Here is a 141114-nt window from a genome sequence, read left to right as displayed (position 1 = left end):
ATAGAGAGATAATCATAGGGCACCTTCATGTTATGCTGATCTCAAGGCAGATACAAATACAACATGTGCGTGTTTGTGTTTTATCAGTTTGACTTCAGGCCAAAACCTCTTAACTGCACGGAAAGCAGAAATAAAAGGCAGTTAGGAGCATCACATGTGGTAGAGAGTCGTGTTGGGCTGTGCAGGCTGGATACAAGCGATGTAAAGATGCAAAACATGCAAACACAATGTTTGTCATTGTGCTGAAATATCCACCAACAGCAGCTGTGTCCTTTTCAAGTGGTCTGGAAGAAAGAAACAATCTTGGCAGATATTGTGATGTCTCTTTGTTTAAGCAGCGTGTGTGTGCGTGTGTGGGCTTGCAAAGGTAACATATGTGATGATCAGCGGAGGATGGTCGCCCACGGTGTTCACGATGGCACAGATGATCAGAGGGAGCATCTCACTGCTCAGCACACATGGCTTCAGGGCTTTTAATAATGCAGCACTGTGAATGTTAAAACCCCAAATCAGCGTCTCCTCAGATTGTATAGTTTCTCAGCATGAAGTCACAGAAATTTGAAATGGCTCACTGATGATTTATTATGCTTGATATTGTGTGATTTGATTGATATATTATCTCATTTACCCTCAGATGCTCCAGAAGGTCATATGCTTGACTTTTTTTTTAGGTTTTTTTAGTGTGATTTTGTTTATTTCTGCATGAATGTGTGTGTACGGTGTGTGGCTTTTGGATGATCCGTGAAGTATCAGTCCTTGTGTGTTACTCGTAGTCATCATTCACTTCAACATGGCAGCCAGCTCTGATCTTTTATTGATGCAGTTTTAAGGAGTGTGAATTATTGAGCGACATTCTCGAAGCTCTGTATGCTTTGGCATCCCTTCGTATTCAAATAGAGGACCAGGGGGACACAGAGGAGCTCCCCAGATAGAAGCTCTGGCTATTTTCTCTGCAAACTCTTTACATTGCTTTCGCACCAACCTCTTAAAGAAAGCTGTTTTATTTATAAAGCAAGGGGGAAGACTTTGCAGAGACAAAGAAAAAGGAGACAAGGGCTTTAAGAAAACTGTCTGTGAAGATCCAGAAAACAAAAGAAGGGAAAAAGAAAAAATCGGAAGAGGAAAGAAGAGAAAAGCCGCGCATGTAGCAGTGTAATACTGACAGAGCCTGCATGAGACTCATAGTTATCATGCTAGACGGACTGTGCTGTGTAAATTCGGCGACTCAGATATGTAAAGCTATTATCACTGAAATATTCATCTGAATATAGAAATGCATGTTCATCCAGTGCGAGATGAGAAGATGTTATGTGATGGTGCAAATAACTGGAGACGAGAGAGCATGCAGGTCCCTATTCTCATAAGTGCTCATGTTAACAGAGTATTAGATTTTCTCTGTCTTTTTCCTGGAAATAACAACATAAAAACTTCTTAATATTTGTTAATCTGTATAATACATAAAAACATCATCCCCTCTGAGCTGCAGTGTTAAAATATGCTGTACACAAATATATGTAGTTTCAAAGAACCTGATAGTGTCTCCGAAAGCCTTGCAGCCTCGAAAAAAACAAAAAAATCTTGGTAAACAACACTTTTTAATGTCAAATGAGCATCATTTTGAGTATTGAAGTATTGATTACTGAGGTATTGATCTGTTCATCAGTACTCCCCTGCTGGCTGGATGTCTGAGTGTAACTCCTGCTGCTGGTCCAGCTGCTATATAAAGCTATGAAAGCAGAGCTAGCTTGCCAGTGCCAGAACAACTGTCGTGTCATAAAAGCGTTTATCAATACATAACTTGTACAAAATGTGCTTGAATTGGGTTCTTTGTGAGACATCTAATATGTCTGTAAAAAACTGTCTGCTCTCTGTAACTTCCATCCTGTACCAGACGGCGGATGATGGGTTGTACACCTAGTTTTTTTTGGGCTTGAGAGACCTATGAGCCTGTGAGGCAGGAAACCAAGATGCAATACAGAGACATTTTCTTTATTAAGTACTTAAGGGGCATTTCCAGACAGCATGCAGCAGAGAGCTGAGTCAACATGAGTTGAGAGGCAGAGGGAGGATGTGTAACATCAAAGGCCCCAACCAAACTCAGATCAGTATCATAAACCCCTCGGTCATTAGGGCACCACAAAATGTTTTTTCTTTGAATATCTGCATGTGTGGTCGCTATTTATATTTGCAAAATGAAACGTACCAAAAAAAAGAGTCTACAGACAGTCAGCTAAGACTGAAGATATACCTGCTTTTAAGAACGCTTTCAGGTACGCATGATGGCTGCCTCGCGTATCCTGCGTCCATTTGAATGTTCAGGATGACAGGGCCAGAGGTCAGTAAGCAAATCAGCAGGGACAACACCGGGACAACTAACTAATGTGTGTGGTTTCCTCCGGTAAAAGGGGTAGTATAGGCAAGTGAACAACCATTCATCTGGAATATGTTCACATTCTTAGTGTGTTAGCATGGTTACATTTGCTAATTAGCACTAAATACAAAGTATAGCTGATGCTTATGGGGATTGTCATTAGTTTTGCAGGTATTTGGCAAACCAAAGAGTCAGACAGAAACTTTGATCTGAAAATGGAGTTAAATGAAAAGTGAAGAGATCCTAGAAGTTATTACAATTCATCCTGATGGAGGCATGAATTACTGTACCAAGATTTCTTGAGGAAAAGACTTGGAAAAGTCAGTGGCTCGCCAAAGTTGTGACGATTCATTTTCTGTACCAAATGTTATTTTAATCCATTATATAATTGTTGCCAAGTCTTAACACACTTCTGATGAACTGTTGGAAGCTATTGGCCATCTGGTGAGCAAATTCTCTGCTAAAACATGGAAGAAGTTACAGGAGGGGTGCCTGCTTTCTTCTCCCTACCTGCAGATGTCTTGCGTCTTTTCTCTCTCACAGGAAGCTTTCTTTTCTGTCTCCCTCAGGCGAACGAGAAGGCAGTGGATGGCGGTCTGCTGCCTGATGCCAACGGGAAAGACCCAAACCCTGGCGGACAGACGGAGGGCTCCAAGTGGCAGAAACCACGGCTTACCCGTAAATCTCTGATGAAGTGCTGTCTCGTCAAGTGGATTATCGCCAGTACCACACAACAAGGGCCAGGTACAGGCACATAGAGAGACACACCAGCAGGCTAACACCCCTAAACAACAATACAGCATAGTGAATATCTGCATGATTGTGTGTGACAGCAGGGGAAGCAGAGCAAAGCAGCAGGGAGTTACAGTAGGGGGGCAGGCCTTCAATCTCCAGCACTACAGAATACATGAATTTTAAAGCATCTGCCCCATCTACAGTCTATATATTCTTGCCCGTCTTTCCCTCTTTCCAGCGTTTACAGCACAGACCTCTCTCTTCACCAAACGCCACTTCATTCCATCATGTAATCAGTCAATGAATGGACCGCTGCTGCTTTCGCTTTCACCTCTGATTCTCCTTCATAGAATTAAGTTTGATCCACTACACATCTCCCTCCCCATTTAGTGCTCGCTCTCCCTCTCTCCTCTCTCTCTCTGTCACACACACACACACACACACACACACACACACACACACACACACACACACACACACATAGAGCTGCTCTTTTTTGAGAAATTATGAGGAATGATTTAATCTTAAACTCTAGTTTCAATTTACGAAAGAATAAATCAACAAGAACATGAAAAAATCCACAGCTTTGAAAGCTCTTTCATCATATTTATGTGTCACAAAAGGAGAAGATCTTTAAGATGAAGAGTGCCGTGTCTTCCACTGACTGCCCCCACGCGCCCCCATTTCCTTTTGGTTTGCCTAAATTATTGACATTGTCCTCCTGTGCTTGCAGACAGCACAGACCGTCAGCTGTGTGCATGCGCTTCACAAGCAGGACGTACCATTCTACAATCTGTCAAAGCATCGCAACATAATTCATTTCAACTAACGTGCAAACGATCTCTTTGTGTCTCTGATGTGTTCGATCATCTTCCCCACTGATCAGTCTGGGTAACATACGCAGAGATGAACAGACAAAATCTCTCTGCGGTTTCCAGGAATCAACTGCTGACTTCTCTCTCTGCCAGCAGACAGATGGCCATGTGACTCAGACATCACAAGGATGAAAACAGTAACATAAATAGGAACAAATGCTCGGATGTATTTTGTATGTAAAACACGTACATTATCAAATTAAATGCACCGCATCCCTAATTTAGAAACAATTTGGAAATAAATCACTATTTTGTCAGCACTGCATTCTACGAGCTCAGATACATCATCACTCTCACTTACTGCTGGTTGTGCATTAAAATGGACATATTTGTCAGGGTTTAAGCATATTTCCTCAACTTGATCACCATCTAGTGGTGTGTAGACATTATAGCACCTGAATGTCTCCTGCACCACCATCTCTATTAGTGTTGTGGTACTCGAGTTCGATCTTGGTCTCAAGACCACTTTTTAAAGGTCTCGGTCTCGTCTCAGAGTCAACCGCATTACTGCTCGGTCTTTTCTCAATCTCAACGAGGACTCTGGGATTTCAAGACCTGTCCGCAACTGCAGGGATATCACTGTTTCTAATTGTATTGTGTTTGTTGGAGGGTAAAACATTGATTTCAGCTCCGTGTTTGTATTTGTAGTAAGTAAGTACGTAAAATTCCCCCCTGCAGTGCTGTTTTATTACTATCAAGGCATTTCTCATGGTACACTTATACACGTGCCCATACACAGTATATATATATATATATATATATATATATATATATATATATGGTAATAAAAGAGGTGAATGCAGAGGAATTCTCATTGTCTTCTGTGGGTTTTTATCCGAATGTGGACCAGATCAACTTTAGGAGTGCCATGGTTTGCATGTTCCTCATTTTATTGTGTGTCATGCATTGTGGGACTCACATTTGTCTTGGTCTTTGTCTTGGTCATGACTTGATCTGGTTTAGGTCTCGTCTCTACACAATAGAAGGTGATCTTGAACTCACTCCCCTACAGGTGTATCTCATGCAGAACAGCCTAAAAAAATTTTGAAACAAATTTTCACAAAACTTTTAAAAATCATGCCAGAAGTGGTGGAATTGCTGCTTTGTTTAGACATTATGAAGGTGCGAATAACACAATTGCAATTTTATTTTGTGTAAAATGTGGAAACAAATGTTTTTAAATGTCTCTGGCTGTAATTACGATGTACCGGCTTAACTACAGGTACCACTTACTATAAAATGTCACTCTGCCTGTGAGTTCTTCCACCTCATACTGTAAATAAAATCCAAGTTTGTTACCAGTAGACTCACTCAGTTTACTCAAAACTAAACACTGGAAAACCCACTGGTGCTCTGTTACAATACAGTCATGACCGGCTCCCACACCACACTAACCCAGAAGTGACAAATCTGATCTTGTAAATTAAAGTCTTCAGGACTAAAGGGGCTGTATGAATGTCCTTTTGTAACCGGTAACACTTTATGTTAAGGGTCTTCTAATAAGTGTTAGTTAACAGGTAATAAGGCCCTGATAAGTCCCTATATAATGCCTATTTATTATGTAATTATAAACAATCATGAGTTTAACACTCTTTAGCATCTATAAACTGTTAACAAGTTTCTTATAGGTGCTTATAAATGTCCTATAATCTGAAAATAAATGTGTTTATCTTGCTACTATTAACACTTCTATATTCCTATTAATGTTAATACGAATCTTATAAGGACTTGTAAGGGCCTTACAAGTCCAGTTTCCTACAATACATCACTTAGAGTTATCATGACCTGGATGACTGAGAACCTTCATCAACATATCAGTTGTTAAAAGGAGATCTGTGGATAGCCTGTGATGATGGAAACAATGCTATAAAATGGCTATCCATTTAAAAATTCAAAAAGACTTCTTCAGAAAGGAAACTTCATGCCAACAAAATAAAATGCCTAAAACCAATGAAAGAGCTTTAAGGATACACTTAGAAGAGGGGCTGAGAGAGAGCAAAGATAAGGGTGTTTAATTGTGTGATGAAGAGAACTTGTGTGATGGTTTTCTGATTGATGGTCCGAGGCTCTGAGCTATAATGTTGCTCTCACTGCAGTCATTAAAACCTGACGGTGAGACTGATGGCTGCACTGTCTGCATCTCTGCATGCTTAAGCCACCTCACTCCTGTCTGTATTTAATAGAAGAACAGGGATAGCTCAGCACTTAGAGTGCATTAAACAGTGTAATGCTGCATTATTTTTATGGTGGAAGAGTTTCCATATAAGCTCATACATCTTGCATGTTGCTGTAGTAGAGCGTGTCTGTCTGGTGGGGCAGGATTAGGTCACAGATCAAAAACGCAGCAAAAATCCACATTCACATGCAAAGGATAACTATAGTGACACTATTTTATTAGACGATTCATCGCCTCTGATCTCACATTTTACACTCTGCAGACTCATGACTCGAGCATGTTACGTCCAAAAACAAACAAAAATGTAATACTTCAGCCTCAGTTTCCATTTTATTTCATATTCTGACACATTTTGGGAAACAAACCTTCTTTAAAGCTGTACAAGACTGGCATTCTTCTAGTTTTTATATATATATGTAAGTAATGAAGGAACTATCTTAATATATTATAATCACAAGAATACAAACAAATATATGACATCAAATCTCCCTCTGAAACCACAACATCTTATTGAACAAATTCTGTGTACAAATATCAAACCACACTGCTCATCAACATTCAAAATTCAAGAATTATTTTATTTATCATTGTACAAGAAGGTGATAGTTGTAGTGCCTTGATACTAATTACAAAAAAGTCAATTATGTAAATTATTAAACATTTTAAAACATCAAAATTACACTATTTACTAATTCAGGTGTGTCCCTGTCTGGTGGTACGACAATGGATACTTCTGTATCTTTTGCCAGACAGCAGCAGAGTGAACAGACTGTGGCTTGGGTGGGTGTTGTCTTTTAGTATCCTTTGGGCGCTGTGCAGACATCTCACTTCTCTGATATTACTGATGCTCTGTAGATGGGTACCAGTGATGTTCTGGGCGGTTTTAATCTGAAGAGCCTTCTTGTCCTGTGCCGTGCACGAAACATGCCAGTTTGTGATGTTTCCAGCCAGAATGCTTTCTACTGCTCCTCTTTAAAAGTTGACCAGAATCTGGCTCTGGTTTCCTTCCACATAAAGTCAATTTTCGGAGTGACACTATTCCAGTTCAATAGAAGCTGTTTAACTCAGACATGAAGCACATTTACATAAACTCTCCAGGGTGACCAAAATGCACTTCTGGCCTTCCTATTTCCCTACCTGTTCTAAGACCAACATTTTACCCCTTAACAATTGATTTTCTCTCCACCCTCCTTACACTGAGTCCATTATGTTGTGCAGAGTCATCACTTGTGAGCTCAGATTCTTCTTTACTCTCATCACAGCACAATCAAACAAACAAAGACTCACGTCATTGCAACAACAAGACTTGTGTAACCTTCTGGATCACCAATACTCTGGAAGCACATGGAGAATTTAATTGATTTCTGAGGTGTGAAGGATGCCTTTGCAGCACAGACAATTCACTTCAACTTCACTATTCTTAACTACAATGTTTTTCAGCTTTGAGTGAATCCTTGTTATGGACCTAGTAGACACAAGCAGCGCCACACAGGGCAGGGCAGGCTCCTTTATTCTAAGTGCTGTTCATATCCCAGCCATCAGCGAATGTGGATCAATGCTTGGTTTTACAGCTATACATCCTTGTAATGACTGAGCAAATAAAGACAGCGTGGACTGTCAATCAGGGACTATTAGTAAAGAAATTCCTTCAGCAAAAACACCCCTCCCTCAGCCTCACCACACGCAGCACAGGACAGAGTGAGAGGAGATGGAGTGAGTGGGGGGTGGAGCCCCAGAGTTGATGGAGTTGTGGGACACATCCTAAAATGAACCGACCCAGGACGTAAAACGCCGGCGAGACGTAACAGATATGGACGTTTGCAAGTGGATATTTTTGGGGGATTAACGCTCTATGAATCAGATATTTCTTTGCGACGAGCAAATGATGGACTTGCTCACTTAAAGGAGGATGTACAGCAGTCCACCTATTAGCTTTTTTTTCGCACTGGTCAGTGGTTTAAGTTGGGGGTTGCTTTTAAGCGAATGTAATAGCTGATGCATGCACAAAAACACTGATAAAAAAGGATGTGGCCGGAGATGATTGGCAGCAGATAATGTTTTTGGATACGAGCTGATCAGGTTCAGAATCAGTTTTACAAACATATTCGTTAAGTTTTTTAAAAGGGCTTTTGCACAGGCGATATCTAATGCAAGGCAACAATGGAAATGGACGGCATGGAAGTAATTGCCATTCTTGTTGTCATTGGACTGTTTATTGTCGTGCTCAAACAATTTGGGATTTGGGAGCCCTTGTCACTGGAAGGTAAGAGAGCGAGTTTGAAGAAGTGAAATTGGGATGTTTGTATGTTAAAATCTTGCTCTGTGCAGCATTAGAACAATGGTCTTGTCAAACTTGCTCCAATTTTATTGTATTTATTCTGACTGTGATAGTACTGTAAACATGATGAGGAACAGCAGTCCCAAAAGCCAGCTGTAAAATATTATCAGTCTTCTTCGAATGATTTAGAATAACCCTCAGGTACATAGAAAGAGTTTGTGGTCACTGTAATCGTTCCTCCTGTTCATACCGGCAGTGAACAGAAACTCTTTCAGTGTACATACTGACATATTAACATGTTTAAAGGTGGTAGAGCGTATGCCGCGGGGTTTGAGTCTGACCTGTGGCCATTTGCTGCGTGTCAACCCCCCTCTCTTTCATCCCCTCTCCTGCCACTCTTCAGTTGTACAGTCAAATAAAGCCATGAAAAAGCCAAATAATAATATATAAATATGTAAAATTATATATAAAATATAAATGAAATATATGAAATATAAATAATAATATAAATGATATTGAATACAAAAACGTGAATCTGGATCTTGTGCCCCATGTACAGACGCTGTGTCCTCAAGGTTTGATTCCCCACTCTCTCTTTTCCTGTTTCCTGTCCCCCTTCACTTTTCCTATCAAATAAACTGATGAAAAGGCCCAAAAAACAAAAAGGGAATCCATCCTTTAATAGTGTGCCCACTACAGTATGTTGGTAAATGTTGCTAACCTGCAGAAAACAAGTCAAATATTTTAACGGTTCTTCAACTTTTCCTCCCCTCTCATTTCTCCATCACCTCGCCTCCACCTCTTTTCAACTTCCCACTTTGTGTTTTGTTCTTGTAAAGACGGTGAGTAACTCAGGTGGTGTTCCTCTGCGCATTATTATTGAGTTTAATTTCACCTCAGCCATGTCAAAAAACTCCTTCCCCTTAAATTTTTTTCTTGAGCTGAACTTGCCAGTTTTGTCCCTTTTGGCTGATTTAATAATAACCCTTTTTCACAGTGGACATGTCGACTTGTCAAACACAGGTGTTACTAATAAGATTCATTATAGCTACCGGAGGTGTGATGTTGTGCATGCTGGCTCACTGGTACATTTAAATGGAAATTTCATTCATTTTAATTAGTGACAGCTGTGATTTTATGGCAAGTTAACGGCTGTGTCTATAACAACTCCCTAATTGCTATCTTTATTTACTCACCCCCGTTCTATTTAAGTGTCAGTGCACTAAAAGTGGTGTCAAAAATGTCCTGAATGGAGCAAGAAGAGGTAGTTTGGATGTAAAACTGAGCTCCTCTTATCATTTCTACAACTTCTTTTGCAAAGAATGAACCTATTGTGTATTCATTACATAGGGGATGGGGGAAGAGGGAGTTGTTTTGGACACAGCCGAGTGTCCACAAGGTCTTTTTTCCTTAACAAACTGCTCTAACTTACCTGCTAGTTATCCTGTACTGTATATCTGCTTATTTCCTCTAATCAAGCTAATTTCTTCCCAAAGCTATTTCTCCAAGCTACAAGTTGCTTATGCTCATATTTATTTACCTCTCTGTCAAAATAATGCCCTCCATCTTTCCCTGTGTCACCATTTGATTCAATACTGTACTCTTAACCCATTTTATCTCCCGCCCATTTCCTTCCTCTTCTCACCTTTCCTTCTTAAACCTCTCCATTTCTGTTTTTGTGTGTGTGTGTGTGTGTGTGTGTGTGTGTGTGTGTGTGTGTGTGTGTGTGTGTGTGTGTGTGTAAAGATGGTGAGCATTTTGAGTTATGTGCAGTCGTTTTGATTTTCCGTCTCCCGTCTATTTTGATTTTCTAGTATTTTCACGTCCGGCCCTCCCTTCCCTTCCTTTTTTCTTTCTTTCTTGTCTTACCACTCTTTCCTCCCTCCTTTCTTCCTCCCCTTCTTTCCCACCCCTGTTTTTTTTCTGTTTTTCCCGCTGACAGACAGCTGTGACGGCGACCTTGAACTCTCCATGGTGCGTCACCAACCCGAGGGCCTCGACCAGCTCCAAGCCCAGACACAGTTCACCAGGAAGGAGCTTCAGTCGCTTTACAGAGGCTTCAAAAATGTATGAAAACCCTAACCCTAACCCTGCACAGTCAGGAGTGGTTGAACATCTGAAGAAATTGCCAAGGGGTTTTGATTTGAAAAGATGAGCTTGCATTTTTTGCACATATCCTTCGACATGACTGCACAACAACTTGTTGCAGTTTTGATAATATTAATGGTGGTTTAAGGGTACATTTGAGACTGAAAGCAACTTTCAAATTTATGTTGTTACCCCTTGGGGGGTCTCAACATAAAGGTTAGAAATTGTTGGCCCAAAATTTAAATTTATGTTGTAATATTAAAGGGGCTCTGTGGAGCTTCTGTCATGTGTTGGAAGCAGGTCGTTACTTTATGTTAGAGACAGAGCTTAAAGTCACATCCTTCACAAAAAATCCATATTCCAGCAGCATTAAACAACTTAAACAATTAGTCCACAGGCTTGTATAGGAACCTAAGAGATGAGGAAGGTCTCATTTTTCCTGTCACATTACAACTGGCTCACATATGGCCAAGCCACTTTATGAGTGACCTTAGTCAATACCAAGGGGTCTAGACAAAATAATGAAGAACACAAAATTGGGCATTAATGTCCACATAGTTTTAGTCACTTACTGTATGTTAGCCATATGGTTGGTTATTTTCCACATCTTTAAAGCTGGAAAAATAGTTCTATTGCATGAGTACTAGCCTATCACACCCCAGTGGTACCAGCCAATCACAGCACAGTAGAGCAGGACTGAACAGAACCCTCTTAAGGAAAAGAAATCACGCTAATATGCAACCATGCACGCAGCTAGTTTTTCTGTGGAGCCAGGGGATAGTCCTATAGCTGCCATTTGACTTTTGTTATCCGGATGCAGATAGAAACTTGTTTTCTACCAAAACATGCACAAGTATGCATATGCACGAGCATGGGAGTGACGTGGTAAATATTTTTGCCATCTGCAGAGGTGCATGCATATCGACAGATAGTGACTGTAATGTGCCTTTAATGGTAGCAAAGAGTCATTAAAGAGAAGGAGAAGAAGACCAGGAGCAAGCTGATGTAAACAAAGCCGGCTTTAAAAGGCTTGCAAATGGTTTATGAGGTTTCTGAGGCCTTAATCACACCCATAATGAGTTGTGGTGACAAGTGTTCAGTGTAAGCAAAACTGTAATGAACTCTTTATGTGGTGTCTTTAAATATCAAACAGACCTTCACCACTAATGTCATGACATCGACCTACGCTTTCCTGCTATCACAAGTCAGAATGTCTGTGATGAAAAAGGTGTATTTAGCAGCTTGTTTTAGTTCTAAGTGATTTTTTGATGTAATGAAAACTTATGTTTACAATGAGCTGGCAACACCTAAAGCCTGGAAGATGAAATTCTTACATGGGACTCATCTGTTTGGCCTGTGATATTAGAAATGTTCCCACTGCTCTCTGCCCACTGGTGGCAGACTGCTCTGCTAAGTGACATTTGTTGAAAAACATGCCATTTTAATTGATTTTAGTCTTCAAAATCAAATTTTCCCTGCCCTGCTTTTTCTCTCTGTTCTTGTTGTGCTGTTACTGAACTGTGTCATTGTCTTTGCATCACTTGTATTTTTACCTCAACCTAGCTTGTACACATGTGCCATCAGGGCTTCCATTACTGTAGTAATCTGAGGCCGCTGCATTATGAGGATTAGTAAGAAAATGAATAAAATAAATAAAAAGCACAGAAGGCTTCACTTACTGTAAGAGCCTATTGTACTGACGCTTTAGATATCCTCTAGTGGCCACATTCCTGCACTGCATGCAGGGACTGTACCAACACAGCATGACACTGTCAATGACTGATGAATGTCAATAACACTAACTCTAGAGATCTGTTATTAACCAGGAAATGTGACGAGTTACAGCTTAAAAGAGGGGGTCCTTTTTCTAAAAACAGCATCACTCTAAAGTGAACCCTCCCTGAATAAATAAAGGTTATCTCCCAAACAGCAAAAGATGACATCTTTAAGAATTAGATGTATAACAATAATAATAATAATAATAATAATAATAATAACAATAATAATAATAATATAATCAATAACTTAAAAGATGTTCATGTTTTTTCTTCCAACAGGAGTGTCCCAGTGGGCTCGTGGATGAAGAAACCTTTAAGAGCATTTACGCACAGTTCTTCCCACAAGGAGGTACAGGAACTCATGCAATTATATGCTCATGCTCATGTTATTATACAAGAATATACAAGGCTGCCTTCACTGACTCAGTAAATCTCGCTGACGTTTGGAACAGCAAGCTTAATTTGACAAGTTGATTTCAAAATGTCTGAAGAATGAGAATTCAGGCAGTTTATCCTCATCAAAACCTTTATTTTATTTCGTCTGTGTGGAGTGAAAGAAACCATGAAAAAACGTGTTAAAGTTGTAAGACAAGTAGGCATAACCTTGACCCTTAGTATAAATAGATATTGTCATCAAACAAAGCCAAATCCTGGTAATGCCCCTGGATTTTCACTGTGTTTTCCCAGATGCAACCATGTACGCACATTTCTTGTTCAATGCATTCGACATGGACAGAAGTGGCTCCATCCGGTTTGAAGTGAGTTCACTGGGGACTGCATGTTTGTTGTTATGTAACATGGGTGGCTGGGGTTTAGTTTTAACCAGAATGATTTTTGTTTTTAAAGGAAGCTAATTATTAAATTTCCTCCTGCTGTTCCAGGACTTTGTGATTGGATTGTCGGTGCTGCTCAGAGGCTCCGTTCCAGAGAAACTGCGATGGGCGTTCAACCTGTATGACATCAACAAAGATGGCTACATCACTAAAGAGGTACATAACGCAACCAAATCGCATGAAAAAATGTAAGCTCAGTTTATTTCTGCAAAACCACAGACAATTTAAAGCGTTATGCTTCATTATGCTTATGCTCTGGTTAGGTTTAGGCTCAAAAACTACTAGGGTTAAGAAAACATCATGGTTATCAAGATTTTTGTTTTGGTCTTCACAAACAGTTGGAAATCTCTGGAGGTCTCCCTAAAAACACCCGTTTCTGTCACCACAAATACGGCTGTAGATGGCCTAACTTCCTATGAAAAACAAGGTTTTGGTTGCAACAAACACAGCTGTAAAATGAGGTAATAAACATGTAATTTGGTCATGATATGACACGTTTTGTACAAATGTCAATATGGCACAGACGTATGACACGTACAAAACTTATCTACATTAACATATCTGTGGTTTGCAGAACCATTAACTGCTAACATTATATCCTGGACACTGAGCTGTTCAACAAACAAATTCTCATTTTTGAGAAAACCTACCAAAGTCTGCTACAGTGCTGTATGTGTTTCTGGTTTCCTGCAGGAGATGATGGCAATAATGACCTCCATTTATGACATGATGGGCAGGTATACCTTTCCCAGTGTGCGAGATGACTCCCCCTACGAGCATGTGGAGAGGTTCTTCCAGGTATGCTATCTCTGCAACCGCTAAAGCAGAAAGACTTATCCTTGGCATCTGAATATATATTATTGCATCTTTTACATTTCTGACATTTTCTAGAAAATGGATCGGAACAGGGATGGAATGGTGACAATCGATGAATTCATAGAAACCTGCCAAAAGGTAAAGCCATCATCAAACTCAAGTTTTACCACATGGCGAGGGTCAGAGTTCATGCAGCCTTGTGTTTTCTTTTCTCAACAGGATGAAAATATAATGGCTTCCATGCAGCTCTTTGAGAACGTCATCTAGTTTCTGTAGACAGACGCTGCAGTAATGCTGCATAGTGCTTCCAGCTGCAAGCTTCTGGGCCTGAAACAACTTCAGTCATCCCTGGAAAAGGAAAAAACTGGGTCATGCAACACATTTGGCACATTTTAATACAAACTGGCGAACACTTTTATTTTCCCTGTCGAGCTGTTCTATGCAGAAAAAATGCACCAAATCACTTGAAGAAGAAACGTTTCTTTGCATGACAGTTTTCATTTTGCACATAACGGAAATGTGAAGAAAAATCTTTGTCAGATGAGCATGAGTGCTTGCCCAGCATTTAACAGCATGTGATGCAAAGCACATTGAACACAGGCAAGAGGGTTTATCATTGACCACTTTGAAACAAATGACAATACTTTGTTACTGTATCATAATGTAAAGAGAATAATTATGTTTCTAAGTTATCAGATTTTTGTGTAACGTGATACCCAGTCATGTATGTAGTCATGTTGTTCCAAAACCTGCTGGAATAAACATTTACCTTCACATAATTATAATGAATGGCTTCTTTTTTATATAATGTCTTCACCAAAAGTAGTAAGCCTGAAGTAAAATATATTATTTTAATAATTATAAAGACTTTATCAATATGAAGGACACACTTTTGCTATAAGTGGATGTATTCATCATACAGAATGAGAATAGAGTTAATGACAGCAGCCAGTAGCCTTTTCCACCCTTTTTTATATGAAATACCAAGACTGTGATGCTGTGAGTCCAGAGGATATAGAACAAGAGGGATGTTGTTCAGAAGAGACTGGTCAAAATTGTAAACATGGGAACATTTCTCCAGGCAAAATCAAAGAACTATGAAGTTCTTTCCACATGCAGCTTTTATCTTGTTTGTATCTTGTACCAGTTGTCACGCGATCATAACATGACGCAGGGATCTGTGATAGTAATTGGATGTCTACTTACCAAATTTTAACATGTAGCAAAGGATTACATCAAATGTGTTACATTACATTTTGGGTTATGTAACTGCAAAACTGCAAAAGAGCAATGAAACATAGTTCTATGCAAAAACCAGAGGCAATCCAGGCACCTCCAAAATGTCTTAAACGAGGAAGGCAATATTGAAAAGCCTTTATTAAAGAGGCTACATCATTAAGAAAAGACAAATCATTACAAAAAAGCCAACATCCGCCACACGTCTGTTTTTATAAAGCTGCTCTGTAAGTTGCGTGTCATGTCTGTGCAGTCACATGACCCCGACAGTAACGTAACGAGTGCATCCAGTCGATGAATCCAAAAAGCTTCCCTTTGGTTAAGTTTCTGTATTCTGTCCCCTCTCCTGACCAAAAGTTTGAGTTCTGTGCAACTTACATGCATCCAGCTACATGGAAAATTCAGTCATTGTAAAAGTGATACTGAACAAGGGGAGCTTCTGTACCCATGACACAAAGCATGAAACTTCATAGTTCTTTGATTTGGCCCGAAGAAATTCTCCTCAATCATTTGTATTTTTGTATTTTGACCAGCCTTACCAGTCTTTTCTGAACAATCATCTTTCTTGTTCTACGTCCTCTGGACTCTTGATCTTTATATTTCATACAGAAGGGGTCAAATTCATAGAGCCAGCTCAATACAGTTAACTCAATTTTTGCTCTGCGTGATGAATACATCCATTTATAAGCAAAATTGTGTTCTTCATGATGAGACGGTCTCATCACAATAAATTAAAACATTATTGGGATGCAAAGGTTCAACGCCTTAGCTCAAGTGCTATCCTGCTATGTTATTAAAAAAGCTATATTAAAAAAGATTAAAAAATTAAAAAAGATTAAAAAATTAATTAATGATTAAAAAAGCTATATATAAGAATTTTGGTTGAAAACCAAACGTTTTGAATGTTTTCAACCAAAAATCTTACATACTGTAACTTTAATCCTCAACAAGTTTTTTTTAAAAAGTCCCAGTTTAAAGTTCAGTAGACAAACCAGTAATCTCCCTAAACACTGCTGAACATTAGAATCATATTGGCACCAACATGTAAGCTTTTAATGAACAAAAGTAAGGACAAACATACAGATGGGAGCTGCCCTAGCATTTGCAGTTAGTGAATAATGAGAGAAAACAGTATGTGAAATGCCACCATCAGCTAAACTCATTCAACCTGTACTGTATTATTGATCTTGAACCAATAGCAGAGCAGGGTTTGTTTTGGGGAGGAGCTGTGCTCGCTATGTGGATGTTGATGTAGAAATGATGCAGGTACCAAAATGCTGCTCTGCTGTACTCAAAGGGCTTGAGAAAGGACAGCTGCTCCAGGATCACGACCTCTCAGTGTGACCAATCAGAAAGGTAAAGAAAACATCTAACTAATATTCATTACATTTTTATGTTGTTCATTGCAAAATAGATGGTATCAACTAGGGATGCATGATAATATTGGTCTCATAATGACTGATAAAAGCTTTAAAATTAAAAATGTTGCTGATAAGATCAAGATTTTGCTGATTTCTGTGAATTTGTACATTTTGAAAAGGAATTTATGTCTGCATCCACCAATAAAAGTAGGATTTATAACATTTTCATTCCACTTCATGTTCACATATTGTGTGCACATATCGGCATCAGCCAAACTGAGTTTAAAAACATCAGCATTTCAGATATCAGCAAAAATCCAATATTGTGCATCCCTAGTATCAACATGTTTGACCTGTTTAAGTTTTGTTAATCATCTCCTAACCCTAACAAACTATGGAAATATATGGGGGAACATATGCTGCTTATCAGAGCCAGGGCAAACAAATGCATTCTGAAAGGCAGAAATATGCATCAGACACATAATGCCCAGCTAATCCCAGTGTTGACAGAGCATGTGGATCATTCTGGATGTCTGTTGTGTTAGTGCTGGTGAGCATGTGACATCAGATGTTCAGTGAGCAAAATCAAAAGCTTTAATTCCTGTTTGAACAACAGCCAACAGACTTTACAGACTCTTTGTCTCTAAAATGTACCATACCAAAATAAATAGACAGCGTAAAATCATTCTAATATCATCAGCGTTATTTATTCAACTCAGTCTTCACCTGTTGCTCTTATTTAAACATGTAGGTGTGTTTTTGCAGGGTACAGATCTGCAGTAATGAATGGCCAGCAGAAGCTTCTCTCACTGTGGGTTTGGCTGTTGCTCATGGCAGCTCTGTGCCCAGCTGCATACAGTAAGCGTGGAGGCATATTTAAGGGTCGAGGAAAAAGTGATGGCGACAAAGAGCCTCCCTCCAAGAACCGAGGCCTCTCCAAACAGGGCCTGAAGTGGGCTGGAGCAGCAGCAGCCGGAATGCTGGGAGGCACGGGCACCGGGTATGGCCTGGGGTTCCTCGGTAAGAAAAGGCACGGATCTGGGGGTCACCACAGCCATAAGACATCCTCCCATGAGCAAGATCAACGGCATTACTACAATGAACGTCAAGAGTATCGCAACCAGTCTCGGTGGAGAGCTTTTGTTAATGCGGCTGCCCCTGCTCCAATGACTAACATCTTTCTCACACTGGGACATGTGGTGTCTTTCCTCATAGCAGTCTGGATAAGAGACATTTGATATCTGATCACTGGGGAAAAGATCATCAAATGAAATGAAATAAAAGCTCCTTTGAACAAATCATCCTCCGTGTCCTTTATTGTTTAATATTTCTCTTTAAAATTGAAATATTACCAACTACATATAACAACACTGAGGTCATGTCCTTGGTCATTTTTTCTGGGACTTCAGGGTAATTTATCAACCTCAGAGGAGAATAGATTCTACAATAAAAACTTATACATAGTGGTTATTGTACGGGCCGATACCTGTATTTTTACTGATCTGTATACTCAACAACTTTAGGGCCAACAAAAACCATTTAATGAAGAACTTGAGCTGAGAGCACCAACGATTAATAGAATTAAAATGACTTTCCAGATCACAAAATTGTTGTACCAAAATTTCCTCCAATAGAATTTGTCCGAAACTGCTGTATATACTGTATTCAAATGGCAAAATAACAGAAGCTTGCCATCAACCTTTGGCTGAGAGTTTAACTGTATATTGAATAGGAAACAGAAATAGTTAATCTTTGTTTCACTCTCTTTATTCTGTACTTTGATGTTATTATTTAATCAGTTAAATTCATTAAGGGTATGTCATAGACAGTGTTTGTGATATTATATCATTCAGACAGAGAAACCGTTATTGGATCACTCGTTTTATTTAACACATAAACATCCATGACAAACCATATTAGTCATATTACTGGATGAGTAACTCAAAGTGTTTACAACTGCAGGCCAAACCAGAAGATTTACACAGTCTACATTCCCAATATGAGTTCAATGACACAGTTACAGAATATCTACTCCTGAAGGGACATAAGTGCACTTTAAAGATATTCTACAGCCTAGATCGTATGAAAATGTGAAACTGTATGAAAATGGAAAATGTTTATTTAAAAATCAATTGAAAACATTTTGCCAGAATCAACAAAAAGGAACAGGAAAGGCCTTTGGAGGAGTGTGAAAAAAGAGGGATTTGAAGGGCGACTGGCCGGATCAGAACAAAGTTACAAAGAAGTTATAACACACTAAGTATTGTCTAATGTGTACTGACAACAGACTTCACTGAACACAAGTACACTGAAAAAATGAAATGAACAGTGATACTTTTACTTTAAATTGAACATTTACTTTAGTGAAAATCCCTCACTGACAGCCTACAATTGTAATCAAGCGTTTTTCAAAACACGGTTACAAAGTGCAAAGTTTAAGAAGGAATTAAAACATTCAGATAAAAGAAAACAAGCAGGAATAGTAAAAGAATAACGTACACAAAGGAATGATGTACAGATAAACTTCGCTATACACAACCCCACAAACCTAGTGGGAGTTAAAAGTCCACTTAACTGACTTTGAAGGAAAAGGAGAGCAGAATTTTCATTCCTGCAGAGACACACAGCATGACAGCCAGGGGAGGCAAGAGTTCAGAAAAAGCAAACAGAGATATTTACAGACCCGCCAATACCTCATCTTAGAGAGAGGAAGACGCAGAGATGTACTGACCAGCTCAGGCCTGGAAAATCTGACCAAGATTTGGGAACAAATCTAACCTTGACAGCAGTTCTCAGTTACCAGTTAATTTCCACCAGTGTCTGCTTCAACTTCCAGTGTTAATCTGGTCCTTCTGATAATAGATGTGACATTAAGAGTCTGTGTGTGATGATGAGTAAGGTAGAGGCACAGGATTAAAGCAGAATTAGTGCTGGGAGTTTTGGATTAAAGTGTTGAATTGTTGTGGATTGTATTGGTTCAAAAGCCTAGCTATCACCATGCTAATACAACACAGGCTAAAAGCATCAGGAGCTATTGTCAACAAATGCTTTTATTGTTCTCTACAGCTGCAGGCAAGGAAGCAACACCACTAATGACGCCATTTGCTGCACATCAAAGGACATACATTCACCTACAGCCTCTTACTGTAAAGGGCTATTACATGCAATCCACAATTCTACAGCCAACAAATAATGTGTGTTAGTATCATGTACCTGAGAAGGAGTGGGGCTATTCTGTACCAGACTGTCTTATAACTGTTATTAATTGTGGGATATTCAATCGTTTTACCACAGGCCCTTCAACATGTCCCTATGTGGTTAATTGATTTTCACCAATTTGTAGATCATGAGGGATGTTTAAGAGTTTTAGTACTATAATGTGCATTATCTTGTGAGCATCAAATGGTCTCATCAGGGCCATTACACAACAACGCAGAGCCAAATATCACCACAGATCCATCAGCATTTTGAGAAAACCAGTGTGGCCTGAAGACTTTTACATCTCCTTTCTTACTGATAATACGTCAAAGCACATTTGGAGTTGGGGATTGTTACTGAAACACAATGACAATCGGTCTTCAGTCTAACTTGATTCAACTCAGTATACTTATGTTGACGTGTATTCAGATTTAATAGTGGAACTTTGGCTTAAAGCATAAGTTTACCCAAAACTGATAATTCAGTCATTATCTACTCATCACTATGCTGATGGAAAGTCGGGCGGAGATCAATCAATTTGAGATCTTGGGGCTCTTGGAGACTTTGATTACGCTGGACGAGCCATACTAAGCCTATATCCTTATCCTTTAAATGCTCATATATTCGATTAAAGTAAATTTCCCTTTGATTAAGCATATTTAACCAATGACAGTCTGTTGGATCCTCCAGTCAATGAAAAGGATGAATGAATGATGTGATGATGTTAATTGGATGATTTTGTACATATATAAAACTCTTAATGTCACATTCCTATTTTACCTAAAGTAGAAGACCTATTGTCATAATAAATTGTCACAAAAAACTGAACGTAAGTAACCTGAATCTCTTTTCTATGCATTCAGTGCTCAACAATGTGGGATTAGAAAAGTGCAAAATGAATTCTTGATAAAATTAAAACAAAAAGTATGTGCAGTTTGCACAACACAAAACTGATCTGTCAAAATATTACATGACTGCTGCCTCTTAAAAATGACTGTTTTAGTTACTATACACACACTATATCATTTTGTTACCATTTGCAAGTTTTCTCTGGAAATAATAAATGGCTGACTAAATACGACCCACAGAGCTTGCAAGTATACAGCTATGGTTTGTACTGTGGAGATAATGGAGGTAAACTACATTAGCTGAATGTGGCGTGCAGATATAATGGGGGAAGTAGAAATCCCTTTAGGGTGTTCTCACTGCAAAAGAAGCATGCTGGACAGTAGCATAATGAGGGAGGTGAAAAGCTGAATCACCCCATCGCTCAGCGGGCTGCAGCGATTTCCAGGCTGGTATTGTTGCTTATTACCAGAGTGTGGCTCGGGTTTTCGTTCTTCCAGAAAGCTCTCAGAATACTCCATGTACAGCTCAACACAGCGTCGGGCCTTCAATTGCTCAATTAGGGACGGATATCCAATCTCCTCAATGCTGACGGTGTCATCATCTTCATCACCTCCACCCTGATTGTTAGGAGTTGTAGAGCTGCTGCCCTGATCTTTAAGAAGGTCAGTCCTATTCATACAGCGAGACATGAACTTGTCATAAGTCTCTGCCCGTGGTGGAGGCTTGTAGACATAATCACGGCCAAAGTCTTTCTCATCTGTGGACTGGGTGCCGTAACGGCGGTACATGTAGTTGTTGTAGTACTGCTCTTCTTCAGGGTTGCGAAAGTTGAAATGTGGTCGAGGGAAGCGGCCTAGACCGTATCCAACGGCCATTCCAGCCACAGCGCCGACGCCAGCTGCCACAATGGCTTTTTTGGCAAAACCTGAAGACTTGGGCTGATATCCCATACTCTGCACAGAACGAGAGAAAGGAGAGCCTCCCATCCCACCACCATAACCACCATGTCCGTAGCCTCCTCCACCAAAGCCAGGACTGAGGATCTTATTATTTGGGTTCCAGTTGGGGTAGCCACCAGGGTAACCACCACCACCATAGGGTTGACCCCCTTGGTACCCACCACCGTGACCCCAACCCTGTCCTGTGTTCCCACCTCTGACTGGGTAACCACCTGCTGCTGGGTACTGGTACGGGGACCTTTGGTTAGGATAGCCACCTGCAGCTGGGAAGCCCCCAGCACCTGGATACTGATTGGGATAACCTCCTCCAGCTGGGTACTGGTTGGGATATCCTCCTTGGTTGGTACCAGCTCTGCCTGGATATTGGTTGGGGTAGCCTCCAGCAGCTGGATTCTGATTTGGGTAGTTCCCTCTTGCTGGGTTTTGGTTAGGATATCCTCCTGCTGGATTCTGATTTGGGTACCCTCCAGGATTGGCTCTACCAGGATACTGGTTAGGGTTACTACCAGCTCCTGGATAACTTCCTGGGTTTTGTCTGGGGTATCCTCCCGGATTAGAGTTACCAGCTCCTGGATAACTTCCTGGGTTTTGTCTGGGATATCCTCCTGGATTAGAGTTACCAGCTCCAGGATAACTTCCACCAGAGGGATATGGATTGGGGTTTCGATTGGTACTGGATGGTTTTGATTGTGTCCCACCCCTGTTGTTGGAGGAGGATGATGATGTGCTTTTCCTGCCGCTGCTGCTGCCACCTCTTTTAGCCCATGTCGATTCAGTGTTCAGGAGAAACACAAGAAGGAGGCTCACAAGTGCTACCTCGCACAACCTCCCCATCATGGCCCTGAAATGAAGTGTTTCATGGTCAACATCATAAAAACAATGAAGAATTACAAATACAAACATTGCAAAAACAAACACTCCCTGCTCTTTTTTTCCCTGCGTGTTCCATGGGATGACATTGAAAGAAGCATAGTGTTACCATTTATATTTAATAATGAGCGACAATGGAGGGTTTTTTTTTATAGCTCCCCAATTGCATCCGTCTGTGAGCCATATAGCAGCAAATATCTTTCCTTTAAAGCGGAGCATTTTAATTATGTCAAGATAATCAAGCGGATATTCAAGCGCACTCCCATCATCATCATCTCATCAAGTGGTTAATCTAAAATTAATTGAATGAGTAAAATCCATTTTTACCACTATGAATTGACGGTGGCAGACGTTGTTTTTATTTTTAAACAGCGACAAACGACCATTGCATCATTATCATTATGCCCAGTCGCTTAGCTAAGCCGAACCACTAACGCTAAATTGTATTATAAAGGGCGTCTTTGCTTTCTCGTCGAGCCCAATCACAAAGACCATTACATCTTCAATAAGCATAAATGAATTTTTTCTCACCGTGAAATGGGGCTTTAAGCGGTCTGCTTCGACGGTTATTCGGTGATAAATGCGTTGTTGTCCTCTATCCCTCTCTGCTCGGTTATGGGCTCACTCTGGCTCTGCTCAGGGTGGTTTCGCCCGGTTGGGGGGGGGACGGTCGTTTTGATGCTCAGCGAGCACAGTGAGGCGGGGACACCTCCGTGAAATGATCTCGAAGAAGCTAGAAAACACCGATAAAAATAAAAATGTTACATTCACAGAAGTGTTGTGCTTTGAGAAGACTGTAACGTACGAGTGCCACTCATTTAAGGACCGAAACAGAGCTTGCTTAACCTAGCTTGAGCTACATTTTCACACAAAAAATCATCACACTCATGTCTCATCACACAACACGACAGGTACCTTTAATTGGTACAAAGAGACGGATATAATTTGAGCTGTGAGTTTTAGTAGCTCTGGAGACCTTGTTGAATTATCAAATAACTTTATCATTAACATGAATGTATCATAATGTAAGTAGGTGAAATGGTGCTGGTTCCGCCCAACGACCAACCATTACATCCAGTGACTCAGAACAAGTGCACCCCCGAAGCCTGCGTAGTTCCAAGGCAGCGCGAGCCCTCTGTCGGCGGCTCTGTGAACTGCACGTGTAAAGGGGCTGCGGGCTGCTCCCTCATTGGATGACACCGGTGAGCCATGACGTCAAGATTGTAAACGTTCGTCGAATACCCGTATGTACTCGCAGCATTCAGTCCGGTACACAGTGGAAACATGTCGGGGAGGAGAGAGCCCAGCGGAGGAACTGCGTCCGTGAAATGCACACCTGAGACATAAACTGGACGGACGGTGGCGTTTTTATGCGAGTTAGCAACCGCTGCTGGGGCCACGTTACTCTCACGAAGCAGGCCGGTCGGGACCGAATGGACGGATAAAGACAGACAGCCGGGGTTTGATCCGAAGAAGTAGCCTAACAGACAGGCGGCCGGGACGGGTGGAGAGAGAGAGAGAGGGGGGCAGCCAGCGTGTGTGTGTGTGCTCTAAACAAGACGGAGTTGGTCCTTGCTGGGGGATGTTATCCGTACTGTCTTATGGCAGACTGGTAGCCAGGGCTGTCCTGGGCGGACTCTCTCAGACTGACGGTCGGGACTACAGCCTGATAAGCGCCAGTTATGGCTTCGGTAAAGACTTTCGCAAGGGGATCCTTAAGAAAGGGATGTGCTACGGAGATGACGCCTGCTTTATTGCGCGGCACAGGACCGCCGACGTTTTAGGTAAGCTCTCAGGCACAGAAATCAGTGTTAATGTCTTGCAGGTGGACGGTGGACAGCCTCTGTGCTCAGGTGACCTTCAGTTAGCTAGCCTGCACGTGCAGCGACCCCTCGGATGACAACACAACAGCCCCCCTCCTCCTCCCCCTCCCCCTCCTCCAGCAGCAGATAGATGCATAACTTTTCTCCCCTCACAATAGATATTTCTGTCTTTAGTCTACTCAAAGCCGGGTAAATGTTTACAAGAGATCAGTGCAAAGAGTGCAACTGCAGTGTTATTATTCTGTGCATGACCTGCGATTATGTGCCGCTAGCGGGTAGTTTTGAGGTGAAACACCGAATGACCTTTCACCTAGATGAGCTCCAACCGAAGAATACACGTCGGTAACATAATAAATATTACATATTAAAACAAGGAGATGTAGATAGGCTTCATTAAAGGTGGCCGTGCCTGAAAAAGCTCCTGTTATAACGCCTCATACTTCATATTACAATGTCTTGCAAAGGTCAGAATGGTTGAGCATGGAGGCAGCCATGTTGCTAATAGCGTCAAGCTAGCCTGCTAGCTTAGCTGAGTGCAATTGCTTTGTCCTCACCGCCCAGCTGACAGGAGTGTTAACACAGGCAAATAGGGTATTTTACTGACCAAATGGCTTGGTCGACTCCTACAAGGCTTGTTTTTTTGTTTTTTATTCAAATCTCAAACAATGGTCTGTAATAAATGAAATGTATGGTGGAAATATGATGTCTGTTCTGTAATTTTGGTTTCATTTGTGGGAACTTCCACAGGAGGCACAAGGGGAAAATAAAACTGAGGATAAAGCATGATAACAGTGCTTGTTGTCGGTATGAATGTTTTATATACCATACCACATTTTATTCTTTCTGTTTTGAAATGGGGCATAACCGAAATGAACAGTAAGTTACAGGAGCAATTTGCTCACTAACAGAGGGATGCACATGGGCTTGAAACAATAGAGTGAAATACTATTAGTGTGCTTTGAAGATAAATATTATATTATTTGTTTTAAGTCAAAGTATTTGTGTTTCGGATGTTGGATGATCCATAACTGCATTTCAGTCAGAGGACTGTTTAATCTTGCAGCCTTTCCAAATGGCTCTTTTTATTATCCACTGAGCAGATATCCATTAAAAGTCATTGTGGTCAAAGCTGATGTATCCACTACCTAGATTGATCCAGTTTATTTCTCTCTAGCATTTGACTCATCTAAAAAGGTGTTGTTCACCACAACAGCTGTGATGCATGTGGTTTGGAACCAGCTGGGCTGATGTAACTGAAAACCAAACCAATAGTTGGAGAGCAAATGTTCCGATGGATGGCAGAAACATGATGATTTAATATTTAATCATGCAGGTTGTTTCCTCCTAACAAAAAACTTCCCCTTGTGGTGAGCATTTCTCAGGCACCTGAAGTGAAACCATGAATGTCATATTGTTTTGGTTTACCATTTCTTGGTAAATACATTTTGGTAAAGTTTATTCTTCTCACATAGTTATTTTGTGGTCTTCTTTACAATTCACACAGTGGTTAAAATCACAGTACTGTTAACTGTTTATACTGGAATATGGAATGAGGTGCTGAAGTACAAACGTAAAAGTATTAAAGATAATATGTATAATTTCTGCATTGAAATATCTAAAAACAACTACACCTTTGTTAAACATTTTGTTGAATTGTGCACTTAAGTTATCCCAAATGTTTCCAACTATGTTCAAACCCAGAAATTCGCAATTTTACTCAAGGTAATGGTGCCTTGCTTGGTCTTCTGCTGCTATATCTTCCAGGACAGTCAGAGAATGAATTTGAGTAAACACAACGTGAATAAAGCTTTAATGCATTACCTCATGATCAAAGGGTCTGGAGTTTGGTGCCTCACATCAATGTCTGTGTGTGTGTGGCCTCGTACAATTAAGTTATTTTTAATTGTTGATAAATCTTCCAGTTATTTTCAAGATTAATTTGCAAATCGTTGGTCTTTATTGTTGTTTTCGTTCTCTTAATCAACGTACAGTTTGAGCTCTTCAGTGCCTCGATACGTGTCATCACCTCGTACGACAAACAATGTGAGCATTTATTTGCAGGTGGGCGAACACCAAACATCATTTTAACAAAAATGTTATTTCCCCTTTCTCCATCAGGTGTTGCAGATGGTGTAGGTGGTTGGCGTGACTATGGCGTCGACCCATCCCAGTTCTCCGCCACCTTAATGAGAACCTGTGAGCGACTGGTGAAGGAGGGACGCTTCACTCCCAGTAATCCAGTTGGGATCCTGACCACTGGCTATTATGAGCTTCTACAGAACAAAGTTCCCTTGCTAGGTGAGTACACATGGGGACAACATCGCACAGATATCATATATTGTGGTACACACACAGTCAGAGGTAGAGTGAGTCATGCTTCCCATGTGAACAACCATTCTCTAAATAAATAACATAGCTGCAGGATGAGTCAGACTATGGGTAGTGGCCTTGCTTAGCAAGGTTTATAACATTATTACAACTTACTTTCATTTAATTTGCATGTCAGATGTTTTTTTTTAACCTGGCAAAAGGTGCATGAAATATGCAAATAAGATGCAGAATTTCAACTTCACCCAGTATTTTATTTTGTGTGGGGGTTGTTGACTGAGTGATGTAATCACTGTGTGAGGTAACTAACTAACATAATCAGACTGTATCTCGTTATGCCGACACATAATAGTTTAAACTCAGTGACCTTGTGGGGCTAAACGTGCAGGCTGAGCATTTTGCCTCATACCAGAGCTCCAAAAGGTCAAGAATCCATCTGTAACTGACACTGCAGGAGGGCTGAACAGTTTTTAAAAGCGTGCTCACATCAAAACATGTGACCAAGGTCACATTTCTTCTGAGAATCAGTATCCCTGACATACAACCAGCGCAGACGCTCAATGTTAGCCACCTCCCCCTGTCACGCTGTTTGTCAAATGGCCTACTTTTATTTTGGGAAGCTGTGACCAGGTCTGAGTTTGACCTTCGCTGCTCAAGGTTGCTTAGACTGCTGGCACACAAAGCTGTAGTCACTAGGACAAGCAGTCCATGACCCCTGGGTTTGTTTTCCTTCTTTTTTTGGTGTGAGACCACTTGCAAATTGTATCATAAATCCCACCAACCCAATATGGAAGCATGAAATTCATTCAGCATTGTACCTGTCTTGAAAGGGAAGCCTCTTTTGTTCTTACCTGTCCAAACTGGAAGATCTCTTCTCAAATTTCACCTCTCTGTCTATATGTCCATAACATTTTTGTTGTTTGCACTCTTCTGTTTTTATAGGGAGCAGCACAGCCTGTATTGTGGTTCTGGATCGACGGAGTCACCGACTACACACGTGTAACCTTGGTGACTCGGGCTTCCTGGTGGTTCGGGGGGGAGAGGTGGTTCATCGCTCAGACGAACAACAGCACTATTTTAACACGCCCTTCCAGCTGTCCATCGCTCCTCCGGGAGCTGAAGGGGTGGTGCTCAGTGACAGGTCGGTAGTTCTTTGACACAAGTGAATAAGAGAGAGGTCAAAGTGAAATTGTCCTTTGTTGCTCTGCATTTTATGGTGCAAAACAAATTCTTAAAAAAGGGATATGTCCACTTTGATTTTTGCTTCCATACAAGTGTTCAGACAAGTGAGTCAAACTGGATCTCTTAAAGCATCTTGTATCATCTCATGTGGGCAGCAAACCCAGTTGCAGTAAGAACTTTTAAACAGTGTTTGCAGGATAAACAAGACCTACTTTGACTTCACAAATACACAATTATTTCTTATATCGCCCGCATGGAAAATCCTCTTGTATCCTGTTTATAGTTTGTTGTTTTTCGTTTACAGTTCAACCATTTTAAAGGTGAACACACCATCATCTTTATTATCATTACAATCTAAAAAACATGCACATGCTTATTAAGAAAAAAATGTTTGGAAATTTCCAGAATCATTTAGATTACAAAATATTTCACACAATACAGCCATATGCATAGGCTTGTCAGAGAAGTGTCACAATTTGATTCTGACAATGGCAGCCTCATTAACAAGGGATAAACCTTTTGTAATCCATTTGGAGCAGCCCTGAGGTGTTTTTTTTTCCCAACTGGTTTAATCCGCTTCTTCAGGTGAGGAAAATTTTAAGATTTAGCTATTCAGCAGTAAGCATTCCTTTTTAAGGTACATTTGTGGCTCTGTGGTGTGTCACCTTGAAATAAAAATCCTCAAGATGAAGCACGAAAGGCTTCCAGAAAATAACCTGAGTCTTGGCTGTGATGCCAGCAAGCAACAGGACCTCTCTGTGTCTGGCAAGGACACACAGGGCAGGCTGACAGTCAGCTTTCAGATTAAACACCCACGCCGCGTCCAGCCTCACCTTCGAGATTTGGCAGAGTGTCTTCTGACCTGCTTAATTCCATATTGGAAACTGTTTAAAGCGGGTAAGGCGCCGCATGCTCCTGTTTCACTTGTGACTGATCTTGCCGCGCCGCTCCTGTGTCCTCTAGTCCTGAAGCAGCGGACAGCTCCTCCTTCGACGTGCAGCTCGGTGACATCATCCTGACGGCAAGCGACGGCCTCTTTGACAACATGCCAGACTACATGATTCTTCAGGAGCTTAAAAAACTCAAGGTGACAGCTTAGTTATGCTTTCACAAATGCTGTATCTAGTTATTTTAATGAAAATATGTGCAGAATAACTGTTTCTCACCCTCTTAATGATTTTTATTTTTACTCATTTCAGACTACCAACTATGATAGCATTCTGCAGACTGCACAGAGCATTGCAAAGCAAGCTCACGACCTTGCCTACGACCCCAACTACATGTCTCCTTTTGCACAGTTTGCCTGTGACAATGGCCTGAATGTACGAGGTAAATATACAGTGCTTCAGATGCTGTCTTTTCCCATTTAAAAACACCAATTTGTCTGTCGCTGACAGCCGGAAACATCCTGTTCACAGAAAATAATAAAACCATGGACTCTTGAAAAGCCTTGAGCAAGTTGAGGGCCATCTTTGGCTGTGTTCACACCTTTAGCTTGCCCCCCTCCCCCCGTCCCAGCCAAAGCTAAATAAAAAGGGAAATGTCGTTATGCTCCCAGCATGAAGTGTCAGTGAGTGACAAATATCCTTGCAACCTTGTGGGGGTAAAATCTGGTTGGAAGTGTTTGCACGGTTCCTCATACTTTTTTTCTTGTCCTGCAGGAGGGAAGCCAGACGATATCACGGTGCTGCTGTCCATTGTGGCTGAATATACAGACTAGAAGTGTGCGCAACAGTGTGTGTGTGTGCTTCTCTGGGGCTGGTCCTTCCTTCCCGTCTGCCTGAGTCTTCCACCTGCAGCCCTCCCAAAAAATGCACTGCATCCTGTGGGCTGACAGGGGAGGCCCACCAACACGACGCACACTCCTCCCTGCGGGGCTGACGTCCCATGTACATGTTTTTGTTTTCTTCCTCTTGTTTTGTTTTGGTGCTTGAGCGGTCGAGGGGGAAGCAGGCAGCTAGGACATTTTCATGTTGATCATGATGCAGGAGGAGATGAGTACGACGGGCTGAGGGGGATGCCTTTCAGTCTCTAATGTGTCATTGCGTGGCATCAACACTTTTGAGTGGATGTGACAAGGAGGCAGTGCAGGACAGTTTGCGTTGACTGAGGGCCTTAAAACCTGGTAGTCCTCATATATAAAAAAGTAATATTAGAAGAGGAGTAAGCCATGGTTTTGGATTCATTAGAGCGTAGTTCTGGAGTTGACTATTGAATCCAGCTGTCTGTTGTCCCAGTTGTTAATCTGTTCCATGTTGTAAATGTGTTTGAAGCATATAGAGGGACTGAGGAAGCTGATGTTGGGAGTGGATGGGTGTTGTTTTAAAGTGAGATTCAAGGGTTTTAGTGTCTTGGGTATGGGAATGTGAACGATGGAGGAGCTTACTAGTATAGGCTCAGATCAAAGAAACCTGTAAAGGGAAAACGTAACAACACTTAGAGTTAGAGCTTACATGTGAAGGTTGATCAGGTTTCGTAACTAGGCTGGGGGCGCACATCCTGATGAGTTGTAAATATTTTTGTGTTTTCAGGGCTACGTTCTGGCCTTTCAATTGTGTTTGCTTTGGTCGTTAAAGCAAATTCTGTTACTAGATGTACACATGCATTCATAAATATATTTTTCCTGTGTAGATGTTAGGCTGCATTCAGATGTATTCAGGCAGACCGTAGACAGCAAACCGGATATCATTTTAGTGGATGAGTGCAGGATGGTAAAATAAGGTGAGGCTGACAGGGAATTGTTATAACTTTTCGTCCTCACACAAGGGGAAAGCACGTGTGATCTGGACAAGGAGAAACTAGATTACTAGAATAATCACATAAAATAATAGAATAATTTTCTTCAATACATTTTATTCTATTCTTTCTAAACAATACAACACAATTAGTCTCGATATCAAATATCCCAAATTTGATATCACGGTATTCCCGCCCAAATATCGCGTAGACGATATTATCGTCGCTTGGACTGCGATGGGTGATGGACTCTGAGGTGAGACCGTAAATTTGTGGTGTTGCACTGTTTAGTTGACACCTGCTTATGGCAAAATGACATGTAGCCTTATTCGAATCCCTTGGCTCAGAAACCAAGTCCCCCATGCCTGTATGTTAAAGCGCTCCATACATGCCGCTACATCGGGCCAATTAAGATTTAGTAACCTCCCAAATATCGATACGTGTTGGCACTGCTGCCACGACAGTTCTGCGTGCATTTTCTTTTCAACATATAAGCCAGAAGATGACGTAACAGCTGTTCGACATTTTTAAAAAATATTGCAAATTAAAATTAAATGTAATATCGACACTGGGAAATTTTTTTCATATGCCGTCCATAAGGTGTTGTCTGTCTGCCGTTTACCATCCGCCTAAATGCGTGTGAATGCAGCATTAATCTTGAAGTGAGCTTTATCAATCCCACACTTCCACATTTGCTGAAATGAACAAGAAGATATGTGCTGAGATTAATCGGTACAGCTGTTGTGTGGTAGGAAAGGATGTTAAGTGTGTGTGTGTGTGTGTGTGTGTGCGCGTGTGCGCGTGTGTGCGCGCTTGAGAAGTGTGTGTGGTATATTTAATGTTATTTTGTTATCTCACAAAGCTAAAGCTAGCATCTGGGAATGCTTACAGTTGCAATGATAGGTCAGGCATGAATTCAAAAGAAAAAGATGTATTTTTTTAACGTTGTTTAGTTTTCAAAGTAAGAGTTTGAAGTGTCTGCTGAAATGAAATATGTGTGATGGATGACAAGAGATCCAGCTATCTTAACAAGAATCAGGTGTGTGTGGGGGTGCGTGTGAGAAATGTTTTTTATTTTTCCGTTCCCTCTCCCTTTTACTTTTGTTTGCTGCTTCTCATTTTTAATTAAGATGTCTGTATATGACTTGATTTATATGAACACAGTCACCATGATTGTAACGAGTGCGTGTGTAAATGTGTGTGCTGCAACAAACGACATTAATCAAAGACATTGATAATACTGTTCTGCTCCTGATAGTTTGTCCCTTTTTATCTAACAGTTCACCCAAGTGGTTTGGACAATGTCTTTACAGTTTAAGAGCAGGTGCACCAAAGATACATTTTCTTTGTGTATGTAATTAAGCTTTGTTGTTACAAACATCAGACAGCAATACTGTAAATTCCTTGTGCTCTGAATCTTGTGTGATGGCCGGGAAGGGTGGGTAGAAATGTTCAGAGGGACATTAAAATGTCTTTTCTATGCCTACAGTTGTTTTTCTCAGAACATATTCTTGGTTTAAGTTGTATGCGACTGGTTGCAACAAAGTATAAGACAGGTTTATGAAACCAAAGAAGGAAAGCCATATATAAACACATGATCGGGGCACTGCTCTGCAAGCCCTGCTGTAGATTTAATGGTGTGTATTCCTCATACACATAATGGAGACAATTATTCGAATGCTATCTGTCTTACTGTTCGCACTGTTCTTCTTTGCATGGTTTCTGTCTCAGCCACTTTACAAAGTTATTTTCACACAGTTGTTAGAATGGTTGGTTTAATATGTTGTATAAAGGTTCTGAACTTGTATTTACTTCAAAGATATTTCACAAAAAGATGCAGAGGGATGGGGTGGTGAGATAGGTAATGGTGCTGTGAACTTTAAGTATGAGGGTGAGCACAGTTTCAGCCTTAACAAATAGCTAGACCTGTAATCAAGAGGCCTTTCTTGTCATTGCAAGCTTGTCTCGTCTTGGTCATGTCGCCCGGTGTTTGACGTAAATGAAGTGTGCCCGTCTGTCTCTCCTGTAAAGCCGTTCTCAAAGGTGCTTCTGCAGTCTGTATGGTACGATTGTCCTCTTTTCAGCAAGCGATGTTTGTGCGTATGAAAGATACACCTATGTCTACAGTGTAACAATGCAGGTCTAATTTATGTAAATATGTTTTAAAATATGTACAATATTTAAATAAAGAATCTAGTATTTATACTAAATTTGCCTAAGATTTTTCCTGATGCCATTACATGTTTCATTTTCAGAAACGGAAGACACAAATTGTGATTGAGAAAATTTGAACATCCTCAATATGAGATGATAAACTTCCTGTACTGACACATTTACCAAATGTTTCTGACTACTTTATTTGCTATGATCCTCGACTGCTGCAAATATCGAAGCGGGTTAAATAAGTTAAGACAGCAGCTACATTTATAAAAAAAAACACCTGTATTATTGATAAAGTGTGAAGAGCATGTTTAAAGATCAACAACACTGACAAACTGTTTATGTATACAAACATGCCAGATATTTGCATATATGTCTACATACACACCAGCATGTAAGAAATCCATAAGAATAAGTAGTGTTAGGCAGCAAAGTGCATTTACCCAAGTACAATTTTGAAATTTACTGTATTTCTGCTATTTCATACTTCTACTCCACTATACTGTGTTTCAGAAGGAAAATATTGTACTTCTTACTCTATTACATTTATTTATCACATATATATTTATTATTTATTATTTACTTTTACTTTTATAATATCCCATAATAAGGTAACAATATTACTCTGAAAGGGAAGGGACACTGCAGTATGTGTGCTCTTACTTTGAAATCTTTTAGTATATTTTGCTGAATTAAAAGTATAATTATAAAAGCAGGACAGTATTTTTACATTCACTAGTTTTACTAAACTAGTTCAAGGATATGAGTACTCCTTCCAACACTGGAGGCCACAGATTATTACAATGTTCTGTTAAAGTCAAAGTATATGCAGGTATATATATATATAAATATGGTAATTTCACCTCTCATGATCTTCATATCTTCTTACTTAGGCTAGACTAGTTCACCAGTGAGTGAACTACTTTTAAATGTACTTAATTATTTTCAACAAGGCCCATGACCCCCACTGACACTGACCCCTCTCCCTCCCCCTTCACTTACATTACATTAATGTAAGTTTTAGTCACCAGATGCTCTTATTTTGCACATTGTAATATCAGTATCTACTGCGACCTTGCACAATCTAGGTCAAACTTTTTGCACTACTGGATAAATCTGGACAGTCTTCACCTACTTTAAAATCGGTCACACTCTATTTATATTTATATTCACACTCTATTTATATTTTTATAGTTTTATTATGTCTTTCAGGTACTTTTAGTATTGTTTGTTGGCAATAAAAGCAATTCTGATTCTAATTAAACATATAGAGGTATTTTCTAAAGAGGGACTACTGCTGCATCCACAGTTTTCCAGTTTCTATTGCTATGGGAAATATACCAGCTGTATCTGAGCACACAAACCCTACAAAAGTGTGTTTAAATTAGAGCAGTAAAACCTGTGTAATAACAGGGATAGATGCTGTACCTGAACATGTGGCTTTCAGCAGTAGATGGCAGTGGAGAGTCATAGGATGCCAGGGATGTTATGTTTACTTATCTGCTCCAGCCTCTCTTCCTTGTAGCCACCAGCTAGCCTACATTCCTGCTGACAGCAGAGATCCAGGCTAAAGTAGGTAGGTGTGTGTCAGCTGACAGTTGTGTGATGCTAGCACGTTAGCTTCGGGTGATACAATGGTAGCTGCGTTTGCTCTTTAATAGTTTGACATTATTTTTGAGTGACCAGAACGTAAACCGAGCGACCAAAGTAAACAGGTTTATCATGAAACAATTTCTCCAACCTTAAGTGGCTTTTTTTTTTATAGCAGTAACGCGCGAGCAGCTAGGAAGTAAATCCTCCTAGCAACCGGAGCTAGCTGTGACAGTCGGTTAGCTAGCCAGCGGGCGTCTTCATGGAGAGCTTTGAGGTGTTGTTAGCTAAGCCTTCGAGATTTGTCTTCAGATTATAGACCGGCCGGCGGCTTCTGCTAATATAAATGTTGATTAAATGGCAAAAACTGAGCAGGGCAATGGACTTCACTTGCGGGGCAGCGCAGAAAAGCTGACAGATAATGGGAAAGGGTCCGACCCAGAGGCAAACGGCAATGTTGACCCCGGGGAGACAGAGGTGGACAAGTACGGATTCTCAGGAGGAGCACAGCAGCACTCCGGACAGAAGTAAGTGGGGCTTCATCATGCTCAATAAAGTAGTCAGAGGAGATTCACATGACTGCTTTAGAGTTAGTCTAGCACTGTTGTGAGTTAAAAAGATGGTCTGCCTCTCCTCTACACACTAACACACTGTAAATGTTAATAGCTTAATAGCTCATTAAAGTCCCACTCCCCTCAAAGTATTGTTTATCTTCCTCTCCTCTGTGTAAAACAATGTGTGTGCAGAGTTTGACACTACATTCATTCAGTTTCAGTTTTCTCTTTGCTCACTGAAAATCTGATTTTAAAAAAGTGGGCAGTCAGGCATGAGATGTGACATCACACATAGTTTGGAAGCCAACAGACTGAATCACAGTGTTTGTTTACAGTTACTCTGCATCACGCACCAGCATACACAACATTTTATTCTCTGTTTGTATTTACGTCTAACTTATCTAAAATGCGCGTGCTGTATCTGTCTATCTATCTAATGCTAATTTTAACCTTGCCTTGAAAATTGTACAGCACGTTAGTCACGACTTGGAAAAGTGACGCTGGGAGAAATGAGCTAACCAGGCCTCCTGGTCCCGTCATCTGCCAGTAGATGTTTAGTGGTTGTGTTGTTAAGATGCCGTATGCAAAAGCAACGTCAGTCAGCTCTTTAAATTTGTTTGCCAAGAAGGCATTTGTTTGGCGGATCAGGACAGGAAAGTGTGTGTATGACAGCATGACAGCTCTGATCTTCGGTCGGACTGTAGTGAGGTAAGATAATGGTGCAAGTTTTGTGTAAGCGGTCGTAGGGAACTGAGCAAGGGGAAAGTTCTCCCACAGCTTCCTGTTTTCCTTGTACTCTGCTGCCGTTGGCAAGTGTTCCACTGTTTTGTCTGAGGTTAGATTTCCTGTGTGGACGAGGAAGAGATGAACCACTGTCCCTCCTCCTCTGATGGCAGGATTCTCCTGTCATAAGTACAGGGAAGTGAAGCAGTGCAGTGCAGCCATCGTCAGTTTGCATGAAAATAATGTGATCACGTTATCAGTGACATTTGTCTCCGATCTCCACAGTGCTGAAGAAGTCCCCATTGAGGTGCTGAGGGAGCGGGAGGCAAAATGGCTGGAGATGCTCAACAGCTGGGACAAGTGGATGGCCAAAAAACACAAGAAGGTCTGCTGAATAAATTAGATCGGATCACTTCTTCTTCGGTCAATAACGTCCCCATCATAAGTTGCTTGATTTCGTCCTCTGCTTGGAGGATAACAAGCTCCCAGATCTTGTTATCTCCCCAATTTGCGGACATCTTTGGTTGATCTTCTTCTTCTTTGAGTTAGCTGCTAACTGCTGCTAGCTTCTTTTTTAAATCTCCCGGTTCACACACATCGTCAAAACATCACACCCCTGTCCCATCCTGCCACCTCGTCAGCTCACTCCTTTAAAAGACATCAGTTCAGCTCAGCTACTGCCTCCGCTGCCGGCTCAGAGGTGGAACAACAACGACTCCCCACTCATCTTTATAGCTTTTATACAGAACAGTGATATCAAATAAAGGCAGCCTTGAACAGGCTGTGTAAAAGAGGCTTTTGTTCTTTTCTCCTGTTCTTCCTTTCTCTTGCTTCCAGTTAACTGTGCGTGTGTTGAATAACAGGTGAAAGAACGTTGTCAGAAGGGGATCCCTCCATCCCTGCGTGGCCGGGCCTGGCTCTTCCTCACTGGGGGCAAAGTGAAAAGGGAGCAAAATCAGGGCAAATTCCAGGTCAGTCCTATATTTGTGATCCCTAGTGTGAAATGGTCCAAAAATGTCAAGTATAATTTTGTGAAAGCTGACAAAATGTTGTTGTGCTTATAGGAGTTGGACAACCAGCCAGGAGATCCTAAATGGGTAGATATTATTGAGAGGGACCTCCATCGACAGTTCCCCTTCCATGAAATGTTTGCAGCGAGAGGAGGTCATGGGTAAGCACTGTCTTCTGAAGGCCTATCATGATGCCTATCAGTGTGTTTATGTGGCTGAATGTCATTTTTGAATATACATCATTTGTATACTGTATGTTCATACCTTCAGGCAGCAGGACCTGTTCCGCGTGCTAAAGGCTTACACTCTGCATCGTCCCGAAGAGGGTTATTGTCAGGCTCAGGCTCCTATCGCTGCTGTACTCCTGATGCATATGCCAGCAGAGGTGAACAAACACTAATGATTCAACCTTTCCGAAGATGTTTTCTGTTAGAAATTAATATAGAGATTATACTCACTGATCTGATGATAGGATTAAGAGAAAAAACAGGGCAAAGAGTGTGAAAGAAAAGTATAATTTCTATGTCGGAGTAGTTCAGTCTTAATAGTGATTTTTATTACATGTCTAACCTTGTTTCTCTTCTTTGTCGTAGGATGCATTCTGGGTTCTTGTCCAGATTTGTGAGAAATACCTTCCTGGATACTACAGTACAGGGCTGGTAAGGGTCCAGACAGACACACTGTCACGTCATTTTGCAAAGGAGACTTTGACACCATAAGAAAAGTTAGAGAACATAGAGAACAAGCACAGCCTGTAACAGGGTGATATATTCACAGTGTCCAGCATGTCAATTATTATCCATCAGAATGTACTGTGTACTCCTCAAATGAATCTATTAGAAGAAAAAATAAACCCACAATATTGAAGCAAGAAAACTTTTCTAAAGTCTGCATTTCTGCCACATTATAGGACTGCCTCTGGGCATTTATTTACATTGTCCAGAGATTACACTGTAGGCCATCATAATGAGGTCTCATAAAACAAATTGTCAGTTCACTTCAGTTTACAGAGTGCACGTAATACGTGGCTGGTGGTGGTAGATTTCTCAGGCCAGTGTGTCTCTAGCTTAACACTGATATGCTCACAACCTAATAACATGAGGTGGTGACCAGGCTACAAGGACGACATAATTAGATTAAACAACAAGAACGGTGTCTGTTCTCTCTCTCCCTTCCCTGACTGCTGTTCCTTGTCGTCTCCACAGGAGGCGATCCAGCTGGATGGGGAGATCCTGTATGCTCTGCTGCGGCGGGTCTCTCCTGCGGCCCACCGGCACCTGAAGAAGCACAAGCTGGAGCCCATCCTGTACATGACCGAGTGGTTCATGTGTGCCTTCTCTCGGACTCTGCCGTGGGCGTCGGTGCTGCGTGTCTGGGACATGTTCCTTTGTGAGGGTGAGATACTGCACTAATGTATTTATGATATTATGAATGAGAAAGCATTACACCAAAAGCGGTTTCCTCAGACCAATCAAGTCATTCTTACAGAGATTACATCATGAGATTGCACACTGGGCAAACACAGCTTGTGTTTACGTCAAGTGATCCTTTAATTCTTTAGAAACCTGCTGTCTTTGTTGTTTAATTATGAGTCTGGCATGCCCAGTGTTTTACCTGTAGAACACCAGAGGTAATACACAATAGCTGGCTTAAAAGACAATGCGATAACGTATTTATTTAAGCTTGGGGTTACGTAGCAGTATTTAATCTTCCCCCAGGCAGGGCCTTATCATCCTCCTGTTTAATTTTACTTGTAAAACACCAGAGCACAATCACCCTTAAAGTAACAAGGCAAATGTTGAATACATGAAGCCTGAATGAATATGAGAATGTGTATGAAATAGTTCACCTCACTGCCAGGTTGTTGAACCCAATCTTTGTTGCAAGACCAGAGTTATGAATCTAATATCCACTTTTTTCTGTCTGTCTGTAAAATATAAGAGAAGACATATGGTGGATACATATACTCCTGGCCAAATATTACTCAGATACAAGTGAAAGTTAGTCAAATTTCTACTTGAGTTAAAGCTCTGGAGTTCTTGCTTTGAAAAATACTTAAAGTAAATTTTCTTTTAATGTCAACACATGAATGTGAATCCACTGCGTACACAAGGCATTTCTAATACTGTTTTTATTTTACAAGATCAAAACATATACATCTGAAGTCAGTAAATAAAGTACAGACACTTGAAAAATGTGATGTGATGCTGTTCTCAGGAGTGAAGATCATCTTCAGAGTGGGCCTGGTTCTCCTGAAGTGCACACTCGGATCTCAAGAGAAACTGAAGGCTTGTCAAGGTCTCTATGAAACGATGGAGCTGCTCCGAGCGATACAGCCACAGTACATGCAAGAAAGTTTCCTGGTGCACGAGGTACACTTACACTTCCGTCAAGGTTGTAGTCTGTATTATCCATTTTATTGTTTTGACCCGGCACCTATTGCACACTCAGCTATCTTCCCCTTTCTTTGACTTTGCCCTCCTCTGGTAACAGTGATAGACTTAACCTGTAATGTGCTGGAACATTACTCACTTACTCATGATTCACACTCCTTCTCCCCTTGTGTTTCAGGTTATTGAGTTAGTGGTGTCTGAGAAAGACATTGAGAAGGAACACAATGCTCAGCTGCGGCGCTGGAAGGAGTCTCACGGAGATCTACATTGCAAGTCCCCTCCCAGGATGCACGGCGCCAAGGCCATCATGGCTGCCGATCCACCCAGCCGACAGGACCTGAGACAGAGGCCTACGATCATCGTGGAGTCTCCTCTGGCAACCAAGACAGATGGGGTGAGCGCAGACAACGGCAAGCAAAGTAGAATGACTCAAGATGGAAAACCGAAGGAAACAATCCTTCCGCCGCAGGAGACTGTTAATAATCCTTACCTTCCACCCAGTGACCCCTCACCTCTCCTCGAACACATGACCGTACAGGGGTCCAAAGAGAGTCTGAGCAGTGCAGAGCATGACACTTACCTGTAGCAGGGTGAGTGTCGCAGTTTACACACATAAATCATTCCAACTCAGCAGTGACACTCATCACAGTTTTCAGCCTCACATGTCACAACTGTCAGTGACATGACATCCCTTTCTGTGATATAGAGCAACTGTATTGTCATAACTGTGACATTAAGTAAAAAGTTTTACAATCAAGACAATCCAGGAAAAGTTGTGGGATTTAAAATTAATCTCAGACATTTGTAAAAGTAATCATATCATCAAAACTCGCACAAGAAATGCCTGTGACTACCAAGCAGTCGCCGTAATACTCAACACATTTTCAGTGTCGTATAATTTACACAGGTTGTTGTTGTTGTTAACTGCAGTTTTAATGAAGTAGTACAGTCGTTGAAGCCTCGCATAATAGTTTAGCAACTGTTTCAAATGTAATGGAAATGTGTAATTTCCAGGGAGTGACACCAGATGGCGACGATGTGACCTCACGTCTATGAGGTTTTAACTCATGGGAGTATGGAGCTGTTAGCTTCATATGACTGAACACGTTGGGAACAGCTACTGCTGATATTTACCTACTAAAAGCAGTGCTCAGATATTTTTCCTCAGTTATAAATGAAGTTTGACTTGATGAGGTCATCTCTAGAGCACTTTGCCTTTATAGTCTTCCTCTTTGCCTGCATAAGTCACTACGTTGCCAACACAGAGATTGGTAGTTATCCTGCTTTTCTAGACTCAGTCACTGGCACTATTATGCAGGTACACAATTTATCAGTGTGTCTGTTAAACACAGTCTTGTGACAGTTATGCTGCATCTATTAGTTTTTCTATGCTCATGTTGAACACTTGAGGGCATCCTGAGATTATCTCTCAGCCTCAGCAGTGGCCAGCAGTAAAACTGAAACAAGCTTTGTGAGTCTCAGATGAAGGAAAAAAGTGTGCAGGGAAATTTTGTGCCACTAAGCCAAAGATTTTTAATGCATGTAGCTAATGTATATGTTGTCTAAGCAAGTTTATTCAGTCATATTGTGATAAAGTGATTGTCAGTTTGGGAGAGCACTAAGTTTTTATTTATGTCATGAATGAGATATGGTAAAATGCCATTTTGAAGGACGCTAATATGAAACTGTTTTATTTTGTTTTTGTCTTTACAATCGTGCTTAAAGGCTTGTGGGTCCTAAACTGAAAGATATCCCATTTTAAGCTGAAATGCAAACCATTGGGAGATTTTTTTTTTGTCTGCAACACACAGAATCTAAACACTCAACAAGTTGGATTTTTCCCAGTTTTTGATTTTCTTTTGTTAGGCTGAAATGTGATGAAACGAGAACCAGGTTTTGTCTTCTCAAAACTGCTCTGATGAAGTTTTAAAAATCAAAACTATAAAAGAATCATGGGGTCCAAGTAATGTACAAATATCATCTTCAGCACTTCTTTTCTAAAGGCATGTTTGGCTAAAAATGAACCAGAACACTGAGTCTCTTTATTTTTTTAAAATCACATGACCCTACAGCAAAAGGATTTTGAGAAAAACAAAAAAAAACAATTGAGCAGCAAAAGATATTAAAAGTCAAGGAAGCCACCAATCTTTGATAATGACCAAACTGTATGTGTTGATACTCATTTTTATCTGAGATGTTTCAATGAAGAAATAATGAATTCTTAACATTTAACACTGAAAGTCCTGGACACTTCTTTACCAGCACTTACATGTGTAACTCTACATCAGATTATATGCTGTCAACGGGTTTTAAAATGGAAAATGGTAGTGGGTATGTGTTGATTTTAAACACTGTGGAGATATTCATTTTTAAATATGTGCTACGGGTTTATTGTTTTCTGCTTAGTAGAAGGCACTGTTTACCTTCCATATCTTCTGAAGCTTGTTATAATTAGATTTTAAACATTTTCTGTAGCAAGAACACAGATCACATTAACCGCCGTGCAATTCATCATTTGAGCTTTCATACTTTCACGTAGATGGTGCCACTGAGCTTCAACCAGGGACTGAATGACTTGTTGCTCAGTCGTTCTGAAGGAGGCATCTAAAATGTAATGTTGACTTCTATGAAAGGATTTATTTTTTAAGTACACTCCATGTGGACAGTGCTCCTTATTAAGAATCATTGTAACTGTTATGATTTAAGAAATCATTGATTGAGCCCGAGGCGTGTAAATCTGCAACCTGCTGTCTTTGTCAACATGTAGGACTTTATTTCTGATCTATGTGCTGATTCTATTTGAAATCAACTCCTCAAATCTATAAGCTGTTTTATACCAAATGTCATTTAAATCAATAAAAACTGAAAACATTTGCAGATCTGTCATATTTTCCTTATTTTACACTGACAACAAACCTCCTTGTTTTGCCCACATTTAAAGGTGCGGTATGTAGTTTTTGTAGTAAAGTAATTTAAATCAGAAGAGAAAAATGTTTTCAAACTCTCTTCATTTTCATGTCTGAATAAACAAACTGACCTTAAAGGACAACACAATTTCATACTGTTTTACTCTGTTTATATTTGGCGGTCCCTGCCACCTTTCTAGCTGTTCTGGGGACCTTATTTTCCTCCGAGGAAGGCTTATTTTCTAAATTATGGAAGCAATAAATACTTTTGAGTTTGAATTTTTACTTTAATAATATTGTAACTATTACCTTCCTGAGTTTCTGCATTTATTTTCCAAAACTACATAGTGCCCCTTTAATATTAAACAAATACAAGGAGACAAGAGAAGAAGTGCCACACAGACTGGATTTGAGTGAACACACTGGATTTCAATACACCCTGTGTTGTCATTCAGCGCCCTCACACCCGCCCTCGCTCACCCACACAGCAGCACACTTCCTCGGGACACCTGTTTCTCCGGCTCTTTCAGCTCTCGGAGGCATTTGCATCTCAAATAGGGCGAATTCCCACAGCACCGTCCAAAGCGCCTCACCCAGCCATTTGCCTTTGGTCTCTGAAAGGAGTCTTCTTCTTCTTCTTCTTCTTCCTCGACAAGGTTCAGCTGCAGTCCAAGAACATAACAGCCAAGAATGCTCGCCTCTACATTTTAATTTACCTAGACTTTTTTAATTTATTTAAATACAAGATGGGTCCCTTTGCATATAATTGCATGACTATTTTTAGTTGGATGCTTCATTGTCTTCCACTCACGTCTCCGTGCTTCCGCTCATTTTCTGTCATTTGAGAATACATGATTTCATTTTTTATTACACCCAGTAATCAGATGAGATGTTTGAGATTCTTCATCATCCTCGTGTCACATTCCTGAGTCTCCCTCACAGCCGTCACAATGGCTGTTTTTTCTGTTTCTGTGAAAGATTTTTATGTCTGAGGATGCCTGTCATTAGAGCATTTTTGTATTTCTGCCTCCTCTCATCATCTCTTTTGTGTCTTTAGCCATCGGTAAACAATGCTAGCTTGTCCGCCCCATCTAAAACCAACCCCACCCCTCACCTCAATCCAACCCGACCCCCCACCCACCCCCCCCCATTCCCAACCTGCTGGTGCCCACTGACATTCGCTAGACCCCAGCTTAGACCAGAGAGGGTGTAATGGGAGACCGGCTTTATGGAGACGTGACCCAGACGTGCCCCCATAACCGCACTCTCAGAAAAGAGCTGAGCAGGATTTACAGCTTTTGTAGTAGCAATAGCTTGTTGCTAAGGATGTGTTGTATGTACACAGAACATCATGGTACACTCTGTTACAAGTCGGTTTTGCACTTCTTCTATGTGTACAGTACAGTACAAGTGCTATCATGATACACCAAGTGACCACATGAACCTATAAACATTGGTATAATCATATTCATGATATCCGTGTTTTCATGTTTTGGGGCATTTTCCCGGTTTTCTCACAACTTGGAGTGGCCATTTCGCCCGGTCCATGTTGCAGCTGAAGCCACATTCAGACTGAAAATAGATCTGTTTTTTAAAAAAAGACACAGAAGCTATGTTGGTGTGGACATGTTGCTACACGTAGTGGTGAGAAGATGAAATCTGATCCAGGAGGTCCAGTATGACACAACATCCAAGAGCTTAAAGACTCATCTGATGCAGAAACACGACACAGCAGTTTATTGCAAGTCATCACGGCGGCAATAATTTTATCCTCAAAGTGTTAACCCTGTTGCCTGATGACTTTGCATTGTGTTGCAGCAAAAGTCAACCGACTATGAACCCAGTGTCCCTGATTTCAATCTGACCTCTGTTACATCTCTCTCTTCCAATGTGTCCTCTCATCTCACCACGACTACTATCTTATAACGACATCAAATAAACATGAGAAAGTGAAAAAACTAAAGTTGAGTGGTCTCATGGCAATGTCTGAAGATGCTTTAGTTTCTGAGAAAATGACTTTCTTTGTGGACATGACAGTGTAGACAGAAAAAACTGCAGGCTCAAATTATAGCTGCCCGGGCCTGCATGACAAAAATGTTGTCACGTTCCCCTGTCCACAAGGGTCCGCACGGCAGACTAAATGTGCTAACTGCACACGGGTAAAACAATTTAAGATCCCAGTGTAGGAATTATAAAGTTTAACTTGTCTTGAGCTTAAACCAAACTTCATCCACTGGAGTATATTATAGTATAGTATATATCTACTCTAACCATTACATTATGCACCCAATATTTACTTTTGCTTCCCACCAGCAAACGTCACGGACTGAATTTATTACTTCGACCAGAAAAGATGCTGTAAGTGGATGAAAATCTGTGCACCTGGGTCAATTATTTGCCTGTATACTTTGAAGCTTATAATCTAGAATCAAGAATTATGTTGTATTCTTTAGTACAAAAACGTTCTGATGATTATGTGTGTGTGTTTAATCAGATATCCCACACATGTGATTTGTCTGTTTACATACTGTAGCTGTTTATGGGGGGTGGGTGAGTATAGTAAGGTGGATAATCTCATGAGGACATATGCGAGAAGCGTCTGGGAGATTATAGTCTGGCTGTGTGAGCTGTAAAGCTCCTCTAAAGCTTTTTGGTAACAAGGACTGAGGGTCCTGGTTGGGACCCTTATCCCAGGCCTGCCATCCCCCATCATGCCCGCTCTGGGATTAGAAGGGGTAGAGGTCAGGGGCACAAAACAAAAAAACCCATGTTGATAAAAGTTTGAATAGTGAAATTGGATTGCAGCTGATTCTGCAGTCGGTGTTTATAATGCAATACTTGGGTATATAGGTAAAATCTGAGAATCTGTGTTCCCCTTATTTTGTCCACACCCTGTATATGCACAGTCCTTTCTGGGACTTTTCCGTGTTTTGGCAGAAAGGCTTTGATGAAAAGTTTCAAGTAGCGAAGCTGCACGTGTGGGACAGGAAGCAGAGTCGGAGTGGAAGGTGTCAGGGGTCGGACAGATGCTCGTTCAATGGACAGTGGACAGGATGCGTGTTTGTCCTTTTATGGTTCTCCTCAGGATAACGGTAGCTGGACAGGGAGCCCCTAATGATCTCAGATCCATCACGTTTTTTTGACACCGGGTTATGATTCGCAGTAGGAAATGATAACACACACCTGTTTGGTTCCAGACGGGGGATCCCCCCGATCTCCCTTACAGCTGAACGTCTTATGAATCATCGTAAGACTGATTTATACTGCACATTGCAGAGCAACTTCAGATCCACATCCAAGTTATTGTTCCTGTCTAAGGGTCCTTGAAAGGGGCGTTTTCTGTTTAAAAGACCATAAAAGCAAATTCGGCTCAGGTATTAAAGGATAAATTCACCCAAAAATTCAAATTTTGTCATTATCTTTTCAGCGTCATGCAGATGGAAAGTCAAGTGGAGTTCTGTAGTCTACAAAACATTTTTGATAGCAAAACAGCAAAACAGCGTTGCAGCATTCTCCTAAACAAATGAAGTAAATGGGGACTCCAAGTCTTCTGAAGCCCCAAGATCCCAAGTGGATCTGAAAAGAGATTTACACCATTGGCACGTAGTTAAGCTTGTGCACCCACTTCAGATGGGGTGTGAGCTCGCACTGTTAGCTTAGTCGCTGTTTAGGAGAATACTGTGAAGCTCCACCTTCCAGTTATTCTGGCCTCTTTCCACTTGATGTCAGTGCGTTTGAAGTCGGGCAGGCTCCTGGTTACACATTACACAGTTTCCAGACCTATCAGGTTTTCTGTTTTAGGGACCTTGTTGTGACCTCTGAACTGCTGACCAACCTTTCCTCTTTCTGACTGCACCCTCTGTTGACTCTTTCACCTTCCTGTAAACAACTTGCACTTATTTTGCAGGATATAACTCCTTTTCTTGTGTTTAAACATGTTTTAACACAAGAAAAGTGCACTACCAGGCAATGCATTGGATTGTTCAGCATGTTGTTGAACTGGATCATCAGGCCTGTTAGGTGTCGCTGTTGAAGCTGACTGGTGTATTATCAATCAGCACATTGAAATACTGCACAGTGCTTGATCACTTTTAAAAATAACCACATCAGCAATTCTTTGTGGTTAACCCATCTTGATTTGAACATATGATTACAGTAATTATGGGTTGTTTACCCAGCGCATGTTTAATTGTAAGTCAGATACGCAAAGAACAGAATATAAAACTCTCCTGCGACACACGATGAGTGAAGCTGCCTCGCAACATACTCATCTCTGTTTGTGCTGCGTGTTTATCTCTTCACCGGGGATGTTTGTTGGCCCGGTGCTTCTTCTGTGTTGTCGGTGTGTTTTGCACTAATCTGTATTGATCTGAAGTCACTTCCTGCCATTGTTGTGTCACATCCCCGCTGTCTCCTCTCTTCCCGTCCATCTAGTCCCCTCTTTCCCCATCAAGGAAGCCAGCAGCTTGGAGAGGATACACAAGGAGGGGGGAGGGGGTGAGTGTGCGTGTCGCTGTGTGTGTGAGAGTGAGAAAGAGAGCCCTGCTGTGGCCCTGATAAACCGGGGCCCAATCTTAACCGGGCCAGGCTATTGATAGTGAGCAGGAGTCGCACGAGCCGGCTGTTTCCCGCACAAATTAATTAAGGATAATTTGGGTCGTAAACAACTTATCTTATTTTCATGATTTGGGCCATTTTTTCATTCTTTAATGATACGTTTGCTCTGCAGACATGTTGCTCAAAATAAGTCAGACACAGACAACAAAATCCCTAGTTTAGCCAAACTTGTAAGGAAGAGAAAACAAAGAGAAAAGGTGAAATTATTATGCAAACTATGACAAACATCCATCACAGACTGACGCAAACCAGGCACAGGCCAACTTCCTGGTTCAGCTATAATCTACTTGTGCACGCACACTTTTCCTGTGTAATCAGGGGTTATTAATGACATTATCTTTGCAACTACTTTCAGTGTCATCTCCAAATAAAGTGATACAATTGAGTATAATGTTACTATAACTAATAGAAATATAGGTACAATCCACCCAAATAAATCTCAAATTGTAGTAACCTAAAACTGCCTTTTTGTTTTTGAAATATATCAAAAATAAATCACAAAAAACATTAAATAAAATTGACATAGTCTTATTTTTGCATTCATATTTGCATGTGTGTGTGAGAGAGAGAGTAAAGGATGTGTGTGTTAACATCAGTAAGTGACCTCATAGCCTGTTATAATTGAGACTAATGACAAAAGCACATGGGCGTCAAGACCTTTGGTTTGAGGTTACAATAGCTTATTGTATTGCATCCAGTGTAGTCATGGGTGTTACAGAGTGTGCGAGCTCACAGGAGTGTGCTTTGTGCACGTGTGTGTGTGTGTGTGTGTGTGTGTGTGTGTCTCAACCTTGAAACCAAACTGGAGTCTTGTGTTTCAAAACTCTGTGAAGTTCGGACAGCCATAAAAATCTGTAAAACAGTTCATGTTACATGTGAAGGATAAAGGACTTAAAAGCTTCTTAAATCCTGCAGAGCTTTTAGAATAATTCACACAGTTTCTAGACGACCTCCTGTTCTCTGACCCGTCGCTGTTTCACACGATTTTGAGAATAATATCAGTCTCGGTGCAGCAGAGGAAAGTGTCTCGGCTGCTGGACGCCCCCCCCTCTCCACAGGAAGAAGGAAATGTGGGTGCAGGTTTTATTGCAGCTCTCTGGTGTTTAGACAGGGTCGAGACTTTATCTCTGTTCTTCACGAGTGGTTTGGACCATCATATTTAGGTTAGAAAAGCACTTTCTGAGAAGGTCTTGCCCTACAGTCAGTATCTTGTATGCAATTAAGCATGCTGTGCCTTCAAAGAGTGTGGCATGCAATATAGACAACAGTGCACTTGAAAAATTAGGAAAACTATAAAATCTGTCGTGAGCATTGAGGGGTTGTGTAATTGGATTATGTTGTAAACTTGTAATTTGTGGCATTTTGTCTGTATATGGTTTAGAGAGATAAGCAGTTTATGATGTAATGCGGTGGGAACGCCACCACCACTATGGCCTCACAATTACCATAAAGTTGCAAAAACTTCTGACAGCTTGTTAGCGTGTTTCAAAAGTAACCTTTGTTGATTAAATGTGCAATAAAATGCACAATTGCTCAATTTACTAACCCTACACTAAGAGATTTTGTAGCCGCAGCCTAGCTACTGGATCTGGTATTACCAGTAAGATAGCTTATGGTGGCTAACGTTAGCTCATTTCAGCTAGATAGGCTATTGCTTAGTACTGAGTTTGCTAACGAAGGGTAGCTTATGGTGGCTAATGTTAGCAGACTTAAGCTTGATAGGCTATTGCTAAGTACTGAATTTGCTAATGTTGGCTTGTGATGCAGGTGGTCCATGTATGTTAAATATGTTGGTCGGATGAGGGTTAATCGACTGTCCCAGATTACCCAAAACATGTTGTCCCACATTGTGAGTTATATTTGATAAAGTGGGGTCCGGATTCACCCCATGTCACCACCGTTTTTAGTTTATTGTGTTACATGATAACATTTACTAACTGAGGGAAAATGCACACCTATCCTGACTCATTGTCTGTGTAAACAAACCACAGTTGGCATGATCTGCCATTGTTACCTCACCACTTCTATAAATGACAAATGACCCTCTCCCTTTTGTTCCCTCTGATTTAAACTCTTCTCAGCTCTCCTGCGTAAGAGACGAGGAGGCGCCCCGCTTTTCTCTGACAGTTATATTTTCACTGCTGACCCTGAGCAGACATGAGAGCTATTTATACCTTTATTCGTGAAAACTGTGTGGGATTTCCCTCTCCTGTCCTCACTTTTATATTTGATAAATATTTCTGTTCGGCTGCTACTGTCTGAGAGGACAACAACATGTTGGAGGCAGGAAGATTTATATCAACATAATCTCCCGGTCGACTGTCTTACAAACAGAAAACAGAAATTGGGAGTCCATGTGAGGGTTAGCTGCTGGCTCAGAATAACTGCTGCTGCTCTGGATGTTTGAGGGCCTGCGAGCGGTGGGGTCATCGACGCCAAGAGGTCATGAAAACATCTTGTGAACTCCATACGGTGGGGTCAAGACAGTGCATTGTTATCACTGAGACACAAATTCAGCAAAAAAAAAATGCATCATGGCAGTTTTCTGACCTTTCAAAAGGTCCATCAGAAGAGTGATTGAGTACTACGTAGGTCCAAGGCTCTGCTTCTTGTACATCATGACCCTGAGCAGGAAAAGCCAAGATTTTTCATAGATTTTTCAAGCCAAAACCTATGATTTAAGAGAAAAAAAGTGGTAGATAGCAGATTGAATTATTTCAGATTCAGCACTTATTACCATAATCATGGTGGCCATGGCCAGGTTTGACTGAATGTCAGCTCACCTCTGTGCTTTGGCACCAGAGGACCAAATGTGGGGCAGATCTGGCTCATACGGTGCAGAGAGGAGAAGTCACTTCCAGTGGAGCCCAGTGGGGAAAAAAATATGTATGACAGTGAATGGCAAGAGACAAATAATCTTTTTGATCCCGTTTGAATTGTGGCATGAATTACACATATGATGTTTGTCCATTTAATTTGTAAATTTAAATTTTCCAGGTCAAGACAGTTGCGGTTTGTCATAAAACTAATGAAATACAAAACTGTAAAAACACTTAATTAGACAGAGTAAGAGACATTGTCTTATTTAACGCTCACCAAAGCCCCTGACTGAAACCTTGTAGAGCCAGTCGCTTATATTAGCTACTCACAGAGCTGACTAACTCTCAATACACATAACTGCAGCTGTCAATGTGGTTTTTTTTGTTAAGATTTTCACCTTTTTGAATGCGTACTTGTACTTGTAATTGGAGAAGTGAGTCCAACACTTAAGAATTATTCTAATACCAGTAGTCTGAAATAAGGTCCCATGGGGTACGCTGGACGGGTCAGGACTTCGCCTCTACATTGCAGCTAGACCTGGCTGTCTCCAGGGTCAAGTCTAGAGGACTTGGGCCAGTTTCGGCTGAGAATCTGTTCTCAGAAAGCTCCTGACGATCAAATTAGTTTAGTGGCATAATAATGCTGCTTCACCATTGATTGATTGATTGATTGGTTGATATATTTTTATTTTGAACATGTAAAAACAAAAGAAACCAAACAGCCGAATCAATGCTTTCAAAATGAAAATAAAAATGAGTCAAGAACAACAAAATGTCTGGCATGGATGCGTCAACAACCCGACTTCAGCACTGCGATGCGCTCCAGCACGCCGTCCAGCAAGGAAAGTTGAACCAGGTTCATTATTTGACTCATACCTGGAAGGAGAATGTGAGCTGTTGTTGGGCCAAGTCCAAGACATCCACAATAAAATGTGTTGTCTTGTGTCATGTTGTATTCTGTCCTGTCATGCCCGATCCCATTCTCTCCTGCCCTGCCACCTGGTCCTGTACAATCATACCCAATCCTACTCCATGCACCAGCTCCAGGAGAAAACCCAGTCTGACCTGCCGCTCTTCACCAGCAGTCACACTATTATCAAAGATTCCACCAGACTGAGTAAGAAATACAGTTCACAGACTAGTTCAGAACTGTTTGGTCCATGCAAACAGCTGTAAACCTCCAGCTGAAGCCACATTAGTAAGAAAAGGTGTAAACGTCTCCCATCCTGGTGACCCTTTGTGTCTTAACAAGCTGGTGTCAATCACCTCTTTGCTTGAAAAGAGCGAAGGCCGAGCGGAGCAGGGAGTAACGACACCAAATGTTCAAGCTTTCCAGCCGTGCTGGAAGTGTTAGCTTCGACAGCATCCAGATACTTAAAACTGCAGCTCAGACTGTTGATGTGATCGATAATGTAGCTGATGATTCAGTGTTTTCCTGAGGGTCTGTTTATCATCAGGACTGTCAGGCTGCCATCAGGTCACACGTGTGATATCATGGATTTTCAGAAGAGTCTGACTCAGAGTAGAGCCATCCTCGAGGAGGAACCAGCTGTCTCAGCGCAGGGGGGCCCGTGCATGTGGTCTGTGACAGCTTAACACACACATCAAACAACTGTCGGACCCCCGCCGACCCTCACACACACCTAAACAACAAGAACACACACCTCACGCTCTTGGGGCGCTGCAAGTATCACCAAAACTAGCCTCATAAACATGCGAGGCCAGGATAGAGGATCAAAGGGAGCTCTGCAGACAGACTGTCACTGCAGTGTGTGTGTTTTGCGTGTCTCTCTGGTTTGTGTATATTTTGAGAATCAGGTACACATCCTCGCCAACTCATCGCTGATGGATGACAGTCGAATGAAGGATGACAGATGGATGATGTGGTTAAATAAGAGCGTAAAAAACAGGAGGAATGTCTCGGTGCCTTCATGGTGTGTGGTTTACAGCACAAGGCCACACATGAGAGGACAGCACCAACAACAACAGCAATTGATTTGACACACAGGTGGACAATTAGGAGGAAAAACACAAGCTGGATGAGCTGTGGAAACTCTGGTATGTTGAGTGAAGCTGGACGGATGCTCTGTGAGTCGGTCCGATTGGAACTTGTCACTCGTGGCGGTTAAAAATAGGAAGAATTGGGATCAGATTCACAAAAGTCCATCTTCATCTTCAGACTTTGAGTTTCTTATCCTGCCTCTGTAAAACTGCTCCATGTAGGGGATTTTGGGAAAAGTGAGTGGGTGTGTCGATTTCTTGATCAAGGCCTGATGTTTTATTTAGCCGTATATTCACATGCCTGTCAGCAAACGCAGCTATAAACAGACCTCAGTCCCGACAGAGTACAGATAGGAAGCTTGCTTTGATTCACTTCACTCCGCTCTCTTCCTGTGCTGCCGGACAGACAAAGAGCTGGACGCACAATCAAGCAGAGTGAGAGAGGACAGAGCTGAGGAGGAGGCACACAAACACAATCACAACAGTTTGATTAAGCTCGCATCATCACAATTTGGCAACAACAAACAGCTATCTGAGAGTAAATACCGGTAAAGGCAGAGGAGACGGGAATCAATCCTCGTCTCCATAATCGGAGGAAGGCGGAGATGAGCGGGGAGGAGGCAGAGATGGAGGGGTGGAGGAAAGGATCAGTGGAGGAAAACAATGTTGAGTGATACAGTAGTTGTGTCTAAAGGTCGGTGCCCTGGCGCCACTGCTGCCACTCTGCTGAGAGACGGAGCAGTCTGAAGACTGAGACGTCCCACCTGGGCCGACAAATACACCCAGGAGACACCAGAGAAGAGGAAGAGAGAGGAAGAGTGTTGCTTGTTTAACCTCTTAATGTTTTTCCCCTTTTTGTTTCATCTTTAAGCAGCTTTAAAGTTGAAGAAAACATCTAATTTCACACTGAAAGTATTGTTTCAGCTATTGTTTCTTCCTCATCATCGTGTTTTTTCTATGTTTGCATCATTCAGTCATTGTGAAATATTCCAGATGTCCTGTGCGTCATTGTTTTACACATTTCCCCCCAAATTCTGTGTGAAATATTATGTATCTTTGGATAACTCTGTGATTTCCACTAAAATCTGACACAGTTTTTTTGTTAAAAGTGAAAATGTTTGGCTGCAAAGCACTGAGGGGCAGTTGTTGAGTCTGATTTCACGTGGAAAAAATAATTTATGTTCTTTCCCTTTCCTGTTATGGTGATGTTTTCTATATTAAAAAATGCTGTTTAACTGAGTCACTGTTTTTTCCTTCCGCTTATGTCTCTTGAGCTGCTGTATCAAGTGAATTTCCCCCGTTGAGGGATCAATAAAGTCTCAACTTGTATCTTGTCTATAGTTCTCATGTGAAAATCAAGAGAAATACACAAGAACTAGAAAAATACAAGTAGTGATGAGTATATTGCTTTACAAACAAGAAAACAGTAATGATTAAAAAAGAAGGCAGTGTAACACAGTACCTTTATATAAAAGAATAGAAAGAGGTAGGTAAAAGGCAAACTAGTGATGTTAATAGCAGAAATTGTATACAAATGCATTAGTGATAAAAACAAATAAACTAATTTACAGTATATATATATTAGTCTTAAAGGCCTTTAGATCCTCAGGTAGGAAGTTCCATAACTTGGGGCCCTTAAATGCAAAATCCCAGTCACCTTTTGTGACGAGGTGAAATCGACAGGAGAAACACCGCTGAGGATCTGATCTGTTGCATACTGGTACAAAGGGAACCAGTAAGTCAGTAATATATCTGGGGCTCAGACCCTGCAGAGCTTTAAAGTTAACAATAACATTTTCAAATCAATTCTAACAGTGAAAGGCAACTAATGCAGAGAGGCGAGGATGGAGGTATGTCATCTCGTCCAGCAGACGTATTTTGGACAAGCCGGAGGCTGGAAGTACTGTACACATATATTACATGTACACACATATTGATCATCCGAAAGTGTCAATAGTTGGAAATTAAACTCAAAAATCAACTTTTTTTTTTTTTTTTTTACTAACAGGAGCTTTAAATGTATAATTTTAATAACAATAAAGCCAAATCCCAGACTTGTATATAAATACATATTCATATTTTTGTTATCTTTTATTTTGTAGTATTTATTGATGTATTGTGAAACCGCAATGTTATACGACAATTATTTTATTTTAAGTAAACTAATCTTAAATAAAAATGAAAAGAAAACAGTTGTAGTATTATTGTATATTTTCAATAAAAGGTCTGAGGTCAAAGCTTTGTTTGTCTACAATTCATTAAAGCTAAACTAATCTTTATTTTGTCTTTAGTTTGTGGTTTTGCTTGTTTGAGCATGTTCAGGCATGAAGACAGACAGAGAAATGTAAATAGTGCAGCCTATTAGCATTTCAGCAGAGTACTCCGGTGCCAGAAGTACTCTCAATTGATATTAAAATGGGGTCCTTAGTGAAACTTGTCATGCCCAGACTTGACTCATGGGCTACGGTCCAAACATGTCTATTTTCCATTTCCTTCCCTAAAGTTGATAAAAAAAGTGTTGCCTGTGGGGTCGACCTATTATCTGTGGGAAGAAAAAAAAAAAGTAATATTACTATTAAAAATAATTAATAGTTTCATTTTGCCCATAGATATCAATTCCTGTGGCCCATATTTTGTGCTTAGAAAGTGAGGAAAAAGTATTAAAGTGACTCCACTGAGGTACAAATCAAATGAATGGGGGGAGAGAGGTGGGCGTGTTCACAGCGAGAGAGCATGTTCTTCAGAGCAGAGAGGAGGAAGGCAGTGGGAGGGGAGGAGGGGGTGATCTGGGAGGGTACAAGTCTGAGGGGGGTATATAAGGGTGGGCACATGTAGCAACAGACTGCAGAGTGCTGTCAACCACTGTGGATCTATCTGCACCAAACCTAGATTTTTCTTTTCCTTATTAAAAGGACAAGAAGTGAAGAGAGAGAATGGAGCTGGAGCCAACTGAGGGTCCGTATGAGTACTACGACTATGACGAGACAGAAAACTCCTCCATGTGTGACTATTCTGAGTGGACGCCCTCGTACTCTGTCATCCCGGTGCTGTACATGCTGATTTTCATCCTCGGCCTCTCTGGAAATGGGGTGGTCATCTTCACCGTGTGGAGAGCCCAGGGGAAGAGGCGAGCTACTGACGTCTACATCGGCAACCTGGCCCTGGCTGACCTCACCTTTGTGGTCACTCTGCCTCTGTGGGCCGTCTACACAGCCATGGGCTACCACTGGCCCTTCGGAGTGGCCCTGTGTAAGATCAGCAGCTACGTGGTCCTGCTCAACATGTACGCCAGTGTTTTCTGCCTTACCTGCATGAGCTTCGACCGCTACCTGGCCATCGTCCACTCCTTGTCCAGCACCCAGCTGCGTACCCGTGGCCACACGCAGGCCTCCCTGACAGCCATCTGGCTGATGTCTGGTCTCCTGGCAGCCCCGACTCTGATCTTCCGCACCACCAAATATGACCAAACCAGCAACCGCACATCCTGCGCCATGGACTTCAGCCTGGTGGTGGCCAACAAGAAGCAGGAGTACCTGTGGATCGCAGGTCTCAGCATCTCCTCCTCAGCGCTAGGCTTTCTCCTTCCCTTCCTGGCAATGATGGTGTGCTACTGCTTCATCGGCTGCACCGTCACCCGCCACTTCAACACCCTGCGCAAAGAGGACCAGCGTAAGAGAAGGCTGCTGAAGATCATCACCACGCTGGTAGTGGTGTTCGCCGCCTGCTGGATGCCCTTCCACGTGGTGAAGAGTGCTGACGCCCTCTCCTACCTGGATCTGTTCCCTGACACCTGTGCCTTCCTGCGTCCCCTCCTGCTGGTTCACCCGTATGCCACCTGCCTGGCCTACGTCAACAGCTGCCTCAACCCCTTCCTTTACGCCTTCTTCGACCTGCGCTTCAGATCTCAGTGTCTGTGCCTACTCAACCTGAAGAAGTCCTTGCATGCGAGCCCGGCCAGCTCCCTGTCCTCTCAGAAGACAGAGGCTCAGTCTCTGGCCACAAAGGTGTGACGACAGCCGAGGGCCCAGACGTATGCTGGGGAAGAGGTGAACAATGCAGAACAATACAGGTAAATCAGAACTTTACAACGCTGGGTGCTTGCCCTCAGCCGTCAGCTTCAGGGTGTCACCTTTGCTCTGGACTACTGAAGACCCCGGTCAGGCTTTTGGGGTCCAACCACCTCAAACTCCAGCCTCGCTCTCAGTTGCAGGGCAGCCAAACTGAACTACTTAACACAAGAGACCAAGCATGAACTGAATGATGTTTTGGGAAAAAGTGGAATGTATTTTAAGAGGGACCACATGCTCATGTGTTTCTATTGAGCTTTCAACTCTGTCCTCAAGTCCCTCAAGTGTATTCCTCGTGCATTTGCCCCCGCTGTTCTTGTTTTCATTTGTAAGCACTTGAGGTGTGATTTCTGTCAGACGACCCTCCGTCTCCAGCTCAGGCTGCAGTATCTGCATCCCAGCCAGCAGTGTTACATGTGTGTGTCTGAGGGGTGTGTCAGTCAGTTAGAAGTGTAGGAGTCTGATAAGAGTGTTGTAAGGAGAGACGGAGATAGTGGGGAGGAGGGGTTGGGAGTCCCAGACAGACGGACAGATGGCAGCTGACAAATGTTTCCAGGCTTGCGGAGGGCCCAATTAAAAGGTGACTGCTTTGACAGTCTGCTGGTGTGTGTTTGAGGATGTGTCTGTCTGTATGTATGTATGTGTGTGTGTGTGTGTGTGTGTGAAGGAATGAGTCGATGAATTGAAGCATTTTGTGAATACACATTATTTTGAATCGATGTTTATGATTTGTAATTAAAAAAAAGGTGCTTTGAAAAAAACACAAATTCTCTCTCTGGTCTCACTCTGTTAACTTGTGACAGCTTGTTTCGTCTTGCTGGAATGTATTTTCTCCCATCCAGTGAATGTGCTTCTTCCTGTTGGTGCATTGCTGCAGGGAGCCAGTCTCCCTCCCATTGTGTTTCGCAGGGCCGAAATCAAAGCATATGTCTGCAGGAAATGCACGTTCCACTTCTGTTTCCCTTTTCGGGGGGAATGTTTGTTTCTCCTCCTCTTCTCACAATTCGCTCACACAAACAATCAGCGAGGACAAAAGTTTCTAAATTGGATCAACCACAGGAGATCTGGCTAAAGTCTTAAAGGGTTAATTACAACAACTACAGGATTCTTTTGTCTGTGAATGCATCTGAAAATAGCCTTTCAGCGTTATTAGTCTATCTTGATTAAAAATGTGACATCTGAATGCTTTTAGCACTTAATAGCAAATAAACACCACAACAGGTTGTTGAGCTTTAAATTAAAATTCAATGATTAATCATTCTGACTGTAATGAGCTTTTTACAGGATATAATCAGCAACAGAAGGAGACAGAAGGATTGGCCTAATCCTTGGTTACTGATTTGTAGTAGGAGTCGCCTATCTGTCCCTGTATAATACCTGCGATGGAGAATGGCTTAGTCTAAATCACCCACAATTACAGTTGAGTACAGTGTGCCATTTAGGTAAATGTGACAAAAGCTGAAGGAAAAAAATCATCTGTGTTTTTAATGTCAGACAGGTGAAATCTGAAAGAGAAAGAAATCCAACAGCTGCAGCGACATTCACTCCATCTCCTTCATCACTGTCTCCCCCCTTCTGAATCTCATCTGAGTCAAGACACAAACACAGACACGCAGACACAATCTTTGTTAACACATCTCTGAATCTAGTCTAAAACATTTTTACATACAAGACGGGGAAGCGGCATTCTTGCTAGATATAAATCTTGGACAGACGTCTGCACAACAACATGTTTTATTAGTGAAACAGCGCACGGTACATTTTTAAATTCCATCCAGCAGATATTTTTTACAAGACGACTTGTTACATTATCCTCCACCTGTCAGCATCAAAGTCAAACCCGGCTGTGAAACACAATCCGGATAGATTATTTCCATTGGTTTTCAAGTTTTATGAAGCTAATGCGATCGTGTTACGAAGATTTCATGGCATGAACTTAGCCAAAAGTTGGAAACAAAGTGCTGTAAGAGAAAAGAGGGCATAAATCCCTCTTTTCTTGATGCTCTATAGGCTGGCTGTTTGTCTGAGATGATTTTTCAGAAATGATTACACAAATGTTTTCATTCCTCAGTAATAACAGAGTGTGAAAATGAAGTTGTCTGCACTGGAACCAGCCTGGCCGCAGGGAATCCCGAGGGTATAAACAGTCTTCTTTCTCCCCCTCTAAAAAATGACAGACATCTACAACAGCTTTCCATATATAAACATTCACAAGCACAGATTATCACGAAACCTTTACTTCATCCAAATACTTTAAGAAATAGCTTTGTTTCCTGTACTGATAATATAAGTGAAAGATTATTGTGTTGGTAATTTCTCCACAAAAACAACAGTAGTTCTGTCTCTGCAAAGACGAGCACCAGTGTTGCCTGAAAACAAAAATCAAAGCTCCATAAGATAACAAGAGATAACAAACTCATACCACTAATTATATCACTAATAGTATTTTGTCGACATCCAAGTCAACACCTAATACATCCTGTCATTTTTAATAACTTCTGACAACATAAATCTGCTTTGTTTTGAACTAAATGTTTCAAACGTCCCCATTATTACCACGGTCCCCTGAAACCAGGTAAAGAGTCAAGTTTACATTAAAAAAAAAAACAGATTAAACTATGAAATCTGTGGATTATCCTAATGATCAGGACATTATTTCTGCAAGTTTTGCAATTGTTAATTTTTTATTGTTAGGTTATTTGCTTTTGTTTTTTCTTATATAAACATACTGTTCTTTTCTTTCTACATTGTTTGACTTATTTTGCGACACTGCAGATTACAGAAAGATTTTACAAACAAATACGTTACTGAAATATTCTCAACTACAAGTAAAACTGCTGGTATTAAAATAATACTTCAGTAAAAGTAAAAAGTATTCTATCTGACACTACTCAGAGTATTAGTTACTTTTTGAACAAATGAATTTAAATTCTACTCACTATTCAATTATAATTTTAAAAGTAACTAAGTTGATTACATTGTGTAATGCATACTTAAGTACAAGTAAAATTACGGACTTGGAAAGAAAAAGTCAGCTGATTACAGTTGTAATTAGTTACTTCCACCCCACAGGAGCCTTTTTGTGTAAGAGTAATCTGTGCATGTTGTTTAATTTAAACTATTAGCGTGTGTGCTGTCGCATTAATACTCAGGAAACCTGATACAACTGGGTAGTGACGGAATGTAACTAGGTACATTTACTCGAGTACTTAAATACAAATTCCAGGTACTTGAGTATTTCCATTTTTTTCAACTTTAAACGCTACTCCACTACATTTCGGGTACAAATATTGTACTTTTAACTCCACTACATTTTTATTGACAGCTTTAGTTTTTTGTACCATGCACACCATGCACAATAATGCAACAGTTATATTAATCCAAAAACATAAGATAAAACAGTAAAATACTAAGAGAACATGTTTTTTCACTTTAGATACTCAAATTACATTCTGCTGATAATACTTTTATACTTACATATGTGCAGTTCGAAAGCATGAAGTTTACTGTTAGTGGAATATTTTTTACAATGTGTATTTCAACTTTAACTTTTAAGGATCTGAATAGTTCCTTCACCAATGCAACTTGAGGGAATTTATGTGAAAAAATATTTATTTGTGTTTGATTTGTTTTTTATTTTGTCGAAAATCTGAACAGAGAGGCATGAAACCACAAATCCTCTCTTGCTTTGGAGGTGATCTGCACAGCACAATGCAGACTGTGATAAAGGTCAAACCCCAGATCTGATGTATACCAATAGAAACCAAAGGGAAATGTAAGAAGGCCGAGTTTCTATAGGTGTGACCACCTTAACTCACTCATTGTCATATCAATGGGTGACAAAGTGCCTGCGCCTTTGTGTTTGTTTTAATTTAGGCTTGCAGCCAGACCTACTGTATGTTAGCAACACATGTTCAGCTGTCATAAATCAGATCCCAATAAACCAGGTCAGGCAGAAAATAGACAGAGGAAGTGTGCACACGTTTCTCCTCCATCCTAACAATGGAGGCTGAGCAGCACGGCAAACAGACCGGACCTTGACCCATAGCGTGGTAGGATGAGATTCTGACCCCTGGAGCGTCTTGGAGGGCCTTCAGCTTCCTGCCGGCCGCTCCTGCAGTGCTCCTCCTTGCAAACGTCCCAGGAGGACGACAGACCTCACGGACAGGATAGGAGTCAGCAGGCCAGGCAGGAAAGGCAAAGAGTTGGCAAGGTAGGTGTTCCTGACCGGGGATATCCTGTCTTTCAGAAGCATCTCCCTGCTTTTAGGGCCCTCTGCGACGATGCATGCTCCACCTGGACAAAGGTGCTTGCCTCAGACACTCTTCTACAATGGACATGGAAACCACTTGGAGAGTGTGTGGCAAAGAAGAGCTATAGAAAAGGAGCTTAAACATCCATAGTGGCAAACATGTGACTCAAACACCTGAGGTGACAAATCAGACGTCTCTTTCAGCCCCGCTCTCTGCCCTCACTCCGTCTCTCCTGAAATGTCAGACATTTCAAAGGCGTTCATCGTTAGTGGAGACACGTCGTTTCCGACAGCAAAAAAGAGCGGAAGTGCCCAAGCTTTGGGTGACTCCGGATCTTGGGTTATGTGAGTCTCAGAGAAGATCATCCTCTTCACATGGGCACAAAGTGTCCCTTCATTCCCTCCTCTATCCTCTCCATTGTGCATCCTTCCCTCCCTCAGGCCCTAAATGGATGCTCTGTCATCTGCAGCAGGACCGAGCCAGTTCAGAAGCTCAGCTGCACGGATTTAAGCATCGCAGGTAAAGATAGCTGCACATGCAAGCAAGAAATTACGCAAGAACAACAACCAGAGAGGCTGCAAGCTACAGTTTAAATTGATGTCTGTGGTGCAGCTGATAATGTCAAATTGTTCTTCAATCTTACCACATATTAGACTAATGATGGTGATCATTTAAGGCTGAGCAGATTTTGTAGACTTGTGTTAGTAATGCAAACATGTTGCCAACTGTCGTCTGTTTTTGCAGCCACCTCTTGAGGATCTCTGTAACAACAATCTGCTGCCACACACACTCTCCCTCTTTCTGTGTGTGCTCTTAGGATTGTGGTGCAAAACACAGTATGGGCCAAAAAAAAACAAAAAAACCTGTAACCTCAATTTCTGAATCAATATTCCTTCCAGAGAGTAAGGCATAAAAAATATATATATATATATATATATATATATATATATATATATATATATATATATATATATATATATATGTATATATATACATATATATATATATATATATATATATATATATATATATATATATATATATATATATATATAATATCCTCAAATTCTTAGTTAATTTTTCAACAAGTCAAATATATTATCAGTCAAGGCCATTGTAACTGTTGCAGCACCACATATAGTAGAGCTGCATATTTAATCAAAAATATGATCAATTGCAATATGGCGAAGTGTGATATCCAAATCGCAGAAGCTGCAATCTTTTGATAAAGGTTAAATGCGTAACTACACTATCTAACATACAGATCGTGTCTCCAGATGTAAGAAAAACATGTTTTTTCTTATACAGACCCCAACAAATGTCACATCATCATGATTTTAATCGTTTTTTCACTGAAAATGACAATTGTGATGCAAAAAGGATAATTCCCACTGATCATGAGTCATATTACAATCACCATATCTGTCAAAATAATCACGCAGCCCTAACAAACAGTCATCAAAGTTGTACATGTTGTGAAATAGAAACAGTAGTAACTTCAGGGAACTTTGCATATGCAGCAGTTGTTCAGTATGCTTCAGGATCACTGATTGCCCTGCATCTCCATTTCCATTTTCCAAAGTCTGAGTCACAACCAGTGAGATTTTTAATGGGATGTGCAGGTTTCACCCAAAAACCTTTCAGTGAATTTCTTAGTAAAAATGAACTCCATGCAGTCTGCTCATAGGTATCATTTACACTGGGGAAGCTGGGGAGAGTTTTGTCCCCATCACTTCATAACATGATCTTATGTGAAATATTTCTGAAGCATACTATGCACCAAAGCATTTGAACAAACAAATGAGAGCATTTTAACCCAGGAACTGTACACTATAAACACTATAAAACCCTACATTGTGTGCAGGAAAATTGTATGTTATATATATTATATATTGTTCATTCGATAATTGATGTGATCAGCATGCTGTAAAATCCAAATGAAATACATTAGGTGGACTGTTTAGTGAGCTACCTGGAATAGCCTTAGGTTTGCAAACTTAGATCATTGTATCTTATTTGTGACTGGTAATGGTAAGTAAGTGACTTACCATTACATTGCCCTAAAATGTTTAATACCATTTAAAAAAAAAAAATTCATCTGAGCTCTAATGTCCCCAACACAAAATGATGCCCTTGAGGCTATCCTACTAGCCAAAAGTGGAGCTTTTAAATAAAGAGTCTTTGGTCAAGTGGAACCAATGTTAACCCCTGATATACACAGACAGAGAGAAGCACACAGATGACCTCTTTACATAACATCTCCCTGTCAGGTGGCATATCTAAAGGAGGCAGAAGCACAGAAACCCAAAGAGAGCAGGGACAGCTTATGAATACTGAGTAATTACCCATGTAGAGGATTGCAACAGAGTCCTGAACGTCTAAAAATCATCATTATAGTGCCAAACTCTTCCAATGTTCTGTATAGGATGAATAGTGGGCCTCTGTTTTGACATTATAAAGAGAAGGAAGGAAAAAAAGTTGCATTTTGGGGCATCCTGTGTAGCTACAGTGTACTGTTGAGTCAATAAAGTGGCATGTAACACAGGTTTACTTGATCAATTAATGGCTGATTAAGAAAGATGGTCAATACTGACACCTAGTGACAACAGCGGAACCATTCTGGGCCCGGAACTTTCCTGTCCGAGCTGCCGCTAGCTTCGGAGTTATTGCGCAGACGTACCGGGTTAGCCGATGCTAATGCTAACCGCTAAGGCCGAGAAAGCTAACGTTTTTTACCCGTACAACCAGCTCCGTTTGTCGACGTGAGTCTCGTATTCTTGTCTGTTTTTAGTCCGCATGGTGTCTCGCAAGCAGAAGCGGGTGTGGAGATACGTGGAGGAGGGCAGCCTGCTGAAGCTGAAGTCGTACCTGCGGAAGCACCAGGACCTGGATGTGAACTTCTCCCAGGGCAAGAGGGAGAGAGGCCCGCTTCACCTGGCCTGCTGCCTGGGAGACGACGCCGTGCTGCGGCTGCTGCTCAAACACGGAGCCGATGTTCTCCAGAGGGACCGTAAAGGAGACACAGCGTTACACACCGCAGCTAACAGGGCTCTTAAACACGGGAAAACGGGTAAAGAGGACAGAGGAAGATGCTGAATTATAAAGGTTATCAGTCATGTATTATATTCTGGCTTTTATTTTGTTTTTCCTTCAGCGTATGTTGACCTGGTTGTCCCTCTAAAGACGAGCTGCCCAGAAGCTCTGACTGTTCCCAACAGTGCTGGAGTCACACCTGAAGACCTGCTCAACTGGATGAGACAGAAAGAGGTGACAAAAGACATTTATATAACAATGTTATGGTCAGATGTGTTGGCTGTATCTAAACAGTGTATGGCTGTAACTAATGGTCATTTAAGTCACACATTTGCCTGTCAACAAGCCCAAACCCTCATTATTATTATTATTATTACTATTTTTAATAATAGAGCTGAAAGGAGTAGTTGATTAATCGATTGTATGATTGACAGAAAAAGTGCAGCTACTTTATTATCAACACAAGCTAGAACAATTTAAAAAAAAAAAAAAATCAACACACATTTTCTTCATAGTGATGATTTGCTGCAGTTTGAATAATTATAAACTGAAAATCTTGGGTTTTGCGCTGCTTGTGTGAAAACTCAAGCTCTGGGGAACTGGGTTGGACAATTTCTGACAGTTTATAGACAAAATGATTAATGGATCAAATTTGGGCAGATTAATCATCATTATTATGTTTGAGAAGACATACAAGAAGCTAAAAGTAAAGCTGTTTTTTTTATTATTACCATTTATTATTAAGCACTTTCCAGGTAGCTTTTGTTTTTCTTTTATATCAATGTGGTTTAATAATTTCTGTCCTTCACAGACTGCAGGAAACATGAGCCGTCCTTCTGAAAGAGACCCTGAGAAGGAGTGGCTGGAGAAGCTGTTTGGTGAATGCGAGGATGAATTCAATGAAACCTTTGGAGTATATGATGGTAAATTTAAACTTATCTTTTAATCTTGTATTTAGTTTCCACCCTCTTTACTTGACAATAACACTGCTGTGTTTGTTTCACAGCGGACGATTATCTTGCTGTTGATGACGACGAAGTAGACTTCGGGGACTGGGCTGATCGCATCAGAAAAGAGTATTTCGATAAAAAGCACGCCGAAGCTCAGAGACTGGCTGCATCGTCTTCTGGGTGGAAAAGAAAGAAGAGCAAACAAGAGAGGGAGAAGGAAGAACAAAGCAACAAAGAGCTCCATGAGAGGCTGCAGAGGGAGCACGAAGAGTATCTGGCACGAGCAGCACGTAAAGAGGAAGAGACTCGACTGGGAAAGAAGCGAAAGTACGAGGAAGGGTGTGCTGCTACTTTTAATGCTGGCTCGTCAGCTGGCAGCGCAAAGCTGAGCTACAAGGACATCCCCTGGCCAGCTCCACGAGGAACCGTCCAGGAGATGGTGGATGTGATGCTGCACGGTGTGGACCGAAAGGACGTGCCGTTGTTTCGTAAAATGCTCCGGAAGCAGCAAGCGCTGTGGCATCCTGATAAATTTGCTCAGAGATGTGAGGCTCGGTTGGAGGAGAAGGACAAGCAGAGGATCCTGGATACTGTCACAGCTCTGTCGCAGGAGCTCAACAGATTGGCCCAGAGTCTGAGGACTTGAAATGTTGCAAATCATATGTTGTGTGTTTTTATAGAAATATGTGTATGTAAAAACTTGGTAAGCTAGGGATGCGCCAATCCACTTTTCTTCCCATCCAGCTACTTAAGTTGGCATCAGACAGATTTATGATATCAGTATCGTGATGGTGCAAAGACATTAATTAGTTACATTAATGTGAAATAAACAGTCCCACTCATTCTCGACCATTTGTAGTCATTTTATTTACAGTGTTTCTGTCCTCAGACCTTCATCAGCTGACATCATTCTTACAGACAGCACCAGTAGCATTTATGTAAATATAAACACGACCCCAGGAAAAACACAAATCAGAGCCGGCAGCGCCTCTTTGAATGCATTCAAATTAAGGCACATGAGCTCTTTTGAGTGCAAACAACATGTACAGAGCTCTTCCTTGAAAACCTTAATCATATGTTTACAACTAAGCACAAGATGCAGTTATTCATACTGCCTGACATCATCATACACGGTGAGAGGTTCTAACTATGGCCTTGTTTAATGTAGAAAATGTACCAGGAGGGCTCTAAATGCATGTATGTTCCTCAGGTGTCTGCTCCACTTGTGTCATTATCAGGTTTGTGTGTAGTGTTAGTTGTTTAATACCAGCAAAGATGAATCTCCTCAATGTCAAATTTTGAATCTTTATTTATCCTTTATTACTTTTATTTATCCAGAGGAAAGATCTTGGTTTCAAGAATGTTCAGACTCACACAGCTGAATTTCAATCTCAGTCTGATAGGTGAGCAATTGAGGGTTGCTTGCTAAAGGGCACACCAATGGTGATAATGCATATGTCTAAAGGAAGTTTATGTAATGCAATGTGTTGACCTTAATCTGCTCTGATTGATATTTCCCTGAAGTGTGAGTTTGAATTTGCAGGATTAAGACATCAGAAATAATCCCAACAGAGTATGAACATGTTTCTGTTGACAGCTTGATTTAAAAAGAATAAAAGTCGTAACATCCTTGGTCCTCTAAGCCTGAGTGTCATTGTGTTGAGTCATGTGAGTCTGCTAACGGTATTTTTCCTCCAACGCAGAGCAGAGCAGCATATTGTTTCTTTAAAAACTGCTCGTGCCTGTGCGGGTTTATTAAAACATCCAATAATAATTAATCACAGAGGAACATTTGTCCTAAACATGCCTGAATTACCATTTATGCACAAAATACCCTAAATAAAGGATTTCACACACAAAGAAGGGCAGATGGTCGGCCCGCTTTCAGTGATGGAACAGAATATGAAGATGCGCTGGTTGCCAGGTTTGTGAGCTAACCCCCCTTTTTTTTTAGAAAAGCTTCACTAGCTTAAATTAAAACAGACAAAAGAGTGAACCGAATTGTTTCCACCCCAAATTTATTTTATTGCTTTTACTTAAAAAAAACAAGCTGAAGGTGGATGAGAAATAATCCTCCTTTGCTTGGAATCATTTAGAACATTGTCTGAATCTTTGGGAGCTGGTCAAACTGTGCTGCTGCCTGTCTTGGCCAGGACTCCCTTGGAAAAAGGATATTTTTAATCTCAATGAGACTCCTTTCCTGGTCAAATAAAATAAATAAAAACATCCATTTCTTTAAATTCACAACATAATTTCAAAGCAAAATAAGTATGGTCTGTCATTTGCTGATAAAATCACAATTCAGAATAGATCTAGGCTGGGGTGGCCAAACCTTTTCCCATGGAGTCGACCGAAAGCAAACACCTGAGGTGTTAAGATGCAAAATAGTTCTGTATGTAAGCCCCAAGAGGCAGGTGATAAAAAAACAACCTGATCTAATTTGTTTTCTCTCCTTTGTTCATGACTAAAAGAATATATGAAAATAAATGTTTTGCCAGGATAATCTTTTAAAGTTCTTGCCACTCTGACGGCCATGCTCAGATTATTAAAAAAAAAAAAAAAAGGGATCCTGTGAACCAGTGTTTCATATTAAAGTTAATCTTAATATCTCCAAAGCATTTTATATTCATTCTTGAATAGAAAAGTCATTTTTATATTTCACAAGCCTTTTGTTTGAGCTGCATAACTCTAGTCTGCTTCATTGTGTTAAGATTGTCATTTGAAATATGAGTTATAATGCTTGCATGAATGGAAAATAAGTCTGCATTGTTTATATAACATATTATTTTAATTTTCAAACTTGAATTTACATTTGAATATTGTCTGCTTTGGAGCAGTTAATGTCTGAATATTAAATAAACGACTTTTCCTTCTTCATTGCAAGTATGTGAACAGTGAAAACAGATTATATTATAAGCGAATGACAATGCAAACTAAACTATTGCATTTTAAGTATTACTCAAATATAATATAATGTAATATAGGATAATATATTATAATATAAAAAATATATAATGATCTTTTGAAATTACATTTTGATGTGTAAGTGTACATAATCGTTTGAATTGAGACCCCTGTGGGCTTCCATACAAGTGTATAGGCTCGACAACATCACATAACTGATATTGATGCAGCGGGATGTGACATGTACACATGGACAGATCATTTGTGCTCACAGCTGTGTCTGTCGGTCAAACCTCCAGCTTCATCCATTTCTACGTCGTGGCAAACTCGATCATTTCCGCGGGATGTGACAAAACCTGGCAACCCGGAGACGCAATCTGTGTCAATTGCCGGGCGACGTAGCGCGAATAAAGGCCGTGGTCTATTTCTGATTGTGGCTTATTTTAACGCGAGGCTGCCTTCAGCCCCATTTGTCTGCATGGCGGGTTGATGATTTATCTCTCCGGTGTGCCTGTTGCTCGTTCGTGTCCGGGCCTGCGTCGCGTCGTCTCCGTGTTTTGTGCGCCGTGATGACAGGTGTTCAAGGTAAAGCGCCCACAGGATGACGCCTTTCTCTCTCGTCGCTCGGTGCAGAAGGTGCCTCGTTGTCAGGGAGGCTTCTGTCTTTGTTTTCATATTGTTTCTTCAGTAAGACATCGGCGGGTTTTTGTTTTTTTTTTGCTGGAGACAAAAGCGGTGCGACGCGTAGACTCCAGAATGAGAGACAGGTCTCCCCTCTGAACATCATCATTACCGGACGTAATTAATCCTCGGGGGGTGATGTTAATTGGTTAAGGGGGTTAAAGCCACGCGACGACTGGGGTTGAATATTGTGATGTCCTATTTTCTCTGCTGGTGAACGGCTCGTTGTGCAGGTTCAGTAGGCTACAGGCAGATTATCACCAGGCGGAGGCGGAGGAGGAGGAGGAGGAGGTCTGTGTGGCAGATAAAGATGGTGTTTCGGAGTGAGGAGATGTGCTTGGCGCAATTGTTCCTGCAGTCCGGCTCTGAGTATGACTGCATCAGTGAGCTGGGGGAGCTGGGGCTGGTCGAGTTCCGAGATGTAAGTAGAGATGCTGAACTCATTTTCTTCTATCAAGTGTTAAAGTCTGTGCGCCTAAAAATAGACCTAAATGTCCACATCTATCTAATGTGTCATAAACTGTAATAAAGGTGTCATGATGGACCTTGTGATTGCACATTGCAGTATATAACCTGCAGCCACCTGACCTGTGATGCTCCTCTGGTTTCAGCTCAACCCGAGTGTCAGCTCATTTCAGCGGCGCTTCGTCAGCGAAATCAAGAGATGTGAAGAGATGGAGAGGATTCTGGGTAAGAGAGCAGCAGCAGCAGCAGCACCTGGGAGGGTTCATCATCATGTGACCGTGAGCACACACCTGGACAGATGTGTCACCAGGGGTAGTTAGTTAGTCAGGGCGGAGTGTGTTCTGTAAAATGGGTTCCCCGGAGGTTTAGATGTTGCAGTGTGCTCTGACACCCCAGCATTAATTACCATGAAACAAACCATCAGCATGTTTTTAATGTGTGTGTGTGTGTGTGTGTGTGTGGACGCAGGCTACCTTCTGAGGGAGATCCAAAAGGCGAACATAGCTGTTCCAGAGGAGGATGAGAGCCCACTCGCTCCTCCCCCCAGACAAGTCCTTGAGATCATGGTAAGTGTCGCTTCATCCACATGTTTACATAAAAGTGCCCGTGTAGCAGTGGCGAACTCAGGATGTTTGAGGGGCAGGGGCAGAAAAAATACAAAGGGCACCAGCTGAATGTGGTGGGGCACCAGCCATCTACCACAGGGGCATCCAAGGGGAGATTCCCCAGGGTCTGTATCGACATCAACCCCAAGAATCCAGTATCGGTCAGGTTCTAGGTTTACATGCACAGTAGTGTTCCGGTTCTGTCCATATTTAGATGTCCACTTTACCCGTGTCATCTTTTTTTGATCTCTTCAATGAAACTTAGAGTATTCTTGATTTTTCCTGATGTGTTTGGTTTAGATAATATCTCTGCGGTTTAGTTTCCGGCTGCCTGCACTCTGCCAGATTTAGCTCCTCCATGTAATCATCAGTAATGGAAGATGAGAGAGACATCCAGATTGATCCGTTGTGTTACTGATGTTGGACTTTCATTTTCGTTTCAGCATGTAGCCCATCGTCACATAATTTTTCATCTTACTTGTTTGTTTTTCTGACCCACTGCCAAAAAATAAGTAGCACACATGCCGGAGAATGATTAGCGTGAGTTGTTTATGTGCTACAATAGTCTGGTTAACATTCAGGTTTCACAAAACTGGGAGAAAAGTTCATACCAGACGTGACTTAAGTCAATTGGTCCAGGTCTCAGGCCAGTTGTCCCAAGTTTCTGTTGGGAAAGTCGAGTCACAGGTTGTGCCAAGTCATGTCAAGTCCTCAGTGAAGCCTCCTCCAAGATACTGCAGTCTTACCTGCACTATCTGGTCTTTGTAAAGAGAGGATACAAGGTAGTAGTGCAGGGTAGTAGTGTATGAAGGTGCAGCTACGGGCAACCGGTGAGCTAGCTGTGTCGTCCTGAATTGTTTGAAGTGTTTTGTTTCTTTGAAAAAAGTCATTCAAGTCAACATGTCTCAAGTCACAGTCACATTGACTCAAGTCTCCATCTCTGGTTCATGCAAGTGTCTGAAACGAGGATATGATGATTAAATGCACAGCATATCAGAAGAATATTGCCCCAAACCTGACCACAACTTTTTTATCAATCCTATATCTTTAAATCCCGAGCGTTGCTTTTATTATTTCATGTTCCAGATATAAAATCTTTTAAATATACGTGATATATTTGATCTTTTTGTGTCTGGCCTCTGTAAGTATCTCTCTACGGAGGGTTGACAAAACACTGTAAACACATCATGAAAAATAATGTTGCAAATACTGCTACCAAGATGGGTCATGTAGCCAATTAGCAGCAATTTTCATCTCTATGTATTTTTAAAACTAGTATATAGATGACAAATAATGCAAAGTGATCGATTCCACCTAATATGACCCATTTTGGCAGAAACTTTTGTTGTAATCACGTTCATTTGGGTTTTTGTCTACCCTCTGTGGATTAAGCAATCTATCTTTATACACTGAAAACATTTGATGTTTTAAAAGCTGCTGTTCACTGTGTGCTGACGTTCAGGAGCAGCTCCAGAGGCTGGAGATGGAGCTCAGCGAGGTGGCCCGAAACAAAGAGAAGCTGCAGAGGAACCTCCTGGAGCTCACCGAGTACACGCACATGCTGAAGATCACGCGGACCTTCATACACAGCCGCTCCAGAGTGAGTGTGTTTCTGTTCAGCTCCTCATAGTCACACAGACACACACTGACTGACTGTCGTGTGCTGCTTTTATTTTCCACAATCCAGCTCCGTTTTCGCATCTCAGGCCTCAAGATGCTTCCTCTTGTTTTCTTATCACTGACGTGTTTTGTTTCACCGGGTGACAGAGGTGGAACTAGTGCTGACTTTAATTACTGACACGGCGGTGCAGCTGTTACGAGCAGCACCTGACTCATCCAGACTGCCATGTTTAAACAAAAAAGCGACACAGCAACAATGAGAATATGTGAGACTAAACATCGCATTCCAGCAGGTGAACATCACATCAGCTTTGTATAGCTCAGAACCATGTAAGGCACAGTTACTGTAAGCTGTCATGAATGAAACATGCTCCTTTTTATAATTAGCATGAGGCTCTTGGTCCCCAGTATGAAGAATTCCCCACGATGGAGACGGACTCGGTGACAGGATGCACCGGCATGCAGAGACTCGGAGCCAAGCTGGGGTGAGCTGCAATGAAGTCTCATTTACACCCACACAGCAGGATGTTACAGCATCATCAGGAAATGAACCGCAAACCTGATCCGATCTCTCCTGGCTGTAGGTTCGTGTCAGGCCTTATCCAGCGGGTGAAGGTGGAGGCCTTCGAGCGCATGTTGTGGAGAGTGTGTAAAGGCTACACCATCCTCAGCTACGCAGAGGTGGATGAGAACCTTGCTGATCTCGACACCGTGAGTCAAATAGGACAGAAACGTTTGAATCGAAAGGTTATGATCGACGTGAGGCTTATGGAAATCTAACAATCTGACACACTTTATCCACTAGGAAGAGGTTCAAGTGGCTGGTTCTTTTTTTGATCAGCAAAATAGCCAGATTTGTGAAGCTTTAGCCTCACAAATCTCCTCAATCTTTTAATTTTTTTTAGAAAAGAGCAATAGAAAACAGATTAGTAGATATTTTTAGCCAACTGTTGCTGGTTCAAATGACGAACATCACCGAAGCAGATTAGAGCTTCTGTAGATGAAATCCGTAATGGCTAAGATGACAATGGCTGCTCCCTGGTGTTCTCTGCAGCCGGCGTCTGCATTCAGCTAAAGATTGCTTGGAAATACATGTAAAAGACACATCTATGGCAGCCGAGAACACTCGTTCTTGCAATTATTATTTTTGAAGACGTATTTCAAGATCATTATTACAATTATGTTGTCATTTCAGGATAACGTAGCTCGTTTGCTCGTGGGTTCATTCATCTCGAGATAACAAAAGGCCAATTTCTGGAGATAACGAGATAATTTATCCTGAGACAACGACATCAGCTCAATTGGTAGATGTGTAAGCAGCTGGAAATGCTTTCATCATCCATTCTGTGTAGAGACAGGGCAGAATCAAACAATAGGCTTAAATACATACATAGTTTTCTGGGGCTCAATGAGTAATAACTTGCTTCATCTGTGTTGTTTCAGGGCGAGATAAGCAAAAGTGTTGTGTTTCTCATCTCTTTCTGGGGAGACCAGATCGGACAGAAAGTTCAAAAGATCTGCGACTGGTAAGAACGACGCTATCACATGACTGTGCCTTCCTGCACCTGTGGTATTCTCCTTCAATATCAGCATACTCGCCTGTCTTTGTCGCCCTCAGCTACCACTGCCATCTTTATCCCCACCCTGAGAATGATGAGGAGCGGGCAGATGTGTTGGACAGCTTAAGGACACGCATCCAAGACCTCAACAATGTAGGACTCAGAAACGTTCAACACATATACACATTCTCAGTGAGTTTGTACTAACTGTTGTGTTCCTCCAGGTGCTGCACCGCACTGAGGACTACCTGAGGCAGGTTCTGCAGAAGGCCTCGGAGTCAGCCTACACCTGGGTGGTGCAGGTGAAAAAGATGAAGGCGATCTACCACATCCTGAACCTCTGCAGCTTCGATGTCACCAACAAGTGTCTGATCGCTGAGGTGTGGTGTCCCGTCAGTGACCTGGCAAACCTGCGGGGGGCTCTAGAAGAGGGCTCGGTGAGTTCTGTGATCATGATAAATGAACAGTTTTATACTTGGTGAAATACAGCTTCTTCTCATCTTCGAGGGGGGGCTGGAGTCGATCCCAAGACCTGTCCAAGACCCCTTAGATCTGACATTCAAAGGTCCACAGTCCAGGCGTATGGCTGTATTCAGACCAATTCAGGCAGTGAAGCGATTAGTGTAGGAATCTTCATTTGGTCTGTGAACTCCACCTGGAAAGAGCTCAGTTTCTGGTTCCCAGCTAAGGAGCAACAACTCTTCCAGAAAGGCTTTGTCCATCCACAACAAGTTTGTGCTTCTACTTTGTTGCTGGTGCGTTCCCCTGGTAGCACGATGTTGTTTGAGGCACCAAGCAACATGATAGAAACTCTGAGCGATTTGGCCGACCTCTTTTTTTGGCCTACATGACAGTGTCTGTTTCACCCTGACAGAGAGCGTGTCATGTCAACCAGCAACCAGCAAGAAAACATGAACAACTTCCATAGATAAGTAGGCTATAAGCTTTACTTATAAAGTAATTTCATAAATTTTGTGTAAACTGCAGTCACAACAATACTGTTTACCAGCTTGTGGCTTATGTGATTGGCGAGACGTCGGGTTGCTTTTCTCCAAAAGTTGATTCTGTTTCAACTTTTCGCTGAAGGGCTGCTGCGTTCCTTTTCCAGCAACCCCTCTGATCCGCACAGCCGCAGCCTAAACCCACTATCCGCACTCAAAATGAATAGAAGGACTGGTGGTTTGATGTGTGGGGTTTTTTTTGTTATATTTCTCAATCTTTGTCTAATCTCTTTTGAAGCACCTTGTAACTCTGGTTTTGAAAGAAATATGGAAATAACAGTCTACTTTCTTACATTTGATTTGATGCACCAAAGCAGCCTCTCGTAACACAAAGCATCGATATCGCAGCCTAATTTCACAGCCTTACAAATGAATTAGATTCAGCAGTAAGAAAATGATCTTTTTTTCAGAGGGGTGTTTGCCCTCTTGCTAATTATAAGACTAATTTTTTGCCTCTTAATTGAATTGCTGTTGCTTATCAGCTGCTAAAGGCTGTAACTGCGTCACCAAGATGTGTTTTTAATTCTCTCTCGTCAATACTGGCAGCAGGCATTTTGGATGACTCCCTGTCCTGAGCCACTCCATCTGTTGTATTTTGTTTTTTTGCATTATTGGCTGTATCATTTGTTGTTGCCACAGTTAGTGTTTACTTCTCTCGCTCGCTGCACAGTATACGCCAGCAACTCCTTCTGCTTATATGGCTGCATATTTGGTTGTTTTCAGATCAAATTTTCCAGAGTCCACTAGAGACAAACTTTTGTGGTCAATGAATCACTCAAACCTGTGAATATTTGACACGAGATACAGAAAATGCTCCTCAGTGTGTCGAATCCACATTTACTGTGTAACGCCGGTTGATACATTACTGATTTGCTGCTAAACTGCCCACCATCCAGGCCCTATACTCATCCAGAGTCAGGAAACGGGCAGGAAACATCTCTGCAGACCCATCACACCCTGGACACAATCTGTTCGAACTTCTCCCCTCCGGCAGGCGCTACAGAACACTGTTCGCCAAAACAACCATACATAAGAACAGTTTCTTCCCCCAGGCCGTCGCACTGATGAACACTTGATCAGTCACCCAGTGTCAGTGACCCCCCTGACTCCAAAAAACATCCACTCATAGTCTTTACATTCACAGACCAAATTGCACTTTATATGTATATATATATATATATATATATATATATATATATATATTTCTACCTGTACATAATTGAACAACATATATCCACACTGTAAATAATATAATATAAATATACTTAAATATATATTTATATATTTATAATAGTCCGGACTTCTGAACACCTTTTAACTCACTGTTCTTTGTTGTTCTTGTTCCTTCTAGTTGAATGTTGTTATGTTTGTTTATGTTCATGTCTATGTCTATGTACATTGTGTGCGAAGAAAAAACCAAGTCAAATTCCTTGTTTGTGTTTCACATACTTGGCCAATAAAGCTGATTCTGATTCTGATTCTGATTCTGATTTCTGTGTTGTCCTTTACATTTTTGTCTTTTTTTAAACAGAGAAAAGGTGATGCCACTGTGCCGTCCTTCGTGAACCGCATCCCGAGCACCGACACGCCACCAACCCTGTTGAGAACCAACAAGTTCACATCCGGCTTTCAGAGCATTGTGGAGGCTTACGGGGTGGGGGACTATCGCGAGGTAAGCCCAGGTAAGAACTGACACTCCATCTTCTACAGAATAAACGTATTATTTAGTGTTTCTCCATTAAATACAGCATGTTTCTCTCACTGGCAGCTCCCTACACCATCATCACATTCCCCTTTCTGTTTGCTGTGATGTTTGGCGACCTCGGCCACGGGATGGTAATGAGCCTTTTCGCCTTGTGGATGGTGCTGACAGAAAAGAACCAGAAGAAGAAACGGTCCAGTAATGAGGTAGGAACGAGTCGCTCCTGTCATCCATAATGCAGAGTCTGATAGTAGTACATTAGTTTAAGCTGATAGCCGCGTCTCTGTCGGTCTCAGATATGGGCGACGTTCTTCAGCGGACGTTACATCATCCTGATGATGGGGCTTTTCTCCATTTACACCGGCCTGATATACAATGACTGTTTCTCCAAGTCCCTCAACATATTCGGCTCTGGCTGGAGCGTTAAGGCTATGTTCACTAATCAGCAGTGGACGTGAGTTATCAGGAAATAACACGCACTCTGAAACAGAATTTTGGTTTATGTGTTGTTTTTATGACTGATACACATCTCTCTTTCACATTACAGAAACAAAACCCTCCAAACAAATGCTTTGCTCACATTAGACCCTAATGTCAGTGGTGTTTTCAGCGGTCCGTATCCATTTGGCATCGATCCTGTGAGTAAATGCACTCAGATATTACTCTCCTGACATAATTGGCCTCATCTTCGTATCGTTTTCGCTGAGACGCTTTTTAATATGCCATCAGATCTGGAACATGGCGGTGAACCGACTGTCCTTCCTCAACTCCTACAAGATGAAGATGTCAGTTGTTATTGGGGTCATCCACATGAGCTTCGGAGTGGTGCTGAGTGTCTTCAATCACTTGTGAGTGACTCGAGATAGAAGTCCCTGGCACTTTGACTTAACAGCATCCATCAGTGTCAGGCATCAACATGTGCAGATAAAACTGAATTTGGGAGTGTGTGATGAATATATTCTCTGAGGCTGTACTTAGGCAAAGCTGTACTTTGAGCTAATTGCTAACATGCTCAGAATGACAATGCTAACATGCTGATGTTTAGCAGGTATAATGACTGTTAGCATGCTATGATTTGCTTAATAGAAAATGTACAGCAGTTCCTGTGAAAATACAGTGCTGACAGCTCACGGAAGTCTGAAAGCATAGCTGAAAATGCAGAAATGTGAGATAAATTGCCTGAAATATCACAAACTAAAATACATTGGATTTTATGCTGAAAAACACGGTAGTCAAACAGCATTCGATGAAGCTGTTAAGAGATGAAATGCTTTGATAGAAAAGAACGGAGGCAACTGTAACACTCAACACTGAAAGTTGAAATGAGTTACCTGAAAATGCTCGATACTGTGATGAGCTGTAGCCGCTCGCTTAATATTAACATTAACATTTTGACTTGATAATGGTGCCGAGTGACAAGACTAGAGATCAATGTTTCTACAGACCTCAGGATTATAAATGTGTGTACCAGATGCCACGGATGCCCTTCCAGTAATTGTCAAGATACTTAGATACATAACCTCATGGTAGCACTAGAGAAAAGTCACCAAAATCAGTAGGCTTTCTCATCTGGGAACAATGAGTGTCTGTACGAAATTATGATCCAATCCATCAAGTAGATCATGAGATATTTCACCCAATAATTGAACAATCTGACCTGCCGTTCAAAAAAAAGTCAGAGAACCAACAAAGTCATTAGTATTCATCATGACGGTACCAAATTCCATGACAATGCCGAGATATATATAGAGAGAGCAGAGCTGCTAGTGTGGCTAAAAACATCACCATCAGTCAGCCACAATACATGCCACTGGGTGACATGTCCCTTCATTTCCATGACCATGGGCGCTGTAGTTTATTTTTGAGTCAATCCCACGTAGTCCTGCTGCCATAAATACTTTCTAGAGCACCAAATCTAGATCTGAGAATACTCCCTAACTATTTAATCCTGATTAAGTAATATTTGCCTAGCTGTTTATGGTAATTATTTTGATGTATATCCTCAGTAGGGTCCAGTGGACTCAAGGCTGAGAGCCATAGACTGGGAGGGGAAAGTCAGAAAGAGTTTTCAGACGAAGACATTTGTTCTGTTAATGGGATTTGTTGTTGAAAGCCTGTGGAAATATCACTTACAGAACTTTCATTCATATACCGTTGTTTTAAAACCATATTGTTGTTTGTTATTTAGGTGTCCAATCATTAATATCATCTACTTATAACTTTCTTTATTCCCATCGTTTGTTTTCTCCCCTCAGGCACTTCCGACAGAAATTTAATGTCTATCTGCTGTTTCTTCCTGAGCTGCTCTTCCTGCTCTGTCTCTTTGGTTACCTGGTCTTCATGATTTTCTACAAGTGGTTGGCGTACGGTGCACGAGACTCCAGCCAGGCTCCAAGCATCCTCATCCACTTCATCAACATGTTCGTCATGCAGGGGAAGGACATGACTCCTCTCTACCCGGGGCAGGTATGTGTTGACGATTGTATCGTCTGAAATCTGAATTTTGATCCTCGTTAACACGTTTGTTATCTTGATTCAACAGACTGGGCTGCAGATTTTCTTAGTCCTGATAGCGATGCTGTCAGTTCCTGTGCTGCTGTTAGGAAAACCTCTTTACTTGTACTGGCTGTACCGAGGAGGCAAAGGCCTGCGCAGACGCAGAGTATGTCTCATCACGTATATTCAAAATATAGTCACACGTGCAATCTAATGAGTTTTGGTTTCATTTGTCAATAAAATCACTGCTGTTGTGTCACCTCAGGGTTATGAGAGGGTGAGGCGTGTAAGTGAGGATGACAATTCCACAACACCATCCTATGAAGAGGATGAAGAGGAGGGACTTGATGAAATGACCAGCAGAGAAGCTCTTCCCAAAGAGGTCAGAGGTCCACCACTATCCTGCCTTTACATGTTAAATGCATTTTTAAAGGTTTGGGTGAACTGTTCCTTTAACTTCATATCATTAGTATGAATACGCTGTGATATCTTACATATTTTTAAACTGATTTGCAGTTTGACTTTGCGGACGTGCTCCTGTACCAGGCCATCCACACCATAGAGTACTGCCTGGGCTGCATCTCCAACACTGCATCATACCTGCGTCTCTGGGCGCTCAGCCTGGCTCATGCCCGTGAGTACAGAGAAGTAGTTCTACCTTCTTCTGTGTTTCTACTTACTTCTACTTTGGACTCTTTACTTTACACGTGAATTAATGTTTGTGTGCTTTAGAGTTGTCAGAGGTGTTGTGGTCCATGGTGATGCGCCTGGGCCTGAGGATCACCACGAGAGTCGGGGTTGTGTTCCTGGTCCCCGTGTTCGGCCTCTTCGCCACGCTCACCGTGTCCATCCTACTAGTCATGGAAGGTTTATCTGCGTTCCTTCACGCTCTGCGACTTCACTGGTGAGTCTCGTCGTACCGACTGATCCCGATGTTCACAATCGTTCCTCAGTTCAAGGATATGATAGAAACAATCTGATATGAGACCAAAACATCAGGAAGGATTGCATCGACTGAAGTTAGCCCATTATTTTCTCTATGAACTGATAAAGCATTTGGTCTATTAAATATCAGAAAATAGTGGGAAATTACAATCACAGTCTCCCAGAATTAGAGATGATGACTTCAAATTGATGTTTTGTGATTCAGTTCATTTTCTGAACTTTTTTGACTGTTCTTGATGAATTAAATAGACTTTTTAATTATTGAACAAGAGCTTCAATAATGAGTCTTTAAAATGTACTTTCATCATTAATATTGAGACGCATGTTTAATTTCAGGGTGGAGTTTCAGAACAAATTCTACCACGGGACCGGTGTCAAGTTTGTGCCCTTCGACTTCTCCCTCCTGCCCTCCGTTTTTGAACAAGACGGCCTGCTTTAAAAACTACGGACTCTGAAGTACTGCACACGAGCGGAGGCAGACTTTCTATGATTGGGACGAATGCTGGAAGCAGGAAGAATTCACACTGTGATAAATGACAACAAACCTTCAAGACAATGGATTGAAACTCACTCTTGTAGCAACGTTTTTCACCACAACGATTTTTAAAGTGTTCTCGGCTGTGCTGACTGCCTTACTACTTGTACCCAGCAGACCTCTGAGTATACAGAGGCTCAAAATTCTTCTCGTTACGTTCATGATTTGAGTTTTGTGGGTGAGATGTCGCTCAACACTACTCGTCACACCAGTTGAGTGGCTCTTTTCATTTGCTTTGTGCTGTGTAAACTGGTTTTGTATGATTTACAACATGGTATTTAAAATAAACAGTTATACAGTGCAATGTAAAGTTCAAATATGTTACAACTATTGAAGTTCATATCAAGCATCCTGACGTAGTGCCATAGAGATTTATTTCGGATGATGATATGGGGATGCCTTTGAGAAAGCCTGCAGGCATCAAAATCTAAAGAGAGAATAAAAACATTACAACCCTTTTTTGTGAGGCATAATGTCACAAAGCACTTTGCAGAAATGATTGTACAATGAAAAGTTTTCACTTTTGACTGTGATGATGCCAAATGAAAATAATCCTCAACCGTTAGCTGTTTGCTTATTTACTTATTAGCGCATTTATTTCAACTTAACCTCCCCTGTAATCGATAGGAAAATATCAGATACTCCAGAAAAAGTCAAGAAGCCTTAGGTCTTTCTTTGATGATACTGCTTGTTTCGTTTGTTAATGATAATTAATCATGGTATTTATTTAAATTATTGTCTGTACAAGAGTCTAATATTTTACCATTTTGATGTGTTGAATAAAGGTTTCAAGAATCGCAAGCAAATACAGCTTTCGTGTCGGTGTGGTTTTATTTGGTTGTTCATTGATAAGGAAAGACTTCAGTAATCATTCATCCACAACTCTCAACTCACAGGCTGCTGTCCAAAGTGGGTCAGTTGCCTCTTGCCCTCAATTGTCGGGTTACTCCTGAACTGTTACCCTGACAACAATGTCCATTTTGATGAGGTATTGTACTAAACCTGATTTAGTGATTTTTTAAAAAACATGAAAAACATACCTGATTGTTTACTCCATTTTTACTCCAGACCCGGTGCAGCACTCGCCTAGAACAATCGCTTTATTATAATAACGCAAAATGATGTCCTTTAATTTTTAATAAGAAGAAAATGTTCATGCTACCATAGATGTTAATTTTCCATTAAACGGTATACTGCCGCAACCATAATCCCAAATTTTATACTTCAAGGCTTCAGAAGGTCTTTAATCAATTTAAGGTGGCATTTCAATCAGTGATGTGAGCAGAAAACAAGTGTAAATGCTTTGTTTTGTAGTCATGTCATATCCTCTTAAAGGCACAATTATCTGTAGGACTTTTCATTTGGCAACAAGCTGCCAGCCACCTACAATCAGATATACTCATGCCATTATTTGAAGTAATATGTTGTGTGTTTTTTTTTTACAGGGGAGTTGGATTTTTCTAACCATAACCCAATGATTTAAAGTGGCATGTTTTACTGTGTGTGGCTTATTAATGACCAAGGTATCAAGGTGATTTATTTGTTATTTTACAACACAGGGTTGCACAAGGGAAATGAAAGTTGTAGCTCCCATGTGCTTCACACACAGAACATCTAACCACCTTATACTGAACATTATCCCAGAGCACCAGCAGCTCTCCTGAACCCATACTGCAGCTGTGACAGGAGGCACAGCAGCAAAGGTGCCCTCTGGTGGCGATGACCTCACAGTGCAACTGAGAGCCACAGATGCAACATAACGACAAAAACTTCTGACTTCTTGTCTTAAATCTCAGAATCTCAGACTGCAACCTGATAATTAATATTTATCTTTCCAGATGTCTCAAAATAAGGGTAAGAAAATGTATGGGTAATAAATGTATTACTTTTATTTGGTTTTATTTTGTTATTTCCTGCCATAGCATCACTGGATTTTATTGTTTTCGAGGCATTAATCTTCCTCCGACTGACTCCTGAAATTATGTAAAAAAAAAAAAAAAGCCGCAGTAAATGCCATATGTGACACACACACACACACGCACGCACGTACGCACACACACACACACACACACACAGACCTGCACCCATATGCTACAATCCTGTAATAAGGACGTCATCATGATCTCCCCTCTCTCTCACATCCACAGGCTTTATAATAACACGCAGTCAAAGTGCAGCCTCCTCCACCGCTGCACACTTTCTGATCTAACCCGGTGATGCGCTTCTCCTCCGCCTCATCCTAGCGGGAAACATTTAGCGTCACTAGATATTTTTTTGTTATTAAAAATAAAAGTACTTCGGGGTAAAAGGGGGACACCGTCACAGCTCCAGCAAACAGCTGCAAGCTAACAGTAGCGCTAGCGGAGGACACGGTGCGGTGTGGTGCGGTGCGGCTGGCTCACTCACGCAGCTAGCTAAAAGGTAGCGGTGCAGCTGTTGACAGGCGGCAACTCCACACAAACTGCGGCGACTCTCCGTCCGTCCCGCAGGAGTAGCGTCGGCGGCCAAGAGGGGCATAATGAACGAGCTGGTGAGGTGCCTGCCCTCCCCGACTCTCCCGGGACTCCACCTGCCGTGTTTGGACGGGTTGGACACCTACAAAGGCTGGCTCTTTAAATGGACCAACTACCTGAAGGGCTACCAGCGGCGGTGGTTCGTCCTGAGCAACGGCCTGCTGTCCTACTACAGGTGACGGTTGCTAATGGTGACGGCGACCGACATTTTAAAACTCGTTTATTTTATCAACAGGAAAACTTTATCAAAATTATTTTATTTTTTTCGTAGCTGCGTGTTAGTTAACTGACAGATGATGTCTGTTACTAAATGTTAAACTAAATCATTTTTATATGGAAAATAAAACTTTTGAGCTCGTCCATCTAAAAGAGGGAGTGCCCGGATAGATCATCTGAGTCACTGCCTTAATTTGACGATTTATGACTTGTGAATAATCAATATATTCCATTAACAGCTAACAAACAGAGCTCCTGTTCCATATTGTGTCCTGCAGTAGTTTAGCCAACCCATTTTCATGCGAATCTCATGCATTGTTATACTAAACTGCAATATTTGGCTAGGTTAACTAGTATAGCTAACTAGCTAGTTTAAGCTAGTTGTACATGAATTTGAGTTTTATTTGTTTGCACAATGTTTAGTCAAACTACAAAAAATGACAGTGTTATCTGTAACCTAAATATGTCACTGATAAACAATACAAAGAGATAGCTCTCCCTAAGTAATTTAACAGTAAGATATAAAGAGATTATGACATAAAATGGAAAACAACATTCTCAAACAGAGGTGAAAGTTTAGGTTTTTGGAGTAAAGGAGCCTAAGAAGAGTGTCTGTATGTTTCTGTGTGGGGATAGACCAATTTACCAGAAGTAGGAACTAGCAGAAAAGTAAAAGTAATTAGTAACTAATGTCAGAAGTATGAACGAGGAGAAAAATGGAAATGCTCAAGTAAATTACCACAAAGTTGTAGACCTACTTCAGTAAAGTACTTGAGAAAATTGTACTTAGAATCACTCAAAATTTTGAAACTAAGATTTTCGTTTTCACTGCAGATGCATATCGGTTCCAGATATCAGTTCATCGGTCTCCTTGGTTACTTATAATCGGTATCTGTATCGGTCCTGTAAAAAACAATATCACTCGACCTCTACTATACTGTTTATTACTCTACTTGTATAATCTTGCACTATGGCACTCAGTGTTATAAAATGTACAGTATATCCTTTATATTTTGTTTGTTAAATGTCATAGTATACAAACCACAATGGAATGCTAAACTATCTTGTAAAAAACATTCAGAACAATAACATATTAAATCTGTATGAAAGCAGCCATAATCATGTAAGAGTGTTAAGCTACAGTACATATTGTTCAAAGCCTCGAGAGAAATTTAGGCTACAAATTGTCCAAAGCTTGTCACCAGAGAAATCCTTCACCACCGAGGCTTGATTGTTTGACAGACTTATTTGGATGCTTTTTTAACAGTAAACTAATTTGAAATCACTCAAAAATGAAGCTGCCCTATTTTGTAAATCAGGCACATCATCACAGAAACCACGGCGTCATGCCACTATTAACAACTCGTCTTTTCTCCAACTGTTTTCTTTGTGTCCCCCAGGACTCAGGCAGAAATGGCACACACCTGCCGGGGCACCATTCCCCTGGCAACAGCGCACATCGAGGTGGGCGACACCTGCCACTTGGTCTTAACTAGCGGAGGCCGGAGCTACCACCTGAAGGCCACCTCAGAGGGCGAGTGTCAGCGATGGGTGTCAGCCCTGCAGCAAGCCAAGGCCAATGCCACTCTGCTAATGCACCACTCAGGTGAGATGGGCATGTTATAATATGTGTGTTTCAGACAGTACAATGTGTTGGAGTGTCATTTTTAACTGGTTTCTAGCTCTGCTAATGTGTGGTGAATGTTCCTGTGCGGTACTGCCCTCGAGCAGAGAACTGTCCCAGAACATGCGCTTGAAAGGAACAACATGTCGCACCTGAGAAAATCTGAGGTAGACAAGCTAATTTTAACTGTAACCTGAATGCTGGCTCATGCAACAAAGACCCACTTACCTAAATGCATATTTTATTTATTTGTTGTGTTATGTAAACAACAAGCCACAAGAGGGCAGTGCTGATCTATATGTTCTCATGGAAAGGTCAGTTGGGATGTGTGAGAGGCTTGTTTAATGCAAAATTTGCATTCAGTCAGGTGATTTTATTTAAGGTATTCCTTCAGCTTTCATTCCTATAATGTTCACTTAGTACCTTGGGACCAAATCACATGAAAAAAATATGTTATGATATAAAAAGTCTTGTATTCTACGTGTCTGGGAGACATTTTATGTACTGCTGTCTCGCCTTATTTGTTCCTTGCAGATGCTTAAAAGAAAAGAACAGAGAGAAAGATGCACAGTGTGTTTTTTCCCCGTCTCCCTCTCTCTTTCTCCTCTGCACACACATGCAGCTACCACTTCCCTCCCACTCCGCCTCCTTTCTCCCCCCTGTCTCCTTCAGTATGACGACAGCAAGAGCTGAATGAAATGACCTTCCTTTCGACTCCTCCTCTCGTTCTGGTAGCAGGAGGGGTGGAAGAGAGAGAGGGTGTGAGCATTTTCATTGAAAACATTTTTCATCATACACTGTGGACAATAGGGAGACAGGAGTGCAGCCTTTTTAATGAGTGTCACCTTGTAAGTAACCTGTTATTATATTATTTAACAAAGAGCAGAATAGGCATCGAGATAGAAGCTGTGCTTGCATGTTTGCTTGCATGCATGTGTGTGTTTGTAGTGGTGTGCATCTGTTTATGGAGTTCAGTAAGTTTGGCTGTATTCTGTGTAAATCTGCTGACCTGGTTTCTCAGCACAGGACAGAATTTGCTTTAAAGGCACTAAATTGGCATTGCAGTTTTCAAAGTCACTGCAGAACAACAGAACAATATTTACCAGTCACTCACAGTCGAATGTGACATATTTGTCTGATGTAAATCTTATTTTTTCCTCCAGATTGTTACGGTAAATACAGCAGTTCGAGGAATCATTCCCGAGAGATGTGGGCCTTTAAGCACCCGTTAGTGCTGAGTAAAAGGTTCACACCTGCAAGATGCAAATCAATATTGTCTTTTACTCTGTCCATATTAGCATATGGAGACCATGACTGATGTGTAAGGTGTTTATGCTGCATTGAGCATTGTACAGCAATGGACTTTGGCTTGTTGGAAGTGATTACAGCTAAAATACTTAACAAGATTAAAGGAGCTGAGCACATTTTGAAGATTTTACACTTTTTTTTTTTAACTGAGGTTTCCCACGGTTCAGAGAGAGTGTTTTACAGTGCTGTTACTGCATGTTCTGTCTTGATTATTTTCAATTAATTATTTAAACATAGATTGAAATATGACCACAGCTATTTATTTATATGAATATCTCACTAATCTAATGTCTTATTCTTGAAGAAACATCCGTAATACTGTCACACAGTTTTAAACAGGATAACTTGTGTGTTTTTATGCATGTGCTTTGGTGTTATGTGTGATGTGATTTGATGACAGATTAATATTGCATGGTTTGGTTATGGGCTTAGTGGCAATGATATATTAATCGGCTAAAAGTGGATGAGAACAGCAGTAATTGGTTGGATGTTGCAGAAGCTATCTTGTAATAGCACTACACTACACGTGTGCCATTTTTGTGGTATAAATAGGTATTTTCTGGAGCTAAATCCAAACCTATCTGACAACATTAAATCCAAGGTGAAAGTTTAACATATGTGAGAGTGAGAGTGAATCCACATGACTGTTTACAAGGATTACAGTCAAACAGACTTCATGTGTGTTGCTGACGCTCACAGTGCATCCCCTGATTTTTACCTCTGATTCGCTCTTCCCACTCTGTGTCCATATTGTTGCTCCCTCTTTCACCTGTGGGTGTGTTTTCATGATTCAGCGATGAGTCACCACTTAGTCTTAGACTCTCCAGTTTGTCCTGCATGAAAAATAAACCACGCGCGCACCGACTAGACCAGTACAGACTAGCATGTACTATTATTCCACGGATGTGTGTTATGCCTGTAAGAATAAGTGCACTTCCATACAAACAGGTTTGAATGCAGCTGGATCAAATTCAGAATAAAGTAATCAAACACCTCGGTGACAATAAGTCAAGTGATCCCTCTTTCTCTCTGTTGTATATGGGTCATGAAACCATTACAGATGCCTGAAGGATTTTTCATCCTCTCATTTTTAATCTTCTCCGCCTCCTGAGACTTTGTTAATCCAGTTTGCCCTGATTGTTTTTATTTCTTTTCCCCCTCTCTCACAGAGTGTAGTAGTAATTGGTCTGCCTGCTCAGGCAATGCAGGCACTGGCCTAGATTCAGTCACCGTGCCTGGGAGTTTTCAGATTACACACACAATCCGTATCTTTTAGCAGGGAAGAAATGTTGTGACCTAGAAAAGTTTCATTACATATGATGGAGGCAGTCATTTGCATTTTAAAGCTGGATTATTAATGTTGACATTTCCTAACTGTTGACTATGAAACCAGCCATTATCTACATTTGTAGAGCCTTGAATCCAGGGTCTTTGAATAGATTACAGACTCTTTGGCACATCCATTATTACAAATATATTTTGTGGACAAAAACACTACTCAGAAATGTGTGTAAATTCTGAAAATCATGCAAAAAATCACTCATTATAGATATTTACCTTTGATAAACAAACAGACTCGGTAGATTGAGAAAAATGTTTTGTCTGATTAAGAAGCTTTTTTTTATTTTAAGATGAAAGAATGACAAATTTAGGGTAAAAGAGACAACTTTTAGGTTGAAGTAATTAAGGATTTTTTAACTTGATGCCATGATCTTTCTTTTATGTCTTTGAATCAGTCCAGCCGCCCTGCTCTCCCTGTAAAAATCCCTGAGACTGACGGCTCAGCTCATGCCAGCAAGGGGTAGAGAGCGGAGGAAAAGGGTAGTGCGTCATCTTTCTTTCTCCCTTTTCTTCTAAAAATAGCCGAGCCTCCTGATTGCACAGGCCTACGTTTCCACGGCAACCATGTTCATTCACAGTTTTCCGATCTTGTGGAGGAAGGGGTGTGGGGGATCGGGGTGTAAAGTGTTATTATCCTCCTCCATCCGTTCCCCATAAACACTCTGTCAATCTAAATTTAGAGTGTTTAAAATGTCTGTCTCAATATGTCTGATGAGAAATGAATTTCCAATGCTGTGTTTACAGAGTGCATCTTTTCACCACCCAAATTGCTCAGATGTAATAACCTTTGATGATTCTTGAAATTATGTAATTTGTTCACAGCCTTTTACTTTTTTTGTCTTTGTGTGAAGATGACTCAGGAGATGAAGGCCCTGTACCTCAGGAGGACCGAGCCCTAACCCAAGGGGTGCTCAAGACTCTGGCCAGCAAGCTAGACGACCTGAGCACCTGTAATGAGCTGATAGGAAAGCACGGCGCCGCCCTCCAGCGCTCCCTCAGCGAACTCGAGGAACTGCGTGGATCCTCTGAAAGCACAGACAAAGTGAAAGCTGTTAATGAACGAGCCACCCTTTTCCGCATCACCTCCAATGCTATGATCAATGTGAGTTCAAACTGTGCGAGCTGTCGCCTGTCCAACAACTGGAGATAGGTCCGTGGCAAACGTCTCTTTTAAAGAGAGCTCTGCCTGCATCTTATGATGTGTGTTGTGTTCACACTTTAGGCTTGTCGTGACTTTCTGGATGTAGCAGAATCTCACAGCCGGAGGTGGCAAAAGGCCCTGCAGCATGAGAGAGAACAACGTCACCATCTGGAGGAGACCATCGAACAGTTAGCCAAACAGCACAACAGCTTAGAGAGAGCCTGGAGGGAGAATCCCACCTCATATACAGGTGAGACACATCACTCGCTGTCTCTAAAGTGAAGTCTGACAGAATTAGAATATGGCCCTCTTCTGGCCAGTAGAAGTGATGCATGTCTATCATAGAAATGTTGCTCAGTCAGACTTCATGTATCTAAATTTTTAGTGCATCAGACTTTTTATAGCCACATTACTTAATTGTACAATGGCTGCAACTTACACACCTGTAATCAAGGCAACAACTACTGTAAGAGTAGACCAGAGTAGTCTCTTAAATGCCATCAATTAGCTTACATAAAAGAGCTGAAGGAAAAATACACATGGGGTTCACTGACTGAAGTTTATTGATTCATGTTTATAAAAAACTTGTTCTGTAAATAGTTCTCTTACTCGTGATCAAAAACATTGATCTGAAAATCACTTCTGAGGCTGTCGTGGAAATCCCAACCTGGAATCCCAGAAACCCAAATCAATTTCAGTCTTAAATTAACAATTTCTAGTTGGCCCTGCCCATTTCTGGATTAAGCACCATCCACTTCCTGTTTTAGACCTGCCCATTTCGATTAAAGATACGGATACAGATAATTTACTTGTTTGAACCAATGCAGATACAGATGATGGTTTACTTGCTTGTCTCTAATTTATACACATATGTTACCGTAGGTGTGGAGCGGTCTCAGGAGGGGGATGCGAGTGATGAGAATGATGAGGCAGAGTTCTTCGATGCCATGGAGGACTCCCCTGCGTTCATAACCGTGACTGCTAGTAGCAACATACAGCACAAGTGAGACTCTATGCAGCGTAATCTCAGAACTGTGTCCTAGATCAGCCACAAGCACAGTTACTGTGAAACGGTGAACTGTATTTAAATGATGTTGCTTTCCCTCAGGCGCTCAGGGAGCAACCAGAGTATGATGAGCGGAGGAATGTCCAATGACTGGACTCACAATGAGAACGTAAGTCCCAAAAATGCTGATATTGATAAAAGAGGTGCGTCTCACTTTTTATGTACACTAAAGCTCTGTGTTTTGTCTTTTTTTCAGGACACCTCAGGCACAAACCACATGCTACGAAGAACAAGACGCAGTCGCATTCCTGACAAACCAAATTACTCCCTTAACCTGTGGAGCATCATGAAGAACTGTATTGGCAAAGATCTGTCCAAGATACCCATGCCTGTAAATGAAAACTTACAATACAAATTGCCCTTAATATATTTTGGGAATTTTAAATGTGGACTTTTACATGAATTATTTTCTGCCTCTGTGTGATTGCAGGTGAACTTCAACGAGCCATTGTCGATGCTGCAGCGTCTGACTGAGGATCTGGAGTACAGCGAGCTTCTGGACCGGGCAGCTCGCTGTGACTCCTCTCTTGAGCAGATGTGCCTGGTGGCTGCCTTTTCTGTCTCTTCCTACTCCACCACAGTCCACCGTACAGCCAAACCCTTCAACCCCCTGCTGGGGGAGACTTACGAGCTGGACCGACTGGAGGAGTATGGTTATCGCTCCATTTGTGAGCAGGTGAGACAAGCACAGACACATATCTTTAGAGGTATATTTTACACACACTCATACTTGCTTTTGTCTAAAGATAAGATTACCCCATAGATAAGAACACAAATATGAATGCAGTGTGATGTCTATACTGCCTCTGCTGACAAAAGCTGGTGCCATCCACTCTCAGGTCAGTCATCACCCACCAGCTGCTGCCCACCATGTGACGTCACAGAGAGGATGGACCCTGTGGCAGCACATCACTATTGATAGCAAGTTTCGTGGAAAATATATTTCTGTTGTGCCATATGGTAAGAAATAAGCCAGATTACCTGTTTATACTTGGCATTAACATCCATCTTTAGTGATCCAAACACAAGTGTAAGCATCCAGCAACACACATTGTGATCCCATCACTCAAACCACTTATCAAGGTAGTCTGGGACATATTTGACAACATATCTGTTGTAGTGTAAAAACTAATGCGTCCTGATCGATCCCCGACAAGGACGTCGTCAGTGCGGGATGTGGTGGTTGTTATGGTGACAGGATGATCACCGTTTACACAGAATTCATGAAACATAACATTTATTTAGAGTAAACTTGTCAGATTTTTCAAATACAGTAAACACTAACCAATATAGGCTATGTCTTTGTCACCTGTGGAGAAAATCCCCAAACTCCTTTAAAAATCACTCAGTTTTGTGAGTTGTTGAGTTAAGAGAAACTTTATAAACTTTGTAAAACACTGTCTACGAGACATTCTTAGTCATTCTTATTTGTAAGTCCTGCAAATGTTAAAAACATTGTGTCCGTTTGTCCTAGCAATTAATGTTGTATTTGCATATAGAGTGAAGGAAAGTGAGATTTGTTCACAAGTGGTCACTCAAGACACATGTTAATGCTTTTAAGTCAGAAATTTACCTTGATTTAGTTCAGCATACAGTATAATATATACCACTACAAGATACCTAGATATGATCTGTAAATACACACAAAATACTTGTTAGGACATGAATAATTTAACATAGTCTTGTAATTATAAAACGTCAATGTTTTGCACTCGTTGATGTATGCGTCTTCCTTCTCTTCACTGTAGGAAACATTCACCTGCAGTTCCACTCAAGCGGAAACCACTATGTGTGGAGCAAAGTGACTTCAACGGTGCACAACATTATTGTTGGGAAACTTTGGATTGATCAGGTGTGCCCCTCTCAAGTTCATTCCTATTTTCAACTGTCAAAAACACAACTTGCCTCTGACATGATGTGAACAAAATAAGAACATATAATGTAGAATTGAAAACGAGACAATTAACTGTCTACAGTTTACTGTATAGAAAGACAAAACTGACAGAAATAAGATTAAAATTTGCTTTGTATCAATGAGTAGGTCGGTATATGTGTGTTTGGGTCACCTCACTGTGGAAATTAATTTGTGTCATCATAAGTCACATCTGTTTTCCTCTCTGTTGCTGTTGGCAGTCTGGGGACATTGACATTGTAAACAACACTACCAAGAACACCTGCCGTCTCAAATTCTCCCCCTACAGCTACTTCTCCAGAGAAGTCCCACGCAAAGTAAGTCTGTTGTACCTTTTTAGTCTATAATGAGCTGTTTCAGATGGGAAACAGGCAGATAGCATCCTTCATTCAGATTTCACAGCATTAACACAGTTTTATACTGTAGAAGGCAGAAACATGTGTCAAGAATCACTTGTTAGAGCATCGCTCTTGGCTAATATTGGTTGTTAATATGTTTAACTAATCTTGTATCCTCGCTACTTTGGGCATAACAATGTAGATAATCTTCAAGAGCTGTCCTATTCCTGATATATGTGCCATGATGGCAGCATCTACCTAGAAAGCAAAATACTGTACAAAATAAATAAAAAAATTAAAGCACTACCCAGCTGTGAATCTGTCAGTGCCCAGCAGTCAGAGCGTGCATGTAACCGATCTCTTCCTGTGTTTCATCTTCTCTGGTGTCTCTAGGTGACAGGAGTGGTAGAGGACAGAGAGGGCACAGCACATCACATCCTGTCAGGAACCTGGGACGACAAGATGGAGAGCGCCAAAATAGTGGACAGCAGCCAAGGATGCGGAGGCTCTGAAGGCAAACAAAAGACAGTTTATCAGACTCTTCAGCCCAAACTTTTGTGGAAGAAATATCCTCTCCCGTATGTTTATCTTATCTAACACATTTCTGCCTTTCTGTCCTCGCCCATTCCTCATCCCTCTCTGTCTGACAGTTTGTCTTATTGTGTTGTTTCTTCTATCTTTCACTCCCCCAGAGATAATGCAGAGAACATGCACTTTTTCTCCTCCCTGGCTCTGACTCTCAATGAATCAGAAGAGGGTGTTGCGCCCACTGACAGTCGCCTGCGACCAGACCAGCGGCTGATGGAGGCAGGTCTGTGGGATGAAGCGAATGTCCAAAAGCAGCGTCTGGAGGAGTGTCAGAGGCTGGAGAGGAAGAGAAGGGATGTGCAAGCCAATCAGGCCCTGGAGGAAGGTGAGAACAAGGAAACCAACAAGAATAAGAGGAACTTAATTCCCCCTCCACTCAGAAATGTGTTCCAGTTATTGTAACTTCACTTGTATGTTTGAACTTTACTATGCAGTACGTGCAGTTTGACACCAGATGGTGGTTTTCATATGTTGTGGGGAGAAAGTTTGTCTGTGCTCACCTTAAATCTGAGTTCAACACATGAATATACAAGCATGATTTCATGGCACTACTAGTTTGGAAGCCAATCATGGTTCAATATACAACTTAACGAAGTGTGATATGGAAACATCCAGTGTACATACACTGAGAATGGACTTTTCAGTGTCCAGTGGCTAAACGTTTTAAATCAAAGACGAGTCATTTTTATATCTTAAAACATTTTGGAGAGAATTAAAGATAGAAATTCTGCCTTTTACCTCTAAGATGACATTTACATTACCTTCAACACAGGTGTTGGTTTGACTACTTTAGATATATTGTGAATTGGTGTGGGTTGAAGTCAGTTAACTTCAACTGGGTGTCTACATGAAATTTATTGAGGAAACCTTTTCTTTACTTGCTTTCTTTCTTTCCTCTTACTTCCTTTTTTACTTTATTTCTGGACTTTTTCTCTCCTTCCTTCCTTCCTTCCTTCCTTCCTCACTAAGTTTCTCAGTTCCTTCTCTTTACCTTACTTCTTTTCTTACCTTTTTTACTTCCTTCTCATCTCATTTCTTTCATTACTATTATTCACTTACCTCCTTGTCTTGCTAATCAGCCCCTCACTTCCCAGACAGTGTGTTTCAGAATTCATGTCTTTAGGGCAATGATTGTTTGAAGTAAATTAAGGGTTGATCAGTGAATTAAGTCACAGTTAATCTGTCTGCTGTTGAGCTTCAGGCTTTTCTAGCAATATATTTCAGCATTTCAGCTCCAGGTTCTTCAGCAGTGCCATACATTCAAGCATTCTGTTTTTTCAGGAAATTTCAGTTATCGGCATTCACATTTCTGTAGGATATACATTTTGTTCAGCTTTATTTGACAGAATTCTGGTTATTTTCCATGAAGATTATACAATAGCAAATAGTAAAAAAAAATGCTATTTAAGTCATGCCTTAAGAAAAAGTGATTCTGTTTCACAGGACAAGACATCGAGGCCTACCAGCCACTGTGGTTCGAGAAGAGGACAGATGATTCAACAAGAGAAAGTACATATGTCTACAGAGGAGGCTACTGGGAGGCCAAAGACAGACAGGACTGGAGCCAATGCCCTGAGATCTTCTAGGACAAAAGTTTACCATACACCGTGGCATCAGACAGGCTGAGTTGTTCCACCTGATGCCAGGATACTTTCTGAGTTACAGACAGTTGTTTGGGTGTGGATGTGAGTGTGTGTGTGGGTGTGTGTGTGTGTGTTTGTGTGTGTGTTTGTGTGAGTGACTGAACCAGCTTTTGAAAGTAGCCATCAGTCCAAGAATTTCAAGCACAAAAGCTCCTGCTTCCACTTACTATTCTACTCTACTCTCTTCTGCTCTATTATAACTTGTGTTTTAAGGATGCATGGCCTCAGTTTTATGTGTGCTGTGCGTACGCTTATTCACCACCGCAGAGGACAAATTTATGAGAGTACATGGTGTTCACATGTGTGTCAACATAAGTGTGGGGCAGAAAGGCTTGCGCATAAACTTTACAGAGAAATTATTTATACACCAAAACACACTTGATTCAGTGGGTGTGTTAAGAGATAACTTTGGGGAAAGGAGTGGTTAAAGAACTGAATGTCTTGTTCTCCTCAAAGCTGGAACAACGTGTTCCTCATGCTGAGCTCTGACAGAGACACCAGGCTTTAAAAAGACCGTAGCAGGATATAACATTCTTCAGCACGAAAAGGCTTTTTTCACTCCTTTTATTGATGTACCTGGTTCTTGTGGATTTTTACTATCCTACTTCTTGAAATTAAACAGTATCTTCAAGGATTTACAGTAACTGTCCAGTCTTGGACTTGAACAAATTTGCAACAGATGGCACGTGTTAAAAACTAGGGGCGGTGGAATTTGAAACTTTAAGCGAGCTGGGATGGTCTATGTAAAGACACTCTGACACTGTTGGGTTGCATTATGGGAAATGTAGGATTCCGCATTTTTGGAGCTTGACCCATAGTAAGGACTAAAATCAGGATATCTCGACCTCTGCTGAATCTGTTGTGACCCCTCACTTTACAATGAGTCCCCACACTTATGGAAGTTCAATAGTAAATTGTCGGAGTACCACTTCTGATATCTGACGTATAAATCTGCTAAGCCTGGGGGATTTTCTTCAGCAAGGAATTATATCGGTGCTCAATGGTAGTTTTAGCCTTAATTATGTAATGAAGTAGTAATTCCCTTGTAACAACAGCATCCAAATGTTTAGATTCTGTACAGATTATAGAAATATAGCAGGCTATTTTTTGACCCATACTTTAGGGTGAATTTGACTTCAGTTTAAAATTGACTGAACATATCAGGGTTTAGCTTCTTAGTAAGTAGCAACAAACTTGTTTCCACCACTTAAAATAGTAGAAATGGCTAGCTCTATGAGTGGTTTATATCTTAGAAAGTGTTTTACATTATTCGGACAATTGAGAAGAAAATACTCCCAAGTCAGAACAGTGTTTCATGCTGCACAAAACTGTTTTAGCAACAGTTTTCCATTTGCCGAATGATAATTATGTAAAGAAATCTGATTTATACACATCAGTCATTAGCAGTACATATGCTTTTGTGTGCAAGGAAGCACTGGTGTACATTAGTAGTAAATATACATTCTATAACCAATAGTTACCTATTTATTTATAGTTTCAAGCTTACTGTGTATTATAACAAGTACGACTGCCTGGTTGCTTTGGCCTGTATATAGCAATAGTATAATAGAAATAGAATCACCTCAGTTATTATCACTGTAAGAAAATATTGTTTCACATTACTTGAACGTTCACATTTTGGTCACTACTTAAACACTAATTGTGTACACACAATCTTAAAGGTCCAGTGTGTAGAATTTAGTGGCAGATTAAAGCACCCTAAATGCTCTTAATCTCACCCTCCCCCACGGTGGCTACTTAAAACGCAAAACACACAAAATGTCCTCTCTAGAGTCAGTGTTTGGTTTGTCTGGTCCGGGCTACTCAAGAAACACGGTGGTGCAACATGCCGGACTCCGTGGAAGAGGACCTGCTCCCTCTGTAGATATAATGACACGTTGTAGGGGAATGACAGGACAATGATTCTCAGTTTCAGGTGATTCTACACTAATGAAGACTAAAGCTTACACACTGGACCATTAAATGGATTGTATTAAGATTGTATAGCAATTAATGAGATGTTGGGGAAATGAAATTACATTAAATATGAGTTTGTAAGATACAGGTTATAATATTGATGATGCAAATAAGGTGTTGTTCAAATAAAGCACAATGTTTACCTGCAGGTAATGATACATGCTCCATAAACTCAAAGGTTTCCATGGCAACATATACTGTAGCTATGCATGGTTTTAGAGTGCTTGTGCACTTCTGTAGTGAAAAGCCTCTTCACCTAGTTATTAATTGTTTGTGGACTCTTACTGAAACATGATGTGAACTCACCTTTTGTGCCCAATGATCTCAAAGACGTTACATTTTTGAGCTCAAATAAAAACATAAAGCTGTCACCGTGCTGTTGTTTACTGTCAAAGAGATTTGTTTTTTTTTAATCTTTTTCCTCACAAGGGACAGATGACAAAGAAGACGTCCAGAGCAACAGTGTCTGTCATAATGCCTCGAGGCCAACAGTAAATTAATCTTGGGACTGTGTACTTGGTCCTGGCTGAGGGTGACTGCCAGCTGCTGCCATGAGAAACAAACCAGGCACCAGAAGCGTCTCATCTGACAATAAATACAATATTTTCAGTTTTAAAAAATATGAAAAGGGAAATTTGAGTATCTAGACTGTTTATCTTTTGATTGTACTCCATTATTTCATAGCCCCTTCCCAGAACCACTGCATATAAAAATAACAAAAGTACCACTTTGAAATTTAATTCCAGTTAATTAACCAAACAGAAAACTTGCAAAAGAGAGCAAATACAGTTTTTAAAAGAGGATACAAAGGTGTTTTAGTTACACTAGACTCCTTGGGGAAAACTTATTGTACGCCTGCTGCTGTTTGGCTGCGCAGGGTTTTTACAGGAAGATGGAAGGAACCTCAGGAAGAGCTACACAGGAGGGATCCCTCTCTCAGGACGGACAGACTGCAATAGATGTCGCATGTACAGAACAGAACAACAACAGTAACTAAAGTTATTACATAAATGTAGTGTAGTAAATGTACAATATTTATACATTTACTCCAATTTAATCCATTTGTACAATATTTGCCTCCAAATTGTAGTGAAGTGGAAGTGGTAGCAGAAGTAGCAGAAAATGGAAATGCTCAAGTAAAGTACAAGTACCTCAAAAATTGTATCTAAGTACAGTACTTCAGTAAATATACTTAGTTACATTGCATCATTGTAGTGCACATAATGAATATTGCATTTTATGGCATGGTGATACTGCACTCCAGTTTGCTTTGTTTACTTTCTGTCACTGTGTCAAACATATAACAGATGATACATATTTCATAAGTAAATATTTACATGATGCAAATTAAACTCTGCAGGTGCTGTGTATGTACTTCCTCATCCTGAACACCTCATATGATGACAGGTAGGCTTTCATCATTTTCATTGGATTGGTTCATCATGAGCATGTGAGGCCTCAGCACTTCAGATCCTGCACAGGAGAGGAGAGGAGAGGAGAGGGGTTGCATTCATCTCGCAGCACACACTGTGGCATTGCCCTTTAAATAAACCCTCCAATAACACTGAAGCGCGTCCGCCGCCTCGGTTTGGCTGACAGCACCGTGACCGACTGACGGAGATCCGGGGGATGCTGCCAGTGCTGTCAAGGTACACGTCGGAATAACAAGGTAAAGACAACATTTGAGACAAAATGTCACGGACTGGGGTCGTGGTGCTGCCGGCGTTCAGTTTGAGTGGACGCTAATATAAAGCTAGAAGTGACGCTTGTCGTCAGCTAACGAGCGCTATCCTCCTCTTTAGTTTTACGGTCGCTAGCGTTAGCGTTAGCATGACGGCACAAGCCCGAAAGACACTCAGCTGGCAGGTGTCGAGTGACAGCTCGGTTCACGGCAGAGGTCAGTTAACTTAACCTACCGTACCCTTTCATTTTGTCGGACAAAAGACTGTATCGCTGTTGTGTTAATGGTTACCGAGCCGCCTCGCTGTTTGTGATAAAGTGACGTTCACTGAAACGCTGCCTGACTAACTAGCTAAAAATGCTATACTGTTCGTGTTTTGGACCGACAGAGTGAGTTGTCAGGGTTTCCCTCTGCTCCAGTGCTCGGGAACGGGATCACAAGATGTCCCCGGGCAATTAAATGAGCTGCTATTTAAAGACAGTATGGAGAAAAAAACCCTCAAACGAGTTGCTGCTGTATCATATTTATTAGACCTAGTTATCCCGTTTGCTACCAAACCGCCAAGTCTCCCCGTGATGTTTACTACACCGCTGCTGGGCTTTTTGGTGCATCATACCGAGTCGTCACCGTCAGGATAACAGCCAATCCCTGCAGCGCTCGTCGTGGAGAAGGCGCGTACTGTTTTCCAGCCCGCCCAGCACCTCTCCCCTTTCCTCTTTCCTCCCGTCTGCCTGCCAGCCTTCCTGGTCCAGCATATGTGTTTTTGCCTGCGCAGGGTAAGTTACACAACCAGCTCGTCATGCAAAATAGAAACACGTGTCTGTAGGCGGTGCAGAGAAAGGCAGGTTTACTGAGCAAAAACGGCAGGCTATCACCGCAGAGGAGGGAAAAACTGCCCGTGTCGCATGTTATTTTCGCAATTTGTCGCCGGTTTGATCGTGTGTTTCATTTGGAGATGAGAGCACGGACTCAACATGTGTTTGCCTTTCAGAGAGGACAATGATACGAACATGATCAACGCCGATGGCTTCTCAAAATGCGAGGCGACTCTGCAAGACAGAGGCAGGAGGAGGCCACCCGCAGAGATGCTCCATCTGCTGTCAGCTGTTATTGTTTGGCTGGTGACGGGGACCACCATCTCCAGCCTCAACAAATGGATATTCGCCGTTTACAACTTCAGGTACCCTCTGCTGCTGTCAGCGCTGCACATGCTGACAGCCATAGTGGTGGACTATGGGCTGATCAAACTGCAGGTGATCCGCCACAGAGGAGCAGGAGAGCAGGACCTGACCCCCAGCGCTAAATGTAAGGTGTTCCTGTTGAGTCTGACATTTTGTGCCAGCATCGCCTTCGGGAACATGGGTCTGAACTATGTCCAGTTGTCATTTGCACAAATGATCTACACCACCACCCCGCTCTTTACTCTGGCTATCTCCACGCTGATCCTGGGCAAGCAGCATCACATCCTCAAATACACAGCCATGATGCCCATCTGCCTGGGGGCGTCCTTCAGCATCATGGGAGAGGTCCAGTTCGACCAAACCGGCTGCTTCTTTGTGTTCGCAGCGACCATGTTGAGGGGTGTCAAGTCCATTCAGCAGAGTAAGTGTCGCTTCATTGTTTCCTGTCCTGCTGGTCACCTCAGACTGTTGATGTTTGTTTTGTTGTTGCTATAGAAAGTTTTTGAGGGAAATGCTGGAAAATTCATCATCACACTTCACAGACATCAGAGGTTATTCTAGTGTTTCCCCTTGGACGTCGCAGCAGTCTGCGGTCTTGGAACTTTATAGTGATTCAATCCTCAGTCCTGCAACACACCCACACATTAAGGTGGAATGTCCCAATGGCACATATTTTGTTTCTTAGGAAACGCCTTGCAAACATTACAAACATTATGACGTGTCTATGTCTAACTATGGGCAGAGTTACTACACAACCTAGGACATGATGATCTGTGATATCTGAGTATTTATGTTGGTTGTTAAAAGTTCACCTCGAAGTGACAGATACGTTTCAGAGGGTTTTGAAAATCTCTGAAATGCCATCCATGTTTCTGTGTCCTGAAGAGACAGCTTGGACAAACTGCATTCAAGAAATACCAAAACAAATGAGAGGCTCAGAAACACTGTCGAGTAACAGATCAGAGAGACCACACTTCACAGATGTTTCCTTTATTGCAACATGTTTCAGAATAAGAAAATAGGATGTAATATATGTATACTCAGGACTCTTCGTAGTCTCTTTGTTTCTTTATTCTTGCTGAGTGAATTATCCTGGTGAAATTAACTGGCTTTCAGTACAAAACACCCATTTTGAGACATAGTGTATGGCTATAGTTCAAATGAACATGTCCCGAGAACAAGACATTCCTTTCTTAAATCAATGTCACATGGTCTTAGTTGTTCCTTCACAGCCGTTAATCCAATGTGCTCATTTTTTATCTAATGTTCTGTACTCTCAGAGAAGCAGTTTGCGGAAGGAACTGGTTTAAAGTTGGTTTCTCCGTGCACTGGATTAGGCCCTCTAACTTCATTAGTCTCATTGCAGTTTCAGAGAAGAAAAAAGAAGGTAATGAGTTTCTAAAAATATAGCGAGGGGCCCTGTAGTTAATAGTTGCGTAACACTAAAGCAGATATTCAGTCTTTCTCGGAAAGATGTTAATGCTACAGTCTTTGTACCTCAAAGCTACAGAGGCATGATTCTGACAAGAGGATCGTCATTTTAAATCCCCATATATCCCCAAAAATTCAGTACAGCTACTCAGTGACAACACAGTACAAGACTGCAGATGCTGCCCATATACAGGAAGGAAAGTGTAAGTCCTGCTTTGGCATTTGGATCAAAATTAAGCAGAGTAAACAAGGTCCAGCAGATCGAAGCTGCAGCACATTACTTTTATTTTTAATCATGACCAAAACTTTGAGTCCATCCTGAGATGCCAAACTAGTTGGATGATGCTGTGTCAAGTTTCAACAACCTATTTCAATCCTCTCACTCGTCGTTGTTGTTCTAACAGTTTACCTTTTTAAGTTTACTTTTCTCTGACCCACTTTGGTAGTGCACATTTTCTTGTTTAAAGACTCAGAGTCAAAGCATTTCACAGGTTTAGCGCTGCCATATGTCAGTAAACACAATGAAGTGTTTACAGTGAGTGAACGGTGTTGGAGCTGCTTTAGCTCTTACGAAATAATCAAGAGTATTCAGGCGTGTTTTTCTTCCTGCATGTCCAGACATCAATGCACATTACACACAAGAGTTTTACATAATAACCCGTCATTTTCTTGCTATCAGACGGCTGCACAGTTTGCTAACAGCTTTTGAATGAACTCATCAGTGAACAAACAGAGTCTGTCCTTACTACAAAAACACAGGAATCCTCTGTTATGTCCTCTAAAGACTCCACTAAAACACCACGTTTCGCAAAATATCTAGGTAAGAACCGGTCCTTATAGTTTTTTTAATCAGTTTTGGTCTTCTGTAGACATCTTCCATGGTGTCTTAAAAGTCTTAAAATGTCTTAAATTCAATTCTAAAAGTCTTTAAATAGTCTTATACTATCGAAACTCGAGTTTTTGGGGCTGATGCTGGAGAAAACAATTCAGATATTGATATATTGGCCGCTTTACACACAATTTTTGCAATGATTCCTCAAATGTGGTTATGAAACACCTATGACAAAGATATGTAATGGAGGCAGGATATTTTACAGTTTGACCAGGGTCCAGTCCAAAATGACCAAACTGGGAATTTAACAATTACAAATTACCCCAAGCATCTTTTTCTGCATTATAATCTCTAAAAAAAAATATGGGGCTCTGGGCTCTAATACTAATTAGCTCTATACTTACCTTCAGTGCTTGAATAAGAACAAGATGATTTTGCCAAAAATCTGTCTTAAATTTGGATAAAAATCATCTTGTAAAGGTCTTAAAAAGCACTTCTGACATGTAGTGCCTGTAGAGACAACTCGTCCTCGCTCTCACTTGTTGTTACAGTTACCTTGTTTACTTTTCTCTGACACCCTTTGGTATTTGTTTAAAAGTCACCAAACACTGTCATGTTTGTAACCACAGCATTCATTTCTGTTTACTCAGGCATCCTACTCCAGGAGGAGAAAATCAACTCTGTGTTCCTGCTCTACCTGATGTCCATTCCAAGCTTCTGCATCTTGGCCGTGGCTGCTCTGGCCTTAGAGAACTGGGCCATGCTGGAGTCTCCACTGCATTACGACCGTCACCTGTGGGTCTTTATCTTGCTCAGTTGCCTTGGCTCAGTCATGTACAACTTGGCCAGCTGCTGCGTCATCACGCTCACCTCCGCCGTCACTCTGCACATCCTCGGCAACCTGAGCGTGGTGGGGAACCTGCTGTTGTCTCAGCTGCTGTTCGGCAGCGAGTTGTCCGCCCTCAGCTGTGCCGGCGCAGTGCTGACGCTGTCTGGCATGCTCATATATCAGAACTCTGAGTTTATCGTGAGCTACCTGGATGCACGCAAGGCCAAAGCTCAAAAGTCTGGACAGATGGATTTTCACACTGCAGGTGAAGATGACTTGGACAAAGCTGGTGCGTCTGAACCCACATATCATCAGCAGAGACTGGACGGGAAACTGGAAGACAAGACAGACTGAACTGGAAGGATGAAGGAGAGAATAAAGCATTGAAGGATAAAATGATAATGTGTGAGTGCTCTACCCTTTTAGCAGCAGAAGCAGTGTGACCATGTAATGCCAACGTCACTGATGATGATTTTTATTTTCTGACTTCCTCACTGTGCCAATTCATTTATCACACAGGACTGGAGACTGCAGAGAGGACAGAGGTTGCCTTTATTTATCACGGTGACGGTTAAAATTCTCTCCTTCATCTGTAAAGCACTCATTCATAGCCTATAGCGGTATATGCATGCATGAGCACACTGAACTGTTTGATACCTCATGAGGTATTCACACTGTCACTCATACTACTCCACTGTGAAACGTTCTCATTAACCGAGGGCTCTAATCGATGGTTTTGGTGGCTGTCGTGGATATTCGCAGGCCTCAGAGAGCCTCATGTGACGCTAAGGGGGCCGTGGCTTAGAGAGCCCTCCGCCTCAAATCTGATAGGGCACAATATTTGTATTAAAATATATATTAATAGTACTGTTACCTGACATTCACCTGGCCCTGTCATCATGGTAAGGGACTGGGTTTTTGGCAGCTTTTTTTTTTTTTTTTTTTTTAATTTGTGAAGCGGGAAGCTTGTGAAATAAGGACACTAAAACTTTTGTCCAGTAAAGGACAAAGCCAACATTTCAGTGCAATGAGATGCCTCTTTTCCTCTACTGAAGCACATTTTTAATAAGAGGCCTGAGCTCCGTGTTGTTGTCCGTCCCCTATGAGCCTCAGTGTGGCTTCCCACTTAAGGGCCTACATTTTGTTCTCAAGTCGGTCTCTGTAGAGTTTGTCCAATTATTTCCACCTTTTACAACAGTGCGCTCACTGCAGCTCTCCACGATAATTAGGTTCACGGGTCCTCTAAGGAGTGTCACTCAACTTTAGCTGCCTCTTCCCTGAGGAGGAGAGGAGGAGAAAGAATATTGAGCTGTCTTTTTAACGTTGCTTCTTAAATCCTAACCCGTGTCATGTGTTAGGTTTAATTTTTCCCTTTTTGTGGGTGACGTTTTAAAAACTTTAGTTACCAGCACGTTTAAAAAACAGACCTCTGCTGGACAGTGTTATGTTTTCGCTCAGTGTTTAAAAGGCATTTTATTGACATGATCTTATTTTGTGACATATTTTATTCCCCTTTTTAATATTTACATGGAAAAAAATATTTATTTTTTGAATGGCCATAGGAATCACTGGCTTTGTAATGCTGTAGATTTTGGTCCTGAAGTGTCTTGCACATGCGTACATGTCATATTGGATGGCGCTCGTCTCTCCTGTCGTCTCTCTTTAGAGAAAAGTCAGGTACGCCAGGCAGAAGACTGCATGTCGCTGCTCCTGAAAACATCTTCAATGATCTGGGATGTCTGTTACTTTACACTCCCTCCTACATGTATCATATGCCAAATGTTACTTTGAAAGTTGTTTTTTTTTTTTTAAATCACTGTGTTGTAATACTTGACCCACTCGCACACAGTTTGAGTTCTCACAAGAAGAACAAAGCCATACATCAAAGATGTTTTCATGACATCTGCCACATTTTCTGCATTTTTGCCATTTAAAATAATGCTGGCAGGTAGAGCTGCAACTAATGATCATTTTCATTATTGATTTATCTTCCAGTTTTCACAATTAATTGTTTTGTCTATAAAACGTCAAAAAATTGCTCATCACAATTTCCAATTTTCTTTTATCCACCTAACAGTCCAGACTAATCATTTACAATCATAAATGACAAAAAGCAGCAATTGAATAAAAAGCAGTAATTGACATATTTGCTTGAAAAATAACTGAAGTGATTAATCAATTATTTAAATAATTGGCAACTCATTTTCTTTCGATCAACTATTGTTGCAGCTCTACAAGCCCAATTGTGTGTTAAAGGGTTTTCACTTGATGTGTCACTGATAATATTTCAAAGGTGCCATTCATAAAATTACATGAGCATCATATCATATTAATGTTGGATCATAAATCCCAGGTTAGTTGAAAACAGCGCAAGAAGGATAAACGGTTTATTTTGGCCCTTTTGGTTCAATATTTAAAAATAATACATGTTGTCAGACAGCGGTCTTCCAAGGATTATGTACAGCAGATCATTTCACTGGTTTTACATTATCGAATACCTCAGCTGTTAAATAGGACTTGTTATGCCCTTGTGTTAATTGATTATTAACTATTGGACTGAGATCAAGCTGCTGTTCAGCGACCACAAAAAAACTGCAGCATGTGAATGATGGATTTTGTGGTGTCGAGTGGAGAAGAGCAATCTGATCACAGATGTCAACATATATAAAACACCTCAGCGCCATTTATTAGTTTTTAAATCTTTGTTAACGATCGCAGACTTTTGCAGGTTCAGCTGCTTGTTCTCATGTTGTGTAGTGTACGGGGCAAAGCAACTTTTGCACTGACGAGGTACGAAAACGCTGCCCTCAAAGCCTCCTGTGTACATACTGATTTTGATTGTTTGCAAAGCTAGTCGGGTGTAAATAGTTATTTTATTATATTTATGTATTTTATAGTCATTTTTGGCTGGTTTAAACTGTACTGGTTTAAGAATGAAACGTTTGCCTCATGCCTTATTTGGACATAATGCAGATGAGAGAGGAGTGATTTGATTTGTCATTTTGTCAAAAAAAAAAAAACTTTGTTAATACTTTGAATGCCAACAGCAGCCACAGGTGCTTCTGTTTATGGGAGAAGGTGTGGCCGATTCATACACATGTGATCTGCAACTGCTTGAATAAAAATAAATGGACTGGTACAATAAACAACAACCAAACCAAACACCTCATCACTGAGTCAGAGTTGTTGCCAACTTTATTTTTTAGATACTTTAATATAATGGGAAAAAAAACATTTGTGTGTTTAATTTTCTGTTTACGCGGGGAAACATTTCAATAACTTTCAGGAATATACAACACACTGTGATGATTAAAAAGTTAAAGATAAAGCTTTTAACGTGCTACAAGAAGTTTTTAACTGGTTATGAAACAGTTTCAATTGAATAATGATGCCCCTATATGACCTGAATAAGTAAATGAGACAAAACCGGCTAGTTCTTTAAGTTATTCTTACATGTAACCAGATGTTAAATTTACTTTGTTTCACCGTCATCATGTTGCAGTTACTAATCTTACGAAGCCCCGTGCCAGATACATGACCTCATTGCCATGCATCCTGAAAACAGCTGTGTTTAATAAAGAACAAGAGTATTTGAAAATATTTAACTTTTATTACAGGACATTGTGATGCTTACACCACTTTTGTCAAAAGGGGCCGCCAGAATCAACAGAAATGAAAGCTCCTACAAAGCAGTTATTCTGTAAAACTGTCAAAATGAAAACTTTAAAGGATAAATTCACCCAAAAATCCAGTCTTTATCTACTCACCCCATGCAGATGAAAATTTTGAAGTTAATTGTGAAAAAACGATCGGAAAAACCCCCATAAAACTGCACCATACAGCTTGTCTGGTGTAATTCAAGTTTCAGAAGCCCTGGGATCCTAACCGTGCAGTCTGAAGTGGGTTCACGAACTTGACCGGGCATAGAGGGTGTAAAAATCAGTGTCAAATTGTTGTTTCGGTTGTTTTTTAACCTTTTCAAAACAAGTCCCCATCTACTTCAGTTGTTTAGGAGAATGCTGCAACGCTGTTTTGTGTGCTACAAAACTTCACCTGCCTTTTCCAACAGCATGGGGGAGAGTAGATGCTGAACTTATCCTTTATTCAACTTGTGCAGTGTTAAAAGCACAGGTGTAAATAATAAAATTAACGATAGCTGAATTCCATGTAGCTGCTTTGGTTTCATGTCGCCTCTTACTGGGACACTTGAATAGAACAGGACCATCGATAGTGTTATTAGTAACACCTGTGCTTCTCTTTCTGTGAAAAAGGCCCATTGAATCACAGTTTATGGTCACACACTGAGATTATTTTGAAGCAGCTGTTAGTTTCCACCACTTGGTGGAGCAACTGGTCTGCTTTATGATTTATTACACATTCTCTAAATCTGCCTTAAGCTTTAAACACTAAATAATCACTGTTAATGTCGAGGAATTGTTTTCTTACAGATTTATGATTCAGTGTGTGTATGTGTGTGTGTGCTCTGTACTCTTGTAGAGATTCCTCTGCTTCTGTAAACAGGGTGCTACTTTTCAGCCTTTTGCCTGAATAAGGCAGTGCACCTCACTTTTTTGCCCTTGTTAACTCTTTGATTTCCGCCCCAAAAGCCCAATTTCGTCTGCGGCGCCCTCCAAATCAAGCATAACCAAGGGGAAATTGTGATTTTACCAAAAAAAAAAAAAAAGTTTGGCTGAGGTAGTGCCCATGAACTTTCACATGACATCATCCAGGATGCAGTGACAAGAGGAGGAGAGACTTTCCTCCTCCTCCTCCTCCTCCTCCTCTTTCTTCCCATCTTGGGTGGTTAATGTAAGCAACCTCCACTCGCTCTCCAAACATGCATCCTTATGAAGCGCTGCGGTTTGAGGTGTGACCTCCAGGCTGAGCTCTCACAGCTCTCCACACAGGTCTAAAGGAGGGATCGAGGAGAGGAGAGGGGAGCGCTCAATACTTCTAAAACTGCCACTAACAACATCCTGACAACAGGTGAGTGACATCAAACCTCAACGGTCACATATCACTATTCTCACCATCTATTCTCCATGTTTTGATCACTTAATGCTTCCCATCTTGTGCCACCAGGCTTTACTGCGACTCCTCTTTCACCTTCTCTGAGCACATAGTTTCACACTGTTATCAGATCTTTTACGTTCCACTACATTACTATATTTGTCCGTGTTTCTGCCCCGTCCGTGCTGCACTCAGCCAGTTCCTGAGATATCCTTACGGGTGCTTCAGTAACACAAACATTTCTTTCCCGTTTGTCTCTGTTAAGACTCACACAACTGTTTATATTTGAGTTATCGAGATGTGGTTTGTGCTCTGTTTGTGACATTTGCACATTGTTTAGAGTCTGTTTGGTTCGTTTGAATAATTCAAATATTTTCAGTACTATGTGAGTGGTAAACTTAGGTTTACTTGGGCCATGTGAGAAAAGTGAAAGTCCCCCTTTCAAACATCTGCCTCATTTCTTTCAAGACACATATTTTGCGTCACTAGAAGGGCTGCAACTAACGATTAATTTCATTCTCAATCAACCTGATGAATCGATTAGTGTATAAAATATGTGAGAATTGCTCATCAAAATCTCCCAGAGCCCAAAGTGACGTCTTCAAGTTGCTTCTTATGTCCAGCCAACAGTCCAAAACCCAAAGACTCATCGTTCACTGTCACACATGACAAAAACAAGCAGCAAATTTTAGAAGCTGGAACCAGCAAAGGTTTGACATATTTGCCTGAAAGATGACAGAAATGATTAATCGATCGTAAAAAGTAGTTGGAAACTCATTTTCTTTAAATGGACAAATAATTAATTTGATTTACTTCTCAGACATGGAGTCAAAATCTGGCGCTGGATCAGTGTCTGTAACCAGCGAAGAACTGGCTGCGATTGAGGACGAAGAGGTTCTCAACAAGATGGTGAGCCGATGATTTATGACTTTAAATTTGTGGAAAAACCAGCTGGAAATCAACTGAACTCGTCATCAAACATCATGCAAGCAGTGTTATAAAAGTCTGGAAGGAATTAAAGGCTTACAGATATTCTTATCTTTAAAAATGAGGTGATCTAAGTTAATTGGCTTCACTTTCACTTGTGACATGGAAAGAATCTGTTTTTCTGAAGTAAAGGAAAGTGATTACAGATTTCTTGTATGGACAAAATTAAAATACTGTGTAAAATATCTAAAAAAAAAAACCTCTCCCTTTTTAAACCAGTTGTTTATCTGTTTAGCTGGACAGTACAACAGATTTTGAAGAGAGACGGATGATACGTGCTGCATTGAGGGACCTCCTCAAGAAAAAGAGAGGTATAATCTGATACTTGCTCCCATGTAAGAGTTATAGGCACGATAAGGTCTCCATTCTTCCACTGATGCCTTGCTTGTTTTCCAAATTCTTCACCGTCTCTCATCAGACAAACGGGAGCAGGATCGAGGCTCGAGGCAGCAGGACTTGAGGCAGCAGGGCCTGAGCAAAGGAGGAACAACAGGCGGAGGTGTGAGCGTCGGCAGAGCGTCCATGAACCAGCAGCCACAGACAAACAGTACGTTCATACTGTAAAGACGCTCTCTGACACCCTGTGATATTTTGATGTTTTATTCAAATGATGGGAGCTTCTTGATATTAATTTGATTATCTGCGTTTTGTCAGAGCCGCCTGGTCAGCCCTCTTCATCAGCAGGCGGGTGAGTCAGTTTTATGGTCAATTTTGCAAGAAGGGAGGATTAAAAACCAACAATGAACAAGTGAAGCATTCATTTCATCCCAGACTTCTTGCTTATGTTGCTTCTTTTGACACTTAAAGGTCCAGTATGTAGGATTAAGATGATCTTATGGCAGAAATATATGTTACCTTGGAATAAACCTTTTCTATCTACAGAGGGAGCAGGTCCTCTTCGACAGAGTCTGCCATGTTTCTACAGTAGCCCAGAATGGACAAAACCGAACACTGGCTCGAGAGAGGGACTTTTGCATTTTTGCATTTCTGCAACCTCACCAAACTTAATCCTACACACTGGACCTTTAGTGACCTTTTTATTAAAAGCTAGTGGCCTTTGAGACAAAACCCTTCTTTGAAACCTAAGTGGTCACATCCTTGAAATGTTACATTTAATCTGCCAAATTTTTATGATTAATCGATTCAACATTCCTTGAGCCCAAACTGAGGCCCTCAAATCGCTTCTTCTGTCCAACCAACAGCTAACCAAAACTCAGCGACTCTTCATTTGCTGTCATAAATGACAAATAAAACAGCAACTCCTTGCATTTAAGAAGCTAGAACCAGCAAATGTTTGACGCTTTTTGCTTGAAATAGGACTGAATTTATTAACCGATTATCAAAATAGTTAGAAATTAATTTTCTTTCAATTCACTTTATGATTAATCGACTATTTTTTTTGCAGCTCTAGTGTTAAATATGAGGTCAATCCTAATTTATATCAGAAATTTAAATCCAGATTGACCTTTACAACCTGTGATGTCACCACTTACTAATCCTGTCTAACCAAAAGGGGGAAAAAAAGAAACTTTTCCTATGCAAAGCATCTGCCAAGTTAAAAGATGATGTAAGCCACACTTTCTGTACATGCAGTGTGTATCCTCTTGTCTTTTTTTTCTTCTCCTCAGCCAGGCCAGTCCTGCTGTAGCCTCAGCCCAGAAATGTCCTCCTACTGCAGCACCCAATGCTAAAAATGTCAAACAGATGCTTCTGGACTGGTGCAGGGCCAAAACAGAGCCATATGAGGTAAATATGCCCTGACTCTCTTTGAATTATGCCCTGTGGAGCTATATATGTGCATAGCTCTGCCCCTTATCTCTCATTCTCTGCCTCTTTTTCTCTCAAACTACTTCCCCTCTGCTATGAAACAGGGGGTGAACATCCAGAACTTCTCCTCAAGCTGGAAAGACGGCATAGCCTTCTGCGCTTTGGTGCACCGCTTCTTCCCTGACGCCTTCGAGTACTCCATCCTCAATCCCAACAAGCCCAGGGACAACTTCCAGCTGGCTTTCAGCACTGCAGAGTGAGCTCTCATTCCTTATATGAAGAAGCAGATATATCTTGTCTGGAGCGAGATGAGAGCAAAGTGACCTCATGGTTCTGTGTCGTTTTTCTCAAGTTGTCTGATAGTTGCTCTCTGTCTGCAGGAGGCTGGCAGGCTGCCCCCCTCTGCTCGACCCCGACGACTTAGTCCGGATGAAAGAGCCCGACTGGAAGTGTGTGTACACGTACATCCAGGAGTTCTACCGCTCCCTGGTGGAGAAAGGCCTGGTCAAAACCAAAAAGCGACTGTAGACTAATAAAATAAAATATTGTTAAACAGCTTTTTCAGCTGAATATTTACATTTTGTCTGTGACCTTAGAGCTGCCATGAAGGGAAGAATTAAAAAGCAAAAGTTTGCTCAAACATGAAAATTCAGTCATTATGTCCTCACCCTCACGCATACGGAAAGTCAGGTGAAGTTTCTGTCAACCATCAGCCATCTTATGTCTCTTTTCCTTTGTTTTTTCAACATTTTAAAACAAGCCCTCATCTACTTCAGTTGTTTAAGAGAACACTGGTTTGCTGTGAAGCTCCAGAAATGTTTTGTGGACGACAAAACTTCACCCAACTTTCCATTGGCATAACACTGAGTAGATAATTACTGAATTTTCCATTTTTTGGGGGTGAACTTCTCCTTTAAATATTTGATGTGTCTGGCTGATGCATCATGTGAATGTTTAAATGCACAATGTGAAGTGTTTGTATTGGTCTGTGTGTTAGCAGGGACTTATGTTCACTCAGTGGACAGCTGGCGGTCCGGATCAGTACATTCCTCTGAGATTACACATCTGCATTAATCCCAGTCAGAGCCACGGAGAATCTGGGAACTCGTTTTATGACATCGCTTATGAGGGCCTGATTGTGTAAGACACGTTTAATAGATATCCATTCCATTATACATGCTGTTGTTCTCCAACTGTCACTGATAGGTAAAATAAATGGTAAAAGTATTTTATTTTCCTGATAACATATTCAGGAACTCCACATGTTTTATTTTAAACCATCACCCAGGAGTTTGGTATAAATTGTTTGAACCTATGCTTCTTAAAACCTTCTTAAATTCGGTTTACTTATTATAGAGTACTATTATTAGTCTGCTACATCTAAAAGTCTTGGGGCATTGAGTTTAAAGAACACGAGGCATTTACTGACAGGAATGGCAATTTGTACATTTTGGTACCCAGTGTTTAGTGAGCTTGACATGTACAAGGAGCTATCTCCACCTCTGCTTTCACCATGTGCCTCACCATGTGAGGCCCCATCACTTCACGGAGGAACAATACTGTACAATAGCTCTAATACTCCTTTAAAACTGAGGATTCCTTAAATAATTATAGTCAAACCAGCTTTTCCAATGGATATATTGACACATTGCACACTTCACCTGCTGAATAATTAATGTTCTGTACACAAAGAACAAATGCTACTACTAAAAATAATGATTATAATAATCACAGGTTACCTTTATAAATGTGTGTATTTAGTTGGAGAGGCTTTGGTCACAATGTCACTGCAACTGCAATAAGAAGAATAGTAAATTTGAAGCTATGTATATGGAAGCCCATAGGAGGAGTATATATTAATTATTATTATCATTAACAGAGACATGACACAACTCACCAAGGAGCCAACAAAAACAATAAACACATCCTAATACAAACTCAGCTACCTTATCACAACCTTTAACCAACAGGCCTAACAACCTAAATACCTAAACAATCAAGAAGAAAAAAAGAGTACATAAAACCATAAAATAATGAAAAGAAATGATTAATTATTATTTAACATTTATTACCTCTCAGGATAAAAAAATGAGGGACAGAGAGAGAGGGGATAAAAAGGAATATAATAATCTTTTTTAGTAGATAAAAATGTCTGTCCAGCCTTCAGCTTCAATAAACTTTAAGGTCATAATTTCTTGTCATTCATTCTAGGGGGACTGTATTTAAATGAAAATATAGTCCCACCGTGGCATTTTTATTTTCCAGCCGATGTGCTGGGGATCAGGAGAGTAATAGGACAATTTAAAGAGGCACTATGTGGTTTTGGAGAATAATGAGGTAATACTACAAGCTCTTCTTTCCATAACTGAATAAACAAGCTGTTCTCAGAGGAAAATAAGGTCCCCAGTACACTGTTTGAAGCTAGAAAGGTGGCAGGGTCCGCCACATATAAACAAAGTAAAACAGTATGAAACTGTGTTGTCCTTTAAGGTCAGTTTAAGTGTGTTTAGGTGTAAACAAATCAGTCAATGAAAATCTTTCTCTTCTGATTTAAAATGTCTTCCCCAAAACTACATAATGCACCTTTAATGATGAAACTACAATATTTAATCAACGCATTTTTTGTTGATTTTGTCTTATTGAGCACAAAAAATGCAGCTCAATAAGCTACAAACACTCTTTTCAGCACCCAGCTGTCATACAGACATCACAGGGGGGGCAGATAGGTAGCCCTGCCAGGATGAAATGTAATTATTGGCGTGCTGATCAATTCAGTGGCAATCAGTGACGCACTAATGCCAGATTAATGCGTCACTGATAAGACAGATGCTCAATTATTTCCGGCCGGCTGCACTTTGGCAGCTGATTTTTTGTTTTGCCTCTCCTGCTCTACCAGAGAGAGAGAGAGAGAGAGAGGGAGAGAGAGAGAGAGAGAGAGAGAGAGAGAGAGAGAGGCGCGTGATGGGTGATGGGTCTGTGTACGCGGTGGGTGTGCGGGAGGTGCACGCGGGATGGTGACCGAAAAGTGCACAGCTGCTCCGGCCAACTGCTCCGCGCTGCAGACAGCGGGTGCCCAGCAGGATGAGGGATAATCAGCCGCTGTGTTGTGGTACAAACATCAACATGCAAGAGTCCGGACACACCAAGCGTGACCGCCTCCTGTCCTGACAGCCCTGCGGCGCGGTCCGCACCGTGACGGAGACGTCCGCTGCCCGCTTGGCGCGGTACCGACGGGTCTCATCCGTCCCGCAGGCTGCTTGGGTCGGCGTGTCTCCGGACCAGACATCGATCCTGCCCGGTGACAGAGCTGTCGAGCTGACTGGCGTGCGAGACCGAAAGAGACTGATGCTCTTCCCCTCTGTGGATCTGTGAGATCACCTTTACGGTTCACCTTGGAAATTTTAGAGAAGAAAAAAAAAAAACGCACGAAAGGTAAGATGTTATCAGGAGGGCTGTGAGCAGGCTCCATAGCTCCGTGTTTGTGTTGATTGTTGCGTTTCTGGGTGTTTTTCACGATGCCAGGCTCGCACCTTGGTAGATAACGCGGCAGTCATTCAGACTCGCAGGCTCTTGGGTTATGAAATAAGACCACAAAAAAAGGCCCATTTCTTCTTTTTTAGGATGTGAAAGTTTTCACTTTTAAACAGAATTGAATCGTGGACCTGTCTGATCACCATCACTCAGCTGTGTTCTGCAGGTTACTACCGTGGTCACATGAAAGAGATCCCAATTTGCATATCATGAATGATTAAACAGAGGTGTATCATTTCTGTGTGGGAGGGCACATAAACAAAATGGTGGGAGGCACTTGTCCTCCCATCACATCCTCCTCGTGACCTACAGTATCTGTTGACATTGTCTGATGTGCTCCTTCATCTGCAGCTGTGTGTCCCATCACCTCACTACAATGAGACAAGAGAAAGGGATCAAATGGTTTGGCAATAAAGGCTTTTACGCTGTGATACCATCCCATAATAATCACCAACAGCTCTGTCTTTTGCTTTGTAAAAGGGTCATGGGCTAATTAAACGTTGCGAGGCAACCAGGATGTAATCCAGGACAGAGGTACAAAGTTAGTTCCTCAGCCCACCGGTGGAAGATAATCAAGTACATTTACTCAGTGTTGCTAAAAGTACCCACAAGTAAAAAGTGAAATTCACCCAGACGAGTAAGCGACTTAGAAGTATCCGATATTAAATGGACTTAAGTATCAGAAGGACTATCAGTAAATCAGTAAATTATACGTATATTTACATGTATGTATATACTGTATACAAGGTGTTGATAGATTATCAGTCTGGATGATTATCGGATTCGATATTCAGCATTTTTTGATGATCGAAACCAGTGTTTTTCATATCTTATTACGGATAAAATATCAATTTAAACGTGCTGCTTTGGCTTTCAAATCTGCAAAGTAACAAGTAACTAAAGTTAGCAAATAAATGTAGTGGAGTAAAAAGTATATATTTGCCTCCAAAATATAGTACAGTGGAAACTGGAAGTACTCATGTAAAGTACAGTTACCTCAAAGTTGTACAGTACTGTACTTAGTTACTTTCAATCACTGCAATTTCTCAAGTTAAAATTTTAGATATGTGTATGTACTATTTTATACTACTTTATGCTTCTGTTCCACCAAAATTTTGGCAGCAAATATTTCACTTTTTTACTCCAAGACATTGACCTCACAGCTTTAGCTGGGCCTTTCACACTGCACTCAGCCCCGGGCTTAGAGAGCTGTTTGCCCGAGGCTCAGAAAACGTTGACTTTAGGCGTGCATTTAGGCTGCATTTTATTGGCTCAGTTCCAACACTAGCCCTGGACTAGGACCGTTCTAAAGGGCTTTTCACACAGCACTTAGCTCCAAGCTAAGCTACGGATAGCCCTGGATTTCTGGCTCTGCTATAGAGCAGATTTAGCCCTGAGTTTGTGGGGTTATCCCCTGAAAATGTATGTAGCACTAGTTTAAAAGATGCCAGTGTGAAATGGTGCTGAAATGAACATAGTGTCATGCATCTTTCTAGTATGTAAACATTAGCTGCTAAGCCAGGGCTAACCTGGGTTTAGGTTAACCCTGGGTTAACTGTTTGTGTGAGGAAATGGGCTAAATCTTCCCAGGGTCAACTCTAAGGATACACCTGGGATTAGAAAATGAAGTGTGAAAAAGCCCCATTTATTTTGCAGATTCAAATTATTAATTCAAAAATTGAATCAACTCATGGAAATATGATGTAATATTATAGATTAAGATACTCAGCAGTGCATCAAGTAGTTATAATTAGCCCCACCTTTACCAGCTGCAACATTAAAAAATAACACTGTATAATCCAATCACATAACGTGTATGATTCTGAAATGGGCCATTTTTCATTATGAGTACTTTTACTGTTGTATATTTTGATGCTAGTACTTTTACTTGTAACAGAGTATTTCTGCATTGTGGTACTCCTATTATGACAGAAATCAAAGACGGTACTTGCTTCACCACCGCTTCAGCCCAATTGCCTTCTCATGATAACGTCACCAGTGATGCCTGGGGAGAGTGATGCAGACAGGTGCTCAGTATAATGTGATGCACTCGCTCAGCTTCAGCTTGATGCAGGCAAATCCTTCGCTGTTTACTGAGGACACACTAACAGATGCTGAGGTCTTGTGACCTTAGTGAAGGCGGGTTTCAAGTCAAGTCAAGTGACTTGTGCCATGTTGTGCTCTCTGCAAGCCACATCGTCGTGTTTCTGTCTCAAATTGCTGTGTTATAATAGTCTATATACTGCCTGTTGCAGGTCGATGGATCGCATGCAGCAGAAACAACTCAACACTGAGCCTTGCGGGCCCAAAGTGGAGCTCGGCCCTTGTGCATTGATCGGAGGCCCACAGGTCAAAATCAAGGAGCCTCCTCTCATCAGCCCGTCAGAGGTGCTTAATAAACAGTCTAGATTGAGCCCTATGCAGGCTGCAGTTGCACCTATGAAAATGACAGAACCAGTGCAGTCAGGGCAGCCAAAGTCTGGGACCACCCCGACAACACTGGCCAGCATCAGCCGGCCAAGACCAACCGCTCTTGGAACTAAACCTGCTCCAAAGACGACCAGGATCTCAGTGAACCCCTCAAAGGAAATAGATTTGATCCCAGTTTGCATCCCAGGACCTCAGAGTGCCAACGCCCTGTCGCATTCCCCAACAGAGTCCTCCTCCTCCGCCTTTCACAGTCCTCACAGTCCCCACAGCCCTCAGTCTTACACCAGCCAGCCTTACCTGAGCCCCAACTCCAGCCTCAGCCCAAAACCAGGCCTCAGTCCTCAGCCACAGAGGAGCCCCTCACCGGGGAGCGCAACACAGAGCCAAGTGCAGTCTGAGAAGCCGGGAGAGAACAACGACTTCAGGTGAGACAAGTAAACACACCTTTATTAAAACATTTTTATATTACTGAGCCTGTCTGAGGGTTTAAAGGGATTCTGTCCTCCAGCTGAAGAAGCTGTCCTGCAGTCAGCGGCTGTAAGAAGCTGATATGTGCCACACCATGTCACATGAATCAAAACTGCAAATTTCACTAAGAGCTTTGTGAACCTGACAGAGTGACACAGGCACATTTTGTTGGCAAGCTTCCCAGGGGCAACACGTTTGTTTGGTTCCTCGCTCATGAGCAACGGCTGCCTGTAAAAATCTCTGTTTAAAGTCCGGGAACTGTGTTTATATGAAGAAGGAAACGTGTCTGCAGAGCTTCAACCTACTGTCAGACACAAATACACATCTCATCACATAGATCATATTCTCTGGTGGATTTGCACGTCTTAGTCCATTAACTACAAAATCATATAGGTTACATTCATGTCAGTATAGTATGAAAACACGAATAACTTAATCTATGACACCAATTGTGTTTTCATCTCTTTGAGATTTTATTGCAGATGGCAATAAAAGCGTGATCGTTTGTGGTCATTTCCATCTTCAGGATAATCATAAATAGGTATAATCTTTAATATGCTCGCACGAGTGGCTTGAAAAAGATGTCTGTCGCTATCCTGATTTATTTTGAATCACTAGATGGGAGAGCACGCTTCTCTCCAGTTATCCAAAATCCTTCCCACGTCACTATGGCTGAAGTCTGAGTTTGCCCATTGCATCCCACAAAAAAACATCTAACCCCTATGTTATGTTGTTGTCACCAGGAAATAGTATTGTAATCAAAGCACTGGTGGACTAGTGACGGGAATCACTCAGTATTTTTACTCTGGCATTATTGCCTTCTTGTCCTACACGGACACTGGATTTGGTAATTTCTGACATTACGATGTTGCTGTTCAACAGTCAGCTCTCAGGTCTTAAATGTCAAAATGTCCTTGAATGCACCAACAGAGAGAGTCAATAATACAGTCTGTGTTCTGAATAACAGATAATAAAAATAATAGACACTGACAAAAACTAATAAAGGTGTACAGTATAGTATAAACTATAGACTATAATAGCTCACACCTCAAGCAAATTTCCAATTACTGTAAAAGAAATGGATGGATCTAAAATCTTATGATACGTTTTTGAAAAAGTTTGGCAGTAGCGTAAATAAATCATTTGAAGTTATAGTGCTAAAATGTTCAAAATCATCATTGTGTAGCAGGTATTCAAGAGGTGTTAGTTCTTTAACCCTGTAAATGTACCCTGAGAGTTGGAAACATGTCTATATTACTAAGACTGTTTTCGCGTGATTGCAGAAATCAAGATAATGTTTGATGTAATGATGATTTATTGATCAGGCAATGAACTATTTGAATGACTAATTAACCCTGGGTCATATTTTTTTTAAAAAGTCAATTATTTGCTTGTTCCAGCTTCGCAAATGTGATACAGAGAAATTATTGAATTGATATATTGAGAAAAAAGTCAAGAGATTGATCATTTCTAAAAACAAATGTTAGTTGCAGCAGTGATGAGTTTCTGTAATGAAATTTTAAAGGACAGTTTGCTCCATCTCTTCTCTCTTCCAGGACTCACACACGCTAACACACACACACACACACACACACACACACACACACCTACCTGAGTCATCATCTAGGTACAAAGAGGTGCTTAATTGTGCTTATCTTTCTTTCTATATACAGCCGCACTGATGAGAGGTATTTCTCTGAGGATTACAGCACAGATTATGTCCTCTATCACCCGACAGTATATATATAGCACGTAATTCTAATGCAGCATCCCCACTGTTTCTATCCTCGGAAAGGGTCTACATCGTCACATGGAACGTGGGATCAGCTGTCCCGCCAGATGACATCACTTCTCTGTTCGGACCAAATGTTTCAGATGGGAGCGTTGACATGTTTATCATTGGGTAAGCAAGTATTTCTACCAGGCTCAGCAGTGCCAGAGAGACAGCCGCGAGTGCCCACTCAGTCATCTGTGCATATTTTGATCCCTTCCCGTCCGGTTAGCCATCACTGTCCTTTGTATTGATGCTTCATTTTCACTTGTTAATGACAGTTCTCTGCTTTTTCTGGCACCGCACAGACTCCAGGAAGTCAACTCCATGATAAACAAGCGGCTGAAGGATGTGCTTTTTTCAGACCAGTGGAGTGAGCTTTGCATGGACACACTCAGTCCTTTTGGATATGTTCTGGTCAGTACGGAGTTAAGTCTGATAGACATACTTAATTATAAAATCAAGATGCTGATATATTATTTGTCATCCCTTTAGGTGGCGTCCCAGCGTATGCAGGGAGTGCTGCTTCTGGTTTTCTCTAAATTCTGCCATCTTCCATTCCTCAGAGGTGTGCAGACAGAGAGTACACGCACAGGACTTGGGGGATATTGGGTACGTGCTGCGCATTGAAGAGCTCTCACTTCTGCTCTGAGATTTATCACAGTGCAAAATTTGTGGCGGGTTTGTGTCAGGAGGGTTGTGGGGTTTTGGGGAGGGGGATGTGGTATGTTGAAAGGTGGTGTGTGTGCTCCCTCCTGCCATGCATGCCTGGGTGCATATGTCAGCGTGTGACCTTCCTGTGCGTGTTGATGTCAGCATCACCCCCTGGCTGCTGCTGGTGCAGTCTCCTTCTCTTTGAGGTCAGTGCAGCAGCAGGCTGTCTGGCTTTGTGGTTCTGTGACTCAGGAAAAACATCCCGTCCCTGAACACAGATACGGTTGATACATGCAGGTGTTTTTTTTATTTTTTTTATTAGATTTGATTTTAAAGATGTTATGCATGTCCTCTCCCTGCCCTTTTTTCTCCCTCTAAGGGAAATAAAGGGGGCGTCAGCGCGAGGATGACAGTGTTTGGCCACCCGCTGTGCTTTCTCAACTGTCACCTGCCGGCTCACATGAGGAACCTGGAGCAGCGGATGGAGGACTTTGAAAGCATCCTGCAGCAGCAGCAGTTTGACGGGGGGACTGCCACCGGTGTGCTGGACCACGAGTGGGTGACGTCATTTTTACATTCAGTATGAGTTTAATTCATCCAGCCGAGGATAGAAAAGATGCACAACATAATTCAGCAGTCAGTAAATATCATACGTTTATTTATAAAATAATCTGTTTTAGTTTTTATTTGCACCAAAATGTTTCAGATCACGTGATGAATCTCTTTTATGTGTCTTGAGTTTCAAGTAAGACACTTTTTCTTAAACGTAAATAAAAAATCCTACTGTTTTTGAACTGAAAATATCATAATTGTATTTTCAGTCGTATTATTTCTGTTCCCAGTGTCGTGTTCTGGTTTGGGGATTTAAATTTCCGAATAGAAGACTACGACATCCATGTGGTGAAATGTGCCATCGACAGCAACAAGCTGCCTCTTCTGTGGGAGCGAGATCAGGTGAGGCACCCTCAGCATTTTCAAACATTCGCCCCCTCGCAGAGATAGACTGATTTTTCTGGAAGGCTTCCCACCACCTGTTTGTCTCATGATTGCCAACCACGACCAACAGAGGGTGCTGTAGCATAAAGGCAACAAACATCACCTTGTCACTCATTCAGGCATGTGACCTGCTCTGCCTCTCTCACCGTTTGTCTTCTCTCCAGCTCAACATGGCTAAAAACACAGAGTCCATCCTAGAGGGCTTCAATGAGGGACCACTCAAGTTCCCCCCTACTTATAAGTTTGATGTGGGCACTCACACGTATGACACCAGGTTCGTTCAGTATTCTCCATCTCAAACTCACTCTAGCTGATTTTGTTTTTCAATGAGGTGACAGTCTGTCATTCTTTGCTTCCTTTTTCTCAGTGCTAAGAAGAGGAAACCTGCCTGGACGGATCGCATCCTATGGCGCCTTCGTCGCACCGGCTCCCCAGTTCCTACCCACAATGCAGCACTGCAGCGGGGTCTGACCTCATGGTTGGGTGGGGCAACCAAAGTGACACAGCATGTGTACCGAAGTCACATGGGCTACACCATCAGTGACCACAAGCCTGTTTCTGCCCTATTTTCACTGCATGTGAGACAAAATTAACATATTTCCTCAAATATACTGTATTTATGAGTTATGTTTTATTTAAAGGGACAGTTCACCCCAAATTCAAAAATTAATATTTTTCCTCTAACCTGGAGTATAGCTTATCCATCTAGATTTTTTTGGTGTGAGTGTTAGAGTTCTGGAGATATCGGCCATAGAGATGTGTGGAACTAGATGGCACTCGGCTTGTGGTGCTCAAAGTCCCAAAAAATACATTTGAAAAACTCATCAGCAATGTCTCTTTCCAGAAATCATGACCCGGTTAGTCAAGATAATCCACAGATCTTATTGTGAGCAGTTTAATTTAAGGACTTTTTTCTTGCTGTAATACAGCACAGAAGAAAATGCGCTGTAGTCTTTTGACAGAAAATACTGATTAATTTTAGTTACATTTTAGTTTACTTTAGCAGGCCAAACTGGCTGACAGTTCACAAACAGGAATCATTTTAATAACAATACTTTAGAACACTCTTTGACAATATTTTTCTCTTTTCTCTCCAACAATTACAACTACTTTTGCAATATCTTTCTTTTTTGTACAAATTACAGATACAATTACTTACAACTATTTACAACTATTAATCTACTTTTGTTTATTTATCCATCTATCTGTGTTTTATTTGTTTCTCTTTTTTTGCGTACTCACCAATATCAGTTTTGTACAGCCAGGAGGAATACTTCCTCTCTGACAGCCAAGTTGGGTCGAACCCTGTCAACCTACGGTGACTGGACTTGTGCTGCTTGTCGGGGGGAGGGGGTGAAGCAGGTGGGCTGCTGCTCTGCTCCATGGATGTTCTCTGCTCTGTGCTTGAACCAGCAGCGGCAGAGATACTCTCGCTACTACTAGCAGCAGAGCTAACGTTTGCCTCGCCAGAATCACTTTGAGAATCAATTTTCGCCTGTTTTTCAGGCAGTGGGGGTCGACGCGACATGTTGTCCTCTTCTCTCTGTGTCTGTCTGTAGGTGTGTGTTCACGTGTTTGTTTGTGTGTACGCCGGTGCGAAGCTCCGCCCATCATAAAACAGAGAGCGGAGGAGAAGCGTAGATGCGCGATGATGAAGAAAATGAAATTAAATATCCTCGCTTAAATTAGATCAATAACATCATTATTTATTAAAAGAACACGGTCCAGACCTGTTCTATAGAAAAAGTGACCTGAAATGACTTCTGTTGTGATTTGGTGATATAAATGAAATTAACTTGACTTTCAGGGGGGGCGCGGGTAGGGGAAACACTGCTTCATAGTTTTAGACAACTTTTACTCGACAGAAAGTCCAAATGTTGTCTGTCGTTCCATTAGACTCTCTGCATGCATGCCAGACAGTTTGATCAGGCTGTTGTGTAGGTGGTACTTACTAATACTACCATTAAAATCACACTAGTGCTGAAACAGTTCGTTGATTAATATTCCCACTTGGCCTTAGAGCTAAGAAATCATACAGAATATGCTGTGTCAGCAAAAGACAGCAACCATGCCATATTCTGAACTAGCATGCTGCTTTTTCTGCGAGGGAACTCGCAGGCTATCAACGTTACAGCAGCAACACATTTAAACACATTTCCTGCGTATGTTTCACACGAACAACAGGACTGTGTATGACAAAGTAATTCACTTGCCTATCATGTTTACTTGTCCCAGAAAAGTTATAACCTCAGTTGTAAAGCCCTGCATGTTTCACCCACAGGTTTTGAAGCTCGCAAACTGACGCTAGCTAACACATTAAAGGTGCAATATGTAGGAATTGGACAACTTGAATTCATGAGAGAGAAAGAGTTGTCTTTGACATAGCATCAAAACTGTCCAAATCCAGTGTGTCCATAGATCTATTCCTTTGCACCGACCAAAAGCCATCATGTTGTTGCCCCTAACTCACTGTCAGTTTGGGACAGCATCACCTGGGATTCTGCACTCCCTGTCAAATCGTTTTATTTTGACAGACAGGCTAGACGCACAATTGTGGGGAAAAAAATCATTCATTGTTTGAATGTCCTGTCTCATCTCATCATTGAAAACAAAACATACATTTTTGGCTGATTTGTTGTTGTCAAAGACAATTTTGTAGCTCTTCATTATCTCATTTGTTATTAAAAAGGTTGCTGGTGAACATTTTTTGTCGCATTAATAGTTAACGAAATTAACAATGAACGAGAGGCTAGCTAACTAAGCTAGCTGACATCACACCTCACCTGAGGAGGAGTTTTGGTAGAAAGAAAATAGTCCCTAAATGAAACCGCTCACATCGAGGTCTGTGGATTATCTTGAGTAACCAGGCCATGCTCGTGACCTGTCTTTTTACGGTCTGCTGTTTTTTCTAGTTCCCTTTCAAGGTTGCTACGCCGCTGGTGGAGCTGCAGGTAAACCATGAGTGGAGCAAAGTCTCAGATGCTACAGTCAGATTCACTGTTGCAGCAACTTATCAGCGCAGCTCATGGGACTGGGTAGCAATATACAAGGTAACTCTCAGATTGTTTTTTGCTCAAAGGCTCAGGATAAATACTTACAATCTGATGCCCAGTGTCAACTGATGCCATTTGTTCCTTCTGCACAGGTCGGGTTCAGACATCACAAAGATTACCAGGCTTACATATGGGCCAAGGGAGAGCATGCGACACAGGTGTGGCACATACTTAAATCCACACATTTATTTTGCTTCACAGCTGAATTCCAGGTTAATTTCTCTCTGTTCCTGTCTTCACCAGGTGACATTTACAGAGGAGGATTTGCCAAGAGATGACTGTGAATACATTCTGGGCTACTACAGTAATAATATGACCAGTATTGTTGGGCTGTCATCACCAATTCAGGTAAGAAACGTCAGAGGACAGTCGGCAGCCATCTCACTGCTTCTTATGATATATTCATGAATGGATATACACATATATACATTCCACACTAAACTAGAAGAAACATTTCTTTATGGACCTGGTTTTTGTGCACAGCAGCATTGTCATGTAGAGACAGGAAACGACTCTCCTGGACCTGGACAAGAAAAGACATGTAAATAAATATATTTGGGCATTGGGCTGATTCAATTGGCGGTTTTCTTTTGAATATTGTCTAACATTTTATAGACTACACAATTGAATGGATGATGGATAATAATTATAATTAGTTACTCTACTTTTTTCTGCTACTTTATACTTTTATTCCACTGTGGTTCAGAGGGAAATGTTCTTTTTACTCTACTGCATGAATCTATAACCCAGTATCACAGACTGTCCATTTTTTTCTTGACACTCAGCACAAGTTTCAAAAGGTTAATTTATGTCCATGTTTTGGCCACCCTGGCCACCTCCCTGCGACTTCAGCACATTTCATAAACGCAGTGTTTCATTCTGTCAAAGAAACTTGATGCAGGCACGAACGATAGTTGTTCTGAGGGTGATGAACACAATTTAAAATTGGTGTCCATCCTACAAATCCTGTAGTTTATATTTTGTGACATTTTGCGCCCCCCATGTTCGAAAAAAGCAGTGCAATGCATGCACGAGGTTGCAGTTTTTAGCAATCTCGTACATGCATTTATCTTCTCTTGAATCCTCCATCCTGAACAGATCAAGATTCCAGTCGACAGCCCCACCGCGCGACGCTCCGACAGCTCAGACGTCAGCTCAGAAGATGACAGCACTCTGGTTCTGCTCGCACCAAACTCCCGCAGCCCGAGCCCTAAAACTGGCAAACACCACCATCGGCACCGTCGCAGCCGCAGCCCCGCTGTCCCTACTCTCTCCTCCAACCCCCTTCCCTCCCTGCAGGGCCTCAGCCTGTGTCCTCGCCCTAAAGAAGGCCAGTCTCGAAGCCGCTCGCCCTGTTCTGCTGCTAAGAAGGAGCGACTGGTCTCTCCTGACACTGTGCAGTCTCCTTCTATCAGCCCGCTCAGCCCCCGCAGCCCTGTGTCTCCAGGCGGTGGTGTGACCGCACCGGAGGCCCTGATCGCTGCCATCTTAGGTGAACACAGACCAGCTCAGGTTAGCCCCACAGGGGTCAAACAGATAGGAAAGACAGGAGAAACAAACACTGGATAGAATCTAAACATCAGTAGTTAAAAGGAGGTGCTGTACAGGGAGAACGACAGCAGTATCCACACATTCAGAGTCTGATCTGATCCCTCTGTGCTCGTAGAAGCAGCACATTTAATGACTCCTAATGTAGTTTGCCAACATTCCGCATTGTAGCCCTGCAGCTCTCTGTTTCTGAATCTACCATCATCTCATACACTGTGTGTATCCTGGGGTCAAAGATGTGTCCAGACTCCTGATGACAAGTGCTTTTATAGACTCATAAGCTATATCATACATAAACAAACATATTGAATGTGAAACCAAAGTCTGAGTAAACCTGTGGTGGATGTGAGCGGTTATTACTGACAGCAATATGGATCCATGTAAACAGTCTGTGCGGCTATATCAAAATAAGGACTCTGGACCAGACGTGTTGATGGTGTCGAGAGAGTGTGTGTGTTTGCGTCTGTGTGTTTGTGTGTGCGTGTGTGTGGGAGTAGTGTAGGTCAATGTGTTAAAACATAAATTAAATCTGTACATTTTGGACCAGATGATGGTTTCAAATTCTCGCTCTATAGTTCTTGGTCTGTATTCATAAAAACAATATCCAATAATGGAGACAGAGCATTTCACCACCTCAGTCAATCTGAAACATACATGTGGCCGTCTGACTCAAACAGTAATCTTAGATCAATGCTCTTTTTCTTAGCAGCTTTGTGAATACAGCCCTTGTCCTATAGAGATCAGTGAGTGGGTGTTTAGGCTAATGTGTTCGTTTTTGCTTCAAGGAAAAAAAAAAAAGTGTCATGTAACTGTGTGAGTGTGCAAATAAAACCATGAAAAAAGAAAATTTTAATGAAAAAATACTGATTCATTGGATAAATACTGCTCAAATATTGACATATTTCAAATAGAGAACATCCGTGCATGTAGTTCAGACAAAGAAGATCTTGAGTTGTGGATAAATGTGCACGGCTTATGGTTTGCCCTGATGTTTGCAATCAAGGTAATCACTCTTTGGATTAGCAAGCTGGTCTCAAACCAAAGCGAGACACCAGGGTGAAGAGGGAAAACAAGCTGCACAAGCAGAGAGGAATTGTCCCCTGAGGAGAAAGTTTTATCTGATTGAACAGGGGAACAAAAAGTTATGCTTAATTCCTATGAAGTCTGGCATCGGAGGAGATTATAATCATGTCCCCTGGTACGATGTTAGAATAAGGTTTTTAAATGAAAAAAAGTGATTCTAAATCAAACTTTGTGTTGGGACCAGAGGTAAATCTGAGGGGTCACCAGATGATGAGAGAGATGAAGAAAATAACTTTTACAGAAAATCATTAATATTTTCTTTGTTTTTGCATCTTTTGTGTGAAAAAAACTTAATATGCTCACCTCTTCAGGCTGCTGAAAACCCTGAAAGGATAAGTTCACCCAAAAATGGAAACCTTCTCACATTCATTACCTACTCATCCCCATTTAAAAGAAAAGTCGGGTATAGTTTTTAGTCCACAAGACATTTCTGGAGCTTCACAGCAAAACAGCGTTGCAGCATTCTCCTCAACAACTGAGGTAGATGGGGACTTGTTTGAAAACATAAACAAACAACCAAAAAATGGCTTCTTACAGCTTGTTCAGCGTATTCAACATCTCAGGAAGCCCTGAGATCCCAAACTGATTTGAAAAGACATTATTTACACCTTTTTTCAAGCTGAAATCTTCACTGTAGCTGCTAAACTAAAAAAAACATTAGCGCACAACCCATCTGAACAAGCTCTACAACATATAGTGGCTGTAAATAACATCTTTTCAAATCAGTTTGGGATTTTGGGGGCCTCTGGAGACTTGGATTACGCCAGACGAGCTGTGTGGAGCCATTTCTTTGGTTGTTTTAAAACAAGTCTCCATCTACATCAGTTGTTTCGGAGAATGCTGCAACGCTGTTCTGCTGTGATGCTCCAGAAATGTTTTGTGGACTAAAAGCTAGAGTCACTTTCCATCAGCACCAGGGTGAGCAGATAATGACTGAATTGTAATTTATAGGTGAACTTTTCCTTTAAGGCCATAAACTGTGACGAGGAGCCCCTATCTTGATTTAAGGGCTCATAAACTAACTTGTAACTTAAAACAATGAAAGGTTGACACCCAGTAAAAACCGGTAAATCCAGTATGTAACAGTCGTAAAAGTTGTTACCTGATGTTTACCTGATTAATATCTCACCCCGGGGACTGTAGTGTGATCCTAATCAGAGCACGCCCATGTGCACCACATGGTCTGTGCCGTGCAACAACATTGGCTGCAGAGAAATGACTGGAAGCGCCTGAAGAACTTATTCAGCCGGATAAATACAGCTGTCCGAGCCACCCCACACTAAACCCGGCGAGCAGACGGCTGAAGCAGCGTGGTCACCTTGTCAGAGCAGGACACCGAGGTTAATTAAGGCTGTAAAACCCTCTGTTATCCGTACAGCTAACGTCAGCCTGCTAGCTAGCTAACAGCGTGTTTATTGAGAAAAATGAACGGCCATCTGAACGGTCTCCATAACAACTCGCTCATTGATGAAGACTGCTTCCTCTTCACTTCCGAGTCCGTCGGCGAAGGACACCCCGGTAAGTTAATGTGTAACTTGCCTGCCTGTGGGGTAGTTTCAGCTTTGGCCATATTAATTAGCCCGATAGCAGCCTGCTAGTCTTTCAGACAAGGTCATGTGGCAAGTTACTGTTAGCTCATCGTGTTGTTGTGTGTCAGCTGGTCTCCGTCCAGTAAAAAATACCCTGTCCATCCTCTGCAGCTCTGTCAGCACAGGTAAAAAAAAGTAGGACTACACGGTGTGAAGCCTAGCTACATGCAATGCCGATAACCCAAAGAGAGCAACAGACCGTGTACACACAGGGGAAATACAGTTTATTAAGTTAGACTGCCGCGGCTACATGCTAACAACACGGCGGCTAGCTATTAAAGCTAACACCATGTCAGGAGGACTGTTGGTGCCCGTCAGTCACACGTAGCTCCGCGTGTTTGGTTTATTATTTTACATGAATACAACATAAAGTGAAGTGTTAAGCCTACGAAAGCTAACAGTATTTGTATGTATTTAGTTTTTGCACTTTATGGCGGAAATTATTGCCAACAGCCGGACAGTTGCATCATTACAGGGTCCCCACATGTGACATGTGCTCGGCAGCTGGTTTGTTATTGTCCGATCAGGGAAGTCAAGGCCAGGCTGTCACACATTCTCACTTCTAATCATACAGTTAGAAACTTTAGACATTTTCTTTGCAAAAATGAAAAAAAAAAATTCATTCAGAGTTGAAACATTTCAGATCAAATCAATGTTATTTTTAAAGCCTAAAATCAGAATCACATTGCCTCAGTGGGCTTTACAATCTGTACAGTGAACAACGTCCTCTGTCCTTAGACCCTCGATTTGAGTGAGGAAAACCTTGCCGTATTGAGGAAAGAAAGATGGAAGAAACCTCAGGAAGAGCCACAGAGGAGGGATCCTCAATTTGAGCTAAACTTAACTTTTATATATAAAGTACTAATAGTCTGTAAAATAAACTGCCAGGTTTTCTGCACCTTGCTAAACACTATTGAAGTCTAATACAGCAACAACAACCCTACGATGAATCCTACTTTCATGAAGGTTACAGTGTTCAATCACTCCCTATTATATGATGAAGCTGTTTTAAAGAGTCGTTTTGGAGGCTGTAGTGTGTGGTGCTGTTTTGCAGTGTGGGTAGACTAAATGTTTGAACACCTCACAGTCTCCACAATCTCCATAAACACCTTTTTTACTTTTTACCTTAAAAACGCTCTCAATAAAAACATGTTCTGCAGGATTATTGTCCTGTTGGACTGCATTAGATTTTAGCAGGGTGTATATCTGTATCACACAACATGTTAATTGCAGAACTTCTCAGCAGCTTGTCATACAATACACTACAGTTTTCAGTCTTACAGTGGGGGCAGCTCCATTGCAACAGATAATAGGCTTACCAGCAGTCCTAAATATAGGTACTGCAGGGGCTGCCACTCAACTGTGGGTGTAACATAGTCACATCCACATAGTTGCAGAGCGCTAGAAGCATTTTCAGAGATCTCTAATAATGTGGTTCTTTACACTTTGCACTACTTGCATGACAATATACACTGCCTGGCGAAAAGAAAGTCACCCACTGGATTTAACTAAGAAAATGGGCAAGAGCTTTCCATTGGATAATTACTGCAGTGAGTAATGTTTCAGCTGGCAACTGGTGACTGTTGCAGTGAGTAGGTTCTCATTTCTTAAACAACCATGTCCGAAGTCATATCCTGTGGTCGTGGGAAAGATGTTACTCTGTTTCAGAAGGGTCAAATTATTGGCCTACATAAAGCAAAGAAAACAACTCAGATTGCTGAAACTACTAAAATTGGATTAAGATCTGTCCAATGCATTATTAAAACCTGGAGGGATAGTGGTGGACCACAATTTTCGAGGAAGAAATGTGGTCGGAAAATTTTTTTGAATCATCGTGATTGGCGATCACTTAAACATTTGGTGAAATCAACAGGAGAACTCACAGCTATGTTTAATACTGAAAGTAAGAGCATTTCCACACACACAATGCGAAGAGAACTGAAGGGACTGAACTGCTGTGTAGCCTTAAGAAAACCACTTATCAGTGAGGCTAATCGGAAAAAAGGCATCACCATGATACCATTTTATGTGTGTTGACAAGATTTCTGAAAAATACTCATGCATTGCTCCACAGATAAGATTTGTGACCAAATCAGTGATGCCGTGTTGGATGCCCACCTCAGACAAGACCCTGATGCCAAAGTAGCATGTGGTAAGTATTTAACCATAAAGGCTGTCATTTACTGCATGTCATTGTTGAAACATGCATGTGAAAGCAGACGCTTAGAGCAAAACGAAGGTGAGGTCCATTCAGTCCTGTTACTTATTGCAGTTTTTGGTTCCTTTGTAATTGAGAAATGCTTTCAGATTTGTCTTCTACATGTAAATTGTACATGTCAGTTCGAGGAGCCTGGGAACTAATATCCAGGCCTTAATCAGGAAGTTAAAGCTCCCAGCCCAAATTCTTACTTTGTTATCTGGGCTCATGGGGAGAATTTTTGAAATGACTGCTGAGCAGACCTGCCTTAAGCAGAAATGCAGGTGAGGAAAACTGGAAGAGCGACATTTGTTGTTTTGCTTGTGTGGTTGAATGCAACCTCTGGCTATTAACCTGTCAAACAAAATAATTTGCTTCACTAAGTGAAGCGGCTCAACCTTTGCTTTTTAGAGGTAAATTATTTGCATTATGTTTCACTGCTTAAACACTTTGGCCGTTTGAATCTGCCAGAAAAATAAGGCCATTGGCTCCAGACTAATTCAACGTATTGTTCAAAAGGGGGGTGGACCTAAAGTTTTATATAGAGCTGCAACAATTAATAAATCAAAAGCAAATGAATCACCTGCTACTTCGGTAATTGATTTATGTTTAGGTTATTTACGAGCAAAAATATCAAACATTTGACTGTTCCATCTTCTCAGATGTGAGATCTCTTCTTGGTCAAACATTGAAGTAAACTTAACATTTCAGGTTTTTTGGACACTGTGATGAGGATGTTGTGGTGGACGTGTTTCAGTGTTTTTTGATGTTTCATAGACTAAATGATTAATTGATTAATTTAATCAACATTTGATTGATGAAGTTTAACATTATACATCCACATATCTTGAAATAAAAAAAATAAAATAAGTAAAAGTTATTTTAAAACACAAATGTATGAATTGTTACTTCAACCAGCATCAGTTTGACAGCCTGTGTACCTAACTCCCTTTAACCTCCTTGTTCTTAATAATCTATTATACTTAGTCTTACTCTCATCCCTCACGCTGTATGTCATTGTGTTTTCAGAGACTGTTGCTAAGACGGGGATGATCCTGCTCGTGGGGGAGATCACGTCCAGGGCCAATGTTGATTACCAGAAGATTGTCCGGGACGCAATCAAACACATTGGATATGACGACTCCTCCAAAGGTACAGTCATGAAAGGCTGGAACTGTAAATGTAGTTCACATTTGAGATTCATGCAGTTAAAGCCCTCAGGGTTTCAACATTGTTTTCCTGGTAAAATGCACAAATGTGGTTTGTCAACCCTGTAGGCCTTTTACATAATAATGAAGTTGATGCTGAAGGGTTTACACTACAATTGAGCGGATAGTTTAAATTCCACCTGAGATTACATTATTGTGCATGAGACAAATCCACACACACCTGTTTCTCCACTTGAGATGAGACAGATTTAGTTGACATACAAACTGACAGTTTTTAAATTAAAGTGTGTATCTGAAGAGAGGCTCAAGTGCCACTTTGAGGACTGACATGTGAAACAGTTTACTGAAGCTCATTGTCTTGATCTACAGGCTTTGACTATAAGACCTGCAATGTGCTGGTGGCGTTGGAGCAGCAGTCCCATGACATTGCTCAGGGCGTTCACCTGGATCGAAAAGAGGAGGATGTGGGAGCTGGTGACCAGGTCGGAGGGTTCATACATTTGTGTTTGATTCACAGCTTGGGTCACTGCTGCCAGAAATGTGGTGCTGACAGAGTTTGTGATGATATTTTGACCTGTACTCATGCCGTGATTTGGCACTGCACCTCTCACAGGGTCTGATGTTTGGATATGCCACTGATGAGACTGAGGAGTGTATGCCCCTCACTATTGTTCTGGCTCACAAGCTCAATGCCAAAATGGCTGAGTTACGCCGAGATGGAACGCTGCCGTGGCTCCGACCCGATTCCAAAACTCAGGTAAGATAAAGACATGGTGCCTCAATTTTCGCACAGTCCATCTGTTTTACATAGAACAAAACGCTATTGCAGTTTAAAACTCATCAAATACTTTATTTAAATGTGTTTTTCTTTTCCATATGTGCTCTAAATCCTTGGAACTAAAACAAATTTAAAGAATGAACCAAGTAAACTCTACATCCTGTTCAGTTATAAGATATTTGTTATTCCCCCACCCCCCCAGGTGACCGTTCAGTACAGGCAGGATCGAGGCGCCATGGTGCCGTTGCGTGTCCACACCATCGTGGTCTCTGTACAGCACGATGAGGCTATAAGTTTGGACGAGATGTATCATTGTCTGAAGGAGCAGGTGGTGATGGCGGTGGTTCCCAGTGGGTTCCTCGATGATGAAACCATATACCACCTGCAGCCCAGTGGTCGCTTCGTCATTGGAGGACCGCAGGTGACAAGAATTCTCCTGAAGTAGCTGTCATAATGAACAAAATCATGTGAAATGTATATGTCTTGAATGTGCAGACACTTCAAAGTCCTTTGTTCCAACAGGGTGATGCTGGTCTGACCGGGCGTAAGATCATTGTCGATACTTACGGGGGTTGGGGTGCCCACGGAGGGGGAGCTTTCTCTGGGAAGGACTACACAAAGGTAGATCGCTCTGCTGCCTATGCTGCTCGCTGGGTGGCCAAGTCTCTGGTGAAAGCTGGGCTCTGCAAGCGTGTGTTGGTCCAGGTGAGTGTAAAAAGTCATGCCCAATATATGTACATTTGGCAGGATGCCACCAGAGCCCAGTCGATACTTGATTTTTAAGGCTGATATAAATATTTCAATTAAATATCAACTAAATAAAGCACTTTTTTACTTTTTTACAAAAAAATATGATTTTTTTTTTTTTTTATAGACATTTTTTCCTTTCTATGTGCTCTTCCGGTATTTGAACAAACTGCTTTTCTCATTACTTCTTCACTGCCATCATACATTATAGGTATGGAGGACTGGAAGTGCCAAAATCAATACTAAATAAAGAAATTACATTTTTTCCCCATTTTATTATATAATATTTATTATGATTTATAATATTATAGTAGTGTAAATATTTTTTTAATAAAATGTGACATAAATGGATAAATTATTTTGTTTCTGTATGTATTTATTTACCATTTGTATTAATTCACCTAATTGTGTTCCCTTATTTTTCCATTTTATTAATTCTTTTAATTGTATCTGTTTGTTTTTGTATTTACTTTATTATTTTCCCTTTGTACTTCCCCGTATTTGTTTCCACACACTTGTTTTCTTTTCATAATTCTTCATGCATTTCTGCTTCATTATATAAATGCAGGATCTGTTCAATCTTCGATATATTTGCTGATGTAAGCCCATATGGAGTTGCTCCAATATTGAAGTCTAGAAAAAAGCCAAACTTACAGATAACTTTTCACATTTCCATTCCTAAATGTTCTTTAGAAATGGATACAAATTAAAAAACTGAACGTCTTAACATTTTCAGTACTGAAGAAAAAGATGGCACAATATGCTGTAAGTGCATTTTACTTTTTAAAATGTCTCCTGTCTCAGTTAAAGTTCTCAATTCTTGGAACTGTTGTAGGTATCCTATGCTATTGGAGTTGCCCATCCACTCTCCATCTCCATCTTCCACTATGGGACCTCCCAGAAGAGCGAGAAGGAGCTGCTGGAAATTGTGAAGAAGAACTTTGACCTCCGTCCGGGAGTTATCGTGAGGTATCATGTTGTGTCTTGATTCAGCTTACAAACATGCTGCCAAGATCTCATTATACACACCCCACGCATACTTCACATTTCGATAAATTATCCTTTTGTTTGTCTCAGGGAGCTCGACCTGAAGAAGCCCATCTACCAGCGCACAGCAGTTTACGGTCACTTTGGTCGTGACGTCTTTCCATGGGAGGTGCCCAAGAAGCTGAAATACTGAACCCTCTCTCCTCTAATCTTCTTTAGGTGTACCACGGATAAACGTGTGTTTGTCTACCTCCCTCCCTCACCCTCCTTCTCCCTCTTCTTCCTCTTCACACACACACACAGCCACGTCACCACAGCCTCTACTTCATGAAAAGATGCCTGTTTCCTACTTGTTAGCATTGTACACATCTTCAAGAGAGAACAATAGTATTTCAGATGCCAAGATATTAACTAGAAGAGACATGTTGGAAAAATTGTGCGAATAGATTTGAGCAGCATTTGTTCTGCTAGCTCAGCTCAGTTTCTGTATGACTAACGGTCATCTAGTGTCCTTTACACTGCTCATTAAGAGTAAACTAACGTGTATCCCTACCAATCTGATAAGTATTAGTGACAGTATTTATCAAACAATATTCATGGCATATTTCCTATTTCACCTAACTCTGTTGGGTTAACGGCAGTTCAGCATCGCAGAAAAAACATCAGCTCTCTTCTACGCACAACCTTTACCTTATTTGTTTTTGAAGTTTTGATGGCACGTTAGGATCAAACACCTGTCGAGTGCTTGACCCTACCTGCCAATCTTCTTGTGTGCTGTCCCTTCAGGCCACTTTTTTTCTGACGTTTTACAGAGAAGTCAGAAGCTGCTAATGACCTTGTGGTTATGTTGGGCTGCACCATGAAATCACTCCATTTTTGTAATTTATTTTGTTGGTTTAAATGTCATGTGATTGTTCCAAATAATGTTGAATGTGTCAATGTTCTACTGACCAAGATGAAGACAAAGGTACAGCACCACTCCCCCCCTTTCCTGAGAGTGACTCTGGGTGTAGCTACAGAGAAACCCAGGCTCAGTCACCTCTGGACAGGGGCTGCCTTTATCCCGTGGCACCACCATACTTGAAATAATTTATAGAATGGCATTTGATGTGTGCCATGTCGAGTTTTTCTATCTAAAACTGTTTACCACTCAGTTGCACATGTTTTGGCTCCTTCAGTCTTACCTGCACACTGTAAAAGTTCGACTTACATGGAAGAAGATGAAGAGCAGAGCCACAGGCAGACCAAGACAAAGAAATCAGAGGCAGCACACAGGCGGCTTAGTGAATGTAAGACGTATTACTGCTCTCGTCTTCTCAGTTAGTGTTACTGAAGGCTTGTAGATGTTGAATCTTTCACAGGAGTAACACAGCACATTGGTTCTTTGAGATACCAAAAAATGGAACAAGGCTTCTGTTGTCATGTTACATGTACAGTAGTTCCCAAATGAATGTTGAGCTTGCAACTGACGGTTTTCTTTTTATTTATTTGTTTTTAAAAATGTTCGACACTGTACCACATGGAAGTCTTTTTCCTGACAACTTCGCGTGAAACGATCTGCGTTTGTCAAGTTTTCCCCTGTCACTCTTTTTAAAGACTGTTTTACAGAGTGTACTTGCAGCAAGTGCAGATAAATTGAGGAAACATAGGTGCAGAATTGTCCTTCTCCTTGATTTTACTCTTAGACCTGTATCCTCACAATAAAGTTGCACAGGTGAGGCGAAGCCACCAGGGGCTGCAACTAATGATTAGTTGTTGGGTCTATAAAATGTCAGAAAACGATGAAAAAGGTCTATCAGCGTTTCCCCAAAGATCTTAAGATTTTTTTTTTCCTCTTCTGATAACACTATCATCTGGTCTTTAGTTGATCCTCTGGCATAACCTTGTGGTTCCTTCGGTGTACTGCAGAGAAACCTCAAATAGGAGCCATTGAAATGAATCCGCCTCCATCGTCCAGTGAAATGACTCCCAAGGATTTCTTTTTTACATGTTTTGTGTTCTAATGCTCATCCACAGAGGAGACACGTGATTGGTTGGTGTTGTACAGAGAAACCAGCCTGTTTACATCGTCTCCTGCGGGGAGTTTTAAGGTTTCTTTTCTGTTAAATATTTTTTTGTAATCATTAGAAGTGAGTCTGTCAGTGCGGTTGCTGAATGTGTAAAAGTGCCTTGTCTCACTATCTGCAATGCCCCTATCCCCTCCTTACATATTGAACCTGCCCCCCGTCTTCAATAATTCATACTGCGGAGTCTGATTTGTTGTTGAGTTTCTCTTTTGAACCCTTCAAATAAACTGCACTCTTCCTTGTGCTTATTGTGCTGTTGTTTTTTTACTGTTTATTTTGTGTGATAAAGCAGATTTGTGACTCCATGTTAAGGTTGCACTGTAGATTTATTCCAATCGACCCTTAATAATCAGTTAAAATTATCATTTCTACATGGAGGTTCTTTTAACAACCAATGGCAAAATGTTAAAGATAATAAAAAAGGCAGAAGTCAGATTCAGTATCATGAGGCTGTTGGGATGATTGCTTCCTCAGACAGAGTTTAAGTCCAGTAACACAAAACCATGAGATTACTTTCAGTTCTGGATTTCATACACACGTGTTATATAAAAAGCCCATTGACCTTTACTTTGAAACCTCAGCTATTCAAGGTTATGGTCAGAAACTACCAGTGAAATTGGACCAGAGTGCATTGCATTACAAATTCATTTACAGGAGATATATTTGAGCATAATAATAAAAAGAATTGTGATTACTCGTAACAAGGTGGATTTGTGATGTTTCATAGGCCAGAATGTACACTCTTATTAAAGCAGATGAAGCCATGATTCCTTGTACATATAACAGAAAAAAAATGTGGTTAAAAATAGAAAAAAAAGCTCAAGTATACACAATGATTGTAAAACATTCCTTCCTTTCATTAATTCAACTTTCTGATCCTGCTCAAGCTTTCATATCTCGTCAACATTCCTTTTACTCCTCAAGTTCAAATAATCCTTTTGTCCGTACTTTGACAAGCTTAGTCCTGGTTTCACTTCACTCAATGCAGACAGTAAGCACAATGCAAAATCACAAAAAACAGTAAGATATCAAATCAGTATCGCAAAGAAATACTTTCAGGCGGCATGCAGTGTCAAACAGTTAGAGAAATATTTGCAGTTTGACGTTGAAAGATCTGGGTCATCCACAGGGGAGGTTGACTCATTTTTAATCCCACCCTGAAAAGAGAAGTTTGGAAATGTTATATGGTATTGTGTGTTCACATTGCAATATAACTGTTTGAAAACTGTCAAAACATGCCACCTACCTCAACATTTTAAAGCCTGTCAGAGCTGAGAGGCTTCCAGACAAATTTCTGACAGTAGAACATCGTCTGTGTAGAGAAGACACGTCAAATGTGATTGTTACTGAGCATTCATGAGCTAAACAAGTTTACCGGTCGATAGCTGTTTACTTACTCCACATCTGAGAGCAGTCTTCATGTCTCTGCACCTGTATGTTGTCAACGTGCAGGGGTCTGAGAAAGAAACATAGGGACATTGGAATGATAATTGATTCATTGATAGAAAATCAAGTAAGCGTTTGCTGGTTCCAGCTTCTAAAATGAGTAGTGATGGAAAGTAAGTACATTTACCTAAGTACTGTACTTAAGTGCAGTTTTGAGGTACGTCACATACTCCATTATAGTTCAGAGGCAAATATTGTACTTTTTACTTGATTACTTTAGTTACTAGTTATATTGCAGATTAAGTTAAAGGGTACACAATAAAGTGTGTTTACAGTTGTTGAGGAGTACGACTGCATATGTATAAAAGTAGTATAAAGCCTTTTGTGGCTCCAGAGGAAGCTGCATTTAATCTGAAAAAATGCCTCCAGTGATGTCACTCAGTGGCATTGTGGGTCCACTGGTCCAGCATTGCTGGATGCATTATGGACACTTTAAGACAAATTATCAAAATCAGTACAGCAGAACCAGAGATATCACCTTTTCTTTTTTATGCCATTATTCTTCTTCCTGGTGCCTACATTACCCACGATGCAACTTAGCTACTGAGTGACATCACCGGAGACTATTAGATCCAATTTATTAGATCATATGCAGCTTGCTCTGGAGCCACAAAATAGATGCTTTCTCACTTTTTACATATGCAGTAGTTCTCACCAAGACCTGTGAATGCACTTTAATGTGTACAATTTTCTGGATTTATCCTTTAAGTATGATATGTAATGTATATATAATATGTAATATTAACACAGTAAAATATAAATTATGATGTAATATTACAGATTGCAATAAAACGTTATGATCTGTGAGTGGAAATTCACATGCTACCCTGCAGACAAACTATATAAAGTAGTTAAACCACCTTACAGAGTTAGGGTTAGGGGTTAGGGTTAGAGCTAGTGGGTGGACACAACAAGTACTTTAAAGATGAAGCCTTGCACACATCACTGATGTTGAGGCAGACTGACCAACAAGAGGAGCCTCCTGCCCGTGGCACATGTGGATGAGAGCACAGACAGCCTGAGGGGTGGCGTAACTCAGGATGGCGTCCAGCACAGTCTTGCTGAACATGCCAATCACAGCCTCGCACTGGTCTCGGTATTTCGAAGGCACAATATGACAAATCTCCTCAAGCAGTTTGATCACAGCACCCTGAAGAAGAAATGGAGATAAAGGTGAGCGTGCATCATGTCCTCCGCTCAGCCGGAGGTGCTGTCTGGAGGCATTTTGGTGTCTGCTTACATGTGTCTGTGTGGCACAATGAGATAGTGTGTATGTGTTCCTTCACTTAATGAGCATGACTCACCTCAGTCCTTTCTTTAGGCAGCAAGTCCTCCAAAGTCTTGACAAGAAAAATGCAGAAGGTGCATTGTGATGTGGGCTGCACCTGATTGACAGACACAGACAGCAGAGGGAAGAAAGGCCAAAAAGATCAAACGTCAGTCTCTAACATATAATAATATCCTTTTCAAATGAGGTCTTTTGAGCTGTACTTTACTGACATTTTCACTTGTCATAGCAACCCGGAGGGCCTCCTCTACGAAATACTGGAGCATCTTCTCCTGCTTGCCACAGAGCCCAATGATTTTGCAGACCTCCTCTGGTTTCTAGAGAAGATTGAGATGGGACAAAATATGTAGAGAAAAGACTTCCCAAGAAACTCATATCAGTAAAGACTACAGACCATGGCATTAGTATTTAATTTAATAATATTCTGATGCTGAATCCAGCATGCGACTCACGACAACAGCAGTAAGGATGTTGACTGCCACTGGGAGCATCTTCTCCACCTCTTCTTTGCAGATTTTGGCAGCTGACCCTGGCAGGTGGTCACAAATTTTTTCAATGCCATCCATGATCTTTTTCTGAAATAAAACGCAGTATTAGGTGTGTTGGTGTAATGACCACTATGTAAATCTAAACACCAAGTAAACCAAAAGTATGATCAAGAGACATGCATTCATATTTTCTCTGTCAACTGAGTGAAACATTTAAGTGCTATTATTGATAACATAAATTGTTTTGCCAATGCATTTAATCAGTTGAAAAATGGATCAGAGTTTCCTGCCTAGACTTTCCTTGACTGAGTTGGTGCTCTTTTTTAAAATCTCTCAAGTGAAAATAACTTAAACAGCCTAGAAAACCAACAAACATAAAAACTATGAATGGACACCAACTTTTAAATAAACTTACTGAAGCTCAATTATGTTTATAGCAACAAAGTGCTTTTTAAATGAATGATTTTTTTTAATTTAATGTATTATATTTCATATCAGTTTTCATGACAGTGGAGCCTTCACCAGTGCCCCAAGCTAGATAGCGGCTAAGCTAACGTTGGCTCAGTAGCATCTTTATCCTTGTCAAGCTAAGTGTCTGTGGACTGTTAGAAGCAGCTAATTGTTAAAAATGTAATGACCCTGGCATTGTTGCGGCTCAAACTAAACAAAAAGGAGCTAGCTGGATATATTTGGTAGTAACTAGTTGAGTGCATGGTCAGCCAAGAGCGAGGCTGGGAAACTGAACATTTAAAAATGTATCTAATTGCATGAAAAACAACACAATCCTGCAACTATGAAAATAATGTGTGTGTTTGTCTATAAAAATATCTATTTAATAAGTCTTATTTATGCATTTACCTATCTAATATTTGTCAATGTGTAGTTGCATGCACACCTATTGGTGTCTAAAACCATGCAAATGGGGTAGTTTCAGTTTGATGTGATTAGGAATTTGAGATATCTGAGATTTTTGACTTGTCATTTGCACTTGAATACAGGGATACATTACTATTATTAAGTGACAGCTCTTCTTCTGTACACATTTTGTTACATATTTACACTTTGTCTTGTAAAGCACTGTGTAATTAATTAATTAATTAATTAATTAATGTTTGCAAAGAATGTTACTCGATATAACCACATAACAGGCTATTTTTTTATTTTACACAAGCTATTTAATTACAACCCATGGTTTTCACATAAAGGTTAAGGTGACCGGTGAAATGTCTTAACCTGTCTTTTGATGTGTGATTCAGAACAGTCTGAAAAATTGTTCAACATATTTTTTTTAACCAATTTTTCTCTCTTGGGACTCCTCGCAGACCAGATAAAGCTTCGAGAAAAGGGGATCTCTCAGATCAGGTGAGAAACAGAAACTGCCACAGAAATTTCACTTCAACTTTTACTCGACAGAAAATAGGAAGTGGCTTCGCATGACAAAGAAGAAGGGACCTTTCCTTTAGTGTGTGTACGTGTATGTGTGTACCCACAACTGATTACAACTTATTTGCATTTCTGAATGTGATAAGAACAGGTGGAATATATTTCTAAGAAGTTCCTTTTTTAAATTTAATGTAAACCTTCAACCACCAATCTTAGCGAGTATTTGAGATAGTGCAGTGTGTATTTTAATCTTGACTTATGAATATGGACATTCACAGTGTCAGTAATATCAGTGAGTAAATATTAATCCTCTGGAATGTGTTTGCTGCTTAGTAGACTATTATACTCACCTGGAGGTCTTTGTTGGAGAGCAGGTCATCCAGGAGTTCAAATATTTGGGTGCAATCCTTGCAGACGTCCCCATTCTGAGTTTAAAGTCACATGATGGAAATAAATTAACGTCTGAAGTGATTTAATCACTCGCACATACCAGATGCCTCATTCCAAGTTGAGATATGTTTGTAAACAATACTTCTTGTTTGTGAAAAATCTGTTATTTTCAACATTCATCTAAAACATATTTAATGAGGAAGAGATTTGTGACTTCACGAGTTTCACAAGATTAAAACTGAAACAGTAGAAAGTATTTCTTGGAGTTGAAGAGACTTCCTGATTTTGAAGAAATGCAAATCTCAGTTATCTTTGTGAGAAGTCACCACTTTTGCCTTACATTTATTATATTGCCTCTGATTTCATTGTGTTTCAAGAATTGCAGGGTTTGTCTTGAAGAATTCATTATGTCTCCAAAATAGTATTGGAGAGAAATTTTTATTTTATGTGACTTGCTACTGCTACAGCAAAATTTCCCTTGCGGATTAATAAAGTTATTTTTATCTATCTTAACTTTGTACATTTACTCAAGTACTGTACTTGGATAAAAAGTTTGATGCACTTCTACTTTTCTATAATTATGCTATTTTATACTTCAGCTCCACTACATGTCAGAGAGAAGCATTGTACTATTTACTCACTACACTTATTAACAGATATAGTTACTAGTTAATTTACAGATTAAGATATTAAAGAAAAAAATATGATCAGTTTATAAAATACAAGGCATTTTTAAGAGTAACAAGCTGTTTCCAACCTTTTTGCTTGCGACCACTTACAATGAAACATCTTTCAAATGTCTGAGTTGTTCCACCAAAGAGAGATTTCCACTCTAAACTTGGTTAAACTACCTTACTGTATATAAAATGCATCAAGCGCCAACAGTTAAGTGCTTTACAGTGATTCTTTTAAATAGACTTTGCTGATAATACTTTAACTTGAGTAGGATTTTGGACTTTTGATTGTAATGGAGAATGTATTTTCAGTCTGGTACTCTTAGTTAAAGGTGTTGCAAGCGATTCTAGGAAAAGATGGTGGTCAAATACAGATGCTTTGGGTGGGTCGCTCAGGTTGAGCCACCAACCTAAATCATCGATGTGTGATGACCTAGGTTGTTAAATGCATTATAACAGACACTTTTAGTACACAATTTAGAAAATGTTTTCATAAATGTTATCCCTGAATGTCTTCGATTAATCTATGATTACATTTTCTTGAAATATTTGTTGTTTTTGTAAGACGTTACTATTTGATTGCAAAATATAGTTTTGTTACAAGACATCAAAAATGACTTACTGGTCTTGGGGCATCTGGAACATCTTGCAAAGCGTTGACATTAAAAGCTGAAGTCAAAGCTGCAGGGGGAATATTCATCATTAATAATCCTCATTGTAATATAGTAAAACAAAAATGTACAATTTAATTCGTAATACATAGTCTTAGTATAATTATTGTAATCTCACCACAGCCTTCAAGACAAATGAAGAGAAGCACAGTAATCTTGAGCCAGGCCATCCTCCTGTTGTTTTTAGGCTTTTAGTTGAATGTCTTCTCTCCAAATGTGTACAGGGAACTGCGAGTGCTGCTTATATGTGACAGGGCCCATCTGCCACCTATAGCCCCCACCAACCAGATTTTGAGGGGGAACAAAACAACCTCATGCTGGTTGATAAGAGTTGTTTTCAGCATAGCGGAACAGTTTTTTCTCTCTCTCTCAATAAGCTAATATTAGCCAAGTTTCATATTCAGTTCCTCACACCAATGTGTGACAACTTGACATCATGAAGACAAAGATGAGTTTACAAATGTACTGTAATTATATTTACAATATGCAGTGGCTGTCATCATCATCTTATCCAATAGTTTGATTCATTCCAGCTGTGACTACTATATTTTGTAGTTTTGTCTGTTATCTCAGGACAATCTGAGTTGGTGTTATGGTGAAAAAGACCTTCTTTCCTTGGCTCTGTTGTAGTAAAAACAGCTGCACTGCTGCATATTCCCTCTCCTGATGCTGTTTAAACTCTAATTTACTACAGTATATGTACAGTCCTGTTTCACAACGCCATAGACTGATTTCTAATTTCAGTTTTGGTCTTAGAAAATCAAGGGAGACATGTGATCCTTCTGCTTTGAAGCAACCCTCTCAACCTCCGAGAAATCGTACTCTTATCAGCAAATTATTAGACAAAACATGTACGGCAATCTGACCCACCATATAATCTCATCATTTGACATCTTCTGACACGCCTGTCATACTAAATCTGATGTTTATACTTTTATAACTGTTTACTTCAGGTTGTAGGTTATTGTTGTCCCCTACAATTTGTAGGTGTGAAGATAGTTTGGCTTGTGGATGTCAACGCTTTTCTTCAAAAAGCAGTATTTTATTATTAAGTGCATCTTTTTGGACATGGACATTTTACTCTGGCGACTCCCAGTGGTAGCTTTGAAAAAGACACTGTGCCAGAGCGCAGTACATGCCTACCTTCCTGTCCCTTAAATCTAACCAGGGAACACTGAGATAAATTCATGGAAGCAACACAGAGTTTTCATTTTCCCTAATAACAAAAACCTTTGCTATTACAATGATTTCAAAGATGCTATGAAACACAACAGTGTAACATAATTGGGCTTTAATATTTTTGCAGGGATGCCAGTGCCTGTCAGTCTGTTTATGGTCTGTCCGCCACTTTGGTACAGACGTAAATATCTCAACAATTACCTGATGGATTACCATGAAATTTTATTACAGACATTAATTGTCCCCAGAAGATGAATTGTTTTAAATGTGCGTGTATGCCCTTGACAGTGTTATGAAACCAATACCTCAAGAGCTCTGCCATCACACAGCTTAGATTTCAACTTTTTTATTGATTTGATTTTAACCCAGATGCCTTTTCAGTTCCTTCATAAGCTGCCTCTTGGTGTAACTAATCCTTGCAAGGTTCTCAAGTATCTGCAGAGTTCATATTACACTTTTTACCACTACATTCTTCGTACCTGTTGAGCCTGAGAAACGGCTTTCACATTTAAAACAGCCTCTGCCTGCCTTGTGATGTTCTTGGTTCACTTGTAGCTCCTGTTTTTCTTGTCATAGACCTCTAATGAAATGCCAACACAAATACTGTATGTCTTCTGTGGGTCTGTTTAATCATTTTTATAACAATTTAAAAGTCAGTTTCTACTTTGGAGCAGCCCTACTAAAGTAACCCTACTAAATAATTCACACTGAGAATCCTGGCTTGTTGTTGAGCGTTTCTTTTAAACACAGATGCACAATCATCTGGTTGACTGCTCAACAATGTCACGTTTTCTATCAGCTGCATAAAGCAGATTTAAGTGATCCCATACCAAGGTCATATATACCAGATCTCGTCAGATTCTTTAATGTCTACAGAAAGCACAACAATTAAAATTGTATACATATAAAGGCTCAAAAGACAGGACGGCCAAAGTGGGCCTCAGTAGAAAGAGGCTGTAAAAATGATCACATCCTCTCAAAACCCATCGATAGTTCCTATTTTGGCTTTTAGTACTTTCAATGTGGGTTTTAAAGAATGACTGAGATCAGCATTGACATACT

General features: G+C 41.0%; 13 protein-coding genes across 13 annotated transcripts; 11 read left to right on the top strand and 2 right to left on the bottom strand.

Moving 5' to 3' along the window:
• The first annotated feature begins 8317 nt into the window (after window positions 1–8317).
• On the top strand, window positions 8318–14217 carry LOC141006070 (calsenilin-like). Its single transcript, XM_073478175.1, has 8 exons — window positions 8318–8420; window positions 10378–10502; window positions 12581–12650; window positions 12989–13059; window positions 13183–13290; window positions 13828–13932; window positions 14026–14088; window positions 14170–14217. Exons 1-8 carry the CDS (start codon window positions 8318–8320, stop codon window positions 14215–14217), a joined length of 693 nt encoding a protein of 230 aa, XP_073334276.1.
• A 4195-nt stretch (window positions 14218–18412) lies between these two features.
• Window positions 18413–23510, bottom strand: LOC141006303 (uncharacterized). The gene is made up of 3 exons (XM_073478459.1): window positions 23490–23510; window positions 22955–23156; window positions 18413–22394 (listed from the first exon to the last, which is right to left on the bottom strand). Exon 3 carries the CDS (start codon window positions 22388–22390, stop codon window positions 20948–20950), a length of 1443 nt encoding a protein of 480 aa, XP_073334560.1. The 5' UTR covers window positions 22391–22394; window positions 22955–23156; window positions 23490–23510; the 3' UTR covers window positions 18413–20947.
• A 176-nt stretch (window positions 23511–23686) lies between these two features.
• On the top strand, window positions 23687–32702 carry LOC141005875 (protein phosphatase PTC7 homolog). Its single transcript, XM_073477926.1, has 6 exons — window positions 23687–24207; window positions 26365–26544; window positions 27517–27715; window positions 28720–28843; window positions 28956–29085; window positions 29418–32702. The coding sequence occupies exons 1-6, from the start codon at window positions 24006–24008 to the stop codon at window positions 29474–29476; spliced, it is 894 nt and encodes a 297-aa protein (XP_073334027.1). The 5' UTR covers window positions 23687–24005; the 3' UTR covers window positions 29477–32702.
• A 1489-nt stretch (window positions 32703–34191) lies between these two features.
• LOC141006279 (TBC1 domain family member 10A-like) lies at window positions 34192–41799 on the top strand. Its single transcript, XM_073478430.1, has 9 exons — window positions 34192–34769; window positions 35805–35904; window positions 36383–36490; window positions 36584–36690; window positions 36800–36914; window positions 37123–37188; window positions 37735–37924; window positions 38747–38901; window positions 39101–41799. Exons 1-9 carry the CDS (start codon window positions 34600–34602, stop codon window positions 39506–39508), a joined length of 1419 nt encoding a protein of 472 aa, XP_073334531.1. The 5' UTR covers window positions 34192–34599; the 3' UTR covers window positions 39509–41799.
• Window positions 41800–54140: 12341 nt separating this feature from the next.
• LOC141005807 (apelin receptor B-like) lies at window positions 54141–56088 on the top strand. Its single transcript, XM_073477842.1, has one exon. The coding sequence runs from the start codon at window positions 54199–54201 to the stop codon at window positions 55273–55275; it is 1077 nt and encodes a 358-aa protein (XP_073333943.1). The 5' UTR covers window positions 54141–54198; the 3' UTR covers window positions 55276–56088.
• A 6162-nt stretch (window positions 56089–62250) lies between these two features.
• Window positions 62251–64417, top strand: nfkbil1 (nuclear factor of kappa light polypeptide gene enhancer in B-cells inhibitor-like 1). The gene is made up of 4 exons (XM_073477841.1): window positions 62251–62655; window positions 62740–62852; window positions 63430–63541; window positions 63625–64417. Exons 1-4 carry the CDS (start codon window positions 62382–62384, stop codon window positions 64212–64214), a joined length of 1089 nt encoding a protein of 362 aa, XP_073333942.1. The 5' UTR covers window positions 62251–62381; the 3' UTR covers window positions 64215–64417.
• A 3046-nt stretch (window positions 64418–67463) lies between these two features.
• atp6v0a2a (ATPase H+ transporting V0 subunit a2a) lies at window positions 67464–77985 on the top strand. The gene is made up of 20 exons (XM_073477840.1): window positions 67464–67574; window positions 67765–67843; window positions 68087–68184; window positions 69686–69823; window positions 70231–70328; window positions 70428–70554; window positions 71287–71369; window positions 71462–71555; window positions 71627–71839; window positions 73935–74085; window positions 74172–74311; window positions 74402–74559; window positions 74653–74743; window positions 74835–74953; window positions 76361–76571; window positions 76648–76767; window positions 76867–76983; window positions 77118–77235; window positions 77334–77505; window positions 77883–77985. The coding sequence occupies exons 1-20, from the start codon at window positions 67464–67466 to the stop codon at window positions 77983–77985; spliced, it is 2541 nt and encodes an 846-aa protein (XP_073333941.1).
• Window positions 77986–80599: 2614 nt separating this feature from the next.
• osbp2a (oxysterol binding protein 2a) lies at window positions 80600–91714 on the top strand. The gene is made up of 14 exons (XM_073478322.1): window positions 80600–80769; window positions 82211–82416; window positions 85935–86185; window positions 86306–86474; window positions 87107–87227; window positions 87333–87399; window positions 87487–87621; window positions 87721–87966; window positions 88130–88250; window positions 89039–89142; window positions 89424–89519; window positions 89934–90118; window positions 90233–90453; window positions 91572–91714. Exons 1-14 carry the CDS (start codon window positions 80600–80602, stop codon window positions 91712–91714), a joined length of 2235 nt encoding a protein of 744 aa, XP_073334423.1.
• Window positions 91715–95388: 3674 nt separating this feature from the next.
• slc35e4 (solute carrier family 35 member E4) lies at window positions 95389–102871 on the top strand. The gene is made up of 3 exons (XM_073477416.1): window positions 95389–95417; window positions 96421–97031; window positions 99524–102871. Exons 2-3 carry the CDS (start codon window positions 96440–96442, stop codon window positions 100054–100056), a joined length of 1125 nt encoding a protein of 374 aa, XP_073333517.1. The 5' UTR covers window positions 95389–95417; window positions 96421–96439; the 3' UTR covers window positions 100057–102871.
• A 1727-nt stretch (window positions 102872–104598) lies between these two features.
• On the top strand, window positions 104599–108101 carry smtna (smoothelin a). The gene is made up of 8 exons (XM_073478701.1): window positions 104599–104688; window positions 105533–105621; window positions 105935–106010; window positions 106118–106246; window positions 106354–106387; window positions 107328–107445; window positions 107571–107722; window positions 107847–108101. Exons 2-8 carry the CDS (start codon window positions 105535–105537, stop codon window positions 107992–107994), a joined length of 744 nt encoding a protein of 247 aa, XP_073334802.1. The 5' UTR covers window positions 104599–104688; window positions 105533–105534; the 3' UTR covers window positions 107995–108101.
• Window positions 108102–110815: 2714 nt separating this feature from the next.
• Window positions 110816–121938, top strand: inpp5ja (inositol polyphosphate-5-phosphatase Ja). Its single transcript, XM_073478410.1, has 13 exons — window positions 110816–110898; window positions 113253–113852; window positions 115691–115798; window positions 115975–116083; window positions 116162–116278; window positions 116700–116875; window positions 117163–117274; window positions 117481–117590; window positions 117684–117894; window positions 120229–120366; window positions 120462–120527; window positions 120613–120717; window positions 121468–121938. The coding sequence occupies exons 2-13, from the start codon at window positions 113257–113259 to the stop codon at window positions 121936–121938; spliced, it is 2319 nt and encodes a 772-aa protein (XP_073334511.1). The 5' UTR covers window positions 110816–110898; window positions 113253–113256.
• A 2238-nt stretch (window positions 121939–124176) lies between these two features.
• Window positions 124177–132781, top strand: mat2aa (methionine adenosyltransferase 2Aa). The gene is made up of 9 exons (XM_073477879.1): window positions 124177–124518; window positions 126664–126741; window positions 127816–127938; window positions 128325–128437; window positions 128569–128712; window positions 128936–129154; window positions 129256–129438; window positions 130316–130449; window positions 130558–132781. Exons 1-9 carry the CDS (start codon window positions 124425–124427, stop codon window positions 130658–130660), a joined length of 1191 nt encoding a protein of 396 aa, XP_073333980.1. The 5' UTR covers window positions 124177–124424; the 3' UTR covers window positions 130661–132781.
• A 59-nt stretch (window positions 132782–132840) lies between these two features.
• Window positions 132841–139213, bottom strand: LOC141005837 (prosaposin-like). Its single transcript, XM_073477880.1, has 10 exons — window positions 138992–139213; window positions 138825–138883; window positions 137489–137563; window positions 135720–135842; window positions 135480–135584; window positions 135284–135364; window positions 134946–135129; window positions 133931–133989; window positions 133780–133845; window positions 132841–133690 (listed from the first exon to the last, which is right to left on the bottom strand). The coding sequence occupies exons 1-9, from the start codon at window positions 139041–139043 to the stop codon at window positions 133789–133791; spliced, it is 795 nt and encodes a 264-aa protein (XP_073333981.1). The 5' UTR covers window positions 139044–139213; the 3' UTR covers window positions 132841–133690; window positions 133780–133788.
• Window positions 139214–141114: the final 1901 nt, after the last annotated feature.

This window comes from Pagrus major, chromosome 12, assembly GCF_040436345.1.
Source record: "Pagrus major chromosome 12, Pma_NU_1.0".
NCBI classification, from domain to species: Eukaryota; Metazoa; Chordata; class Actinopteri; order Spariformes; family Sparidae; genus Pagrus; species Pagrus major.
This window is presented reverse-complemented; position numbering and strand designations above follow the sequence as displayed.

What these genes read in the sequence shown, in the direction of transcription:
- LOC141005807 (XM_073477842.1), top strand. Translation starts at nt 54,199, where the DNA reads ATGGAGCTGGAGCCAACTGAGGGTCCGTATGAGTACTACGACTATGAC.
- inpp5ja (XM_073478410.1), top strand. Translation starts at nt 113,257, where the DNA reads ATGGATCGCATGCAGCAGAAACAACTCAACACTGAGCCTTGCGGGCCC. An exon ending in GGAGAGAACAACGACTTCAG is followed by an intron (nt 113,853 to 115,690) that starts GTGAGACAAGTA and finishes ATCCTCGGAAAG; the next exon opens with GGTCTACATCGTCACATGGA. An exon ending in GTTGACATGTTTATCATTGG is followed by an intron (nt 115,799 to 115,974) that starts GTAAGCAAGTAT and finishes GGCACCGCACAG; the next exon opens with ACTCCAGGAAGTCAACTCCA.
- LOC141005837 (XM_073477880.1), bottom strand. Translation starts at nt 139,043, where the DNA reads ATGGCCTGGCTCAAGATTACTGTGCTTCTCTTCATTTGTCTTGAAGGC. An exon ending in TTGCTATGACAAGTGAAAAT is followed by an intron (nt 135,365 to 135,479) that starts GTCAGTAAAGTA and finishes TCTGTCAATCAG; the next exon opens with GTGCAGCCCACATCACAATG. An exon ending in TGCCTAAAGAAAGGACTGAG is followed by an intron (nt 135,130 to 135,283) that starts GTGAGTCATGCT and finishes TTTCTTCTTCAG; the next exon opens with GGTGCTGTGATCAAACTGCT.
- LOC141006070 (XM_073478175.1), top strand. Translation starts at nt 8,318, where the DNA reads ATGGAAATGGACGGCATGGAAGTAATTGCCATTCTTGTTGTCATTGGA. An exon ending in ACAGTTCTTCCCACAAGGAG is followed by an intron (nt 12,651 to 12,988) that starts GTACAGGAACTC and finishes GTGTTTTCCCAG; the next exon opens with ATGCAACCATGTACGCACAT. An exon ending in TCATAGAAACCTGCCAAAAG is followed by an intron (nt 14,089 to 14,169) that starts GTAAAGCCATCA and finishes TTTTCTCAACAG; the next exon opens with GATGAAAATATAATGGCTTC.
- LOC141006279 (XM_073478430.1), top strand. Translation starts at nt 34,600, where the DNA reads ATGGCAAAAACTGAGCAGGGCAATGGACTTCACTTGCGGGGCAGCGCA. An exon ending in GCAGCGAGAGGAGGTCATGG is followed by an intron (nt 36,691 to 36,799) that starts GTAAGCACTGTC and finishes TCATACCTTCAG; the next exon opens with GCAGCAGGACCTGTTCCGCG. An exon ending in GGACATGTTCCTTTGTGAGG is followed by an intron (nt 37,925 to 38,746) that starts GTGAGATACTGC and finishes TGCTGTTCTCAG; the next exon opens with GAGTGAAGATCATCTTCAGA.
- atp6v0a2a (XM_073477840.1), top strand. Translation starts at nt 67,464, where the DNA reads ATGGTGTTTCGGAGTGAGGAGATGTGCTTGGCGCAATTGTTCCTGCAG. An exon ending in GGCTGGTCGAGTTCCGAGAT is followed by an intron (nt 67,575 to 67,764) that starts GTAAGTAGAGAT and finishes CTCTGGTTTCAG; the next exon opens with CTCAACCCGAGTGTCAGCTC. An exon ending in AGACTCGGAGCCAAGCTGGG is followed by an intron (nt 70,329 to 70,427) that starts GTGAGCTGCAAT and finishes TCCTGGCTGTAG; the next exon opens with GTTCGTGTCAGGCCTTATCC.
- nfkbil1 (XM_073477841.1), top strand. Translation starts at nt 62,382, where the DNA reads ATGGTGTCTCGCAAGCAGAAGCGGGTGTGGAGATACGTGGAGGAGGGC. An exon ending in ACTGGATGAGACAGAAAGAG is followed by an intron (nt 62,853 to 63,429) that starts GTGACAAAAGAC and finishes TGTCCTTCACAG; the next exon opens with ACTGCAGGAAACATGAGCCG. An exon ending in AACCTTTGGAGTATATGATG is followed by an intron (nt 63,542 to 63,624) that starts GTAAATTTAAAC and finishes TTTGTTTCACAG; the next exon opens with CGGACGATTATCTTGCTGTT.
- osbp2a (XM_073478322.1), top strand. Translation starts at nt 80,600, where the DNA reads ATGAACGAGCTGGTGAGGTGCCTGCCCTCCCCGACTCTCCCGGGACTC. An exon ending in ACTGGACTCACAATGAGAAC is followed by an intron (nt 87,400 to 87,486) that starts GTAAGTCCCAAA and finishes TCTTTTTTTCAG; the next exon opens with GACACCTCAGGCACAAACCA. An exon ending in TGTCCAAGATACCCATGCCT is followed by an intron (nt 87,622 to 87,720) that starts GTAAATGAAAAC and finishes GTGTGATTGCAG; the next exon opens with GTGAACTTCAACGAGCCATT.
- LOC141005875 (XM_073477926.1), top strand. Translation starts at nt 24,006, where the DNA reads ATGTTATCCGTACTGTCTTATGGCAGACTGGTAGCCAGGGCTGTCCTG. An exon ending in CAGGACCGCCGACGTTTTAG is followed by an intron (nt 24,208 to 26,364) that starts GTAAGCTCTCAG and finishes TTTCTCCATCAG; the next exon opens with GTGTTGCAGATGGTGTAGGT. An exon ending in GGGGTGGTGCTCAGTGACAG is followed by an intron (nt 27,716 to 28,719) that starts GTCGGTAGTTCT and finishes TGTGTCCTCTAG; the next exon opens with TCCTGAAGCAGCGGACAGCT.
- smtna (XM_073478701.1), top strand. Translation starts at nt 105,535, where the DNA reads ATGGAGTCAAAATCTGGCGCTGGATCAGTGTCTGTAACCAGCGAAGAA. An exon ending in CCTCCTCAAGAAAAAGAGAG is followed by an intron (nt 106,011 to 106,117) that starts GTATAATCTGAT and finishes GTCTCTCATCAG; the next exon opens with ACAAACGGGAGCAGGATCGA. An exon ending in CCAGCAGCCACAGACAAACA is followed by an intron (nt 106,247 to 106,353) that starts GTACGTTCATAC and finishes GCGTTTTGTCAG; the next exon opens with AGCCGCCTGGTCAGCCCTCT.
- mat2aa (XM_073477879.1), top strand. Translation starts at nt 124,425, where the DNA reads ATGAACGGCCATCTGAACGGTCTCCATAACAACTCGCTCATTGATGAA. An exon ending in CGTCGGCGAAGGACACCCCG is followed by an intron (nt 124,519 to 126,663) that starts GTAAGTTAATGT and finishes ATTGCTCCACAG; the next exon opens with ATAAGATTTGTGACCAAATC. An exon ending in TGATGCCAAAGTAGCATGTG is followed by an intron (nt 126,742 to 127,815) that starts GTAAGTATTTAA and finishes TTGTGTTTTCAG; the next exon opens with AGACTGTTGCTAAGACGGGG.
- slc35e4 (XM_073477416.1), top strand. Translation starts at nt 96,440, where the DNA reads ATGATCAACGCCGATGGCTTCTCAAAATGCGAGGCGACTCTGCAAGAC. An exon ending in TGTCAAGTCCATTCAGCAGA is followed by an intron (nt 97,032 to 99,523) that starts GTAAGTGTCGCT and finishes CTGTTTACTCAG; the next exon opens with GCATCCTACTCCAGGAGGAG.
- LOC141006303 (XM_073478459.1), bottom strand. Translation starts at nt 22,390, where the DNA reads ATGATGGGGAGGTTGTGCGAGGTAGCACTTGTGAGCCTCCTTCTTGTG.